At 41.9% G+C, this 144,179-nt stretch overlaps 1 protein-coding gene across 4 annotated transcripts; it reads right to left on the bottom strand.

Moving 5' to 3' along the window:
• Positions 1 to 41,129: 41,129 nt before the first annotated feature.
• Positions 41,130 to 143,746, bottom strand: ZNF516 (zinc finger protein 516). Of its 4 annotated transcripts, none has more exons than XM_069004328.1 (6): positions 143,643 to 143,746; positions 99,349 to 101,370; positions 56,545 to 58,014; positions 51,555 to 51,659; positions 50,580 to 50,647; positions 43,912 to 44,067 (listed from the first exon to the last, which is right to left on the bottom strand). In XM_069004328.1, exons 2-6 carry the CDS (start codon positions 101,243 to 101,245, stop codon positions 44,008 to 44,010), a joined length of 3,600 nt encoding a protein of 1,199 aa, XP_068860429.1. In that variant the 5' UTR covers positions 101,246 to 101,370; positions 143,643 to 143,746; the 3' UTR covers positions 43,912 to 44,007. The 4 variants fall into 4 exon arrangements, with proteins under 4 accessions (XP_068860426.1, XP_068860429.1, XP_068860428.1 ...); XM_069004327.1 differs by lacking the exon at positions 43,912 to 44,067 and adding an exon at positions 44,704 to 45,673; XM_069004326.1 differs by lacking the exon at positions 43,912 to 44,067 and adding an exon at positions 49,049 to 49,947.
• Between the last annotated feature and the right edge of the window lie 433 nt (positions 143,747 to 144,179).

The following is a 144,179-nucleotide window of genomic DNA, read 5'->3' as shown; positions in this document are numbered from 1 at the left end:
GGCTAATAACTTACTTGCCAGCCATGCCTGATTTAATCAGGACAGTCCTGATTTATGGTTGTTTGTCCCAGTGTCCGATTTTCTCTGCCAGTTCCAACACACAGAGATGCATGCAGCCTGCTTCTGCACTCCGTCAGGGCCACCAGTTCACTACAGTGGGCTCACTGCACTGGAGGGGAGAAAGGAGGAGGCAGCCGAAATGAGAAGTCTGGAGTCCTCTAACACAACCCAGGAAACATATTCTTCTTCCTGTGATAAACAGAGCATCTCACACTGGTGCAGGCATGCCAGGCTGACTTGTAGGGGCTTGTACATTTATCAAGGTATCTCACAGTGGCCTGCTACCCCCCTCTTCCCTTGTGACCTGGAGGAACCTCCTGGGTTAAGGTCAAGAGGTGATTTTAGCAGCACATTATCTCAAGCCTGCAAGGCCCTGAGCTGCTGCAAGTGAGTCTTCTGTCAATGGTGCCAAATTACGCGTGGCTCATTTTTGCAAAGTGATCTACTGCTGCTGCTCATTGGGGACAGAACTGAGACCATCCAACTCATTTTTCTTAGGACTGCAAGCTGGTCTGGAGGAAGTCCCAGCAGCAAGAGCCCGCCTCATGCCTTTCTCACTCAGCAACTCTACTCCTTGGAGCTGAAAAAATGTCCATGAGAAGACATTTAATGGATCGGTTGCAGCACTTAAAAGATGAGATCTGAGGCAGTCTTCCCTGTGGCCACAAAAGGGTAGGAAAAAGAAAAGAAGAAAACAGGTTTGTAGGAGGCTTTTGGCAGAGCTGGCTATACCACTGTTCTTCCTGCTTAAACGAAATAGGCAAATCTTTTCCTTAAAGAATACAGAAAACTAAGAAATGCTGTGTTATAAATAGGCATCTGAAATAACACCCATAGGGCTCTTCAGGGTAGATTTCTCCACAGTCACCTGCAAATTGCTCCATAGCTCTCCTTCACATCTCTCCTCAGCACTCTCTGCACTGGCACTGTTATAAAACCAGAGCAGTGACTAAGCCGCCACTGAGCTAAGTCCCCTGCCCACTGGTGTCTCACTTTCACCTGGGGCTCCCCAGAGTATGGCAAAGTTAAAGGTCTGATTATATTCACTGTTGCTCCCTCATCTTTTGGTTTGGTTTGGTTTTGCCTGTATTTCTGAAACAGAGAGAAGGTTGAGGCCCAAACCCATAGCTGCAGTTTCTAGATGCCACTCAGCGATGTCTAATCAGAAGAGCTGGAGCACATTCATGTCAGAGGGAGCCTGTGCACTGTGATTAAGAGTGTTTTCAACCCGCGAACAGAGGGGTTTTGCTTTAGTTTGAAAGATTGTCATGGAAAATCCCTTGTGTCACCTGTTTTAAAAGATGTGCGTTACACTCCTATAGTTAGCTCTGAAACGTGTAAGACAAGATGGGCCTTGTCATCACCTCCTTAAGTCAGGGATCCAGAAATCTCAGTCCCCTGGTTCGAAAGGGGAGGTGTAAGCAGATGCTTTGCACCTTCCATATATGCAATGGGGAATCACACAGCAATGGCACTGCTTATGGGTGCCACACAGTCCTGGTCCTTGCCCTAAAGAGCTTGCAGTTTGGGTAGGAAGGCAACAATTCAAAGAAGCCTGCCTTGTGGATTTTTTTTTTTATTTTCCTCTTTTAATACCTTATATATGGCATTTGGCAATGCATGACAGAGAACATACATCTTGGTTAGCTGTTACCCAAAGCATAACAGCTAACCAAGCTACAAGGGAGGGTACTGATCAGTTTCCTAGAAGACAAGACATGAGCAGAGGTCATAGCACACATTTTTTCTACAGCTGAAAAAGCTGAATCTACATTTGCAAGCCTCTATTGCCCCAAGGAGCAAGAATGGGGCATCTCAGTTGCAGATCTCACCTAACTTTAAATAGAGTCAAAATGGAAATTTGTATTCAGGTTTTGTCACTGAATAAAAGATGTCTTGCACTATGCCTTTTGCAGGAGGCATTCACAGTGCTACACCTGGAACATTCCCATGCACCTCCTGGGCTTACTACCAGCTATTTCTAACTGGCCCTCCCTTGAGTATGGAGACATGCTGACTTGCCCTGTAGCAGGGACCCTTCTCTCTGTAAGGTCCATTTTGGGAGACTTAAGCTTTTCTCAAAAGCCTTTAGAGGGGACTCATGCTCTTCTTTGCGTCAACCTAAAGGGGACTTGAGGCAGTCTGGAAATCTTAACTGAGGTGGAAACCTCATTTTTAGGTTTTACACTACTTATCTTAGGTCCTAAAGCAGAACCTGGGTTTAACATGTCCATACAAGCACATGGATTTGAGTCTCCATCGTCTTTCAGAAGGACACACCACTGTTTTCTCATTAAAGGTGGCAGAAAGTGGGACTGGAGCTGCAGTGCCTCCAGTAAGAAATCTAAGCTTGGGATTCCTTCCTGCCATTCTCTTTTCTCTCTCTGTTTACACAAAAGACAGACCACATTCAACAGTATCAGTGCAACCCAACCATGATACTCATTGAGCAGTTAACACACACACAAATACAAAGAGAAAAAGAAAAAGAAAAAGTGGCAGTCTATCCATCTCACTTGGCATGTTTATATGTCCTTCTTAACCATAAAAAAGAAGCCTGTTTACAAAGTGGAGTGTCGGTAACATTGTGTAAAGGAACACTTATCTGAGAAACTTTGATCTCCTTCTGAAGCACCATTACTCTGAGACTGAAGGGCTAATGGCTCTTTGGGTGGGAGAGAAAGTTTTTCAACAGAAAAAGAAGGAAGTTTATTGTGCTATCTAGTGGACACATTTAGAAAATCCTGCTCCTTGGAAATAAGTCGTGGCTGTATCACTGGCAGTCTTATCCCACATTGCACAGGCTGCTGAATGGGGGGGGGGGGGGGCGGGGGGGGGGAACAAGACATTGAGGCCTCCTGTAATGGGATAGTGGGGAAGTTGTTACTCTAGGGCAGGCCTGCTATCTCACTCATTTAACTAATGGACATATTAATGGAGCTGAGAGCTAAACCAGACACAGAGCCCTGCCTATTGGAGCAAACGTTTTCCATTTACAGACTCCGGGACGCATTTTACCATGCTGATTCACATATTTAGGTCCTACTTGGGTGAGTAATCATATTGGCTTTGAGAGCACAAGCAGAACATTGGCCTCAACAACAGGAGTGTAAACCACTGCCAGGAGAGTGATGGTGTTGGATCCTAAAACATCTAGTTAGATATCTCTAAAAATAAAAATATGATTTTTTTTTTTTTAAGGGATTGATGATTCCTGGGATGCAAAAAGCAAGTTGAAAAACATACATGAGACTGAGGTAGATTCAGTTTCAGAGAGGTCTGAAATCCTACAGGAACAGCATCATTCACCCTACTGCCTTTGCAAAAATAGCATAAAATCTTGCCCAATCCTTTTTTTCTTCCTAATTTCAAGTTTTCCAGGTCTCCCTTAAGACGCTGAGCTTCATTGCAGTCAGAGATCTGGGTATCTCTAATCTTTCCTGCAAACACATTTCTCTAAAATGTTTGTTAAAACGCATTGTCAAATTGAAACTTAATAGCACAGACCTTCCTCACAAACATAAATAGCACCTCCGGAGGCTCACACATCACTGCTCTTCGCTTTCATCTGTCCTGCTGCTCTCCATTTTATTTCTCCGCGCTGCCGCTTGCACTTTTCAACTTCTTCTATCTGTCGCTGAGTCCTTCATTCAAAGACCACTGAAATCCTTGGGAGCCCATCCAATACCTGCCGCTGGCTTTGGGCCCCACCACAGCAATTCTGCCCTGCCAGCAGTGAAACACTTCCTTCGAGGCACTGAACAAACCCATTAACTAATCTCGTTAAAAATACTCCTTCACTAGCCAGCCTTTAAACAGTGGCGGCTATTGTATAAACGTGTATTTCTCTTATAAACAGTGCTGGGGAGACAATATAGAGATAGGCTGGAGCTGCCTTTTGCCAGTTGCTTGGCCTGTTGAAACAATTAGCTTGAAAGACAGACTTTAGAAGATGAGGGGTTTGTGCCCGCAAAAGAAAAGCAGCAGCTTCAAAAGAGTGTGATTTATTCGAAAGGGAGAAAAAAATAAAAGGAAGCAGAATAGTTAGGCTCATTGAGTTTCCATCCTGTAGTTTCCTTATTTTGCTAGGCTGTGAAAGACCGCAGCCAGGCTCTATGGAGCGTGCACATTTGAACCCAGATTTACTAATGACTGATACAGCAGTCATGAAAGTTCAATTTATGTCTTTCTTTTCCCCCAAAAACAAGGCATTCATAAGCCACCATATTTTTTGGTTGGAGACAAATAAGGTAACTGTTATTGCAAGGTTTTTAAAATAGATAATACCTCGTTTGGAAACCAAGATGAAGTACCCTTCTATCTGGCATAGCCTTGAAACATTTACAGAAAGCCTTTTAATGGAGATTTAGTGCATGTATAATAATAACACAGAATTTGATACCCTCTAGGAAAAAGCTGCCTGGTACTCCCTTAACAACCACAATTACTGCACAACTTGTTATACCCAAAGTTAATAAACCAGAATTAAGGTTGTGAATAATCTTTATTAACCAGTAGGAACCTGTGTCTTCTCCCCGTTGTGACTGTCCCACAGGCACCAAAGACCCTATGTTTGTCCTCTAGTTTACCTTTCCTGGGGTGCGTTTACCTTTCTAGCCCTGAAAGCTCTGGCAGTGACTGACACATACTGGGGCTGAGGCAAAAAAAAACAACCATAACAAAACAAAACAACCCCCCCCCCCCCAACAACAAAAAACCAAACCAACAAAAAAACCACACACAAAAAAAATCAAATAAAATATTACAGAAGGAAAATAAAGATAAAAGAAAAAAATTAAAGGGGAAGGGGAAAGGGAAAGGGAAAGGGAAAGGGATAAAAATATAAAATAAAATAAAATAAAATAAAATAAAATAAAATAAAATAAAATAAAATAAAATAAAATAAAATAAAATAAAGGACAGCGATTCCTTCCCTGCCCCGCGCGGCCCCGTTCCCGCTCCCAGCGCCGGTGCCGCGGGCGCACGGAGCGGCGCGGGTGACACCGTGTGGCCGCCGCCGGGACTGTCCCCGCCGCTCCCGCCCCTGCCCGCGCCCGCCCGGCCCGCGGGGTCGTGAGGCGGCGGCCCGGGGACACCGCCTGTGCCGGCCCTCGGCCGCCCCTCTCGGCACAGCCACACCCGGGCTCTCCAAATGCCCCGGGCGAGGAGCCCGCTTCTTCCTCTTGGAAGTTAAATGAGAGTGGGAGACAGAACTTGCCTTAAGCTAACTCTGGGTGCAGCCGGGGGACACATCTGCCTTTACGCTCCATTTTAGGCAGCTGCGGGCAGGGGGGGCGGGGTGGAGATTTGCAGGGATGGTGCTCTTCCCTGTGTCGGCAGGCCGGGGAGAGGGAAGGGTTCTCCTTTCTCAGGCCTGGCTCCTCACACCAGCCTCTTTTGGAGCCAAAGTGCCAGAGGAAGGAGACGAGCGCAGCGCGCTCCAGCCTGTGCCCGCACATTTCTGGGTTAGACATCCTTGCAGGGAGATGGCTTTATTTAGACAGAGTAGGTGGTGATGAGATACCGTGTGCTGGGCCAGCAGAATTACAATGCATGTGGTTTGGGCCTTTGTGAGTCTGTCCTCAATTATTTTTGTTTGTTTTGGTGCTTCCCCAAGTCTTTCAGATAGAGTGTCTTCACTCATGTTTTTGTTCTTCCAGGAACAGACATGAGAATCCAAACTCCAGGCCTCGTCTGACAGCACATCCCTGTGCCAAAAAGGCCAAAGGAGTTGTAATTGCTGTCAGAAATGAGCTTTCAACAGGCCCCTGCGAGGAGAGACAGTGAAGAAAAAAAAAACAATCCTTCTTTTCCTTGGCCCCAAAATGCCTGTAAACTTTGACCTCCTGACAGAGAAAGGCCAGTGGTGGAAAGGGCGTGCTGTGGAGTCATGACCTCTGCTAATAGACCTCCTGCTTGTGAAGTTGTTCAGTACTGCCACCTGCTCTCCCCAGAGGTATTAAGTAAAGCATTAAAAAGTTTTGTAATGTACCAGTTCTCACAGGTAGAAAAAGGGGACTAAATGCTTCACGCTCCTCAGGATGCTGAGGATATTAAATGTAAGGTATATAAACATTTCATGCATAATGGCAAATCTCCCAATTAGCCTTTCCCTCTATTAAACACCATAAGAAAATCTGAGGTTTCTGAACATAGATTTCTATCACTACTTTACATGCTGTGGGATTTCCAAAATATCTTCATGACTCTGAAAGAGATTACAAACGAGTTGCAGAAGATCCATATCTTTCCAGAGAAGTGGCTGATTGCCAGGTAGGTGGTCAAGAACATAGAATCACAGGATGGTTTGGGAGAGACCTTACAGATCATCTAGTTCCACTCCCACTGCCATGGGTAGGGACACCTTCCATTAAACCAGGTTTGTCAGAGCCCAAACCAACCTGACCTTGAACACTTCCAGGGATGGAACATTCACAGCTTCTCTGGGCAATCTCTTCCATTGACTCACCACCCTCAAAGTAAAGAATTTCTTCCTAATATCTAATCTAAATATCCCCTCTTTCAGTTTAAAGCCATTACGCCTTGTCCTTTCACTACATGCCCTTGTAAAAAATCCCACTCCTGCTGTCTTGTAGGCCTCCTTATGAACTGGAAGGCTGCTGTAGGGTGTCCCAGAGCCTAATATCTAAAATGACACTAGAAACGGATGTTTAGGCAACTTTATCACACCCACGTACCCAACTTCTTTTTCCTCATAACCTCTTTTAGGTACAGACACTCAAGAAATCTGGGTTCTTTTAAACATCTCCAGCACACAGATGAAAAGAACACATGTGGAAGATCACCAAGAATCAGGTAGTGTTTGAATTAGGACAAGTGAGGCCTCTTTGCTCATGCTCCAAGACTTCAGCATGGATTTTGCCTGCAATAGAAAAGTCTTCTCCACAGATTTATGTCCTGTTCCCATAATCCCTTAGCTGACCTTATTCGTTTGGTGGGAGGAGCATAGACATTTCATGGCCATCAAAACCCCATCTCAAGCTGTGGACACCAGAAGACTATCCACCTCCAGCTGTAACCAGGTCAAACAAAGCACACACTGGCCATCTGTTGCCAGACTAACTTTAAAGAAAGGAAATTACTCGCACTCCAGCAAAATGTATTTTCACTCCAGCAAAATGTAAGTTGAGATGATCACAAAATTGGAAACAAGGTCACAAAATAGAGAAATAATGAAGATTATTTATAGGTATGGCTTTTCAGAGCAGAGCTCATCTCTAACACCCAATGTCTAGGTGTATAATGGGAAAGCCATGTTATCTTTGGATCAGTGTAGAGAAACTATCCAAGTATCTTCTAAAGAAACGCAGTATAATGCCATATAATACAATATTATAATAAAAGAAGACTAATATAGGAACTTATATTATTATAGTTGAGTTTAAACTGCCTTCCCTGACTGGTGATTGCTCTACTTACTGGCACAACAGCAAATGCCTTCAGTGATGCCTTTTCCTGGTCTTAAAATCAAGAGTCATACACGGTTAGAAGGGGAAAAGGGATTTTACCTTGGTATTTATTTTAAGGATCCTTAGGTGTACACGTCCAGGTGATATGCATCGAGATGCACCCCGCCGAGTCTATCTATCTCTCTCCCTCCCCAACACTGGGTATAACATTATAGGTTTTACTAATTAGCATATCTATCAAAGATTCCCCAATGAGAAGCTCAAGTGAGCCCCCCTCCCCAAGGAGCCTTCCCCTGGATGGTTCTATCTTGGTTTACAGAATGTGTTCTGGAGAGGACCTTGGGGTCTGGGGCACACTGATCCCTAGCTATGAAGCTTCTAAAATGTTTAGTCTCTGCGCTTGACAAACAAGTCCAAGAATGTAGGCAAAAAGCACTAGGAATACAGAAGTTGTAAAAAGGTATAACAGGGGTATAAAAGAAAAGGCAAAAATCTTCATGGCATCATCAGTTTATGACTTGCCTTCAGTTTGTTTGATATGAAAGGAGAAGCAAGTGTCGGCTCCTAAAAGTACCACAGAGCCATTGATTTTTGCATGGGTGTGTGTGGATCCATCAGGAACCCATCTGCCTGTTCTGAGTGGTGTTTTTGCAGCAGTCTGGTAATTCTTGCAGGTGATAGAATTCTTGCAGGAGGACTCCTGCTGGACAAACACCTGGAGCTTGTACTGGTTGCCTGGGGAAGTGGTGATACCCCTGCCATGGGACTTCTTCCCTCCCTTTCTTGACCCCACTGACACTGACTCCATGCCAGACTGGTTTACTTTGATGTGCTCCTGGGTAGACAGATGAGTGTGGCCAGCTGGAGGAAGACAATCATATTGTCCATTCATTTTTATCCTCTCTGTCAAAGCAGAGATGTCACAGAGATATGATTGCCCCAGCTCTTTGGAGAGAGACTGATGAAGGCCAGGACAGAAAAACAAAACAGTACTACAGATACTGATGTAGTATCAGCACTCGACAGCTTTGATATTGTGGATGGACCATCATATCATGATGAATTGTGGTATCAGCTCCTCACCTCCTCCATGTTACTCTGCATCTCAATGGCAAATGTGGGGTGAAAGGCCACTGAATGCAGGGTTCCCAGAAGTGTTTTTTTTGGCTCATCTGGAAGGTCTCAGAGGAATTGGTTGAGGGCCTAGAGGTCAGTGCCTTCAGAGGGCTGGAGCAACCCTTTCATCTCAGTAATTGGTCTTCTCCTAACTCTTAGCCTGCCTGAATTTGTGTTCTGGGCTAGAAATAATGTCATTGGGCATGAGAGCTTTCAGGCAGCCTGAACGATGAAATAAGCCCCTGTTGATAGATTTGTGGTGAAGGAACTCTTTGATATTTGCTCCTTCCTTCTGTCTGTGTCTCAAAGCAGACAGTTGATAATGTCCAGTGTTATCACAATGTAGCTAGATCACTAAATGGCTTACACTGCTCTTCCAATCCCATTGCTGAGAAACATCTAGAAACCCATCAAAGGAGAGGGCTGCCTATCTAAGCATGGGGAGGGAATTTCAGATTAGTGAAATCAGAAGCTAGAAAACCAAAGGGGAAAAACTTACAGAAGAAGGACCCTTCCAGAAACCTTCCAAGTCTGGACTTGTCTCCCCTTCCTAAAGAGCTGTGGCACCTCCACTGCCAATCCCAAATGTACACCATGGCTATCTTCACATAAGGAAGAGCCTATTCCTTATTAAGGAGCTTTACTTAGCTAAGTAAGCCCTTCAGCTACTGAGATCTGCATCAGTGAAAACCAGAATGCTGACTCTAGCTGAAGACTGACTGGATCCCAGCTCAGACGCCAGGACTACCAACACATGGTTTAAGACCCCTAGTACTGTGCACTGACTTGACCTTTCTTTGCAAATTAAAATACCATGTATTCCAAAGTGTCAGAAACATCAACAGTTGTGCCATCTCAGGAAGGAAAAGTGATATGCACTGTGTTTGTCAGATACAAATTAAACCATTATTCTTGATCACAGCAACTACCTTGCGAGTGCAGCCTAGAATTTAGCAGTATGTAAAGGCAGCCCTAGTTCTGTGTGTGACCAGTTCTTCTCCCTCATCTGAGCATTTGGTTTCATGTAATTAAACATGCCAACAGAAAAAAATATAGTCCTTTATCAGATTGACAGCTAAGCCCTGACTTAAAACCATAACCTCGAGTGTGTTCAAAGCTGAAAATCCAATCTGGTTGACATTTTGTCCTTTAACACATGCTGTTGTAATCCCAAATTAAAAGCTGCCCTTATATTGTATCAAACTAAATCACACACGTTTTGGAAACTTTGGCATGTGAAGGAAGCATAGTGCTACAAAAAGATGGTGTCAGACCAAATTTTCAGCCTTCTTTGTTGGTGTTTTGGATTTTTCTCAGATCTTCAAGGTTATATACATTTCGTGGTCTAATTTCTGTTATTCCCTAAGGCACTGATGCATATTTACCCACTAAAAAAAATAATTTGTTTGAAACATGATAATTTATAATAGGCATATTATGATCCTTTCAGATTTATTGTGATCTAATCACTAGGCACGTATTTAGGAAATATAAAATCCTTTCAAGACTTTTACCTTGAGACAGGCTAAGAATGCACAATGCACAGACACACATTCATAACAGCTCCCAGTTTGGTAAGATTATCCATTCTCCAAACCCATATATATCAAAAAGTTAACTGAACATTAGCCACCTTTCAAACCTTAATTGCACATCTTGCTTAAAATAGAAGAGTTTGCAGAAATGTTTTTGTAAGTCAAAGGCATGTTCAAACTGCAGACACAGAGAGAAATGGAAAAAATTTTGGCCAGATTGTCACTTTGGTATGATTTTATGGTTACATATTTAAGTCAGAATCTAAATGCAACTCAAATAAAAGTGTTTTCTCTCCATTGATGGCCAAACTTCAGGAACTTTACCTCAAATTAAGAAGACTGCCTTATTACCATATCCAGTATCAAACCTACTCTTTAGTAGTTTGGTTGTTTTTCCTGTGAGTTTGGTGAACTCTCAAGCAGCCATAACCCCTGTTCAGTGGAGCTGTAGCAGCAGAACAAAGTCCTGGTACACCACACCATTTTTGCTCACAAGATACTTTCTATAGTAGTGCTACACCATCCTGAATGTTCCCTGCTCCTGCTGAGGGATTAATGACGATAAATTAGTAACTACAGTAGGGCAAGTAGGTAATGAGAGCTGGAAAATTTGGTAAAATGATAACATGCAGTTTGATATGATGGATGGCTTTATTCAGTTATTTCATGTTTTGGGATACAAACTTGATTCTTCAGTGGATGAACTTGAGCTGTGACTAGTGTGAGGCAGAGAAACTTTGTGACTGTAACGAGTATGCTTCTTACTGCTAGTAAAATATGTGCTCCCAACATTTCCTTAGTGAAAGAACCTCTTCCACCAACATCTCATAATTAAACAATACTCGTACTGTGTCACCACCTTTTTTAAACTTCCAGTTGCAAATATCTGCCAGGATGTCTGGCAGACACATTATTTTTTGAACCTAAATTTCTAATTGTAATGACTACAAGCTAAAGCTTGAAAGCATGAACACTCAAGATTATGATGCCCACAGATAAGTAAAATAAATCCAAATCTTTGCAATTTTAAAACCAGTTCTGTAATCTCTTCCTTACAATGTTAATTAAAATAATTCTTTTAAAACTATTCTTCTCTGAAAACACACCTAGTCCATTATTTTTGTTTGATACTCACTAGAAAAAAAAACCCAAAACCTGATGGGCTAAAATGTAGGCACTTCTTATGAAACCAGTCAATTCTTTTGCTGGTATTGCCCTTATGTAGTGAAGGTTAAACCAGAGGGATGGGTAATGGTGGTTCTTAACCAAAAAACATATCCTATCCAATAGTTTGCTTTTCCAGGTATTTATACTTTTTCCTATTTAATCCATACTCTGTAGCACAGAAGAAAATCCTGAAGCAATATTCCTTTTTGAAAGCATCCCACCAGTCTCACCATCCCTTACTTCTTTATGGATTGAGCTGCCCTTGGTGGGTCCATGCCATGCTCAGCAAGGAGAATAAAGCAGCTTAGAGAGGGACTTGATACGTTTTGGTGCTGTTCAAAGTTCTCCAGTGCTCTCTAGGGCTATACTAACACTGAGTGCTGGGGGGTAGGAAGGCTGTGAAGGAAATGTGGGAAGAAGAAAAGGCAGAGAACAAGCCACTGGATTAGGTGGGGGGGAAATTGGAGAAAGAAGGACTGCTCTACAACCCTCAGCCATGGCTCCAGCTCTGGTTAGCAAGATTTCAGATGTAGACATGGTTATGGGTACCCCAGCTGTGTGTGTCCATTTTGAGCTACTTCTTAGTGTCCTAAATAAATACACTGTGTGTAAAGGCTCTTTCTATTGTGTCATCAGATCGTCAGCCTAAAGCTAAGAACATTACTCCTCTTGATACCAGTGAGAGTTTTTCCTGATGGTTTTTTTTTTTCCTGTGGGCAGGAATAGGAACCCCATAAAACTTTAATCAAAGTCCATGGAAACTTAGATGGATGTTGGATAAAACCTTCAGTAACAGAATTAAAGATAGATAGATAGATAGATAGATAGATAGATAGATAGATAGACAGACAGTTATAGACAAAACAGGGCTTTTTTTCCATAATTTGAACTTCCATTATAGAAAGGTACTTCCAGGTTAAACACATACACAAATATCCTCCCCTCCTCCTTCTTCTTCGCAGCCCTGTGGGATAGGGCATAGCCTAACCTTACTCCAATTTCTCTGTTTTCATCTGCTGAGGGACAGTGAACAGATCAGGAAGCCTGTTGTTCCAAATCTGAAATTCCAAGTGCATTACTTGTTCAAATTAAGCCATGTGATACTGTTTTAGTTCATTGATTTGACAACTGTGACATTTAAAACAATGTTTCTGATACAGAAACTGCTGAAAAAGCAAATGAAAAATGTCCCAAAAGCAAACTGTTGTGGAAAGTAAGCACAGCTGGACCTTAATTCTTTAATAAATTGGAATGAATATTCCCAGAACAAATTTTCTGGTTTTAGCTGTGTTTTTAAATTGCAAGTCTTCTGAACTTGCATGACACCTGGAAAACACACCATCCTCTCTCTCTCCACAAACTGAGTATTTCAGGAAATTTTCCTGTCTGTACAAGGAAAAGCCTGTAAGTTCAAGCATGACTATCCCTAATTTTTAGGCATAGAGTTTAGAGCTACAATACACTGAACTTTGAAGTAATTCTATCATCTAATGATAGAAATATTTGTTTACTGAGATGTTCAAAACTACCAAAGCTGCTTAAAACACCCCAAAAGTATGTGGATGTGTCACCTGGGGACATAGTTTAGTGGTGAACATGGTGGTGCTGGGTTAGAGATTTATCACCCTGATCTTAGAGGTCTTTTCCAACCTTAGCAGTTCCATGATTGTATGAAAGTGCATTTTAAAATGTTATCTGCTTGTACCTCTGCCTTCTGCCTTTCCATCTCCTGTCTTCTCTTGTCCCATTGTCTCCATTGCCAGCCTTTTTCCCTTACTTTCCTCCAAATGCCAGACTAAAAATATTTCCCTTCTGCTTTCCCCACCTAGTTCTCAGCACACTGACCATATCTTTGCCTTGATTCCCAAGACCATTAAAAATGCAGTCACTGAGGGATATTGCTGCACAGCTTGATCATGTAAGCAAATACAATGCTCTAGTGCACCTGTAACATGCAAAGACATTGTAAAAATAGAGAGGGGGGAAAAAAAATGCTGTTCTCATTCCTCCCAAATGAAGTAAGAGGTTGTCATAGGAGCTCAGTTTCCACACTCTCTCCCTACCCAATTTTTTGGCCAGCCTGCTCTTCCTTCCCCACTCATCCGTGAGGAGTTGAAAAGGGCAGAACCGAAAGCAGCATGAAATGGGAGTGAGACTTGTAAAGACAATGAAACAAAATGAATAGACATAAGTAAAATAATCCTAAAACAATGACAGCTCTCTTTATTGTAAAAACCGAGATGATAAAATGGATAGTAAAACTTTTAATCGCCTCTTTACCGCAGTGCAAGACTGCTGCTGTCAGAGTCCTGCAGTCAAGCTGTGGCCAGACTGAGCAGGTTTTTTAGAGTTTCATTCTTCATCTGCAGATTTCAGGAATGAAAGGATTGTTCCTAAGAGAGGAAGTTAAAATTTAAATTGCCCAATTTCTTCCTTAGGCTGGCATAAATCAAAAGTATCAATTGAGTTAGGCTGGTTGGGAAGAGATGAAAATCTGGTCTTCAACATTTAAAAGAAAATGCATTTCTATTGCATATTATTAGAAAACTAATTTTTGTTGCCTCTATAAGACAACAACAAGAAAGGAAGAGAAAATAAAATGTTTTAAGTACTGTACTATGTCCCATGGACTCTTTTTGGAGTATCAGTCAGTCATCAGTCCTAAAATAAAGTCCTCCAAGGCTGCAAAGAACTCCAGGTTTGCAGGAATCCCAAATTTGTGGCCAAAAGCCCAGGGTGCCAACAACTGACCAGGAAAAAAAGGCAGACTTCCACCACAAATCTGCCACACTTGAAATATTTCCTTGAAGCATTTCAAGTTAAACTAATAGTACCTTTTTGAGTTTTGTCCTGGCTCTACTCAGGGGGCCTGTAGTTGTGCCAGAAGGTTTCTGTAAGAGAACAGGAAAGCCTGAATCAAAACCATCCAATTTTAGATAAAGATGATCTACAAAGTCCTGTCAGAGTCTGGCCTGAGGGGTGTTCCAGCTCTTCATTTACCGCTTATAATTTTTCCCCTACATTTATTTCAAAAATACAGTCTTCTCTTTTAGACTCATTTTGTGAACTGAAGGCTGTCTGCCACTCCTGATGACTGACTGATGAAGTCTGCTTCTATTTCTGAAATAAAGCCAGGAGTAGACTACAGCATGCCTGAGCCAGGCTAGAACGAGAGGGATGCTTGAATGAGAGGGATGGTTGCAGTAGAGAAAGTACAAGTCAGACATTTAGGCTCTATGTTTCTTGGGCTGGTGATTTAGGACAGACCACTTTGCCCTTTACCAATAAAAGAGGAACAAAACTACCACTCTTCCTGCTCTTCTGCTGCTTTATGGCAAAGGAAGCGGGGAAAGAGAAGAATGTATTTGTTTGGAGTATCCAGCCACCCTATAGATCCTGGAACCCACACCCCAGTGTTATGCCCTGGCCACACTGCTACATCCCAGGAACAGCCCTCTTGGGTGAACAGGAGGCTGCTGGCTGGTGCTGTATGTCTGACAGAGTTGGAGGGCAAACTAAGATGGATTTGAAACTTCTCCTCCTAGCGCAGGAGGGAAAAAGATTAAAACAAATGGGCTACAGGATGGCTAATGGTGCTGGTACAATCACTGGCAATAGCAGCTGTAATAGAGTCAGCCTTGAAGCGAGCTGCAGAGTGGTGATGTTACTTTATTCTTTGTAATGATCATTGTTAACTAATATTTGTCTGCTGAACGCCTACAGGTCTTTGTCAAGGATCAGGCCCCACTATGGCTGGTCCTGAATACAACCTAATAAGAAGCTGCCATCCTTCAGAGCTTGAAATTGAAGCACAAGTCAAAAGACAATAAGTGAATTCTGCAAAGAAACAGGTGGGCCCCAGGGTAACAATGAGACAAATGTGTGATGACATGGCCTGAAAGTGGGCAAACAGTTACATGCAAGAGAATGAGAAATGCTGCTATTTCTGTTAATTTGAAGAGTCTCTTGGACAGTCTATCTAAGTTAAAGTTGCCAGGTCTTTTGATGCCTTTTCAGAGCTGAAGTCCGCCTCCTGGTAAGCAGCTGTCAGGAAGGCAGGGAAGAGGTAGCCTCTCTCTCAAGGTGACATGAAGTGAATGTGGGAGCAGCAATGTTGATACCTAAGGCTAATTCTCTGCACACAGTCCATTTGAACTGCATCTTCCAGAAGCCAAACCGGACTTCCCAGGCAGCTAATAAAAGGGATTTGTCTTCTGTACAAACTGGCTGCTGCCAAATGGCCACTGCAGAGTGAGCAGCCGGTCCTTCCCCAGGCTCGCACTCTTCAGAAAATAATGATGGCTTTGCTGTCTCTGCTGACCAGCTCTGTACCGAAATGGGAAAGGTTCCATATGTGTAATAGGAGCTCAGAGACCATGGTAATGAGTATGGTGTAAAAAATGATAGATAGGTGGATGGACAGATACCTCTTTATCATTTTTCCGAGCCATCCAATTTCCCCAGGCACAGAGTACACCCCAGAGATTTGGGTTTAAGGCAGAGAAAGCTTTACACGATGGATTGAGTGTTGTGTAAATATGTAAATAAAGAATAGCTCTTTAATTTTTTATGAGGAGTGCATTTTAAAGCCCTGCTTTGGTCTTCTTACTCAGGCTAAATTGCCACCTTACAAAATGGCAGTCATACCTGAACAAACATAACTATGTTCTCCACAGAAAACACCTGTATTAAAAATTAACTAATGAAAAAATATTTGGATATTAAGAAAAGCAAAAAACTTGCGCATCAGACAAAAGCTTCCTGGGGTATGAAGTGCATTTGGCTATCAAGATGCTCTTTGTAGGCCACATGCTGCTTGCTGACATGCCTGAATCCTAAATAAACAGACTTTATAAAGGAAAGCTAACAGGGTTCAGGGGCAAGTGGAGTGTCACAGCCACCCTAGTGCCATGTGTGACGTGTCTGGAGGCAGTCTGTGCACAGCAGTGTGTAGTGGCAGCACCGTACAGGACTGAGCTGTTCAGCAGCAAGACTGGCACCTGAGCACCCAGAAGATGCAGGGCCCTCAATATGACTCTGGCAGAACTGTCAAGAAAGCCTACAATGGGATTTAAGCACACAAGCCCCCAAACTGCAAGCTGGCAGAGGGAAGTGGAGGGCTAATCAGTGCCCTCTGGCACTGTCTGAGCTGGCTGTAGGGTGCTGGGTCCCAGGTAGGCACACCTGCACACTGTGTCTCAAACATACAGCCTGTGCCTCAGCACATCAGCTCAGGGACATCTGATGTGACCCCAGTTTTTGTGGTTTCCTTTGTCCCCACAATCCCTCTGCCAGCTGCAGTAAGGACACCTGCACAGCTCAGTTCCCAACTGCACAGAGAACAGGCATGCTCTTGCCTGCCTGCCTTCCCCTATTCTGGTCTGCTCTCACTCACGGAAACCAGGAAGGGAGAGGAAGGGAGCTCCCAAAGCAATGCACTGCAAGTGATTTACATGGAGAATGGCTAAGGCAAAGCAATGCGTGCATCTGGGAACAATCCCGAGCTGGTAGGAGCATAGACAACGCAGTCCACTCATAATTGCTCTATTCCCCCTCCAGGATCTTCATCAGGATGTGAAAGGTTTCAGCAACTGATCACCTTCATTCAAGGAAAAAAAAAATTACAGAACTCTGGTTCTGCATGTATGTATGAAAAAAAAATCTTAGAACTGTTTTCCTGCAAGAAGCCCAAGTGTAAATATCATCCATGAGAAGCGACTCTCTGCCATTAAAACCATCCTTGCTTTGTTCATACCACCGAAGACACAGTGTTCTGCCTAACTAAAGGTCACAAAACAGCAGAAATTTGAAAGCTTCCATCAATGCTTCTAGCAATCCAGGAGAATTCACATAAAGCCTATAATCCATCCAGTAAACATATCTACATGCATACATCTATACGGATGTTTATATACACACACAAACGCACAATGAAGGAGGAAATACTCCCTTTAACAGCATGACCTTGTTGTTTTGTACCACTGTTTAAGAAAGGGATTATTAATGAAGCTAGCAGAAGTGCAGCAGTGTTTGTTAAGGCAGCGAAAACACCCATTCCTCCTTTTTTCAGCCGAACTGAAACCCTCACATACATCCACACTCTTGCAGTGTTTAGGTGTAAATAACACCCGGTGTGTACAAAGCTCCCCCTTTCATATTCATTACTGTCATAGCTTTGAAAGGAAAAAAGCAGAGGTCATTTATTAGAGGTTACTTTTCATGCAAAACACCCTGTGGTTGCTGTCATTCAGAACTACTTAGTCTACGCCCTCAGTCATCTATTAGCAGGGCTTCAGGTCATAACCTTTAGTGGCATTTGGAATCCCAGAACCTCTGATTAGTGCAGGATTTACATATCCTTCAGTAAAAAAATGCTCAGCTATAGAAATGCATGAAGTGTTGTAAATTTGTTTGGCCTTTTGTCTGGAATACATATGAACTCTGCATTCAAAGCAGGGTGCATTAAACTATATTTGTTTATCGTGTTATAGCTCCTCCGTTAATGTGGCGTCTGTTAACCCATTAAAGACAAAGTGTCCTTTCAAAATGGGCTCATAATTGAGCACAAAGGAGGTGGACGCCAGTGCAATTAATAGGTTCAGATCAAACAAGCCAACTGTTGGTGCTTCTTTAGGCCTGATCTGTTTTTCTCAGAGAAGTAGCCCTGCCTGTATGAAGTTTGATTTAATGGTCTCTGCTGGGATCTGTATCATGAAATTTTACTCGAAGGTGTGAAAGTACTACTGAGTTGCTGCCTTGGCAGATGGTAGCAAGGTGTAACCCATCAAACATTTTTGAATTTCAGTAGCATAGAAACATCATTCCTTTGCAATATAGGATCAATACATGTTGGGGGTTTTTGTTGCTAGAATTTAGAACCAAATTACACTGTTCTTCGAACAGAAATGCCATTAACAAGCATTAGCATGACTAATTGGCTGATTTAGCTCAGCAGAGAGGATTTGTCAAACAATACTAAGCCAGTTTCCCAGATATTTGAGTACTTGGGGTGTTCTTCTATATTCTCATGTATTTTGAGGAAGACATTTTTAAAGGGTATAACATTCATGGCACATGGCTGGAATCAGTCATCTGTGCATTTGAGAGGACCTCAGCTGAACTGAAGTTCTCTAAGTCATGCACAGCGAGACACCATCTATGTTTTATTCAGGTTGGTTATGACTCTCTTGCCTGGATGTGAATTCTAATAGTGATAACAAAAGTGGTACCTTGTGCTGTGGGGGCTTCTGTATACCATCACAGAGCTTCACCTGGACATTCCAACCTTTGAGTCAAAGGAAATTCCAGCCAGAAGACCATTTAGCCTGCAGTCTTCCTCCTGGGAAAGTTAATTTGGATGTCAGTGAGCGCCAGTGAGAGCACAGTAAACAGAATACTTGACAGGAGTATTTTTTACATATACATTATGACTTTGTGTGGTTATATGTCCCCTCTAGGTAAAGCTGGAGATATTTTCACCATGAATTTACCAAAAAAATATTATTTATAAATATTATTAATACCTCCTTACCCCAAATGAATACATGGCCATGCATACAGGCCGGTGGACATCTCTGGCCCCCGGTTCCTTTCAAATTACAGTCCAACTGAGAGGTGACACTTACAAGTCAGTCTCAGAATTCTTTGTTGAAAGAGCAACCTCAGCTGCTTCTCTGCCAAATCCATCCTTATTTCTGCATGTCTTTGTGTTTCATACACTCAGATGTGAGAGGAACTCCTTGTTGTCCTGCAAATATCAATGGGAGATACAGTCTGAAGGGACGCTCCCCACATGGATGAAGCTTTGGCAGAGTGATCCATGGTCAGCAAAGAGGATATCACCTCTGCATGTCTATCACATGTCAACATCCACATTCCATCCAAAATCCAACACTGTCCAGTTCTGTAGCTACTCTTTGACTTGCCTGCAAGTTGAGAACATCAGAATGGCCGGGCCTCTGAGTATGAAACTTGACTTTTGAGGTTACATCTGTGCATTGTTTCATTCAGAGGCTGCATTTCTGGAGGTGTGACGTCAGGTATTTCAATGTATCTCCTGGTTTAAATTAAACTCAGTGATAAGAGGCAGAGAGACCCCACATTTGGGTGATTTGCTGCAATGGCTTGGAACCAACCCAGCCCCCAGGGGAGCAGAGGGACACAACCTCATCTTTAAATTGGCAGCAGTGGGGAAAGACTGTGAACCTGCATCTCAGGTGATTATGGTGAACTTGACTTTTTCAGTTCAGGAAAGTATTTCAAGGCATACAGGCTGAAATTGAGAGCACAGATCTAGACACAGCCCAAGAAGAAAACCTGGCCCTTTGTCTCCTTCTTACCACAGAGAAGCAGTACCTTTTCAATTACAAGAGACATCAAAAGGTCTATCTGTAACAGACAGAAGGCTAAAATACTTACCCTAGAAAATGTCATTTTCCTGCAACATCAGGTTCTGGCATGGGTATCTTCACTGATCAGGCTTTATAACTCCTCAAGGTTACCACACTCTTCAAGGCAGAATCATGTGTGCACATCTTATTTTACCTTTCATATTTTCAAGCAGAACCAGAGGAAAGGCAGAGAGAAATTTGCCATTCTGCAGGATCACAAAAGAGAATGACACAGAGCCAACAATCACATGAGCTTAGGAGCAAAGCTGAGGACATTTCCTATGGGAACGTGAGGCGGAGAATGATCAACCCCAAGACACACTGAAACAACATCAAGGTCCAGCCATGTCTATTCATTTTTTGAAAGCCTGAAATGCTACTGATTCTCCAACATTGCATTCAGAAGTTGTAGGAGGCAGGACATTGCCAGGCAAAAGTGACATCTGATACACCTGATCCACACAGAAATGCGCAGGAAAAGCTCTGTGCCACTCATGTCTAGATGTGCCACTACCCCAGTGCACATTAATACCTAGACTAAACAACACATGAAAAAGTTCATTGGTAGGTGTCAAGGTTGTTCTACAGGGACACACATGAGAGATGGTATTCTGAGCTTTCGTGGGATTTCAGAAAAAAACTCACCAGTCAGCACCTGATGACAAAAGAAGTTTCGTGCCTGGGGCAGTGCTCACCACCCACAGAATAAGAGCCCTGGGGGACATATCAAGGGTAAGGAAGGATTAATAATGGGAAACAATGAAAAGTAATAGAGAATGGAAAGTAAGAAGCAGTAAAAGACATGGAGGAATGGAATCAAAGCAGTAAAATCACTTTGAAAGCAAACTTTCTCACATGGTCGGTTGAAAAGAACAGATGGCACATGGACACCCCTTAACTTATTACAGCTGCTTGTCAGAACAGGTAAGAAGGCAAGCCTACAGATACCTCTGAGCCCAACGACTTCTGCCTGCCTGTGGCATGCACATTTATTCAAAGTTAAATGGTTAAAGTAGCACTCTAAAACAGAGATTTTTCTGGTCACATGAAGAAAGAAAACTGGAAACCTCTGTTCCACAGTGATAAAAAAGGTGACTAGCTCTAGCAATTCATAAGAGAATTTGCATTCTTCTACTATTTAAGCCGTTAATCTTCATTCGTCAAAGCTTTTACACCAACCTTTAGGCTTTTTAACAACAACAGGACTCCCTTTAGTTAAGATGGAACACAAATGTTATGCTAAAATGAGATCCAAGGAAACCATTGTTTACATAGAACTCAGGGAATGCTTTGTGGCCACCTTCAGTGAGAGAAGACTGAATTCCATGTTGCACGGTTACAAATTGTATTTTTAAAAACGAGTTTCATTTAGAAATCATTTCATTAAGATAAATACCATTTTTCCTCAAATAAATCCTCTATCCTTTGTTTTCCTCCAGATCTGGTTATATGAAAGTACAGTATTTGGGAAAATATTTGAAATACTGCCAGTGTTTAAACTGAAGGTGATAAATAAATTCAAGCATTGATCTGTCCCTGCTACTGAACAGGAGGAGCTGCTGTTGAGGTCAGCACTGAGAAGAGTTGTCACCAGATCCCTGCCATGTCCCATCAGTTACTCATGCACTTTTGATGTACCAGACACCCACTGTGGTTTAGTTAAATTAGATGGGTTCAGCTTCTGTTGGACCTTGAATGTGAATCACATATTCTCAACTAAATAAGGAAATAAAATTAAATACCATTTTGATCAACCTTCTACCACAAATGAAAGTTTTATGTTTGTATATACAGATGCTTAAATCTCCATACACGCATACAATTTTTAGTGGATTATTCCGATTGTCTGCCTTACAGCTGCAGCACATTTGCTGTGTTTAATAACACTGCGACCTTCCCCTGCATAGGAGACTGTGACTGCAAGAGAAGACACATCCATATGTTCTCCCCTCTGCTTCTCCCTCCTCTGCTTCCATACTCCCACACATCCTGACACTTGCTCAGACAAGAAGGTCTGATAGTTTTCCCACTTCACAGGTTAACTCATTTCACTACTCCACCATTCTTCAAAATTCTCCACCGCTGCCCATGTTTGCAGTGCCCGTGCACTGCAGCACCTCCACATATAACTTTCCTCCGTCTTTGGGGCTTGTGCACTGACCTTATCAGCTTCCCTTGGAAAAATAGCCATAAACAGCACTTTAAACACCATATTTATTTAAAAGCAAAGTGATCAGGAGAGCACAGCACAACCAGAGCTCAGGGAACATGTTTTTTCCCTCTGGCTCTCCCACTGACTGGCTGTTAAGACTTCAGGCAAGTTACTGAGTCGGTCTGTGCTTAAGTTCAGTGCTCAGACGTGTTTCTCTGTAAACTTCATGGTCTCAGAGACAAGGCCTGTCTTTTGCTCCAGATGTGTAAAATGACTGGCACAGTAAGGCCTTGTTAGTAGCTGGGGTCTGTAACTATTATGGCAATACCACAAATTCTGTTAACATTTCATAATCAAATACTGCACTGCAAATGCATTTAGCACCCGACAGTCAAATAATGTAATAGGTCCCTGCCACATAATCAAGGTTAGATTTCACTTAAAACAATAACACTAAAGAAGTCATCTGGGTGTGGAAACTGCAGCAGACTCAAGATACAGCCTCTGTGACATTTCCCTGGCTTACACAAGAATTTTCTGCCTTCCATCTGAGCTGCCAAGGCCTGACTTGTTTGCTCTCATAAGAGAGGGGGTAGTGGGCTTAGGTTCATGGTGGCCCTAGGGCTTTTTGTCAACCCAGCACATGGGCAGCGTGGATGCCTGAAAAAGGTGTTGTGGAGAAACATCCTTACTCAGCAGATGACTGAGAGAGAAGCTGCTCAGCAGAACACAAGGTGAACAAATGGAAATGGAGGGGGGAGGAAATCACCATCTCCTAAATGACCCTGCAACACCCTGTGCCCAGCCAGGACTCTGCTGTCCCCTCCTGCGAAGAGGAGGTTGCAGTAGCTATGCAAACATCTACTGACCTCACTGAAACACGTGGCAAAGATAAAGTAGGTGACAAACAGCAAAGGCATCATTTCCTAGACAGCCATATTTATAATTTGTAGGCATACACACACACTGTAGAGCAAAATTGGGGCCTAAACAATTTGTGTGCATTGATTTTCATACTAGACTCAAGCTGTTCAGTTCACCTCTGACATCTCTTAGCAGAATTTTTTTTTTAACTACCATGTGACACGAAGTGAAAAATCCCTGTTGAGCTGTCTCCATCACAAGTGTCTTCACCTCACTGAACTTTGCCAGTAAAGCATCCAGGAAACACAATGATGCCACTTTTAGTCATTGTCTCATTTTCCAGCTGTTGGTAATGGACACACTGTGCCTTAGCCTGTAATGATAAAACTGAAAGCACACTCTGTGTTTTATAGGCCTCTGCTCTTTTGAATTTGTGACATCTATGCTAAAATGGGTCTTTTTTGACTACAGCTGGGAAAATGCACCAGTAAGACACTTAGCTGAAACATATTTTATCGCAAAAAGGTGAGAAGGATTATTTTTAACAAATTTAATTAACAGAATTGTGTATTTTTATGATTTTTAAATACTAGAGATTTATAAAGAAAAACAAAGTAACCATTCTATATGGGTTTTGTCTTTCTGTATCACAAGGGAAAATCCTTTGAAATGTTTTAGTTGTAGATGCTGCTCAGTGAAGTATCTCCTAAAGTGGTCAGCTTGAGGATTTTTTTGGAGAGGAGAGGTGCAAACCCAGCAAATCCAGCCAGAACAATGTATTTATATACTGTGTGTGAGCAAACCACAGTGAGCAGGGACTGAGACTGCCTGGTGAAGACTAAAGAAAAGGCTGTAGCCTGGAGTAGGGAGGATACCTCTCCTCTGTTCCTGGAGTCTCATGCATTGCCATAAATGACCATCTGAAGGCTTTTTCAGAAAGACAGACAGCTGAGGTGGTGGGTGGCATTTTAAAATCAGGCTGTGTCACAGTCCCACTTGAGGGACTCCAGCAACACGGGGCTGATGAGAGAACCCCCTGGGTGACTGGGTCACATTTGTGACTACACCAAATTACAGCAGAAATGAACTCTCACTCACAGTAGGCTGAGATTTGGGGGACCTCAAAAAATATAATGAAGTGGCCAGTGCTGTGCAGCCCCCTGCCCCAGGCTGTATCAAATGGCCTTTGGGATGGAATTCCCCTGCCAGGCACAATCGTTTTGAAGGTGTGGTACCCACCAGAATTACCCCCCATAAACACTGTCCTACATTTATCCCTCCTTGTTCCATTACCCACAAGAGCAACTGCAATGCATTCGAAGGAAAACTTCCAGCTCTTATTCAAAAGCTAACAGTGATAATATCTAGGAATTGCCCCTTTTGTTTTCCCGTTCTTATATGCATCACAGTGGGGATAACCAGGAGGCGGGGATGGGAAAAGAGAAGAGAGAGCACCAGCTCTTTCCAAAACCCCCAGCTGATCTATCTGGAAGATGTTTCACACCTGGGAGAGAAACCGCTGGTGTGTGAATGGCAGTAGTTACTTAATCCCTACACCCACGGAGAACTGGATCAGAGCATAAAGTTCTGCTTCTGAGGCAGTTCTGCTTGTTCCTATTGCCAGCCCCTGTTTTGGCAGCCCAGCACCATTTCCTCCTTACCTTGCCCCTCTCTCCACTCTCTCACCCCCATTTTAAGCTGGAAACCAGTCAAATGTTTTACTTAGGCCTGCAAGTCTAATTCTTCGTAGGTTTGAGTTGTTGGTTTGTGTTGGGTTTTTTTTCAAATGAAAATGCCTAGTTACATATAACATATGGATTTTATAAAGGTGGGTATGTATTAAAGGTAAAACAGAAAAAGAAAGAACAAAGTTTATTATTTTACACAGTGGAGTGGACACCTCATATGGCTAATTCTTGAGTTAAATGAGTTTTCCAAGAAAATGTTTAGTCTTTCATTGAACAATTATTTTAAATACTTTGCCACCATGAAGTAAGGCAGTGTAAGTTTTATGAACATACATCTTTTTTTTTCCTTTCACGGAAACATTTGCTTGACTGATCCCTTATAGTTCCAGAAACAAATACAAGTGCATTTGCTTAGAATAACAAAACCACACACAATACTTAACTCACTAGGATGATTTAGCAGCGGTTCAGTATTTCTTTTGGCTGAGTGCTCTGGATGAAATCCCATGTACACAGTCTTGTATTTTACACTAATACTTTTACTTCAGGTTATACAGTAATCTCTGTCAGGCGCTGTGCCCCAAGTACAGTATTAAAAGCTATCTGCTGGTGGAATGTCTCTGTCAAAAGGGCATGTGCAAAATAGATTCTAAAAATTAAACTTGTTTAATGCATTACACTTCATGGGTGTTAGAGCGGAGAATTAACTGAGATAGTAAACCCATACTCCCATCACTTAAAAGATAAACACAGTCACTGAGCAAGGGATATATTTGTAACTATGAGGGAAAAAAATTGCCTCAGTTCTAGAAAAACTGTCTCAAACTGTCCTCTTTCCTTTTCATGCCTGACACATATAGAAATTAAACCTGTTAAGTTGTAAATTTAATTAAAAGAAACCTCATAAAATATATTAATACAATCTCTAGGAGAACTCCTCTGTACCAAACTTTTATTGCCTTCCCTTTTTATGTGCCAGAACAATCCTTTGTGAAATTTCTCCTTAAATATATTTAATTTATATCTCTCTGGCTGGTGACACTCACACTGAACAGCCCTGCAGTATGGAGGCAGCTGGCTGTACCCTACACACTGTGCATCCAGTGTGTGGCATGCGCTTTTCCAGCTGAAACTTGCCAAATGCTGTCCTGTGACCCCACACTCCACTGCCTGCTGCTTGTGACCACTTAGGTACCAAAAAGTTACTTTGAAGAAGGGTGACAGAATCCTGACCTAAAGAAGACCATGTATTTACAGGTCCCATTCTGCCATCCTTCCACAGGTTTTTAATGTTTCTAGTTTCCTACTGGCTTAATTAGAGCTGCAGGGGAGCTAATTTTTCTGGTCACACTTTATTATCTTCTGATTACTAACCATTAGTCTTCATCTTTCTCTAGGGCTTGGGTTTTTTGGACTTTTTTGGGGGGGAGGGGGAAGGGGGGTTCTTTGGGGTTTCTTTGCTTTTTTAAAAAACAGGGGTTTTTTAAATGGCCAGGAATGAGATATATGTTGAAAATAAATTTCCTCTTCTCAAAGTAATTGCTAGCTGGGGATGATAATTTCTTTGTTCAGAGCAGATACAGAACTATTGTCTTGGCCTCCTAAATTGGTACGCCATACCCCATGCTGTCTGCAAGCATCAGTGTGGAGCCATGCACAGTAGATGCTGAATATCCGATATAACGGTGGTGTCCCTGTCTAACAAAAACTAACTCCTTCTCCTTTTTTTTTTTTTTAATGGAAGAGAAATAATGAGACAACTGCACAGCATTTTAGTCCACATTTCTCTATTTCCTTCTCATAAAAGGTCTCAAAGAAATGCAAAGCACCATTGAAGAGTTCAAAGACATACCTCAGAATGTGACTGCACATTCAAGGCACACTGACATATTCAAGACTGGATAGCTCTATTGGAGGGGGAAAAAAAAAAAGAGAAAGAAAGAGAGAGAGAAAAGAAAGAAAAAGGTTCAGCATACAAAACACAATACACAATATCTACTTCTACTGTGTGAAACTCACTGCATTCATTTTGCTCACTGAGCAAACTAGGTCCCAGAGTATAACACACACAATAAATTGAGCCTTCTTTTTTTCCATAGGAGCTGATTTTAAGAGAAGCTAAAAATTACCCAGTGTAAATGATGCAGAGGCTGATGCAGCTGAATTTATAAATTGGGTTGAAAAGTTTGACATGCTGAATTAGATTATGCTATATAATGCATCACTAAGTAATTGATATGTACATTACGTGCAAAGAAAGCCCCGCTAACTCATGTGTAACTTTCTTTTTTTTTTTCACATTATTGTGTAACTTGGCCATTGGCTCATTGTCAGTTGAACAAATTTTCAAAAGGAGATTTAGTCCCTTATGAGCTGAATAAAAATTTTGTTCCATTCTGGTACTCTAAAAATAGAATACAGGATAAAGATACTTTTTTTTTAAAGTAGAAAATACACAGGAATGCATCAGAGCATTTAAAGCCTCTTTTGTGGCCTTTTTTCCATTTTTAGGGAAGTTTTCCTTACATTTGTTCAAGAAATGTAGAAGTCCAGATGAAAGATGTGTAGTACTAGCACCAACTGGAGAGGTCATCAGGAATTTAAGGGAAGGGGGAATATACCATTTCCTTAGCTAAAACCAAACAATGTAACACTGATTTCTGTCTTCTGGGAGTGCACCAGAATTTTTTTTTTTTAAATCATACCAGACAGAAATTTCAGTTTTATACTGGTTGTTCAGTATGTTTACAGTCTTCTGCTGATGATCTGCATTTATTTCAAGAAGATGAGAGCATTTCCCTCTGCAATTACTAGCATATCTGCTCTGATCCAATGCTGATTGCAGCACAGGGCCTTAAATCTCTGTAATCTGTCTGAAATGTTATTAAATATTAGATTTCACTGTGATTTGTTTTCTTATCACTTTACTTGTAACTTTACAGCCATTCACCGCCAAGAGACCTTGAACTGGAGGCTACAGCTTTAATCTCAATTTGTTATACTAAAATGCAAAATTAAAGAAGAATGAAAAAAGTTGAATATTACCAAGGAATGTAATTGATAGCATTGTGTCAGTTTTGAGTTTTAATATTATAAACTGAATTTTATGATACTCTACCCTAATAGTGACATATTTAACATTTTAAGACTGGATATAATAATTTTATGGGACAAAATGGGTATTGTTAGAAGGTTATACAGTAGTACTTTATCAAATCCTTGTATATTAAATACCAAAACACTATGATAAAATAATAGTAAGTCTCACTTCTCCTTGGAGAAAAAAATCTATCTTCAATGTCTCATCTCTAGTTCAAGACCTCCTGGAGGTCTCTGGTCAGGAAGCAGTGCCACCAAAGCTCTGTGCACAGGGGTATGGACAGACAGCATTTACAGCATTCTGGCAGTTTTCATTTGAAAATGCAAAGCAGGGAAATTTTTATATCCTGACAAATTCTGCTTTGCTTCAAGGAAATTCCAGTTTGGTAGGTGTCCAAAGGACATATACCAAAGGGAACAGGCATGAGCATGCTTTCAAACAGTACAGGAGCAGCCAGGAATAGATGATTTTGGTTCTCCTCCCCTGTTTGACCACTCCCCAAAACAGAGGTTCTCTCTTCTGTATCACCAGCCAGACTCAAACTTCCTTACATCCAAGTCCCTGTAATGCACTTCTGGCATGCTGCTGGTTATAAAGCTTGTTAATTTGCATCACATTTTCCTTCCAGTCTTCTCTTCCCCTGACCTCCATCTACCTCCCTCTCAGCCCATCCTTAAACTGTGGAGAACTTGGAATATAAAGAAATAAGAAACTTGTAGAAATCCAAATCTGTGTTTCGAATGAGCTACCTTGCCAGAATGTGTCAGGATGTCATCATTTGTAGCATTGGTACATATCTGTCATGGTAAAGGCAACTTTCTGGACTGGGAAAAGGGAATAATTCCCTCTTGCCAGGAGTCTGAAATTCAGACGATGTCCAAATCCAAAATAAAACTAAACACCAAAAATATATTGGTAGAAATATTAGATGTTATGACTGCAGTATGGCAGCAGCTCTGGAGATGAAATATAATATGTGAGGGTACAGATGTACCAAGAGGGAGGATAGCACAGGACTTTCAGCCATGGAAATATCCAGATCAGGATACTAACCCAGCAGTTCCACTATGCTTTGCCTGTCTGAATCACCCCAGCAATGTCCCTCCTTAACAGTCTATCCTTAAAGTGCATATAATAAAATGAGGCCACTGAGACTCGTACATGGCTGGCTCTCTCCACTGATTTTAATTCTCTAACTAGAATTGCTGCACAAGGTCAGTTTATGTGGAAAAATCTGTACCAGCAGAGGCTCACACTGACCCTTCTTTCAGAAGAAAATTACAGGATTTCAAATTGGGGTTTTGTATAGATTGGGAAAAGTGTCCACAGAAAAGAATGGTGACTGTGATTTTATACAGACATATAAAGGACTTGAAAAGCTGTGCCGTATTTTTGTTAGTTATATAGGGCTCTTCCATGAGCCACAAAGATCTAAACAATTCAAAACTGTCGAATAAAAGAGGTTTGGGGGAGTTTTCAAGTCCATTCAAGGCAGGAAGGCAGGCAGGAAAGCAGGCAGGAAGGAAGGCAGGAAGGAAGGCAGGCTTATACTTTGGATATCACTAAATATGAAAAGACAATCTAGATACATTTGATGTTCATGAGTGGGTTAATGTTAGAGTTGGCTGCTCTAGAAAGTTCTGTCCAACAAGCTCAGGTATCCCTGATATGGAGCCCCAAGCACAATATTTTATTATATTTGTCATCTCCTACTGGTGAGATTTAGGGACAGAGTTCTTGTCCCAATTCATCCCCACAAAATACAGGTCAACAAAGGTTTTGTTAGCTGCTGTGTTTTTCTGGTTTGCTTTCAGATTCACATTGCAGATGAATATCCTAACACTTGGACTGCCTGTGTCCCTCTCCGTCTTTGCGTGCATTTACACACAAAGTGAAACATTCTTCATTTTAGTCTGTCAGAGATATATATTATTTTCAATTTTATTTTTTAATTCTAGAGTATCACAGGATTGGAAAATGTTAAGAGTAAATAGGCATGGCTATCTATAGCAAGAGAAAGCCTACTAAAACCTTCAAAAATATAAAGGACAACATTCACCCAAAACAGAATCCAACTAGATTCTCCCTCCATCCATGGACAGTCCTGGAAAGAAAGGTCATGATCATCTTCCTCTTGGAAGAGGATTACAGAATAATTTCTGAGATGTTAGTTTCAAACAGACATCAATTACTCTGCCTGCAACATTATCCCAGGGCTCAGTACAGGAGAGAAACATTTATTTAAACATGCCAGCTGTGTTCAAAGTGAAAGAAAATTCCCGTAAAATACTTTCAAAACAGAAATGAACATCAATTAAAAATAAATAAATAAATAAAAATCATCCCACATTTATGCAACAAGAAGAGGAATAAAACCTGTCTGATCACACTGCAGAAGTACGTGCACATTTTGTACTAAAAAGAAAAGAAGTGAAGCTGTAGCTCATTTTCTCCGAGCTTTGTTTCTTTTTTTTTTTCTCAGAAAAGGAAGACACCAAAAAAAGGAAATAAAAAGTGTAGTTGAAAGCGGGCAGGGAAAAGGAAACACTCTGTCACAAGATGGTTGTCTCTAATCTCTAATTCCACCTCTGGAGATGCCAGCAAACATGGCAAGCTGTGCCGGCAGTGGGACAAGCCGTGAGGAACGCGAGGAGCTGCATTTTGCAGCAGGCTGAAGTCCAGGGGAGCTGTGACCCCCGGCAGGCGCAGCCCCGAGGCTGCCGCGCCCGCAGCCAGGAGGGCAGAGCGGGAATGGCTGGGCCGGCACCCAGTCAGACCGGGCTGGATTCACTGGCACCGGGGCACTGCAGCTGAAGGAAGGGGACTCGGAGTGCTTCCATGCCGTGGGGTGCTGTTCTGAAAACGATTCTTCCTGACACATGATTGCTGTGATTTGGCTCGCTGTTCTATCAGAATAAAAAACCAAAATAACCCCCCAAAAAACCCAATAAACAAACAAACAAACCAAACAAATTAAAGAAAAAAACCCAAACAACAACAATTCAAAATCCATTTTCTAGAAAAATTCTGTTTATGTTCAACCTGGAGACAAAAGCCAAAACACCCAAGAGGTCCATCCCAGAGCCACAGCACCCCAGCAATAATTAAAGGGAACATTTTTGTATTATGGCACAATACAGTCATGGTGTTTGGACATGTCAAAACAAACAAACCATATTCAGGGAAATCTGTGGCACAAAAGAGCTAAACAAATCATGGGGTAGAGGCAAACATGGCCACACCATCAGCATTCAAGACCTGAAGAAAAGAGTGGAAACTTTCAGGGTCTGTATGCGGGAGTGGAAAAGCTAATTGAGCACAAATGAAAGGATCTATTACGGCTGAAAGAATAAGTGAGAGTACAGGCAGGACAATACTCTCATTTATGATTCAAATGCCCATGGATAGTGCAGTACAGCTTTAAATACAATTTACAGCCTTGATTACAAATGACTATGTGCATCAACTTGGAAGCAATGCAAAGACTTCGAGCAAGAGAAAGAGGCTGCCTTGTCAGAAAGGAAGGAGAAGGGGATAAGTGACGGCAGAGCTGGGCTGGACACTCAGAAGCAATTGGAATGTGCAGAATTATGAAATAGGGCTTTTAAAAACCTGAAGATGAACTGATTAGTGGGCAAGAAAGCTCACATTTAGAATAACCGAATTGCACAGTGATAAGATTATAAAGGGAGATTTATGCTAGATAATCACAGTGAGATCAGGGGCAAGGGAGTATCATTCTGTTCCTGTGTCTTCCAAAAGCAAAATATAAATATATGGATGTGGTAAAAATAATAAGTACTGGAAATGAAGAGCAAGGACAGCCTCTTATTTTTATGGAAAGCAGCAGCAGCTTTTTTTCTCAGCCTGCATGAGACCCAAAACTGACCTGAAACCACCCAAGTTGTGAATTACTTTCTACCCAGAAACTGGCTGTATCCTCACTGCCTTTTTTTTTTAAGCTATGTTATGTTTTATGAACCAAACATTACTTCTGTTATATTTCAAAGAGTTGGGAAATTCTAAAAATCTTATCAAAAGCATAAAATTATTTGGGCTGTCTAGCAACAAAATAAGCACTGGATGGACATTGGCACCAAAGACAGTGCACCCCGAAGTTCCACAGACTGTATATTTTCATATTTTTTCTATTCCACATCCATTCTGAGCTACCACAGCAGCTAACAAAAGTCAGGAAAATGCCATCAACCCTCCATAGGTCCCACTTTCCCAATTCTCCCAGAGCCTGTCTGAAACCAGAAACTCACTAAAAAGCTACTGGTGGGAGTAGACCTCAGTGACAAGGAGACAGGCACAAGCAGAAGCAAACAGCTGGGTGAAGGTGTGGCCTTCACACCTGCAGGAGGGCATCAGCACCTGAGAACTCAGCCCTGCCGCTTTCTACTGGTAGTGGCTAAACAAGTCAGGTAATTACTTTGCATTTACCTCTTCCCCTAGGTGGCCCTGAGACATTTCTTCCAAGTGGAAATCGCTCTCTCAAAGAGATCTGTGCGTCCAGGACTGTCAGTCTTAATCACAGGCAGTGCACCATGTGCTCAGGAGTGAAACCCAAGTTCAAAAAGCCTCCATTCCTTGTGCAATATGCAGCAGTCCCTTGACAAAAAATTAAGGAGTGGCTAAATAAAATGAAGGAGAGCTGTACATATAGTCCTTCAACATTCCAACCCATTCCCACTGAACACTTGTCAGAATCAGTTTTCAAAATTTACAAGTAGTGAGAACAACCAAACCTCAGGAAGTAACCCTCCCCTCATAAGCAAAAGCCGCAATCTCCATAATTATGAGCACGTGAGACTGGAACTGTGTAATGAGGAGGATGAAAATGAGAGGCTTCTGATGGCTGATTCAAGACAATGGAGCCCTCATCTCTGAGCCCAAAGAGTAACCACACAAAGGACAAACCCAAAGTCTCTTCTCTTTCCCTCATCATAACCATTCACTGCAGAGCACAATAATGCTGGGGCAAGTGTGTGTATTTTTACTTCTTTTGTAAGGGTTCAGCTGGCACCTTTCTTAAGCAAGGCAGTTAGCATGAGTAGCCCAACATAACACCCTTTCTCCACAGTTATTAATTTTTTAAGGACACTGTTTTTGAAACGAAAAGAGAATGAAACTACATGGCGTGTACTCCCAGTCTCCAATTGGGAGTGGAAGAAAATAATGGCCACACACTGCTATACAATTAGGTCTGTCTTGGAAAGAAATTATACTGATGTTTTTCTAAGCAATGCCAGGTGGTTTATTCACCAAATAATGAGACACTAAATGGATCTAAAGATTCTTGGCAACTGGTAAATGCTTACCTTGGACTTCCTATTCCTCTCTTCAAGAAATGGTTTGCTTTTCCCAAGAGCTTTTTTAAGTAGCTCCTCAGCTGTGATTAAAAGCAAGTAACAGTGGTCTGAAGGTTGGTTAACTAACAGTTGTTTAATGATACAGCTCAGGGAACTGCAAGTGCACCTCAGATGCCTCATTGGTTTAGTAAAAAGCTTCAGCCATCAGAAGACCTTGTTTTTAAAGTCCGTAACTCCCCTCCAGAAACAACAAAAAAAACCCCAAAATGTTGTAGCTAACTTTTCTCTACTTGATCACTGCCCAAAATCCTATTAGAAAAAAAAAAATTAAATCTTAGCGTCATTATTTGCAAGAGCAACAAAAACATGGAATCTTTTTCCTGAGACTGCAGGAGGAGGGAAGACAAGCTCTGGGAGCAGGAGGTGGCCACATGTGGGCAGCAGCACAGCGAGGACCGGTGGTATCCACAGCCCAGCATGGAGGGCCAAAGGAGTCAGGCCACCTCCAGAGCCAAGCAAAGAAGGGAGAGACCATATCTCAACAGGCTTATGCAGCCTCTGGGCTCAGCATCGGCTGTGGAGCAAATCAGAGGACAAAGAAGGAGTGGACCTGGCTCCACCACTTGCCCAAGTAGAAGCTGGTGGGGCAGCTGAGGACCTCAGAGCCAACACGGCAGTAGCTCCCAGGGTCATCCCGTGCCCCTGGGGCAGAGAAGTACCAGCTGAATCATCCCACTGATCACTGGGAAACACGATGTTTCAACCACAGCTCTGTCCCATGATCCAATCCCCATCCTCTGCTGCTCCATCTCTGAGAACTAGAGAGTGCTCCAGCTCCAAACAAAACTGACCTGGGGACAGGAGCCCTCCTGTACAGGTACAAAGCAATTTAAATAACCCTGGGGCTGCTAAGGTCAGGCTTAGGTGCAGGCTGCTCACTTTTGCCCCTGCTGCACTCACAGGGGTGGACACAGCCCGGGAGGCTGGGGTGGACACCAAGGTCGGCAGAAGCACCAGCACCCAGCACTGGGATGTCACTCAGGAAAAAGGCTGTAAAGGAACAAGCCATTTCAGAACTATCAACAGACAGCAAATAGAGCAGCCAATGGATTTTGCTTCCCTTTCTTTTTGTCAATTTAGGGAGAGAAGCACATTATACAAATATTAATAATGAAAAAAAATGCTGTGATTATAATTCTTCACTTATGGTTTCTCCTCCAAATATTTAGAATTAGTATTGCTTTGACCATCTTTGTCCGAAGATCGCTTCCATTTCAAAAGATGACTGTTCCCAGCCAGAGATTTAGAATTTCGTTTATGTGAATACAAATTGATATTTATGAAAAATCCTACATCTAAAGTACATCTGCTAGAGTCATTTTCTAGAATATTCCACAAAATTCTAAACATACTGAACATTGCAAGGCTTCCCAAGAAGAACTAATTACAATGCCCAAATTAATATTTGAAGAAAATCTTGAAGCACTGGCTCTGTTCTCATTTAAATACGTGACTACTCTCTTTATAATGTGCAAAGCATTATAACCATTTATATATGTTCCAAGTGATATATTACTGAGTTGAACCTAGATTCCCCTTCTTTTGTTCTGGGTTCATAACCTTGCTGTATTATCTTCCATAACTCTATAGCTTGCTAATGCATAATTCAAGCCTCTCTTATTGACAAAAGGCAGCAGAAAGAAAGAATATTTCAATGCCACTTTCCCACGTAGATAGTATTGCTTTCACTTCAGCTAGTATAATTTCCATACTAAAGCCAAATCTTTTAAAGTACATTAAGTATCATTTTCATTGCTTATTTGCAATTGATTCACTGGGACAACTACATCTGTTTACCTCCATCTTCTGAGACTACTTTATTGCAAGTTTTTTGTTGGGTTTTATTGGGGTTTCTTTTGAAGCGGGTTTCTTTCCAAAAGAAGAAACTTCAGTTAAAACATTATGCACTAATGTATGACATCAGCTTCACACTAATCTCTTGATTTAACTAGAGCTTGGCTTTAGGACTAGTGTCACAGTTTCCCCAGATGCAGGTATGGAGCAGAACCACTTTGCCATCATCCTGGAAACCCTGTTCTACCCCTCCCCTGTGTAAAGTAACTGTAAATAGGCAAGTATCATGTTCCCATGCATCTCTAACTGGAGGTCAAATTTGTCCTCACAGTCACCCGTGCATCTATGCAAAAATCCCACTGATGCTAATGCAGTTCCTTCCAACACACGCAGGTGGGAAGGAGAAGATAGTTTGCCCATTTTCCATGTTGGCAACAGATACGGAGAACTCCAAAGGCTTTCAGTCTCCTCTGAGAAACAGACTGCCTCCTTCCAATGGTACAAAAGTGATACAGCCCACAGATAGAATAATTACAAACAATTAAATGCTCCAAGAAGCAGCCAAGTATCAACCCTTCCTCATCATTACCTGGGCAGGTTAAGACTGTCAATTCTTGTGTCTCCACAGACCCTCAGCTCAATGTCCTCTCATTAGAGCATTCTTTGGAAGCCAAAAAGGACACATCTTCCTTTACAGACGGCTGTAGGGCAGCGAGCAGCTACTCTCCCTCTGCATCAGCCCAGTGGATTGTCAGCACACGTTTCACACAGTCCCTGCTGCGTGTGGCTCAGCACACTGCGCTGTGCACGGAGCTGTGCGAGGTGAGGCTGCTCTGCAGCCTTCCTTCTCACCTGTGCATTTATCTGAGCTGTGAAACTCTGAAACCCTGCTCTCATCTAACTTGCCCTGGCAGTCAGCCTGGGCTCAGTCTGCAGCCAGACTGCCTACACATGGCACCTGCCCTTGTGGCCAGCAGTGTCCATCACCCAGCCACATTTATTTGTTCCATCTCTTGGCTGCAGTAAGAGCAGAGGCTGGGGCAGATTGGCCAAAGCCGGGAGCGCCAGGGCCCAGCAGGTAACGCCTGTAGAGCACGGCGTGTGTGCCCTGTGCACTGCGCCTCGCTTCTCCAAGCTGCAACTCGTTTGCCTCACATGCAGCTGAAAGGCATTCAAGCAGGGAAGTGCCGTGGTCAGAGGGGGAATTTGCCCCCGAGGCTGGTGCAGCATCACTTCTGCACGGCAGCCCACATGCAGCTTAAGCATCAGGAAATGTCCCTTACCATACAGAGCCCAGCACAGATGGACACCTACCTAAGAGGCTCTTTATATAATGAAGGAAACTGTAATCTTACTAATTAATCTGCCAAAAGTGGCATGAAAATTTATCAGAAGAGGTTCTACAAGGCACCTGGACTCCCTGTAATTGTATTTACCAACCAGTCTCAGTAATAACACCTTCTAGCAACGTTTATAGCTCTGGTGCTTCTCTCTGTGCCACCTCAGCCACTCACCTGTTCCTTGCAAGTTCAGCTTCCTGAAGCATTGCAATTCTAGCTACAGTCAAAATGATTTCTCTAAACTTAGGAGCTTGTTTATTTTTTTCTAAAAACTCTCAAAGACTCATTTTCTGCAAAATACTCAGAAAACACAGCTTGAGAAGCAAAATTCAGGTGGGTTTAATGGTGCCTCCAGCTGTGTCTCATTTTAAAGTCACTGTTTATTCAACAGAATCAATGCAAAGGAGAATTAACTTGAGTTATGAAATACTTTAATGTCATGGTCTGAAAAAGTAGCAGTTTAGGAGAGTAACACTGCTGCCACTTGGACTATTCTCCTTGGACTACTTGCCTCACCTTAAAGGTCATGGAATTTCTCATATCATATGCTGTCAGAGGAGACAAAATGAAAACTACTTATGTAACTTTGCAGGGAATTCCATATGTTTGTAACCCTGAAAGCACTAGAACTTTAAGGGGCTGTGTAGGAAATGGTGCTGTGAAGTAAATCATCAGCCTTGCCAGCAGCAAGTAAACAGCCCATTTTTGACACTTGCTTACTGCCTGTCCTTCCCCCTGGAATTTCGCTTAGGTCTGCCTAGATTTAACTTTAGCACTTGCATTCAAGCTAGCTCAGGAAGTTCCTGCAGCTCTCATTTCACCAGGGATGACCTCTGGCCAAATGCAAGGAAGGCCCTAACTTGCAAAGGATGAACACAGAGCTGCAGTGAACCTTTCCAGAAGTCACTGCCCAGACTCTCAGTTGTTCATCACATTCAAGGGCCCCAGAGAGGCCTGAACATCTCCCCAGCTAAGGGAGTACAGGGCTTCTGGATCCTGGGCCGGTCCCATTGCATGGTTGGTGCAAAACCAAAAATGCCGGAACACAGCTGCGCCGAGACCATCTCCTCAATGGCACAGCTGAGACCAGCCCCAATTCCCTTCACACCTCTGCCCTGGTGGATGCAGCTCTTGGGATGTGAGAGAGCAGAGCTTCCCCGTTTGCGGCTGTGAGCTGGGAAGTGAGCAGGTCAGGGAAAGGAGCACAGGAAGAGCCATGCACGTGTGTCACTGCCGGGGAAACAACGAGTACAGGCCCTCCTTCACCATCCTGGTGCCAGCCCAGGGCCACTGGCAGCAGGCAGCCTTGTCCTCTCAAGGCACAGGGATGGTGAGCAACCTGCGACTGGGCACCTAAGCAAATTTCTACATAATTTCACCTTCTTGTTAGCAAATTTCCAAAAATCTGTCTTTGTAAAGAGCTCCTAGAACCTACCTCTAGACCTACAGTTCCTAGAGATAAAAAATGTGCTTCATGTCACCTCTGCACTAAGCTTCCTCCTGACAGTCCCTCTAACAATGCAGTCAAACACTCCCTAACAAGAACACACCCTACTCTTGTCAATATTTGGAAAAAAAAAAAAAACAACAAACCTTGGGAAAAGCCAATCATTCCCATATCCATAGCAGGCTTTTGCACGTTATCAGGAGCATGGCGCCACACAACTGATTTGCCATTTGACAGGACAAGCAGGTAGGAAACCCCAGCAGAGGGGATGGGACTTGGCAAGCTCCTGAGGTGGACTTCTTGTAAAAGAAGAGAAAACTCTTGCCAGCTGCCTGTCCCCACCACTGCTCTGGAGATGTCACCTTCTCGGTGGTGCAAGCAACCACCCACACCTGTCTTCTCTGAAGGAAGAGAGGAACAGGTGAGGAAGAAAAATTTGGGAAAGCAGTACCAGCAAACTGGTTACCATTTTATTTCCATGATCTTCTGTGGGTGAGGTGACCGCAGCGACCTCCCACTGCTGGCTCCCACATGGAAAAACACACCCCGTGTCCCTGCAGCAGCAGCATGACTCTCATGAAAACTCATGGTAAAAGCAAGAAACAGCTTGGTTTGTGACCCACCTTTGCCAAGGGAAGCCTCTCACAGAAGAATCGTGTTTATTGCAGCACTGCTCCAGCACTCTGGAGTGACAAGTTGTAGGTCTCAGAAACCACCACTGGCTCGAGAATTGTCTCAGGCAAAGGACAACATTGCCCTGTCCCAGAAAAATAAGCTGATTTCTGGGAGTAAGATGAACGGGAGGGTCAGTGTCCCTTTTATGTCATAACAATGAATATTTAAAAGATAAATAAATCATTTTTCTCTGCTTAGAAAAACCTTCTGAGGTTCCTGTGGTACTTTGGGTTGATGATGATGAAAGATGACATGCACAGATTTTCACTTACAGAAAGGCAACATGGGTAACTCACATTTTCTAAACTCCTGACAAGTAACTCACCTGATGACACAGGAACAAACAAATCAAGCCATCTGTACCAATCTCACATGAACAACTTAAATCTGAGATACTAAGGATTTCATGAAGGAAAGAGCCAAGTGTCTAAGCCATTTTAATACTGGACATTTTTTCTTAACAGCTTTAAGCATCTCCAGCTCTTTTATCCAGCATACTACAAGGCATCTTAAAACATTCTGTATTACAGAATGCTATCTGAATGTACCCTCTAGCATCCTCAAAGGATTGCTCCAGTTCAGCTTCTGCTTAAAACACTAAGACTTCTTGCCTGCCTTTTTCTTCCCCCTCCTGCTCGGGGCTAATCAGCTTGCTTGTTTCTCTAAAAGAGCAATATGCTTCTCAGAATGCCTTAGGTATTGGAGAGACCCTTCAGTCCACCCTCAACTACTCATAATTATAGTTCTACTCATCAGTCAAGAAAGCAGAGATCAAAACAGGCATTCCCTTATTTTCTGTCAGAACATCATTCACCCTAAGAATATTTTTGCAGGATAAGATGATTCACCAAGATTAAATTATGTGCTTATTTTCAGAATTTTCCAATCCATCTTCCCAGAAGCTGCCTGCACATTCCTCCTCCCTTTCATTTGAACAGAAGCCCTCTGCAATAGGGACACACCTTTTCTGGTTAGGTTTCGGAGTTTCTGCTCCATCTCCAAATCCTTTTGTCTCTCAAACTGTTGACTTTGCCCTTTTTGGCAACTTTTCCACTCAATGGCAATTCTTCCCTGAACCTCTCGCTCCACTTCTAGCCTCTCCTTGGTCCTGTTCTCAGCTTCGCCTTTCCTCAGAGACTGCTTTCCATCTGCTTCAATTTCAGAGGGTCAAAACTTAACCCCTTACTGATCTTCATGTGCTTTCTTCACCTCTCTTTCTATGGCCCTGTGAGCAATCCAGGGTATGTGAGTATCCAAATCCACAGAGCTGGGCCATGTTGATGCTCTTGATGCCACTACTTAAGCCACAAACAAAATAAACCTCTGGTCTGTGCCTGCTCACAACATACCCTTGCCTCTCTCATTAGCAAAAGCACCCCTTACTTTGACGAGTAACTGGTGGTCAATTTGTAAATACTTGCTTATATCCAACACATATGGACTTTTTTTCCCATGTACAATTTACTCTTTGACTACCAGCCTCGAACAAAGGGAGTATTTTTCTAGTGTTTTGGGGGGGGGTTATGAAAAACCAAGCAAAAGTATCTTTGAAACAGCTACTGTCTACCTGGAGATAGCTAATGATGTCATCACATGGTTACAGTCCCTCTCAAAAAGCCAGCATTCCCACAGCCCCATGGAAAGCGGCTAATAGGGGAGCATGTCTATGCTTTCAATTATCTTCAACTGCTTCACATCACTTGCTGCTCCAGAAACAATCATTTCATAATTTGTAATAAAAACCTGAAGTGGAAGTTTTTTTTATAGATCAGCACACTCCATTTCATTTGTGTTATCTTCTAAAATAGTGGGACCAGGCTGGTGTTCCTTACCTGTGAGCTCTCAGTGAATCCACTTGTTGTCTCTGAACATTGGACTGCCCTGAAGTATGGAGCTCTCAAACACAGCAAAAGAGAAAGCAGAGAGCACGAATGAGGAGAGAAGACTCTGCAGTTCGGTGCTTTGCTTAAAAATAACGGCTTGCACGGAGGGAAATTTGGCTTGTCATAAAATGCAACCTTTCCCACTAATAATCCAACACATTTTACATAGTAAGAACCTAATGAAGAAGTTACCTCTTGCTTTGTTCCAGGTCTTGTGGCAGATTGTTTTTTCAAGAATAAATCCCCGCCTATGTCAATGAATTCCATCACTCCTGGTGGAGCTGCTGAGACATACTTGAGGTAGCCTAGCATGGGAATATGGCTTGGAAGAACAATACCAAGCACAGGCCTGGTCAGAAACTCTTTGGGCATGAGAAGGAGTGAACAGGGGTGATGCAGATACTCCCAGGAGAGTAAGAGGATTTTGTAAGATGGCTCCGAACGGCAAGCATGCTCTGATGCCTCCAGCAGGATAAACGAAGACACCACACAGCTCCCCAAAGCATGAGAACCCAGCAACACATTTACTGGGATTACCACGAAACCTGCAGGATATCAGTGCCTGGAAATCCCCCTAGGGAGAGATTTGTATCCTACAGTTAACAGCAAAACACTTTTTGCACCTACCAGCAGATGCTGTTTTCTAAAGGATAATACCCAGTTGTTTTCATTAAAGCTGGGTCTTCTATAGGACAGACGCAGCAATTTATGGTAAGGTTTATCACTAAGGACATTTAAGAGGTTTTAAAATAGAAACCTAAAAATTGTCTTGGCTTTCCAACTGGCTTAACTTTTTGTAGAATGCACCCATTTATAAACAGCATTTCTGACGGAAGGAATTTCAAGAATGCAGCATGGTGGCAATGTAGTAGCTGATTAGGCCTGAGGAGAAAGTTTCTCCAAGTTTGACTTCTGGTCAGTGTACAACATCCAGGATACAAAAATACTCTGGTGAAGGTGGTCTGTCTCTTTCACTTCCACCATAATAAAAGAGATCTCCTACACTTCAGCTATAATAAACCACACACAAACCAGAGAGAGAGAGGGAGGGGAAGAGAGAGAGAGAGAGAGAGAGAGAGAGAGATGGCAGATACACGGAGAATCTGCAGCGTAGATAATCAAACCCTTTATTGTCTAAGTTACATTAGACTTGCAACACCATAAAAACCTGTTAAGAAGAAGAAACAGTAGATTGGTAGAGGTAGTAGAAAGTCCCTGTAACAGTCATAAAAGGGCTTTACAGGAGTGTGTCATGCCAAAAAAACTTATGACTTTGCTTAGAAGAGCTGATCAAAGCCCATTTGACTAAATAAATAAGAACACAACTCATTTTAAGTACTACGGTCTAACTAAAATAGCAAATCAATACATTACAATGATAAAGAAAAAACAGGAATCGTGGGATTCACTTCCAAAAACAGATGGTCCTTAAGGATGGTTTTCCCCCACCCACTCTTATTTCTTGCTTAATTAAGTGAAAATCTCACTTCTGTGCTATACACAGCATATAATTATTTAAACTGATTTCCCCTACTGTTGTTCTTCATGAAGCTAAATTATGATTGTAAACTTTGCTGATTAGTACCCTGGTAATGGCAGTGACAGCACTAGCTTCTCTGTCAAGGATTCGGGAAGAAAATTCCAGAAAGAAGGTTTGGCTCTAAGTATTAACTCAGATTTTCTAGTTCTAGTTCAGCTTGCCAAAAAAATACAATTAAAAAAAAGAGAGAAATTACAAATGTACACTACACTTCCGTGCCATTTTGGGTATGGAAGAGTTTTTAATAACTAAACCACAAACAAACAGGTTAAGCAACTAGCTTTTGTGCATTCCTGAACTGTCACCATTACTTTCACTCATGGAAAATATGACTCAGAAAAGCTACAAAACAAAAGAAGAAATCAACAAAAAAAAAATCAAAATTAAAGCTAGTGCAAACCCAAAATGATAATCATTAAGCAACACAGCAAAATATTTAATTTTTTCTTTTTTTTTTCTTTTTTTTTGGTGTACAATGGAATGTGTCTATGCGACCTCCCTCAAAATAACTTCACAGAACAGTTAATTACAGTCACTTTTAAGTACTTGCACAGACATTCCTAACTACACCGAGAGTTACAGAGAATTCTGGTTTACATCTCGTGTAATAGCATAAGGAAAATCTAGTTTAAAAAAAATACGTAAGAAAGTTAATTTGCATTGTTGCAAGTGTTGCAAAGTAACAAAACCTGTCAAGTAATTTAAAACAAGTAACAAGTAGTATCCAGACCAAATTACTGACTAGATTTTTTTTAAAAAAGGAACCCCCCCCGCCCACCAAAACTGTTAGAACAGAAAGATCACGTTTTAAGGTTTTTTCTGCTTTTTTTTTTTTTTTTTAAACAAATTGTTTGTCAGAAGCCCATTTCTACAAAACCAGCACTATTCCATTACTGTATTAAGTAAACTGTGGTCTCACCTGTATTAAAGGTTAGCATCATTTCTGTACATGTAAAATTATTGCTTTTTTGAAAAATATATTTAGCATGCTAGTTGTTTTTTAAACTCCATTTCCTGCCTTTACAAACTGTTACAATTTAAAAAAAAAAAACTAGTAAAGCTTTTGCAAAAATTTTCACAGAACATTTTCTTTCAAGGCAGCAGTAACTTTTGATAATGCATAAAATTATATGTGCAAAATCTGAAACTCTCAGAAATATTACCATCACACATAGTGTCACAGCAATAAGAAAAGAAAATATTTATATCTGTGGAATACATTTTTAATTGCTTACACTGCATGGTTTAACAACCTGTTATGTGCCACAACCCCACCTTGAAAACTTGCAGTTAAAGAGTTACTGTAGAAGAGGTATATAAAGCTTTTTTTTTCTTTTTTTTCCTAACACCACCAGTGATCACCAAGTACAAGACATGACACATTTATATGAACATTAACCTGCCACCACAGAAGAAGTTCCTTGTCTTTCCAGAACGTCAGCGGGCCCAAGGAGGAGCGGCAGCTGGTCTGCTGAACCAAACTCAGGAGCAGAGAGCACTTTATGGCCCCAGGGCTGCCTGAATTCGTTCAGTGACACCTTTTCTCTTCTAAACAGACAGATCAGCGGTGTTAGACAGCTGAATGTTTTATTATTTCCATTTTTTTTTCATTAAGTGAAGACTTCCTTTGTGACCAGGTTGAAAAAAGTAGCCCTGTTAACAAAAAAAAGGTCCTGAGAGTAAAACACAGAAGCCTGGTTTTTTTCTTAGTGTTCAACTAGCTTTTCTTTTCCAAAGCAGAATAGAAGCTTTTCTCTGGAAGTGTTTCAATTTCCATATTCACATACTATTAATGGTGCGCAGTCAAGAGCAAGAGCACTAGAAATCCAAGTGGTCCCCAAACTGTAATGAAACAAACCATTGCAGAATGACGGTCTTTCTCTTTAGTCCCTTTAATCCTTCATCAAGCATTGCTTTCTCAGCACCGAATGCCACCTCTTCCCTGCACCCCCCATTCTTCCTCTCTCTGTTGTTTTTTTTTTAATTTGCTTTTCAGCATGACAGGCAGTGGCAGTTTCATTAATTAATACTTCTCCAGCCCTCAAATCCACTGCTGTTTTTCAAATGTATCAAATAGTCATTGTGAGCATCAGGGAGGTTTTTGTTACAGTGCTTAACTTCTTCATGCTGTCCAAATCACATAAAGTTTAATTTTTCCAGTGTCTCAAACTTCTCTTGATTAATATAGATGCCTTGTGCCGCCACAGTGCTTGCCAACTCCACTGTTTATTATAAAGGAAATAAGGAACCATGGGACTGATTAGTACGTCAATTTATATATATCTTGTGTAGCATCTTCATTTATTTTAAGATGATTAACAGCGCGGAGGAGGCACCCCCCTCCTGGCAGAGCGCTGCTCCCAGCCTCGCGCAGCAGCTCCGGGTGCGGCGATGGCTGGCAGGGGGATGCTCTGGAGCGCGGGCGGCTGCCGGGGCTCCTCCGCCCGGGATCTAGGTTCCCTTCCGGAGATGCAGCGTGTGGGTGACCTCCGCGCCGCCGTGCTCTCTCCCCTGCAAGAAGGACAACACGGGGAAAAGCTCATTCTCGCCCCTGCTCCCAGGCACGACCCTCCAGCAAGTTGTGCCGGCATTCGTTACCCTTTATTAGCATCACGTACGTTCATCTTGACCCACCACGTGAGCACACTTTGGGGGGTTTTTCTTAAGCGTCTCCCCCAAGAGCAAAGCACATCAGGCCCATATATAAAGTCCCTGACGGACTAGAACAAGAAGTAACAGGATCTGGCGGAACAGTTCAGAGAAGGCTGAGAACAAGGAGGGAAAGAAGAGGCCTCCAAAAAGTGGAATTTTGTGCTAGCCAAAAGGGATTCATAACTAGATCAGTGCTTTAAAAAGGCTGAAGTTTGACGTCACAGAGGCAGCTAAATGAAGAAAAACTGAATTCTTGTGCAGGTCTGTCAAATGCTAAGGCAGCTTTTTTCCCCCCTTGTCATCTTCCTTTTATTTTCTTAGCCAATTTTCATGAATAATTACCACGTTGAAAAAAAATAGCAGGGATATTCTAAAATCAAGTGAAATTAAAGATAACATCATGAATAAGTGGGAGCCTGCAGCTCCCAAGAAAAGCTTTAAAATGACATTTAGAACATCACTGTCGGAACAATGCAGTTTACAATCCTGATCCTAAAACAACATGGCAAGATTAATCTTACATAAATGCATTATCCTTAAGCTAAAGTCTTGATGAAGTGAAACAGACCATTTTAAATTAATGCAACATAAAATACGGCACCCATGTAAAATCCAAGCAAGTTTCAAGCTGTGCCTATGGCAGCCCTCGAAATAGCTAAAGAAAGCCCAGCTCTGGTTGACATAACGTATTAAGTGCATCTCTTTTGTTAATAGATTTAGAAAATTCCTAATTAAACCTGGCCTGAGATTCATGACATTTACCAGTCAAAGTTTGGTTTTAAGGCGGAAAGATTTGCAACAAAATTAAAGAAAAAAAAAGCTGCTGTACAGACCGCAGTATATTTGAAATGTAGGAAACAGTAACTGAATGAGAGATGTGATAAAACTTCCTTAGTTGGATGCTGAATTTCCTGCAGTAAACTAAGAAAGATGCTTTACATTTTTGCACGGCTGCATCATGCCTGAGAGACACAGCCACAATTCCAGGAGGAGGCATTCATCATTGGAACGCCTCGTATCGAACCGGCTCCGTGTACACGGGGGAGCACAGCAGAGCTTCGCGGGGCTGGCGAGGAGGGTGGGAGAGGAGGGGATGGCAGGCACCTTGCCCCACTTTCCCTGGGCAGGAACTGACAAACAGGTGTCATTAGGGGCGCTCTTTTGCAATGGATAGCCTGCAAAGTGGTGAAGGCACGCCCTGCATGTCATGGATCACACAAAACAAGGGATCCAGGAAAAGGACAATCCATCCTCCTCACACCTGCAAAGACAGCGCAGAGGGGATGGAGGTGGTGGGTGGCTGAGCCCCTTTCAGGCACAGCTGGGCTCCCTGTTTCATCAGGGAACAGCACCTGAGCTTCACGTGTGCCAAAACCCACTCAGTGGCTCAGCCCCCTGTACTCACACTGTCCCAAGGTACGGTCAGATTTTGAACCAGCTGATACAGAGTTGGATTGAATTCTTCCTGAAATAAAAACGTTTTCCCTTTTAAAAAGTAGGCTTTCTTCACTTTCAGTGAACAGCGGCAGATCTTTACGTGAAACCTACAGCTTCCATGCCAAAAGTTGCTCTCATAGCAACTTCCAGGGCTTTTCCCCAGTTAACAGGAAAAACCCAGTTTGTGTGCATGTTAATATGCTGGAGACAGATTATTGCATGACATTGAAGTAAATTGCAAGAAGCACAAATACCACTGCAGTTTGCTGGCAAGGGACAAGTGTTGGGACAAGAACTACAGCTCCTAATCCTGTCTCTAATGCTCATAAAGTAACAGACATACAGTACATGCATATTACTCAGATGCCAGTACAGCAGCCTCCATGGTTCCTTGATTGTTTGCATTATAATCTCCATATGTATGAACGAGACAAATTAGGTTGCCATTTATTTGTTCATTATCTATTATTTTGATTAATGGAATTCTTGTTCTCAGAATAACTATTTAAAAATAACATTTGCAATAATGAGGACTGAACTATTAATCATGATCTTTGGAAGAAACTCTGCAAGGAACTGGGGCAAGACATTTCATATGAACAAATGTCATAAATAGGACTTCTAACAGACAGTACTAGAATTTTTAGTACAAGAAAACCCAAACCAGGCAAACTCAGAAACCAATAGTTTAAATAACTTTTTAATCTGGGTTAGGTTTTTTTGCCTCCTCCCCTTCTCTGTAAAGTCACTTTAGGACACGCAGAGCTATAGTGTTGCTGGACTATAAAAACATTACAGGTAACAGATGTCCCCAGCTTTTCCCCCAAGCTCCTTTACAACACGTACATATATACATATATATATATATATATAGTGTTTTCTTGATGGTTCTCTCCAGCCTGTCTATCCCCCAAGTTCTCACTATTCACATTTATGCTATTTCAAATATTGAATGCTGCAAGAAATATTTTAAAATATTTATAGTGGAGAAAATGAAGGTTTAGGGACCCCTTAATGAAGGTGCTTTACCCTTGTCACACAGTAGGTACAGGACCTACTGCACACCCCCTCTTTTCAGTGAATGAGGCCCAAGAACTGTGCTGTCCAGAGCTGTTTCGCAAAGAAGGACAATCAGTGCTTTCTGGCATGGGGAAAGCTTCAGTCAGAGAATTCAGGATACCAACAGTTGGGTTTTTTCCCTGGGCTGCAGCTTCTAATTAATTTTCAGTGAATAAAAGGTTTTTTTTCTGGAGAGGACAAAGGTTGGAGTTTTGGGGGTTTTCCTTGTTTCGCTTACACAGAAGATTGAGAACTTGGGTGTCTCTGACTCCAGTGCTGCAAATATAGTTCATATATATATACATTCAGCTAGAGAGAGCTCTCCCTCACTGCCAACCAGTAAATCATGCCTTCTGAACACCCAATTTCTTGTCCCTTAAAATTTTTAGAGCATATTGATTGACACGGATAGAGCATAAACTATATTCCTAAAGTGGGCCAAGTTTTTATACGGCTTTAAAAACGCAGAAGGAGAAGTCAAACGCACGGCGTATGCGTTAGAAACTGCTACCGCTGCTGTCACCACTGTGAAAAAGCAGGCTCCAGACTGACTCCTGTACCACTGGGAATTGGGCTTCTGGCTGCAGTGCTGCAGCATCAGGCAGTGTCTCTGAAATGACCCCACGCTTTAGGAGAGCCTTGCTTTGAGACACACATGGTTGCAGGGCCCCTTCTGAAGGGGAGCCAGCTTTTGTCTTGCCATGTATATGCAATTGAAGCGTGCTCCCCAAATTCATGCCTACTAAATCATGTCTCTGGATGTTGCTTAGACTATGCCAAATTAAGATACATATTCATTGTGGATAAGCAAGCTTTATTATGTATATACTGGGATATTTAGCATTTATAAAAATATTCAGAATATTCAATATGTTTAATATGGCAGCTTTTCAAGAGAATCCACATGACTTAGCACAGATTGTATTGACTTGGGGTATGTAATGAGCATTTTTTGTCCTTTAGATAAAGAAGAGTAGGAAATATTCCAAAGTTCATGGGGAATTCATTTTATGTAAAAATGTCTTTTTGGTTTGGTTTTTTTTTAAAGCATTCAGGTAGAAATAAGAAACCACAATAAATAATGTTATGAATTAATATCTTATTTCCTACATTTTATTTATATTTCATTGGTGCTGATAACAAAGCATTAGCCCAGTGCTAACAGTAGCAAAACTGTGTGTGTTTGATCTTTTTTATACACTGCTATAGGTGACCTCCTTTTCAGTGATGCTGAACACCTGCACCTCCTGTTGGTGGTTCACTACCCTAAAATAGGGTTCTTATTTAGACACCTAGATATAGATTTAGCTGGTTCATTTTTGAAAAAGCCTGGCTGTAGACCCTATTTTTAAAATGCAGAATTAGAATTATTCTGTGATAAAACTGCTATTCAACGTAGCACTGTTGTAAGCTACCATGCTGGGGGATTTTAAAAGCCCTTCCTAACACTGTTTCATAAAGGAAACCTTTAGAGATGATCTTCTGGCTGACTAGAGAAGGGAATGGGGGAACCATGAAATACTAATGTTAATATTTTTACTCTTTGGCAGACTACTCAGGGGAAGATATTTTACCTGTGAGGTGGAAACATTATGTAAAGTGAATCATTTCCACTTGACATCAAAAAAAAAAACCCTCTTTCCTTCTCAAACTACCGTACATGGTAACTATTGTTTCTTGCTCGGAGCATGTGCGTGGCACTTCTGTAACTTGAACTGACTTTACACCATAAACTCTCACGAATAGATCTGTCCCCAATTAAGAAATGAAATGAAGACATGGAGTGACAACGCTTTAAGTGGGAAATGGTAATGTTAACAGAATGCTGCAGGCACCGTTCTCAGTGAGAGCTCATTTCTGCGCTTCTGAAGGCCCCTACAGCTGCATGTGGAAATGAGAGTGTTCCCTCTAACGCCCAGGGACTGTGCAGGTGGAGTCTTCTGGGGGAGCACAATGCCTGCCCACCACGCGAGCTGGCAAAACAGCAGACAACTGAATAATCCCACCCGACACAGACACTGACAAATTGAGACAAAGGCTGGTACTGAGGAGCAAACAGGACAAAAGAAAGGGAACAATCTCCTGCAGAAGTGATCACACCGCATCTTCTGTGGAAATACTGACTGGCATGAGATGAAGCCATTCAAGAAGCCAACCCCTACTCAGTGTTCTGCTGTATTGAGAGATGCTGTAATTTAATCAAATGCTTTGAAGGCAGACTGGCAGATAGCACAAGCAAGCTACCTTCACCATGGAAGAAGTCAGTCAATAAATTCTGGCATGACAATAGTTTAAAAACACAAGATTATGAGTCAATTTATCGTGCAGTAATATAACCCAAATTACAAAAAGAGTCCAGATGTGGTCTGAGCTGCCACATTTCATTTTGGATATATATGGCCATTTCAGAATTTTTTGGAAATGTATTTCCAACTTTGATCTTCCATTGTCTTCTAGAAGAAGAAAGCCCAGATGCCTTCAGAATGTGATCTCAACTACACAAGAGAAAACCATGAGCATGAAAAGATGAAAGAGCGTTTTAAAAAATGCTTAGGTTTACTAAATCTACGTTATTAAACTGATGAGAACCAAAGACTAGCTGAGCGAGTTGGCAGAGCTGCAGTGTTTCACTCTGACACACTCACTGTGTGTCTCTGTCATCCACTCTGTTACTGAGAGATGTGTCCTTGCACAATTTTATCAGATAAGCATCATAAGGGGGACACTACAGCATAACTTTTCAGCTACTGTCCTGCAAAAGCCAAGCAAACATTGCCCAAAGCTACAACAACTGAAGTGCTATGCCATCTTGGAAACTTTTAGGAGAACTGTTGGCCACTCCTATGGCTTGGTGTCAATCCAGATGCTCTCGTGACAGAGGCTGGATTCTCCATGCAGCCTTTGGGCCAGAAAGATGCAAGGATAGAGAGAAGTCGCCAAGAGTCTTCACGAAGGGTGTAGCATATGAACTAGGCAATGTGGTGGTGCCCAGCGAGAACGTTTAATGAGCAGGTGGAAACCAACCCATAACCTTCATAATGTTGGGAGTAGCACGGAGATGCATTCTCTAAGCATGGCTAAAACATCTCCAATAGTTTAGTAAGAGACAGGAGGACAGGGGCTGCTATAGTGAAAATTAAACTAAAAGTGAGGATGAAAGGAAACGTGAGTGATGCTGAAGGCTGTTTCACAGTGGCAGAGAAGCGCCCAGGAGAAGGTGTGCTCTGAAACCCACCTGCCAAGCTGCAAATGGAACAGGAAGGTCCAGGCTGTAACACTATTCTCCAAAGACATAAGATACATGAAACAAATTCTGTTTAACGATTTTCTGTGTAACGGCTTTGTCATGTATAATTCAGAGCTCTGAGAAGTGTTTGTTAAGACAGGAAACTATATACCAGAAACAGGAAAGCACGCTAAGAGAGTCCAGGGAAACTGGTGGATAGGAACTTTTCAAAGGCCAGATACTGGATATCAGGGTACAAATACTCTTCAGAAAAATGAAGACTAAACATTAATTGTCTTATTGCAGCAGACAATGTGTTAATTGTAAAAGCAAATTTCCAGGAATTCTTTATGTACTATCTCACTATTACATGTCAGAGCACATTACAGAGTTACCTATCCCACCCAGTCCCCAGTAAGCCAGTAACATGTTTATTTGAACACTAACAACCTGCTTTACAGTTAACTGATGCTCTGTATATCAGATTCTGATAAAATGCTTAAAAAATTTAAGAGGTAAAAATTAAGCAATACCATTACTATTTATACATGTTATAAAACAGTCAGTGCTCTAGTGATGAGTATCATTGTGCATTTTTTTCCCAGCTACCACATTAAAAACCAAACACCCAATTAATTGTAAAACATACTTGTTTTGGGGCATCTGCGGAGGTGGTGTGAACTTCAGTACCTCGGAGTCCATTAGACTCAAATACCACTGTGGGAACAAGGGGGCTTGTTAACAGATGAACATTCAAGCTTCGTTAGTGTGTGTACATTATTTGAGACCATTACAGATTAACCACGTTCAAAAAAAGACACCAGCTACTAGCCTGTGGCCGGAAAATACCAATTTACCGTAACACTTACTGTAAGAGAGTGTGCTAATGGCAGCCTAGGGCCACTGCCCTTTTTAATTCAGACTTCAGCACTGAAGAAAGCAATCACTGACAACATTAATTATCAGTGTATGTGTAAAGGGACCCTCTTCTTGCATTACTTACCATTTGGCTTCTGTCATTTTGCATCAGCCTGGCTTATGTATGCATCATTCACACTTTTGAGGAGGAACCCGCTACTCTCACTGTCTCATGCAATGCTCAGGAGGTCTCATGACACCGGTGGCTTCAGCCTCCTCCAGCCTCAACCACAGACCGTGTCAGGTTAAAAATGGCTGGTAGGGATTTACCATTTTAGGGCTGACCAGTCTAAGGAAAAATCTTGTTTCCCACAAAAATGTTCCTGTCAACAGCAACGATGAGGCAAAACAAAGCCTTATGTTGTGCTGAAAGGGGTACTTTGATTTCAATTTGTGCTGGTGGCAACAGAATTCATTAGCATATTCATTTCTGAGTACCCTACTCTCTAATTAAAATAAAACATTTGCAAACAGACTTATCTTAAATGCATTGCAATTTTATGGAGTTTGGGCAGGGATCAGGTAAGGAATATATGGAGAACAAGAGCAATAGTCATAAAAATAAAAAACCTGTCTATTAGATTTAGGTACTGGAATTACTTAGGTTAACATGGTATGTGAAATTGAATTCTTGGCATTTTGTTAGCTGAATCTGAAGGCAGGCAAGTGGGAAAGGGAGAAAGCAAGAGCGAGTGTGAAAAGGTACCTGCATGGGACCTCTGATGAGTCCTGAGGTGGCTGGGTTGGGTAAAGCATTTTCCACATTCTCTGCAGACACAGTCTCCTTGGCGTGTTTGTGTCCTGAGCATCCCTGTAGTCAGGAGAGAGGGAGGGAAGGAGGGAGGAGGGGGTGGAGGGGGGGGTGGGGGGGGAGAGGAGAGAGGAAAGTTGAGAAGAAAACATTATGCCAGAAGAAAACATCATTAGTATGTCTAATGTGTCATTATGTGAGGCTACCTTCAGGCCCTGGATGACAACTGTCAGCCTTCATCTAGGCACTGGCTGACAGGCTAGGCACACACAGGACTGCAAGAATGCATAAATTACATTGAATTAAAAAATGCTCCCCATGATGTGCCCGCACCAGGACTGGCATGTCAGGTGTGCGCTTTTCAGAGCAGCTGGATCCACTTCTCAGCCATCACCCAGCTTTGTCAAGCAGTACATCAGGCAAATCAAAGTGACTCCAGCGTGGCGGAGACAAGTCACATGGATAATAGGAAGTGAGTAGGACCAGAGCCCGACTGTCCCCCCCAGGCGGCAATACCTCAGAGACAAATGCAGAGCGAGCAGAGCCATCGCAGACTGATCAAACCTTTCGCCCCTGCCTACCTGCCTGCCGGTGCTGCTTTGACCCCGGACCTCTGAGGCACAGACGAAAGACATCTGTGAATGAAAGTGTCATTCCGGACATTTTGAGCTGGTAGCAGCACAGCAGCCTTCCCCAGCCCTGGGTAAACATGTTTTCTAGGCCATTAGCATTTGTGGAAAACCGTTCAAACCTCTCCTTTTTCTCCAAAGGTCAGTTTACAGCATCTGACTTAAAGGGCTGGTCTTTGTCTTTTTGCTGCTGATCAAAAAAGACACATTTGACTTTTATTGGGCTTTTTTATTATTAAAAAAAATGTTTGAACATCATCTTTTCTATTTTGGTAAAACACCCTCTTCAGAAGAAAAGAGTCGATGTTTCCATTTGCCACTGGAATACTTCGGCTTTTAAAGAAATTCTGAGAGGGATGTCAACAGAAGTGAAGTTTCAGCTTTTCTTTCATATCCCCCCTCCCCAGTTACAGCATTTAAAAAGAGTAAAATTTGGAACAAAAAAGTGGCAATAAAAAAACCTCCACACAACTGAAAAATTTACTGCAGGATGCCACAGGATTCATCCAAAACATGGATGCTGCAGCTGAAAATGAATGGAGAAGACGACAGCTGCCATCTACTCTGCTGGTATGACACCAAGCATCCTAGGATGGTTTTCACCACACCATCTACTGCAAAGAAATGTTTTGCTGCAAAAAAAACTCCAAACAAACACCCCACTCACAGACTGTTTTCTCCTTTTATAATAGCACCTCCTGAAGATGGCAGCACAGTCTGCATAATACACCTGAACACTCTTGCTCACAAAATTAAGTTTTTGGCAGTCAAATACAAGATCATGATTTGGGGGAAAATCCAGATCAGATATACTGACACACACACACAAAAGCAAAAAAAAACCCAAACCAAAACAAAAACAAACCAACAAACAAACAACAAAAAGAAACACTAACAAAACAATTTTAAAACATCACGTAAGCGTCCTAAGCATCAATGAGAACCTTACAGAACTATAATGGGACAGGTTTGCCTTGTAAGGCAGTCAAGATTGAAGCAGGATTTCTGAGCTGTTACAGTATTTTTCCCCTCACTGGCCAGAACTGTAGCTGCAAGCTGGAAAACAAAGCTGAGGGAAGCGTGTGAAGGAACCAGCTGTGGCCTTTGCAGGAGTGCCATGGTGACTGCTGGACAGGCAGGGACTGGCAGAGCAGCTTTGTGAAGCCCAGGAGAGCCGGGTTCCTCCAGTCATGGTTCTGACACCTCTGGAGAGACATTTAATCCCTCTGTAACCCATGTCTCCTTCTGCTGAAGGGGAATACATTTATCTCAGAAGCCATCACTAACCTGATCCAACAGCCTTCATGGAAGCACTTCTCCCACCCATGAGGGACAGTTGAGGATGCTGTTGTAAGCCAATGTATAAACACGCAGGGTGAGTGGGTTAAGACTTCCACGTAACCCCTCCCTACCACTCACTTTATGGGAGTTATTCAAAAAAGCAGGTGGAAAAAATGGATAGCTCCCAGCTGTATTTGCCATTGTTGCATTTCCTAAGTAGCACCATAAAGCTTCTGATAGTTCAGCGCTTTGAGCCATGGGCGTGGCTGCTACAAGACAATGCCCCTATTAGTCATCACTCAGGGTATCCTCTAGGTGAACAAAAGGTGGATGACTACAGGTGTTCAAAAATTAAGGTAAATGAACAGGACTGTGTGAATGGAATTCCTGTGAAATCCATGCTCAAAGCTGGTCTCAAAGTAACCCTGAAGAAAGAGTGCATCTGCTGCCATAACCCACCCTTTCCTAATATGTAAACAGCATATAACCACTCTTAAATAAAACAGTAAGATTCTCTCTACAAGCATTTGGGAAGACTGGGCAGTGTGAAACAAACCCAGCCTAAGCACAGCAAGCTTCATGTTTGCAGCTGTATCACAACAGTACACACAACAACTCTCTTCCAAGGACACACTGGAACAAACACAAATGTCAAAGAAAGGATCCCAAAAGTAAATGTAGCCACTCAAAAGGAAGTTGAGCACTGTACTACCACACACTAAAATAGTCTATTCTGATCCAAGATGACATCATATACCAAAAAAACCCAAGTAAAGTCTACTGGGAATATTCAACTGAGGAAAAACCACGACAAATAGTATACCTAAGCGGGATTTTTGGCTGTCCTTTACGTCATGATTGCCATATTCACATTACAGTATTAAGGCTAAATTGGATGATGCATACCGACTCAGAGGACCCAGCCTATGTAGAGCAATATGTTATTTCAGGCGAAGTTCAATTACCCTCCTCTGTTTGCAGTTGGTAGGATCTCATTCCTTTTGCCTGAAGCAGCTTTTTATTTGAGTGCTATGAAAAACAGCCATCATGCCAATTGGTTTGGAGAAACATCAACAACTTGGAAGTTGTATATAAAATGAAGACAAGCTGCATTAAAAAAAAAAAGAGGTTTCAAATTCTGAAAACTTGATTGCTGTAAAACACTTGGAATGAAAGAAGAGGTTTCAAAGCAGAGATGGGCACTAAATAACTTCCAGTTAAAGTGTCTCTAGGAATCACTGCCCAGCAAAAACATTTTGGCAATAAAATTCCTCTTTAAAAAGCAGGTAAATAGAGACCTCTTTAGAAACCCTGCCCCTATTTTACTTTGTTCCAAAAGTCATCATGAATTTTCTGGTCCTTGCCTTCACTAAGTCATCTTCTATTTCCTAGCTTTTACTGTTTTTCTCTTACCCCTCCTAACATGGCTGGGAGCTCACTGGATCAAGTAAGATTTCTCTGAGCAGGCTGACACAATGTAATAACATCAAGGAGGGCACCCACATGAAAGTACACCAAGCTGGGGGTGGAACAATTAACTGGTACTTAGAGCAGGAAGTGGGCAGGGAGAAACTTTAGACAACAATCCACTGGGATGGAGAAAGCAAAGATGGCAGGACAAAAAAAAAAACTCTAAGGAACACTGAAACTGCAGTTTTAGAAACTAAGCAGTCTTCCTCTGCTTGCTTAACAAAACCCAGGAGCCTGATGTTGGTTAGCCCCTAAGCACCCACGAAATGATCTGCTCAATAAATAACAGGCCCCTCCACAGCACCACCTTTGAAGTGACTGAGCAGAACTGACAATGGGGTGGCTGAAAGGTGCAACTCACCCATGGACTATGTCAGACAGATTCTGCCTTCCTGTCTTCTCTAAAAGGCCCTTCCACCAAGACCTGACCTAACACTCTTGGCTCCTTCCTTGCCTCAGCTTGCACACACCTTCTGGGCACTAGACCACAGCTGTCCTTAAAACTAGCAGCTTCCAAGTGTCCTGGATTTTGTACCACTTGCAAAAAGCTCCATTTCACACACGCTTTTGACAAAAGAGAGCACATTATGTCAAGTGAGGACACTGGAACACCAGCCTGGAATATGTGTTCTTTTCATGTGGAGTTGATTTGCACAACTTCTACAAAGAGAAGAGTAGAAAAAATGGCATGGTTTATAAATGGTGAGAGGTGAGACTATGGCTCCAATTTGCCTCTCCTACAGACACACACACATCTCACATGTAATCAACCAGTGTGATTTTCAGTTTCCACTGAGACAAACTAATTCTGGCAGATCATCAGAAGAGTATGGTTTCAAACACAAATAGTAGGTGTATTTTAATTTACATGGCAGTTGAGCTTTTTTAGTCCCTGAACTTTTAAACTGGCTATTTGCACAACCGATTTTTCTGCTTATGTGAATTAGTAGGCACATATTCAGCTCTACCTCTTTTTAATTATAAGCATACAAACAGATCAAAAGACTCATTTGAAAAATATCTAGCAGCCTTTGATATGGACAAGGAAGATCTTAAGACTTTTGTCAAGAAAGACAAAGGACACTGACAAGTGATTATCCCTCTGTGTTGCTGGAAGACTTGTTTGCAGACAAAACTGAACAAATTCTCCAAAATAACATCACAGATAAGCCCCAGAGGACGTTTATTTTGCCTGAAGCAAAAAGAGGATGATGTGTGCCAGCACCAGCATATCAGGGGGATCTTCCTGTGACAGCACATCTGTGTAACTCTAGCCTGCTTGAAGCAAGAGGACAAAGGAACAGCAGTACTCCAGGTGGAACCAGATACATTGAACCTGCGACAGAAATGTCACAAAGTGCACAAGGGGGGGATGCTGCAATGTTAAGAGAGCAGTAAACAAACCTATTCAAGCCTATCCAGCAATGATAAAAACAGTGAACTTGTAATCCTAACTGTTAAAGGCAGAGAAGGAAAAAACTGGGAAACAGCATGTCATGACTCTGAACAAAGAAAGAACAAGCAAGCTATGTCCTCAGCTATAGAAGGCCTTGTGAAAATCTTACCTGTGTGATCTAGGACAGGGCTGTTGGCACCACAGGTTTGGTACAGTGAAGCAAGGTCCTTTGGAATGTATGTTTTAAAGATATTTAAAATGTCCAAATGTTTCTCATGCCCATCTGATCCCAGATCCTGTTTGCTGGAGTGTAAAGCCGGAGGAACTCCCACGGCGCTAGGCTGAGGCTGCAGCACTGGACTCGCTCGTGCTACCGCTGTGCAGTTTGCCAATGTCCTGATCTCATTCCCACCCTTCACGTGAGGCTCCCTCTGAGGCACCGACGGCTCTTCATGTTTAGGGTACTGCTCACTCTTACAAAGAGGATGGTACTGCAGCGGGGGGTTGTATTTGGCCTTCATGGAGTCAGATCCACAGTGCTTACCTGGAGAGGCAAACCCAGTACTTCCTTGGGGAACCACATACTTTTCCACTTGCTTACTGTTGGTGGGCTGTGTGCTAGGCCTGGATATGACCATTTGAGTAGGAGTTACGCTTCTGCCATAGGTTCCCATTTGCATAAGTTTGGAATTCGCTTCGTATTTGCTTTTTTGTTGTGCTGCTATGCTGTATTGCTCCTGGGAATGGTTTAACTTGGGCTGCCTGTACCCATCCAGACCTGACACACGTGAACCACACTGGCCGAGGGCATAACTGTCCTTTGATGGATGCGTACTCCCAGACTTTGCAGCCGTCCCGACAGAAAGGGAGCTGGGTTTGGAACCTGGCAACGCACTTAGCACTTGAGTACGTGTAAATCTGGCAATGGGCAAAGGCTGGCACTCCTTACCACCAAGAACTGGAGGGGGGCCAGTGCGCCCACTCCTTGCCAGAAAGACCAGGTTGTTTTTAATACTCTTGAATCCATTCTGTTGAACCCAAGGGGGTACCATCGAGTTACAGCTGATTTTGTGCAAAATTCTTTTGTGCATCCACAGGACTTCAGGGTAGTAGGTCTTGTGACTGCAGAAAGGACACGGGTAGACAATTAAAGCAGACTGCAAGGATGTATTCAGATATTTATTGCATGAATTATCCCTTGTTGATTTTTCACTCAAATCGAGTGGAGCTACCTCTAGAGCTTCAGCACCTTTTTCTATCAGAGAATGCTCCCTGTGCAAGTCCAGCAAATTTTCTCTAGCACGACTAGCCTGCACTTCAAGTGACGTTTTCAAGTCCATGACCATGTCTGAAGACGTCTGGCCCACACCCGAAGCAAAGCTAGCAATGTGACTGGAGCAAGGAAGCCCTTGGCTGTAATGAAATACTGGCATCTTTATGTCTGCAGAACCTTGGTATTTTGAAAAGGGTTCCTTGATGACACCCTCCAGTGCTGAGACCAGAGCAGGAATCTCTGGTTTAGATTCCCTGGCCTCATTTTCTCTGGCGTTGCGGCCTCTCAGCTTTGGGAGCTCATCCAACTGATATGTTATCATTGGGGTTTCCTCTTCAGGGAAGTTGCAGTGGTATGGCTTTCCGTCTGAATGGGACAAACAAAAAAATATCATTGTCATTTTACACAGAAAGGAGCCCAAAAGACAAAGCATAATTCAAGATTAGAATAAGATAGCAGAAGAAAAAGGAAACTTTGGTATTACTATTGTAATGACGTGCTACAGACCAAATGTACTGCATGGGCAAGAAAATCTTGAAGTAAGACACAACAGCTCAATTTTCTTTTAAAGACAACTGCGGAGTCTGGATAAACTCTCTAATACTGCATGTTCATGACATTTTGAAGAAAAAAACAATTCAATAACATACCCATGTTAAAATTCTGGGACTGCGAGAAAAATAAACAAATCTGCAACCATTTAATGCTTTAACAAAAGCAAAGATAATGGAGCCAGATAAAACTGACCTAGTTAAAGGTCTGTCAGCGCTTCCATTACAAGCCCCTATTTTCAAAGGGTTTATAACTCAGCAATAAAAATTGGCTCCACACAGAAACCAACCATATAAGCAGGTACAGCATACAGAATAAATTGCCCACTTTAAGGGGGACTTTTGCAGCGGCCAAGTATAAAGGATGAGTTGTAGAGGATGCAAATTTTTAATTTTCTGTCCTTTAGTTTAAAGCAGATATTTTTCTTTTGTTTTTTAAATTTGCTTTTCTTTGTAACATGTGTTTATGTTTCAATCAAACTTTAGGAAAATTTTGTGACTGCTCAATCCATAGGAAGATAAGAATTCAACATTTCAGCCATTTAGATTACAGAGTTCAAAACGCTCTTTTCATTTTCCTCATTTTCATTTCTCAGATCTCCAGAGTAGATTTATCCACCTAACATATGTCCTGGAAAGGGAACATAGTGGGCAGCAATTAGAGCTGTTTAGGGTGAAAGAGAAGAGTAGGATTTGTTTTTCTGGGAGCATGGCTACCTCTGCCTGCTCTCCCGATGCTGACCTCCCAAAGCCACTGATGAAGCCAATGAATCCCTTCAAATCAGTTCACAGATCAATTCCACAGAGATTTTCATCGCAGCAGTAATGCTTACTGCACTGAATCCATTTAGCATGTAACTGAATTGAATCATCTGACAAACTTTCAGTTTCAATTAACACGCAGTTAATGAGCCACTGCCAGGCAAGTGTAAGAAGACTGTGCTCCATCTAAAACATCACCAGTCCGAAGTGATCACCGCATCTGTAGGAGGGGTGAGCAGGGGAAAGGAGTGAACTGCTCTAGAGCTGCATATCCTCTCACATCAGCTCAGAAAAGCCAGCCCTTCAGAAAATCGAGCACTGTTCATTAGCGCAGGGCACTGCCACGGGCGTTATTCTGCACAGTGCAATGTAAGAACCACGCTGTTGGCTGGAGCTGCTCTGCAAATAGAGTCTACTTAGCCTCACCTTCAATTCAGGCAAAAACATTCTTAAGCTTTTGTTTAATTCGAGGTAATTAGGTTAAAAATAACCCATAGGTTTGCAGCCTCGCAGGGCTGAATGCTCACTCTGCTAAGATCATTTTCCTTTCAAACTCTCCAAGGGGGTATATTCAGGGACTAAAAAAAACCTCACAACCCAGGAACTTGTTTTTCCCATATTGCAGGGACAAGGTTTTGGGAAAGCACATGCCCAGCACTACTAGCCAAATTTACAGTTTGAAACAAAGACACCACATGCAGCAGTGAAATCTGACACTGCACATCTGTGTTGTTTTCAAAGCATATCTGTCAAAGCCCAAAATATTTGTGCTCTTAAATAAGATTTTAAGGTTTCTTTTTATGATCACAAGGAGTGGCTGCTTTGATCATTGTAGTAAATAATAAAGCAAAGCAAACCAAATCCTTTGGTTGCAGCAGTACTCCGTGAAGAGAGAACCAATTTGCTGGCTGTGCTGGGCAGAGGAGGGAGGTGGGAAACCACTGCCAGCCCCATTCCAGGCACTGCAGAGCTGGGAGGCTCTTGGTTCACCTGTGCAGCCGAGATGAAGGGGGGAATCAGCAGATACCTGCGACTCCCAGGTTGCTCTGTGTAGCACAGACATCCCTGAATACTTTCTTGCTTGGTCAAAATCAATGTACCAAGCTGTTTCAGCAAAGAGGACAAGGTCAGACTGCGAGAGGTGGCACATGTCAGATCTGGGCTTGGTCTTTAGGTCTGGACTGTTCAGTTTAGGTCTGTACTTGGGGAGGGGAGGAGGAGGAGAAAACAGACAGACAGCCCACAGTCCCATGTGCTCCAGTAAAGCCTGGGACTGCAAACTTTGAGGTGGCTGCAGTCCTTTTTGCCCTATTTCCTAGTGCATCCATCTATGAAAAAGGGATTTTCCAGGTGGAAAATGTAACACAGAGCAGGAAAACGATGAAGGCATTCCTGAGGTGTACCTAGGCCTGCAATGCTGTCAGTGCATTAGATAAAAATTAGTAAGGCTAGTACAAAATACAACCATAAGCTTCTAACACCTCTTAGTAATGTCTTGCTAGATTCAATTCCTCTGATGTCTCACAAGAACAGTAATGAACATACCAAGAATAATTTTAAAGCTTAGATCAGGAGGCTCAATAGCAGTACTTGTGCTAATTGCTCAAGCTGTACTTAAAAAAAATTAAAAACAAACAGAAAAAACAACAACAAATGAACAACCAACCAAAAACCCCCAACCCCCTACACCTCTTTCCCAAGATTTGGACAGAAACAATTTTCACCTGCAGGCCAACTCAGACTTCTTCATCAGTACAAAACACAGCCTATGCTCTTCCCTAGCCCCATCCTGCTCTCCACCAGGGATCCAACACTACAGACCTCAACACCCAGACTGCCACGTGCCTTCCTTCCCATCATGGCAGGTGGTCCAGGCTGGGTAATGAGCAGGTAACAAAAGCCAGGTGGAAGAGGGGATGAAGGCAAGAGAAGATGGTAAGCATACCTAAAATATAGGTAACGTCTTTTCAGAAAAATAGACAAAATTTATTTCTGCCTGCTCCCAGCCACTTGCCCCAGCTAAAAAGGGTACTAATAATCCTTTTAAATCACTGGTATAAAATATCATTGTAATCAGCGCAGTGCAGGCATTGCTGTCACCAGAAACTTTTGGAATTTTATTATGGCCAGGTCAAAGCAAAAAGCTATGAATGAGATGCCTTCTGCTTGATCTCCAGGGACTATAAATCATACTTCTCATTGAAAGAGTTCTTTGCTTAGCATATTCTTGCTTTTTATCCTACAGTCTCCATCATCTCTTTATATTTATTTTCTCTCAATTCCTTTGTTTCTTACCCCAAACAGCTGTTTATCTGTTTTACTTTAGAGTGAGGAAGGTCCTTTTACCACAACCCTGAAGAAGTGTTACAGCTTTTCTGTGTCACAGATACCTGGGCAACAGCTAAAGCAGAGGAATTTTCCAAGGTGCCCAGCTACGAGGTGGCTGCTGATGCCACCTCAGGACTTCAGTTTGGCTGCAGCTTCAAATATCAACAGCATCACAGGCCACACGGAAAACAAAGCAGGAGAGTGCAAAACACTTAACTATATAAAAACCACAATCTAGAAACAAAGGAACATTCAGGGATGTTGAGCAGTTCCTGAGAAATATACCTAATGGCACTGCTCAGTTACTCACACACATAGATAAAAGAAACTCCCCTTCTACCCACACACATATCCCCCTTTCTCCCCCTCACATGCATAAACTCCACTTGTTTTCTTCCCAGCACTGTGTCTCCACAAAACCAAATTTCAGAATGGGCTACACAGCTGTTTTAATTCATGAGGCTTCCTATAAAGTAAACCAGGCTACAAGGCAGAGGACAATGAAACCGTGATTTCTATTCAGAAGAGCAGAACTGGCTAGAAATTGGCCCCTTTTCTGGCTAGTGTTACAGCACTAGGAGTCTAAGGAAAAGGAGCAGATGTGGTGTGTTTGATTTTCAGTAAACATTTGATAGTGATTTGCACTTCGAGATGAATACTGTGGCTTGATTTGAAAACCAACTGCAAATAAATCATGATAAAAGCAAAGGATAACATGGGAAGAAGGTGCAATATTGCAAAGACCTGTATTAGGTCCTATTTCAGTTGGTATTTTCTTTAATGTTCCAGAAGAGATTCTAGGCAGCATGCTAACTTAAATCTCCAGGAAACATCACATTTGGAGGAGCTGCAAAAATAATAGGGATGAGGAAATAATGCACAGGAACTCAGAGAGAATAGAAATGCAGTCTGAAAATAATCAAATGAGATTCATTCTGGGGAAGAAAAGCAGGCCAAGACAAGTGAAGGGAAATGATCCAAAAAAATCCATGCAGTGGGAAGGCAGAATCTGGGAAGAAGCAATGTTGAAAATAACAGATGTTACAATAGATAGCACGTTAAATATGAGTGTACTAGATAGAAGTTCTTCAGCTCAGCTTTCAGAAATAAAAGTACACATTATAAAAACAAAAATAAAACTACCCCTCTGAAGAAGACACAATGGCCATGCTGGTCACAGGGGGTTTTGAATGTACAAAATATATGAAAAACATATATAAAAAAATTTATCTACATAAATATATATACACACCATAATAATGGGCACTATGTAAAAGCCCACAGTAAGCATAATACAATGGGACCCGGCAGGGGGAAAAAACCAAAAAGCAGTTTTGCAGCAGAAAATCATGTCTTTATTCTGTGAAAGTAAGGTTCAACAAAAACAGTCCATGTCCCTAGAATGTCTGTGCAGATCTGCAAATACAGGTAAATCAGAAGGAGTTCAGAGAACTGCCACAGAAAAGTAACCCACCACAAAATAAAGACAAACAGTTCCCCCACATGGCTGAGGGAAGACAGAAGGGTGACAGGCCAATGTCTGCAGCCTCCCCAGGAGTTCAAGCTCCAGAAGAATTATGTCATCCAGAGCACTGGAGTCTATCAACAACAATCAGATACACTTGCACACAGAAAAACTCATGATTAACAGTAAGAAAAAAAAAGATAATACGTATTTGTAGCTTGAGGAATAAATGTCAAGGGAAGAGGCGAAACACCACTTGGACTGTAAAACCTGTATGGACAAAAACATGGACTATCAACACATAAAAAATCCATCTTTTTCATGGGGAGGCAGAAAGCATGACTTACTCCTCCCCTTCGCTTTATCAGCACAGCAAAGCAAAACCCTGCATTAGCCATTATCCACACATTGTAACCGCTTTACAGGCACATGCCAAAAAACTAGCCTTCCTTTCATATTAATTCCAGACACAATTAGCTTAAGAAAGGACTTTTGGAGCATTCAACAGTGAGCCCATGACACTCCTTCGAAGCAGGTTTATCCTCTGAGTGTAGCTCAGGCTGTTCAAAGAGACCTAGTATCTGTTTTTCAGAGGAGGATTTGTCTTACCCGAGCCATGCCCCCTGTTCTAGCTGCCTGTGGGTCAAGTTTTTATACTCCACATGCTGTCCATCACCTCCCCTGCTTTCTGATCCAGTTGTGCTGATGCCTTAGGTTTTAACTTTCATATTTTTCAAACCCTGTGCTGCCTACTGTGTAACTCTGAAGTTTCCTGTGGCCTGTTAACTTCTGCTCTCTCATGCTAGGCCTGCTCTCCAAGGACACTCAGACCGTCCTAGGCCCAAAAGTATAAACCAAAAGCCTCTAAAGGGGGAGCAAGCTTGGGGAAATTACATCATTAACTGAAGCTTTAATTGGAGAATTAACCCTGATATGCAAATGAACCAAACTTATAAAAGTGTGAAGAACTCGTGACCTGTTGTCCATCTTGGGGTCCATCTTGGCAGTAGCCTCTGGCTCCCCAGAGTGTACTTTTGAAGGCCTTTCAAATAAATACCTACCTTATTCCCTTACTCTCGTCTAGTCTCTGTTTTTAGGTGCCCACTTCAGGCATCAGTGCCGCTCAGAGGATCCCCAACATGGTGGCAACATGGGCATGAGGTGAGAGACAACTCCTACAAACCCTCTTAGGTTTTCTTACACCACAAGGCCACGTGCCACAATGAGACACTGCTAAGTAAAAGTTACGCTGTTTTGATACAAGATACAGCTTCTCATCTGCGAAGCTCCCCTTGCTTTACACGTTGTTAGATGTTTTGAGGGGCTCCTACACCAGCTCCCCAGTAATTCAGAGAAAGAGAAGATCAAGGACTAGACTGGAGCACTCAGCACCACAGGATGGGGTAGGTGAGCAGGTAAGAGGGTGATACTGAAGGGTAGAAAGCACACGATCAACTAATATCCCTGCTTTCTCTCCCACTAATTTTAGAATTGACGGTGAGTGGTTTTGGCTGAGGTTTGAGGTTTTTAACAGGGCAGAAACACAGCACAGCTCTTGATGCTGGCTGATACAGATGGTTTATCAGTCAGACAGCACACCCTGATCCACAGAGGTTTCCCTTCAGCTACATGAGGGGGAAAGGGGAGTAATGCCATCCCACACCACAACTCAGGAGCACATGGAAAGCAAGTCCCAGGTGCCCCAAGAAGTCCTGCCTTCACCTGGTCATGAGCAAGATGCTTCTGGTTTTTCGTATTACTTTTGAGCATTTTTTTCTCTTATTTTTGTTGTGGCTAGTTGACAGGGAGTTAGTTTTACACTTCCATGCAATCACCTATACATTTCTAGCAACACTATACTTCCATCCTTAGCCAATAGACCCAGGCCATGGGTTTACCAACCAGAAGTAGCAGCCCTTTGGTACAGTTTGTATTCATTGTCTCCCCATTCTCTTTTTCTACATCTAGATTTTCATAGTTCCTAAAATGATTTCCCACTGACTTTTTAAACTCCTAGCAAATAATTTCAAGCAAAGGATCCTCATGGGAACTCTTTACTTTCTACCAAATATTTCTTGGGGAAGGATGATGACTATGAAAACCCATGATCTCACAAGCAGAGAGATAAGAACTGCTGTTTTGTTTCAGGGGTTTTTTTTGGGGGGGGGAGTGGGCCCAGAGGTGAAAAACAATTATCTCATGAAAAAAATTTAACTTTTTTTAGGCACTGTCCTGGTTTTGGCCAGGACAGGGCTAATTTTTGCAAGAGCTGGGAGGGGGCATGGCCAGGACCCTAATGTCATTTGATACCACCTCAGGTAATTGCTGGGCAGGGGAAAGGGACACTCTCACTGCCTGGGAGAAGGGAGAAACCTGCAGATCAGAAAAGTCCTGTATTTGTTTGTTGTTGGGGTTTTTTTGAGTGTAAATCGTTTTTCTTATACCTCTTATTATTAATATTGTTGCTGTTACTGTTTGTTTTTTTGTTATCTAATTTCTGTTTCCAGTAAATTGCTCATCTCAATCTGTGATTTTTGCTTTTTGTGCTTCCAATAAGAGGGGGAGGAGGAAGTGACCAGCAGCAGCATGATGTTAGTGGTGATACCAAATTGGAGAATAATACTCCTAAAGCACAACAGGCACCCTAGAGTAACAAGATTTAACATTTTTTACACCATTTACTTCCCAAACAGTACTACTGCTGTTGCCACAACGATTATATGACTAATGGTCGGTGTCTTTAATTCAATTATTTTTATGACTATGCTATTTTTCAGCTGGTTTTCCTCCTTTTTTTTTTTTCCAGGCTTCCCTTTATTCCTGGAACAGCAATGAACTGATTTATCTCAAAGTCCCGTTTCCTTCATTTCACTAACTTTACCCTCCACAATTTCTAATTTTACCTGCAAGTTACTTTTTACCCTCGCTGTCAAATGCATCATCCTGCCGAGGCCAGAGAGTGCAAACAGCTGAAGGGCCCCATTGCATTGTTCTTATCCTTTCCCCTGCAGAACTGGGGGACACTGCAGGGGACAAAAGCAGGACAGGCCAGCCGAGCCCATCATTTCTAATGCTTCTGGTCTCCATTTGACTAATTTGTCCAGTATGACACCTGCTGCTTGTGAAAACAAAATCCACAGAGCTCTTACAATCCAGACAGCAAAAAATCATGAATATGTGACCATCAGACTTAGTAAAGTTTGTTCAGTTCTGGACGGCACATGTTGAGATTTCTGAATTATTTTAGATTATTAGTGTTGTTATCATCAGAGATACTGCATTAGTTTTGCATTTCAGAAAGAATCTCAAATGTCAGCAAAGTAAGTGGAAAAAAGCACAAAATTTTAGTTGATTACATTTGAAACTTAACTTTTTAAGATGAGTGAAATCTGAGTCTGACAACAGTAACAGTACAGCACACAAAAGACCTCTTTCTACAAGGTATTCCCTAGCTCAGTAAAATTACAAAGTCCTCTGCACAGCAGAAATGCTTTAGAGTTATGTCACCCTTCAAGATCACTTCTTTTTTTGCAAAAAGAAAAGGGAGATCTGAAACCATCCGCACAGCTACAGATGGAAATGCCAGCAAGGTTATTGGAATTTCAAGCATAATCAAGAGAATAGGCACCAAAAAAGTAACTAAGGAACTAGGCTGTAAAGGGTATCGGGTCCAAAATCTCTCAGAGTGAAGTGCACATTGTTAGGTACTGGAAAAACAAGCCTGAAAGTTCACAGTGAACTTCTCTCCAGCTACCTTGCCTACAATGTTTTCTTGAAGAATATTTGGCTTTGTTGTTATCTAGGGTACTGATGTTACCAGCCTCCCAGAAGTTAACTGGTTGAAACAGCATCTCCATGCACAAATTATTCCAATATCCTCTTAAACAGTATCTTTTCAACACCCTCAGCTTCGCACCAGTGCGCATCAGGTGCAAAAAGCTTTGTACTGAACCTCAAATACAAACCCTCTTCTAGGGCAGGTGCTTTGGGATCTGTCTCCCAGGTATCAGCCCTTCCAGAGTCAACACAGACTTGGGGGTTATGGAAGGAAAGCATCCACAGCAGGGCACGTAATGAAGTGAAAGTGCAAATGTGGGTAAAATGGCTGCTGCTGGCAGCAGGCCACAGACACGACATTTCCAGTGTTCATCACACTTCTCTGTACCTCCTCGGTGGCATTTTTTTTGGTAAGTCATTCTATACATGGCACATAGGAATTCTGGGCAGTGGCAGAGCTAGTCATGACTTACCAGTCCTTTCACCTGTGTATTTCTCACAGAGGTCCATGAGCCTATTCTCTGCCCAGCAGCAGGCAAAAAGCCCCACAAAATAACATGTACTTAACTGCAGGTGAAGCTGTAGCTCCTGTTATCACAGCATTTCCAAGTGCCTTTTTCACCCTTCATGCATATTGTATCGACCCAAGGGTAGTAGTGAAGACTTCACTGGGACTTTCACCATTTGTGAGTAAAGTTTTGTTGTCTTTTATCTAGACCTGAGGGAAGGTGACACTGGTCTGACCAGTTCTACAAAGCAAGGCTGCAACTAATGCATCTGATCCCCATCCTGACGCCCCATCCCGCTTGCATCCCCAGCATAGCGCCTTCTGGGACTTGGGATCGGACTTCTTGGTCATGGCCCACAGCCCCTCTTTGTCCTCTTCAAGAGCATCCTGATGTCTTCCCATCTCACAGAGGGCTGCTCTAGCTACAGTCTGGGTCCTGGAAAATGGTGAGGGAATGTATCTACTTACCTAAAAATCGTGGGTAAAATAAAGGGACAGAGGAATACCTACACACAACCAATACAAACACATTTGCAGGGCCTGCTTGCCAAAATGAAACTGTACCATTTGGTATTGCCTTAAATGTTGCTGCTCATAATATACTTAAAGAAAATTATGGGATATAAAACCCCTGGAATGCTCTGCAAAATTAGGCAGTGATTAGGCCAGATGATACCAATTTGACTCTTAACACAGCTTTGTCATAATTTCAGAGTTAACAGCGATACAGTAGAAGTGGTCCAAAACCTAGGCAGAATGCCTCCAGTATGCTCTGTAGCTGCTGCACATTTCTCCGTGTGTGGCCCTGCCTGTGAAGTTTGGTGCAGGTAGATGGAGGAAAAAGAAAGGGTTTAAGACCATTAACACAGCAGGATACATAATTAAATTTCAGAGGGTTGGATTTGAGCAAGGGCTCTTGTGGTTTTTTTGAGTATTGGTTCTTTTCTTTTAGTTTAAGGCACAGGAAGAGAAGCGCAATTGGCTTTGATGCATCAAAAATACTTGCAGAGGAGATGGAAAACTATGACTCAGATTTTTTTAAGCAAGTGGCAGCTTGCCCGTACAATCCCTCCAAACATAGACCCAAACAGTTGTAAATCTTCCTGGAGATTTTCCCTTTCATTCCAACAGTCAGATCTGCCACAATGTCTGCTCCACAGCATCTTCTTGACCACCACCTGTTCATCTTCCTTCAAGTGCTTTAAAAGGAGGAAGGCTTTCCAGGCCAGGACTGTGGACTGGCAGCCGTCCCACACAGCTTAACATACCTCATCCAGTATTTCATTTCTCCCATCATTTATTAAGCATGGGTAGTGTATTGCCATACATCATAAAGCCCTTTACTACAGCTACTCAATCTAAAAACAGAGGGTACAGCTGTGCTGTCAGCCAGCATTCTGCAGAAATACCTCAGCTACAGCCGGCAAGCCCAGCGTGGTAACAGAGGCAGCAGTCACAGAAGTAAGGAGCTCTGCATGACCTAATTTACCTTGTTTCTCCTGCTGAAGGCCATGCAACCATAGCTGGTGACTCTGCAAACAGACTTAAGGCAGTCGAGAATCTCTACTGTGCATGTCCATCACATAAAATACAGGAGCACATGACAGAAAGGAGAACTTAGATTCTACGTGTTACACAAATTTAAAGATTCGGTAGTTACACAGTGCTTGGACTGAAAATATGCTTTCTTGAGCTTATTGTTTTTCTGGCTTTCAGAGGAAAGAGGACTTTGAAAAGAGAATGGAAGAAAATAGGGTTGCAATAGGGAAAGAAGTACACCTTATTAAACCCAACACATAGGCTGGACAAACTGAACTATGATTCTGTGACCACCACTGGAAACCAGATGATTTTGGCGAGGTGTGATATTGCTGGATCATAATTAGCACCATTATGTGATGCTGCAAGCATGTGGCAGCAGAGATGAGGTACCGAGCCCTGCAGTTTTCCTCAAGGCAGAAGAAGGCCCTATGCTACTGAAAGACCAAAAGTTGATTTGAACAGCTCTTCTCTGGATGGACCAAAGGGAACCAGGGCTCCCGAGGAGGATGTGACTGTAGGCACAAGGGCAGCCTTTGGTCACTCAGCCAAGGCCACTGACTTGGTACCCACTGCAGCTGAACTGCCCCAAAGGTGCTGTACATGTGACACACAACCTGCAGCCCTGAGCCAAAGGCCTCAAGAGAACGGGCTGCAGATATCAGACACAGCTCCCCTGCAGCTGCCTCTGGCTTGGCATTGGCAGTGCTTGCCCCTATTGACTGCACAGGACAGGGGTATTTGCAGGTTGGTTAATGGCTAGGTAAGTACCTTCCCTTTCCCCTTCCATGCACTGACCTCCCTGCAGTAACAATAACAATGGAAGGTTTCCAGAAAAGTAAATGGTGCTTCAGATCTGGCTTGAAACTACTCTGTGACAGCCTTATGCAGATCACTAAAGACATCAGCCATTTACTGGCAACTTCCATAATCCCCTTGAAGAGCTGATAGACAAAGCAGGCTGGAACCTAGCACCACCAGCACAGCAGCAGAAAGGGCAGCTGTCTGCAGGCAAAATGCACTCCAGAAAGGGATATGGAGCTTTAGCATTTTTCCTGACATCATTCCTTTTACACCAAGAAGTAAATTAGAGACCTCACGAGAACACCAGAGTTCTGGGTTCACTTACATTCATACTTTTTAAATTCTCTTCTGAAAAAATGAGTAAAGGGAAAAAAATAACTTTTAGGATGTCATTTAAAAGATAAAATAAATAAATACCAACATCTATTAAACTCTGGTGGAAGAGACAGAGGAAGTCTTCTGTTTGGGAAAGAAGTCAGATGAGAATCATCCCAGGGTGCATGATGTAACTCAGAAAGGTCAGGAGACAAGGGTCTCAAAGACATCTTGAAAAAAAGAAGAACCAGCTGTAAACATGTTTTAATTAACCCTTCAAATAATAGAAACCTTGTTATGCTAAAGGAGGATGGGAAAGAGAAATCAAATCCATTTGAAAAATGGCAATAGAAACACATCACTTAAAATAAGCTTCAGAGACAATGAAACAGTAATTCTGCACCTGTGAGCCATGACTATTTATATCACCCCATCCTTTTAATAACAGCTGTGTGAAAATGCTAAAACATTATTAAATCTGAAACTAACTACTGCATGTAGCACATAGGAAGCTTCTCCACTTTCCAATTAGCACCAAGGCTTAAGCTTTAAAAGCAGCAGAAGCAAAAGAAATGCTGAAAAACACTGCCACAGGCTGGCTTAATTTGGAACTTCTCCTTTTCAAAGGGATTAAAAGCAGAAAACCAAACAACCACATACACACATCCAGAAGGGCAGGATAGTACTTCACATCTATTTCCTTCCCCCAGCACTCATTTTATTGCATTCCTTACAAGTGAGCAGATAAGTATATTTAAAGGCAGCTTAAAAACTTGGTTTGATAAAAAAGAACTTCTATGCATGTACCTGCAGCATTTTGCAAACATCCCTTTGGGCAAGGGGCTCCTTTAACCATCTCTTGCCTCCATATTGAGAGCAAGCCCCACAAAAGATCCCTGGGCCTGCCATGGGATGAAGAGAGGAACATTTTAAAATGTCGATGATCAGTTATTTATGAGGTGTCCTTAAACAGAAAGATGTCTAATGCTTCAGTGCAAAGCCTGTCTGCTCAGACGTGCAAACCTGGCAGGATGGAAATGCATCTCACTGGGAACAAGGAACAAGCTGCACCTTGGGCAAGGGCTGTGGCTTGGTGTATTTTTGTAGGAAGCAGTACTGACACCTCTCCTCCTGAGGAGTTTAAGTGTTAATTATTCCCCGGTGTTCAGGACTTACGGGGACCTGATTTTTTGGAATCTCAGGAAGGCCATCTGCTTTCCCAGCAGCACACAATAAGTCTGGTGAGAACAACTCTACTGGGGAGTGGATACACTGGGGACGGATGAGGGGAACTAAGGTAACCAAACCACCCCCACTCCTCTGCTCCAGACATGTATCAATTGCAGGGTCTGTTTTTATGAACATAACACTCCACAGGGAAAAAAAAAAAAAAACAACAAAAAAAGAAAGATTAATTTACTAATAAATAAGGAGTTCCTCAGAACTCTGACATCACTTCCTTATCATTTATCCACACCCTGCTGTTACAAATGGCAGGATACCACCCATCCCAACCACAGTTAGCCCCTTAATACTGCTTCCAGACTGAAATAAAACTTGTCTACAGAAGAATGGGCTTAAGAAATTAACCTGGTTAATTCAGATTCCTAAATAGTAGAGAATCATATAGAAAAACAGATATTTGCCCAGACAGTTACAAAGAGCGTGTGTGTGTGTCTTCCCAGTATCACCACATAAAGAAGTACTTAGCACCACAACTAGTCTGGTAGATACAGATTAGGCCAACGTCATGAAAATAAAAATGTTTTGAAAATCCTTCTCAAAGTCAGAGTCATTTTAAATCTATTCACTAAGAGGCATTTAATCCATGACTTAATCCACCCGCACACCTGACTACACACAAAGTCCAGGTGATAACTAGTCCTTATGCACAGATATCAATCCCATTGAGCCAATTTCAGCTTTAGTTCCTTAATCAGAAGGAACACACAGCCTCCAAAGGGACTTTAAGCCCTTGTGAGGGAGGTTCCATAGTGAGCGGAGCTACCCATCCCTGGGAGTTCAGTCATGCGCTCTCGGCACTACTGAGCTCACCGTGGCACCTTCACCTGCGCACAGGTAACGCGCCCAGTTGAAATCCCAGCCTAGGACCCTATTGCCATGTGCAGCCCAGTCGGGCTTCCCCCGCCACCAACACCCCCACCGCAGCTCCCCAAAGAGCCCAGGGAAATCAGTTTGTACAGCACATCGCCTGCAAGAAAGCTCTGATATTTTCACTGTCACTAAAGGCGCAGGTATTTTCCCTGCATGCCGATGTCAGTGCTTGGCTCGGCAGCCAGCGGGCAGCTGCGGGTTGCTGGGCAGGAGAGCAGGCCGGGCAAGAAGAGGAGGAGAAAGAGGAGGAGGAGGAGGGAGGGAGGAGGTGCCGGCGCCGGCCGCTCCGGCTGTGGCCGCCAGGTGGCGCCGCCGCCCAGCGGATGATGCCGGAGCCGCTTCCCAAGGCACCGCCACCGCCTCGCGGGCTCGAGTCGGGAGCTGGTCCGGGGGCTGCCCAAGCCTCCTGCTCCAAACCCTACCCACGGCGCAACAAACCTCCAGGCAAATAAAAAACAAACAAACAAGAACAAAAAAAAAAGAACAAAAATACCCGCCAGAAAAAGGCGGGAGGCGACAGTGCCGCCCCCCCCCCCTTCCCCCGCTGCTGCTCAGGACCACCACCGGCTCTAAGCATCGCTGACCCAGCACAGGAAGAAACCTCCCCTCCGTGCGCCTGCACCCCTCCTGGCACCATCGGCACCTGTGGCCTCGGCTCAGTCCCCTGCACCAGGCAACGCTGTCAAGCTGGGAAACAAAAACCCAATAAAATATTTTAAACAAAAGTTACCAAATAACACAGCAGCACCACCAAAGAAAACAAGAGGCTGACCCCACAGAAGCATCCCCAGGTGACAGCAGTGCCACTGATTCCTCCTTGCTTCAACCATCCACTCGGGGCAGCCCCATCCCTCTACTGAATGCGATCATACAGCCATTGCCATTCGTGTGAACACCCACCACCACACTTCCAAAGGATGGAGACAGATCCACTCTGCAGTGCTCAAACGGCCACGGGACCAGGAAGGGGCAGCCAGCATCCCACAGCTCTTCCCATTACATCCTGGAACAGCTGTGAATTTGGGAAACCTGGTCCCCACTCTGAGTTCACCATCCCTCCTGCCATCCATAACCAAATTCATATGTATCACTCCACCTCTGTGTAATAGGGACACAAGTCCTTTGGTGAACAAGTGCAGGGCTCCTGTCAGAGCTGTGGGGCAAAGAGAGGCTCCATCAAGTGGCAAATGCTCCCTGCAGGACTGAGGTGTGCTGATGTGTTTGATGGTGACAGACAATTCACCCCAGGTCAAAGTGTTTGCTACCATCAAAAAAATAAAGCTGTATTGAGTCCAGTAACTTCAGGTGTAATTGCAGGAAGACCAAGGGTTTTCTATATAATGAACAGTATTATGTAATTTTTCTTTTTTTTTTTTTTTTTAAGCCAAAATTCTCTTGATGCAATTAGTTCCTAACAGGTTAATATAGATTACTTTACAAGGTAGAACCATGTCTGCAGATGGTAGAAAGGCATTCATTTTAGAGGAGACAAAACCTCTAACACAGACGTTTTGACTTTTGTTCACTGCCCCTACTGTGTAGAAAAATCCCTGTCAGAACAGGCTGAAGTTTGGGTGGCCAGCAGTAGGATGAGATAATGCCATACTCTATCTTTCTTTACAGAGTGTCCTTCTTGATGCATGGTAATCAGTTAGCCCACATGTTCCCCTCCACAGGAAAGGATGGCTTGAACTTTCCTAGCACAGCCACTGGGGAAAATACAGAAACATGGGAGAAGAGAATACAAAGACCTCACAAATGCAAAAACCTCTGCCTGCCAAGTGCTAATTGAGAGAACATTCTTGCCAATTAAAAAAGTGCTCTGCTAGTGGGAGAAGCTAACAGCTAACAGGGAAGTAAACTAATAAGCAGTAACTAGCACAAGAAAACAGGTATCTGTGGAGATGGTCACTGACATTTGCAACCAGGTCAGTTTTAAACTACTCCAGACTGCTGGTTTGTGGCAAATTAGGATGTTGCAACAACCCATTATTAAATTCAAAATGTTTGGAGAGTGCACGTGAATAAGAACTTCAGATTTTGCCAAATACAGCAAGGAAGAAAAATAAGTACAGTATTATGTTCTGCATTCAACTTAAGACAAAGACCAGGAGAAAGATAAATGGAGCCAACTCTATTCTCAGGGGAAAAAAAATTCAATTATTTAGAGGAAAGAGTCCTGAAATAAAGGCCTAGGTTTTTTGAAGCAATGCAAGATTTTGGGTACTCCTACTTTATAGCATTAAAACATACTTCATATGCTTTCATTCGCAAGCGACATTCCAGACGACAAGCACATTTCATCATATTCTGCACTGCCACTGGGCACCCAAGTGCACTTGTTTCTCTGGTATTTGTTTTCACTTCCAGCCTATGAAGAAATTAGAACATACCACTGACTCTTCCCTGATGCCTCACTTTTCTATGTGACTATCTGGGAATGGAAAGCAACAGTAGTAGCCGAGTCGGAACATGCAGTTTAAGGATGTTTTAGCAAAGTTTTATAAAAGCCAGCACTTCCAAAGTAAATTCTCAAAAAAAAATTGTCTTGGTTTAAATATTTAGGCTTAATTCACGTAATTCCTTCATTATTTCAGAATGAAAGTTCCCAGAAAAATATAAGAGCATAAATGAGCACTGAGTTTACCAGGGACTTTCCAAGGCTCTGTCATAATTTTGTGTATTTGTTGATGAAATACTGGCTTTCCCAAGCTCACGGCTGACAATTCCCCTTCCCCTTGGTTGTTTTGGTTTTTAAGACTCTTTAAAGTTTTCTTCTGTCTATAATTAAGAAATCCTGCACTATGAGGTACCTCCTTTCATCTTTTTTTAGGCTGTGCGAGAAGGCTTCCCATGAGAAGGAAATGCTTAGCATGGTTTCTAGATAAGCCAGGTCTGTATTTAGGGTCACAGGTGTAAAAGCCGCCCTTTTTAGCGGCACACAGAGCTCAGCAGCAAAACTTTCTGACAACTGAGAAGCTGAGTCAACCTTTCAATCTCTTCCACTACATGACTTTACCCCAACAGTTTTCTCCTTTGTCCTTCCTGTCTGAATCTTCCTATCTTTCTGTATTTTTTTGCCTGTGGAAAAGTACATTACATAGGTGTAATGCCTTTTACCTTCATCCCCACACCCTTCCAGTATCTTCTGAACACATCCTTTTTGCTAGTCATCAGTACTCTTTCTCTGTCCTTTTGTCTTGCTCCATTCTCTGCTTCACAAGACAAAAAATGCATCTCAGAAGGCGGATGGTTTTGTAGTTACAGACAACCAAAGACATTCCAAGCTACAGTTTTTGGGTTTACTACATACTTTATGTCCCATAAACAACCATGAGAAAGTTTTTCAATCCCTGTGAGATTAAAGTTCTCTATCCTCTGGAGGAAGAGCACTGTTACTCAGAAGTGAGTGTGTCTCTTAGCTCCAACTAACTGAGAAGATTTGTCCTCTCCCCGACTCAGCTCTACACACAGAAGACTGTGTTAATTTCAGTTGTGGTTCCTTGATCGCCTGCCCTGGCCAGGACAGAGAACTTAATAAACTGGTACACTTCCAGTTTTTAAGATGTAATGCATTGAAAACAGCCTTGCTGATCATAACTCCTCACCATATCTAGTCCTCATCATTTACTGCAATTGAGCATTTACATCAGAGTTTGTAAACCCTTATTCCTTCTTTTGATTACTCCTTCTTTTGACTCTAGTTAACTAGTTGCAGTGAAGCTCAGAATAATTATGTACGGCAAAAAAAGTCATTATGAAAAAAATGTAAATTTAAAATAAACAAACAGCCCTCTATCTTTTCCCTTGTCCCAGCATCTCTGAACCCACTCTTCTCAGTTTTCTTTATACTTCCAGTGCACTGTATTTGCCCTTAGGCAAAGTCAAAAAACTTCCTTTAGGCAGAAACTCTTGCCCAAGAAATTCATGCTCCCTCAACCTAAATACAAAATTCAGATTTCAATTAGCCTACTGTGAATTTCATACAGCTGAATATTACTGGCACTTACACTGTGCTAAACGTTTTCTTGCTGCTAGGCATTGGACTTGCAAGTGAAGGACAGTTTTACCCTGGAAATCCTCTCAACAGACACAACTTAAAACTTTTAAGACTATGGAGTACTTTCAATATTGTGGTAAAACATAATCCTCATTTTCAAACAAATCAAAAAGTGTGTCACAGCAGCTCTTCTAAAAATCTCTTCATTTGGTTTAGCTAAAAAATGTTACTGCAGTGTCATATTCCTATATTTACAATGAGAAGTACCTTTAAAATGGAGCTGAATTTTTTATGCATATCCTATTTTGGTTCAAAATTGATCTACTGCTACTGGTAACAAATTTAAATTGTAATGTTGAGAACATAAACCTATATTTTTAACAGAAGTTGTTTCTATGTAACCTAATTATCCAGGTTACTATCTGAGTCATCTTGTTACTAGGCTGAAAAAAAACCCCAGAAAAACAAAGCAATACTTTGTCTAACATAACTGAATCACAAGAAATTAATTATTTTCTGTGGAAAGCAGTAGTTTTAGTATTATAATATCACACTGCTACAAGTACTTTCTCCAAAATAAGCATATTTAGATCTCAGACTCATTATTAAGTAGCTTTCTTGAAATTTTTCTAACCTTCATTTTAAAATTAAGTGTGAGAAATGTAATGTATCTGAATGAGCTCAGTTAAAGTTGCCTCCAAATTCTAGGCTGACGGGTTCTATAATCCAAACTGAAATGCATGAGGAGGGGTAATGGGGGGTTTCTCTATCCTTCTGCCAGTCTTCTCAAACTCAAATCCTTGCCAAGTTAGTCTTCTCCATTCCACAGATTTTCTCTGCAAGAGGTGGCTGCAGCCTCAAAATGGAAAGCCACCACTGAACAAGTCTCATCTTTCTTTTTTTTAACTCCCTCTGAGGAGGTTTTCCACTGCCCCAAAGCTGGAAACAGACAACCAACACCCCCTTTTACCAGGTTGTCTTCTTGCAGGTGGGTGCCATCCTACCTCTTCTAACCAAGCTCCTTCGTGCATCTAAGAGGATCTAAGAAATCCCTCACTTGATGTGGCCTGTCCTCTAAGACATGAAGACTTGGGGTGACAATGGGTCAATACAGTCTAAAGATAGATCAGCTTGCTCTAACAGCTTAATAGCTCGTTACAGGCAGCTGTAGCACTCAATGAGGCAAAGAACAACTCCACTCCTCTGAGGTTCCCAACTGCTGGGAGTGGCATTTGCCAGCTTGGCCAAAAAAATAAAAACTAGAAAACAACACAAAACAAACCAAAAAATAAACAAACAAAAAAACCCACACAGAAAGAAGAAGAAAAATCATCATTTTACTACTCATCACTAAGTTCATCTCAGAGCTGATGACAGTACCTGCATATCCCAGATGCAAAGCCCGTGTCTATCAGGTAATGCTGGCCAGAGATAACATAAATCAAGTCTGCCTACTCACTCACTGAACTGGTATCAAGATAGGCTCTCCCAGCAAACTGCTTGAAATGGATGCCACCTCCACCACATTTGATCATCAGTTTAAAGGGAAAAGAGGAAAGCTGTTGGACTGGCAGCTTTTTCCTTTTCCCTTGCTGAAGTCCAACACCAGATTACCAGCCTGGCAGACAGTTACAGGGCATCACCCATTCTCAACCTACATGTTCTATCAAGCACTGCCAAGGAAGAGCCCTGACACTACACTGCAGCCTCGGGATACACGGTTTGGAAGAACGCAGAAGCTCGACCTTCTTAATTAGTTAATTCCCCAGAAGGAGTTCATTCCATGAACATCTGCTCTTCCAGGGAATGTCAAGCTTTGCTGGAAGAAGCAAAACCAGTAACAAATCCACAGTATACATAGGACTGACATTTTTAAATAAAACTTGCATGGCAGCTACTTTAAGGGCCCTTTTCTTTAAGCAGCCTTGTCACATCTCATCAGTTTGGGTCCCCAGAGGAGAACTACCTACATTGCTGCTACATGGGTACTCTTAATACATGCCATTTTCAGATTTGAAAAATCTGCAGGTTTGTATTTTGCAGTGAAGTAGTAGTAAAGGAGATGCTAGTGTAGGCATGTCTAAAAAAAAGGGAAATGCTAGTACTGCTGGATCATTGCAGACACCGGGTTCAAACTTCTTTTCACATTAAAAAGTATAATGATATTTTGGACCTGATAGGAAATAACCAAAATTTCTTCAGTGCTTCCCCTGTGAGCCAAATGAGTCAGGAACAGAAATGTATGAGCCACTGCCCCAAGTGCTCCAATGGCACTTTGAGGCGCATCAGACTGTGCTGAGCAGTGAAGCATCCCTGAAGCGCTATAACTTCAGTTAGAACTTCTAATTCAGAAATCTCCCAGTGACCCCATTACCAGCGTAGCATAGAGAAAACAGGGCTGGTCTTGGTATATGAAGGCAATGACTATTCAGGGAGCTTTAATCAGAAGGAATTTAACTGAACAAACAGCCGTGGCTCCCAGAGAAAGGCTGAGTACTTTTAAAAATTGAAAGTAGCTGAGCGTATGCTCTAGAACAATAAGATAGAATTATTACACTAAAATCCTTTAATTAATGCATGCGACAGAAGCTGTGATTTTTAAAACCTAATCTCCCTGTCATTTCAGTTTTTAAGAAATAGTAAGAAGCACCCATCTGCTCAAGCTGCCACACAAGGCCCAAAGTTCTGTTCTCACACCAGTTTTGTGCCGGATGTCTCAATAAATTTATTGCTTATTTACATCAGCCAAAATGGAGAAGAAAGCTGCTGATCTCCTAAGTTTGACCTCCTGCTAAAACAGACAAAATGTATTTTTCTGTTGCACATAGCATTTTTCCCCCTAAAAGCAGGGGCTTTTCTCCCCCTCCCCGAAAAAAAGAAAACCCATAGGGCATTTCTAAAACCCTGACAGATGTTTAATTACAGAGGCACTAGCAGGCATTATTTTGAGACGCTCAAACACAGAACGACTGTATCTGACAACCAAATGGCTAAAGAGTCTGCTGTACCTCTAGCGAAGCAAAAACTCTGCTAATCCACGTTTTGCTAATTCAAACACCTAATAATTCATATGCAAGCAAAAAGCTGCGGGTAGCACAACACATCTGAATAACCATTTAATAGGAGGAATCTGTGGTGTGATCTCATGTTACCAGGGGTGTATTAGGAAATACAGCAAACAGCAGTCAGCGCTATGTTGTGAAATATCAAACCCAACTCTTACTCTCAGCATCTAAGAACAAAGTACCTTTTGTAATGCAGGTTTCTCCCCCATTCTGCATTTATTAATTCATTAACTTCATTCATTTAAATAGGTCCTTCAGTCACTGATGCAAATGGAACAGGGAACTACAGTACGCCTGTGGGCTGTGTGGCAGGAAGAGAAAAGAGATGACACTGCCGTCTCCACTGTTATTTCCAGCTGTTCCTTACAAATTTCTCACTGATTCCCTGGAAGTTCTCACACTAGATACCTATTAAAAAACTTTGTTTTATTCAGACAGAAAATCCTAGTTAGGCCTGTTAAAAAATAAACAAAACCCACAAATCCAGTCACCCAGACCTTCGACTAAAATTTCTTGGCTATGCCTCTGAATGGAGCGGAACCTGCACCTTCTTTGCTGAGTCAAATTCAGTAGTGAATAATTTTCATCCTTTATCCGCCCTCAGAGCTGAATGAGGCATACGTGCCTTGCTGTGCTGTAGAATTGTGTACTGAGCACGCAGCAACATGAAATATTGTCCTAACAGATTTAAGCATGCCTCAAAGCACATTGTTCTGACAGCGCCTGGGTCTCCGTCATCACTCTCGTAACTATCAATGATTCTGGTTAATTTTACAATCACAAGAGGTACAAGCCTCCATCTGGTTAGTCTACATATTGCTGCAGAGTTGGAATCACACTGATCAACAAAATATGTTGGCTAGTAATGCTCTGTTAAGGTGGACTGATGAGTGGAGAACAGTCCTACTTTCAGCTACGCTAAAGACCCACAGCAAATACAAGGGAGCAGAGCACAAGGATTGGTGTTCCCTAGGGAAAGGTATCTGACACACTAGGGCTGCTGGGGGAGGCCAGGCAGACAGATCAGGATTCAGATGTGCCAGCAGGTCTGCTTGGTAACCTAACACACCAGGTACAGTCTCCTGCAATGCATAAAGCAACAACTTGCCACAGCTCTTTCCCTGGAAAGAAGCTGAAGGGAAGAGATTTCCTGGTTTAATGCCTATGACTGAAGCAAACTTGTGACCGCAGGTGGCAGGGTTTCCAAACACTTCTTGTTTCCTGCTTGTGCAAACCCCAAGTACAACAGCACCCTCACACACAAGGGAATCGTGGTGTAGCTGCTACTACAGAGCAAGTCACCACCATCCCTCTCACCCCTCACTAAGAAGCCCTTGCTCAGGTCTTAGGGGATGTCAATGCGTGGATCCTCGTGCCAAGAGTAGCAACGTTACATCCATGCCAGCAGCCAAAAACCAGACATCTATGTGACTGTCAGCATGGATGGAGATACCCTGGCAAGGCTGCTGTTTGTGTTGTCACAGCCCTTCCTCCAACCCCCTCCTCAACACAAAACCCAGCTGGAAGTGCCACTTGGTAGTGTTGCATCTGCACCTGGGGTCCCTTCCACCAGACCTACAGGGCTCAAGGGGTAATGCTGCTTTAAGCCTAACACACCTAACACAGACAATTCTGTTGGCAGAACCTGCAACACAGAGTGCACCTAAGTCACCTTGAAACAGGTACTTCTTGCTTATCTTCCAATTTTGGGTTACTTTTGGATGTTGTCACAAACTAGGACTCCCCTCCATCCCCTTCTGTCTTCCAGCACAGGGGCCAGAGTTGGTTTCTCCCACGTCTGACTCAATTTTATTCTTACCTTCTAAACAGGCCCTTTCTATGAACTGGTAAGCAGCATGTTTAAATGCAGAACTAAGTTTTTACATATCTTTACCTACAGCTCTTATTAAATTTGCAAAAACACAAATATAAATGCATATAAATGTGTTTATATGCAATGTATTCCATAACCCAAATAAATTAAAAATTAAAAATTCAAGGCCTTTTCTCACTCTGGACTTCAGAAAACACTTCTCCAGTAAGACCCTGAGTAAACTGATTTAAATGCTCTTAAAACTTCAGCTTATTCTGAATCACTAAATTTGCATTCGAGGCTCTTCACAGCACAGTATGCATAATGTAGGGTGAAACAATGGAACTCCCTTATGCAGCAGTTAGGAAGCAAAACACCTCAACCCTTGTATTTCAACCTTCTTTCTTCATTAACCTACCAGGCAAACAGAAGCAGTCCATGAGCAAAGGGCAAGCAACATTTCTTTCTCTGCTTTTGTTGAGAGCTCTCCTTCCCATAGCTCTACTCACTTCTACTCACCATCAGCCACAGCACAGATTCCCCCAACCACCTTTCATTTCATTCATCTAATACTATTCTAAATATGTACAATAAGCCTGTTGTGATCCCAGTGAAATCACCAGTGATACAACTACTAACCTCAAAAGAAGGAAAACTAGTCCGAATAACACAAATAGATAAAAACCAGTAAATTCAGAGCCTCTCCTAGCTCTGGACAGTAGGAGTTTTTAAAAACCCAGTGGGTCCATAGCTTAAGCAATGAAAAACAGGTTACAGAACATAGCAACAGGAATTAATAAAAATGACCAAGGGTAATCTATCAATCACTATATCGTTTGCAGTTCATATTACAGTAGAAAGGTATGAATGTTGTCAGTGTTATACACTGGCTACTCAGATCTATGATGAATAATTGATAGAGGTCATCCATTTGAGTCCCAGCCTATTAGTCAAAACTCTAAACCTGCTGTTCACCAACAGCAGAGCACTGCAGATGAAGGATAGAGGGGCATTTACAGGGAACTATTTTCAACAATGCAAGCAGTTATAAGGGAATGTAGATGATCTGAAAACAAAAGCTGACTTTTTCTAAGACCTATGATACGACTCTTAGTGAATCAGCAAAACAGCATTTCATGTATACCTACTTTGTACAATTTATTGTCAAGAATAAAATCCATAAGGCAAATCTGAACTTGAGGTTTCAGTCTTAAATCTCTTAAAAGCTTGAGAGCTTTGAGAGTGTTTTGAGTTGAAGGCTGGGAAGCGCATTTGCCTCACACTCCCTCAGATATTTTGCACTGAGCATCTACTATGTCTCATCCTGATAAAGTGACTTTGAACTAAAATCAAAGAATAAAAAACCTTTGTGTTACGGCCCAAAGTTTTGATGTTACTTTTAAAATGAGTAAATAATGCACCAGGAATAGCTATATTTACGAACACACTGGGCGTTTGAGGAACTAAGTCTTGCAACATGACCCACACTGTATTAACCCTGACAGAGACATTACCCAAGTAACTTACTCCGTGATGGTATTAATTCTAATGGTAGCAAATGGCAGCACACCTTTGAAATTTGGAGCAAGGTTAATACAACAAATAAGCATCTACTAACTACAAACAGTCCTATGTACTAGTGCCTTGTTTATTTACTTACAATTCACCATGACTGAAGAATTACCATCCTGACTCTCTCAGTCCATACTGCAGGGTGCAGAACAGATCACAATTTCATTTTAGATTTAAGGTCAAGCTCACTGAGCTGCCTCTGTATGGTTTGTAAGAGCAGAATACTCCTTTACTACAATGACACCTGAGATATGGAATAGGATTGTCTACAAACAGCAGCCTCACTTTTTAATCTTTACAACAGCAGTTCAGCAGTGGCATTTGAAACAGCCATGATATAGTTATGTCCTGACAAGCAACACCTGACATGCCTTCCCTATCTTTATACATCCCAGGAATCAACAAAATATGTAACATTTTCTCCAATAATGATGAGAGGCACGTAGCCAAAATACAGTTTTCTCTGCAAATTTACGGATATCAGAGCCTACTTTTAATTCCCTTTGTTGAAATACAAGGCTCCGTCTAGACACCAGCCTTAAGGCACTCTCTTTGCATAGAAGGCAGGTCAGAGTATACTGGAAGCATAAGGATTGTCAAAAAACCTGTTTGGGCTTTGGCAAAGTAGTAGTACATATTCTGTAAACAGCACAGTTCCTAGGCTTCTGTCTGACAGAAGCAAAAAAATGCTAAAGTATTTCTGACAAACTCAAACTTTCCTTGCCAAAAGCCATCCTCTCCCCAGCTCAGCCTGTTAGGAAACCAGCCTGAAGAAGGCTTTGTGCAAATCTCCACCTTTTCTTACCCAGAGATAAATTTTGTTTATTTTGACTGAGTTTTGGAGCCTGCATACTCTGGACTTGCAGACTCCAAGATCAGTAATACTGGTTTTATACTTGACTTTTTACAACCTGCCACTCATCTTTTCCACCAACTCAGTGGAGCCACATTTTGACCAGAAACTCATTAACATCCTGACTGAACACACCAGTAGAGCCTCTTCTCTCATGCTTCCTGTAAACAGCAAAACCCAATCCTACTCCTATCTTCACTTTAAAATATTTTTCTCACACCAAGCTCTTGTTCAACAGCTTGTGTGCAGGGGTCAGGCTGTAGACACCTTGCACATGTACAGTCGGTAGTTGCTTCTAATGGGTCAGACTCTCAGCTATTCCACTCCCAGGGCTTACGGATACAGACTTCCAGGCAAGTCCTGAATTTGGTTCGAAACACTGGTTTGGAGACAGGGCAGTTGAAGAGACCGAAGAGTTTCCACTAAGAAATTTACAGCTGAATTGGCTGAGCCGTTGGTTTGGTGGCAGGGTGAAGTGAAAACAAGACAAAGAGGGAAACAGATTTGATAGCAAACAAGTAATTTATCACTAACTTCACTCCATTGCTTCCACATAATTCCTCAGCTAGTTTAAAGGCCCATGTGATACTCGACATGGACAGGCAAATACAAACAGCAGCATTTAGTAAATCAGTTATGAAGATTAGCTTTGCCTTACATCAGCTGAGCAAAATAAAAGATATTAAGCTCAAACAAACTTCATAATGTAGGAAAATAACTAATTGCACTTTAAAGAAAGCGTAGTAAAATTACTACACCATCAGAAGGGAGTAATTTATTAATTATGTGATGATCATGTACTTCTGTTCTTTTTAGCTAGGCCTGGAGCTGAAATATGAGCCTTATATGGAAAGAAGCTTTGATGACAGCCATTTATTTGGGAAAGCTTTTCCAGCCTTTTTGTTTCACACAAATGATTTGAATGTTTAAAGCACTGAAATAGCTTCATATCTAGGTATTAATAAAGAGATGATGTGTTTTCAATTTTTCATATTTTTATTAAGCTTTCAGTGAAAAATGCTGCTGTTAGGTTATAAGCAATTCAAAAATAATATATATACAAGCAGGCAGCCATTTTCACAGTCTGGCAAGTAACAGATTTCCATAAATAACAAAGAATACAGGGTCATGATATCAGCTGTTCAGAAATTCTAAAAAGTCAGATTGCTTCTATTTTTGAAGTAACTATTTGCTGGATTATTTTTATTTATGGCTTGAAACTGAATCTAGAAATGTTTTCCATGAACTTTAGACACCATGCTCCTGACTGACTGGCCTTCTCTCTGCTGTTTTCTCACTTGACTTCCATGTATCTGTGTCCAGTCTGAGGGCAGGGGATGGCACCAACTCACAAGCTAGGCCTGCAAAGGTCTGTGAACATCTGAATATGCTCCTCATGAATTTGTATGCCCAGATTGCACAGACGCTGGCTTATTTGCTCACATAGGTGGTCAGCTGCCCTGTTACCTGGCTCTTCAGATGCAGCATTTTCATGATATAGTTCAATTGCACTGTACATCAGTTTTAGGTAATTAGACACAGCTGTGCGTTTGAAAATGGTAGCACGCAGTGGGAAATCCTTCTGGAAGACTTTGGTCATTAACACTTTCACAATTCTCAGGTATACCATTATCTACTCCTTAATTCTCTGGTTTGATCCCTGTTTAAAGTTTTTTTTTTACTTTTCCCTTGGGGACTTTGTCAAGCTTTCCACTTGAAAATGATTCTGCGACATTGTGACTGTGCCTCTTTCTAACAGAAAAAAATCACGTATATAATTCTGTGAAAATGGAAGCCATGTTCTTAAAAGATCCAAGAAAAAAAGAAAAAAAAAAGTATTTTTGACCAACAGAAGTTGATGGACAATAAGGTTGCTATTTTTTTTTTCTTTTAAATGACATATGAAATAATGCATTTCACATACTTCTTCCTCCCCAGAAAGCTGACCATTTTTCTAGAAAGAGACAGGAAGCTCCACTTCTGGGAAAAAACCCTAAAAACAACAAACACCAAAATTGTCTCAGATCTGCTCAATTAATTTTCTTCCACAAACACAGGTTACAAGCCGTGTTAGTTTAGAACTGGATTTTGACAATCTCGTTACCTCATGATTCAGGTAACTAAAAAAAAATTAAAATCTATGCTACAGTTATTCACAAAAATAATGAGACTACTCTTGTTACTGCTTATCTGAAAATATAAACAAATTGGGTCTCAGACATCTTGAAAAAATGGCTTGTTTCATTTTGCTGTATTGGGGGTTGCAAATGAAGGAAGAGATTACACTGGTGATTGTGAAAGCATGAAAACTCTATGGGCACAAAGGCATACACAGAAATAAATACAGCAAAAATAAATACAGCAGAATAAAATTAAACAGGTTCATCCAGTCTGACTGCATCCCAGAACCAGAGTATAGTATTAGTTTAAGACAATGATCAAGCGATTTCTTCTTTGGTTTCAGCAGTCCAGCAAGAAGAAGAAGACTGTAAGAAGAGCAGTGATAACATGGTAACCCCAGAAATTAGAGAAGTGTGTATCACTTTAATTTTGATTCATGAGCGAGGATTTCTTTTCTTCCTTTTTTTTTTCCCCCTAACTGCCACTAACTGTATTTCTGGTGTTCTGCTTCAAGGGAGCACCAAGCTACTAGGGGATTTCCTAAGTGGGATTACCCGTGTTTCTTCAGTTCCTGCTGGCTGCTTACAGTTGCACCTGTGACAACTTAACCAAGTTGGCTGTCAACGACCTGCAACCAAACATGAGGATTTAAGCTCTGTCAGAAACAAAGCACATGGATGAACGTAACCTCAGGGTGGGATTTCTTCGTTTGGCTGAAATCAGTAACAACTTCTAAGTCCTTAGAAGAAACAGAAAGAACACAAAATCTAAGCTTGACTAAAAACTTCCGCCTTTCCTTCAAGAGTCTTGTTTTTCCATTCAGTTTTTGCTGAGGTATAGTCACAGTGCAGAATATAATTAACTCTTGAGTAAGAGAGGAATGGGAAAACGGTTTCCCTTCTCTTCTCAGGAAAAAACCTTTTGGGGTGGGAGGGTGGGCGTCAAAACAGAACAGCACCACAGCTTAAAGTAAAGAGAGGCACAATTAAGCTTTCATACAACATCTGTGTCACATTTACACATGCGCTCACTTCCAGGGAAGCGACAGACATCAAAACTAATGGAGAACATCCCGACTCTCCAAATGCAGGAAGAATGCTGCAACTTTCCCAGCTGTGCTCTTGGGACTGTAAAGCAGGAGATCAGCAAAGGAGCCTTTTTTTATGGGTTTTACTACTGGTTTTGGCCAAGTAGTGTCACAAAGTTCTTAAACACAGTTATCCTACTGCACTATGAGAATTATGTACACCAGGACTGCTGGAAAACAATAGCTGCAGAATAAGCTTCATCATCTTCTGGATGTTATGCACAGTAATTGGTTCCAGGGTCAACTCTGTGATGCTACAACAAAGGGCTGTAGCTTAAGGGAAAAGAATAAACAGCAGGAGTTAATGGAAGTTCTGTTAATATATAAATGCCCCCCAAAATGAAAGAAAGGCAGAAAATAAAATATTCTGTATAAACAAAACTGATTATGAATCCAACGTGCAACCTTAGCTTTCAACAAGCTGTTAATTTCATTGAAGAAAAGAAACAGAGCAAGTACTTTCAAGTCACTGTAACAAGAAAGCAACACATTAAGATTTTGAAGCTAGTCTGACAAACATTGTGCTTGCCATGGGTGCCAGTTTGTGTGAAAAATACAGACAAAGGAAGGTGTCTGCAATTACAGTATTATTCACAAAATATCATTATTAGGGTATAGACCACTTTGTTCAAAACACCATGTGTGATTGCTCCACTGAATCTAAACATCTGGGGCAAGTTATCCATCTGGCTTTAGCGCCTTTGAAATGACATGCTGCATTTAAGCTAAGAGGTCCAGTCACACCAGATTTGAATAATCATGTTTTCATAGTCCAGCACTTTATCATTTTGAATCTTCCCATTCAATAACACTTTTGATAAAAATATATTTAATCCTTCTCCCTGCATACCAGGAAAGTGAAACAGATATAGAGGTACAAATGTTTTCTAAGTATTTCGCCAAATATAACAATTATCTCCTGACACTCAAGCACTCAGATGAAAAGGTACAAAGGAACATCATTATCCTTGTGATTTGCCAGGTGAAACACTAGGACATGCAACGTATCAAAACGGAATCCTTCATTTCTATGTTTCCCTATCACGTTTCCTTCCCTTTTCCATTTGCACTGTTCTCAGGACCTGAAAAACTTTTACCTGTTTTTCTTTCACCTGCTCTGCTGCTGTGCACAGCTTCAGATGGTGGGACTGCTCATGCAGGGTTGTAGCAGGCCCACTGTGTGACCTCCTTCCCCAGTTCACTCCCACCCCCTAACGTGAGCAGGATGACACTGAGCTACCAGCACCTTCTTCCTTGGTGCTCCACCTTCTCTCCATGGTCACTCATTTCCTTCCTTTAAACAATACTCTGTTCCCAAGTGCCAGCTGTGCCCACACAGGATGAGTCCCCACAGTGTGCCAACCTCCCTGGCACATTCTGCTCCAGGCCATGACTATCCTCATGGACCTTCTCCAATTAGTAAGCCAACACTGTGACACTATTTATGCAAACACAGCATGCTTTTATCTCCAGCTTACTTCCTTCTGCCATTGATTCAGCTTTTTTCCAAGGCTGCTCCTAAGGCTCCTCACTCCTACATAAACCACCTATGGTTTGCAGCTGACAAGAGCCTGAAACCCAGACCCTTCAAGACAAACTCTTCCATCACTTCCTTTGGCTTACAAGCACACGATGGTTGCAACAAGATGGATCAAAGGAAAATAGCCCCAGCCAGGTCCCATCCATCACCCAGCTCTCGGCAGCCCCAGCCTGAGTGCCCTGTTCGCCCACAGCAACACTGGGACACATCACGAAATGGCACTTTGGCTCGCTCCCAGTTCAGACCCTCAACAGAAGAAATACAGATTGGCTATCTTACAGAGGATATGCTGTGAGATGATCTAGATACCGTGCATCAAACATGTGCATGTCAGAAAGCAAATGGACAGATCGGGCAATTACTGCAGAAAACCACATTTCTGGCTCATGCTTTTGCATGGCTCCCACTCCCCACTACAACAGGGATCTCTGGAGGGCTGTCAGTAGCAGAGATCTGCTTGGAACTATCAATGAGCTTCTAGAAGAAGTTGTTTACATCATTTGGATGCACCTCTAATAGTAACACATCAGCCCTTTACCATTTAGATCTATTTATCTATACTTGTTACATAAACTCAGACACTTTCTGAATTTTTGTCTGTCCTTTCTCAAACCTTTTTCTGCTTGATGGACTTTTTAATTACATTATGATTTTGGCCCTTTCCAACCCTTCTTTCCTCCCTAGGTATCATGTTTCTTTCCTTTTGGCTTCTAAAGGCCTCAAAGAAAGTTGCAAAACTGGAATTAGAGTAAATACTTTATGAAGAGTAGTTTCCATGATGCCTTGGTTGAGAGAAGTTAGTGTTTCAACTTACTGAATATATATATATTATTTTTTTAACAGAATCTTGCTCTAATATAATTGACCAAGTATAGCAGAAAATCTTACTAGGCACATAAAAACTTCATTATGAATTCACAGCACTTCATTTCCATTATGAGCCTTAGTATTATTAAGACACTTGCATGCTGATAACACCTAAGATAAAAAATCCTAATAACTTGCAAAATGAAACTATTGTTTGAATTATAACTAATGTGTCATGTCTGTGTGTATTAAACTAATAAAAGCACAACACTCCCTACTTCCACACAAATAACAGCACTGAGGCTTCTCTGTCCAATATATTTAACATTACAGTAGCAACTAAGTGATCCTCACTTATGTGCATCCATATTGTTGTCCCAGAACAATCCAAGTAAGGATTAATTTTTTCCTGTTACAACATTACTTGTCATTCTGTGTTTGGGTATTTTTTAAGGCTTCTCCAGGCTTCAACAGTACTTAAGGTTAAGACATTTCTGGGAAATTGCTGTGCATGTGGATACAGACATGTGCAAGGACAAGAAACTTCTGCAAAGTATTATAAGGGGTTTAGGATTAATATGTTCCATGTGCAGTGTAAGCTGTACTTCCTGAATTCTCTTTTAAGGGAAGAGACAGATCTGTTTGCTTCATTATCTAGTAAAAAAAGACTTTACTACCTACTGAATAAAGGTTAAATCACAGGAAACTGAACGTACCTTTGGTTCAACAGTGCTACACACCTACCAAAACATACAAAAGGCAACAAGGAAATGCAGCATCTGCTCCACTACCTTGGGGTACAGCAGGCATAGAAAGAGATGAAGTCTTTTATACTCCTTTATCAACCCGAGTCATTGCATTCAGTCTTTCACCATCGTGACACTGGTGAATGACCTCAACTGTCGAAACACCCAGAAAATATTTCACAGGAGGAGAGGAGAGGAGAGAGAGAGAGAAAAAAAGCCCTTTAGACCTGAGGTTCATATTTCCCAAAGAACCCATATATTTCCGTTGTGGTTATGCTTTTTTCCCCCCACCAAATATTTAGGTTTTGCTGACAACAGATTGCCTCAAATGCTATTTAAGCAGTAAGACATCACAAGACATGTGCTATCCTAAGATAACACACACCTCTGAAGTGCTGTTAGGTATAGCTGATGCCTTCAACTGCCTGATGAATTTGTTATCTCAAAGAAACACGAGGTTTGGGAGTGCCTTATATTAAAAACTAACCCCAACTTTAGTCTTTAAATAAATAAATAAAATCTGTGATTTTGCATCCTTTAAAAAAAAGAAAAGGAAAAAAGAAGAGATCTGACTTGGAGTAAACCCTAACTTCTGGCTCCCAAACAAAACTAAACTTTTTCGCTTTATCCCTATGATATCACAAAAACAATCATTTTAATGGCTATTTATTTTTCTGTTAAAGTAACAGAGATAATGAAGTAATAGCTGAGGTTTGAGATTACCAACCTGGAAAACGAAGTCCTGAAAGAAAGAGGGCAAATCTTTCCCCATGCGTCCTGTACAAGGATGAGTATCTCATGCTCTAAATCCATGTTAAGTAAGCACCCATATCAAAGTTACAATAATCATCAATTGAGAGAGCACTTTTGTCTTTCACATGGACACTCTCTCAATAGAGATTCTGCACTTAAAAAGGATGAAGGGTTGGATTTTTGCCCTCAGCATCACTAAAGTGCAACCAAATCCATCAACAGAGTAGCCACAAAAGACAATTCTAAGACTTGCTCCTCCCCTAGTCTTATGCCCTGTAAAGTTTGCATGCTACGGTACATTTCAGGATATGCAATTTACACTGGCATTGACTACAGAAAAGAAAGATTTCTCTATTCTTCTCTAATCTCAGGCCATTAGGTGCCAAGTGGCTCAACAAAGCAGTTAACAATGATTCCAATCTGACTGCTCTTATGCTTAAAATCAAGCCAGCAGTTATAACTATTACTGTATCAGGGCCAAAGTATTCTGCAATTTTCCAGTCCAAACTCATGCTGTCTATAAACAAGAAAAACAAATTCACCGTGAAGTAAGTTCCCTACACATTTACAAATCCATTCAGGGCATTGAAAATACTGTCTAGCTGTCAGTTACAAAATATGGGACAGTAGCAATCACACACCAAGTACAAGCATCCAAAAGTCTCATTCAAGGCCTAAGGCACTGAAAATTATAATGAAAAACTCAAAAGTTTTCCTCCACAGTTTCAATACAATTCACTATATGCTTTTCATGTCCCTAAAAAATACAGGCTTACTGATGATAAATCTTGTAGGCAATCAAAAGAAAACTGAGAATAAGAAAAGTTATCGATGCTCCCATCGTAAAGGGTTCCCTTAACTGCAGCTAAGTTGCTCTTAACTTTTACTGGTGTGACTGGTACCACAGTCAGGCCCTTTCACAGTAAAGTAATCCAGTGCCTGAATGAGACTACTGGGTTAAAAAGTAATAAAGTGAAGTCAAGTGAGACCTAGTAAAACTTGTATTTGTAAAACGCACCTGCAGAAAACAAGTTATCTACCAGCGCTAGGCCCAACCACACATTACTTTTATACCCTGTGCCACCCTGGGACTCCCCCACATTTCAGCTCCTGCAGAATTTAGCCCACCCCATCCCCTGAGAGTGCCTACTGCCAAACTTAATGCATTAAAAAAGCAAGTCTGACTCTCGATTGAGGGCAAACAGTGAACCATAATGGTAAGAACAGCAAAAAGATTTAACATTAAAGACACTTACACACGCCCCTCGTTAGCAGTCAGTTACAGATCAGTAGAATCCCACTAAACAGAGTCATGGAGCTACAGAAGTATTTGGGAATCAGATTAAAACACTGCCTGAATCTTGTTTTACTAGCTGGGGGGAAGGCAGTCCTCGCTCACTGATCAGAAACTGCTTGAAAATAAAAGCACTATACAATGTGATCTTTTGACTATAAATGTCACAAAGCAGTATTTCACAGGCTATAGTTTGATGTAATAGAAACATCCAGTACAAAGAATTACCAGAGATGCTAAACTGACTTTTACAAGGCAGCAAGGCCAGGGTAGGTGCCAGGAAGTGAGGGTTTTTTTAAAACTGAGGTTCTATGCAGCTGGATTCCCAAGCACACATCCCTACATGCAGACATTTATAGTATTTACTGAAGAAGAGCTAAAAGTCTACTATGAACACTGGAGTCCCTGTGCAACTGACTTAAAAGGGTATTTTTGAATGCACAAACTGAAACCAAGTAGCCAATAGCTTTCCACACCTTTGGATATTTTTTTTTTTAATATGCTAGTGTGCATGGTAAGCGTGGAATGGTGACTGACAGCTCAGGAAGGACTAAACATAGACACAAGCAATCCTTTGAAGCAGCTGTTGGGACTACATTTCCAAAAACTGTGGAAGTAGTAGTATGAAGAAATAATCTTGGGCATCTTCTATAAGCTTCAGGGCAAAGCATATCCTACTATCACCTGTCTTTAAGAAACCACACTCACTTCTTTGCTTCCTAACAGATAAAATAAAGGCTGGGTAAACCTATCTCTCTTAGCATCTTGTACAATTTTTCTTCCAAGCTGAGCTGTGTTTTGGTTGCTCACATCACAGAAAGACAGCTACAATAAACTGCCTAAAAAATACTTCTATCTCACTGTGTTGCTTGTTATTGCATATGGTAACCTGCAAAAAAGGAACATCAACAATTAAAACTAAATAGAGTAGAAGTATCTTTGACAGGCACAAAGCTCTCCTGTACTTAAAACCCCTAGTGAAATGTTTACAAGGAATAAAAGCAGTGCTACAGTTGGTCTAATAACTTCAAAATGCTGCATAAGAAATTGTCTCTGAGCAATAATAAAGGCAATCTCTGTCACAAGAAGTCATTAATCTACTGAAGTATCCCAAATTCAGCCAGCAGTCCTTAGTTCTGACTTGAGGTGACCGTGTGTTATCTGTTCGTCACCACCACGCCCCATTTCAAGAGGAACTGGAATTGCTTTTTAACACTCTTGCTGGCCACCCACATTACATGTGACTGAGTAAAACAGGCCTTGGTAAAGCAGAGCAAAGTGTGGTAATCAGGAGCACAGTGGAATTTACCTAAGATACCTACAAGGCAATGGTTACATGTTCCTTAGTCGATATGATGACAGGTTAATGGATAGTATTAAAGGGTACAGAGACTGCTTTGTGCCAAAGCATTGCTGCCCTGCTCCAGTCAAACACTTTTTGCATGAGTTTCTTGAAGCATAGCTCCCATCATCAGCCTAAAATACAGAAGAGACAAGCAACTTCATGTGTGTGAGGTGCACCTGCCAAGGGAGGCTTTAAACACTTTTTAGATGTCCCATGGCTTTTCTCTCTTCCTCTCAGTACACACTGGATTGATCCTGGCTGCCAGAATTTTTCTTGCTATCCATTTTCTTGGGACAATCAGCGTAAGTTCTATTTTGTTCTGTTTCCTCTGTAGTTCTTCCCATTAACATCAACCCACAGTTAAAGAGAAATAGAAGCAAAAACTATTGCTGAGGGCAGCACCACAGGAATATATATACTCATATAGGAGATCTCATTTGCAGTCCTGAGGAGAGTACAAAAATCCAAAGGGGAGGAAAAATGGAACTAAGTGCTGCTGTGGAGATACACACAGGCCTGTACTGGTCAAAAATGATGGCTCAACTTGCAGTGATTTGCAGAGAAACCTCAGATAATGAAAAAGTACCACACTGCATATGGCTTTGCTAACATGCATCAGGATTGGACTATGTACATTACAGCAAGGCAGATAAGAAAGAGAAATTTCTAAATGGTATTATTAGATGTGTTCAAACTAGGTAACAAACTAGGTAACTGATCTAGTCCAAATTTGATATAAGGAACAGCTGAACTCTGCTAAGTTCCCAACCAACATTTAATGGATCTCTAACTGCTAGCACAGTGTCCTTGCCTCTGCCCAACATCCCCTATGATTTGAATCATCAATTGCTTGTATTTCCAAGTCCCAGAGTTCCATTGATCCCAGTGGAGTTAAGAATCAAAACAATTAGCTTTAGTTGTAAAGCTGAGAGGGTTTTATATTCCAACAACCACCCCTCAGCAATATCCAAATTAACTGGTGAATGTGTAATCACAGCATAACACTCTTATCTTTGCAGTTCTGAGACACTGTTCCTTCTTGAAACTACCTTATTTCTTGGAAGCCTGGGGAAAGTTACCAATTGTCCAGCACTGAAACATTCTCCAGTTTGTTATATGCTCCTTCAGCAAACTAAATATACTAAATAACTTAAACATACTTGAGACTGTACATACAGAACAAGGTATCATTTGGTGTAAAATGCCCCAAGAGCACTGCCTTTAGCAGCACGATACTGTGGGACTTACAGTAAGTCAGAGTCTGGCATGAGAAGTATCTGAAGTGTAATTATTCTTGATATGTAGTAAAAATGTTTGATTTTTAGATAGTAGAGAGACCTCCCCTTGCACACAGAGAAACACTTTTTCATGTAAGAACAATGAAGTCCTGGTACTGGATACTGGCAGCTGTTCATACACTCATGCTAGCAACAGAAAACATCTACTAGGACTATCTTTCTCTGTTCTCTGGAATTACTGTACATTTTTATTTTTCTAGTTTCATTTGCTTAGCTGTTTTATTCTTACTCTTGCTTTCCTCCCCAAAATTACAGCCTCGCTTCCTAACTAAAATATTAAAGCAACTCTAAACTACTTTTTACTTTTGAATTATGTTACATCAAATGACTTCTGAAATTACACACTTTTCATTAAATCCCAGGTCTTGCATTTGTTATAATTAGTATCTGAGCAAAACAAAGACCAAATTTATGCTTCATAAATCTCTCCTACTCTTCTTCCACAGAACTTGCTAATGTTCTTATGTTTCTATTCAAGCATTCCAGTTTACATATAGGATTTTCTTATGGGTGGGATAAATCCCAGGTGTTACATCCCCAAGACTGTATATAACCTGTATGCAATTCACAGGCAGCTGTCTCTTCTTCAGTTTACTAATAAAGATACTCAACCAGACTCTGGCCATGCTCTTCTAAGAGTTTTTGAAATGTTACAAACACAAAGGAAGAGGTCCAGACCTTCTGGTTTTCACATAGAAATCCTCTAGCAGTTATCCACCTGTGCACAGCACATCATGAGCCTTTACAGCTTCAGTGCAAGCCACCCAGCATGCTGCCACTGCCTTGGAGGGTTTGAACCCCAGTGCCATTGCACACCTTTCTTCAGGCCCCCATCCCCTCTGAAACCTCATCACACAGCACAGCTCCCTTCACCGAAGTCCTGCTTCTCTCTGCCTTCCCCCATTCTCCTTACTCTCCACCCTGCACCTTATTCCCAACTCATCCCACATGGTGCTCATGTTCTAAGCAAGTCCCACCACACCACCAGTGATTCCTGATGTAAACCAAGTACAGCCACACACCACTGTTTTGAGGGTTTTTTATATTCTGCAGAGTCTAGAGACTTGTGTCCACCTCACCTAGTCAGGCCATGAGCTTCTCGGGCTGAAAGCAGTATTGGTACAGAGCCCAGCAAAACAGTCCTCACTCAGCCCCTTCCTGCAATGTCCAGTTTAGTAGAAACAGCACGTGTGCAATACAAGTGGATCAGTCTCTCCCTGAATCATTTAAAAAAATCAGAGGAGTCTGACAGAATTGGAAAAAAAAGGCAAAGAGAAGGGAGAGTGGAGGCAGGAGATAAAGGAAATAGAATAGACAAGATGGTTTTCACTGGAAGCAGCATTCTGAGGTGCTACATCCTTTCCCTGATGTCCTTCCCTGACATGGTCACACTAGAAGCAGCATTCCTCTCCTTCATTCCTATGTAACACTACTTTTTCTTTTCTTTATTTTCCTCTCCTAGATTACTTTTAACATTTACTTCCACTCCAGTCTGACACCTACACACAAGAAGTACCACGTTTTTGGAACTCCCTCACTGACTGGGCTATCACAGGTCTGTGCTTTTACTACATGCTTGCCAAGAACCAAGAGGTATTTAAATTCTTTTCACTTCTTTTTTTCATCTTCCCACCTGAGAACAGCAGTCACAGCCTCAAAAATTATTCTTCTTCATTTCAGGACTGACACAGAGCCTAATGTAACAAACCCAAACACCTTCACTGCTGAACACACCGTGGCAATGAAGGGGCTCATGCCTTAAAAATACTAACCACCAAATTACTTCGAGATATCTAAAACTACATTTTAAGTGAGAAGCTTGAAGATTAGAAAAACAGTGCTTTCACTTCACTTTTATCAACATGTATATATCCCTCTCTGCTCTCTCAGTCATATCTCTAGGGTTCCTTTCAGGGAAAAATGAAAATCACAAAAAACCCAACCAAGAACCTCAATCTGGGGAAGAGCTGAGCAAAAACCTACAGATGGTTCACACAACTTTGGATGCAATTTGCTGAACATTCCGGTATGGTTTCACCAATGGCTTGAATGATAAATAAAAATGAAGAATCACCTGGGGCAGGAATACCCCAAAAATATTCAAAGTTTGGTCTCAACAAAGCAAACGCGCTCTGGGCCACCTCTTCCCACGTGGCTGTCACACAAAGCACAGATACTTCATGCATGATCTCTGCATGACAGGTATCACACAGCACACTATGTGTAACTCTAGAAAACTCATTTTTACCCTCCCTCCAACCAGACGAAGTACACTTTGCAATCAGCTAGCTTACCCTTGGCAGCTGATAAACTGAGTTTGCAACACTACACCCCCGGTGCCTGAGAAATCATGATGTTACTTGACAAAGGCAGCAGCGGCAAATTACAGAAGGGTTAAGAACAAAGGAGTGCCTACCCTAGAGGCTCTCAACCCCAATTCTTGCTCTTCTCCCAGTGAGCCCTGTCAGTACTCTCCAGCTCCTGCCACCCTCAGCCCCGACAACCTGCTGGCCCTAAGTGACCACAGAGGTGCACTGCCAGCTTCCCTGCTGTGAGACGCTGTGCATCAACAGCACTCCTCAGATTATTAAGAATTAAATGCACAAAGAAATACTTTCAGCTGAGTCAACGCCACAACATTCAATACTTGGCAGTCTCAAGGCCCTTTTCTGACACAGGATAACTTAGTAATGCGTCAAAAGGGGAAGGAAAGAGGAAAGATAGGAAAGTAAAAAAAACCACAACAGATATTGTATAACGTTATGAGTAGCACGAGATTTTCCTGATTATGGCCTGAGTAAAAATAATACTGCAGAAATAATTTCAGGAACAGGAACCAAGAGCCCTGCTTGCCTGCCTCCACTGGGGAGGAAGCCTGTCCATGGGGCTGGAGCTCTATTCTTGATGGAAAAACTTCACCTGGAAGAGTAACTAAAAAAGGCTGCAGCAAAGGATAGCAAACTACAGCAGTTCTAGGACAAAATGCGCTTCAAGGCCATACCATACACCTCATTTTTGCAAGCACATACATGAGGGCAGAATCTGGCCTATATTCCATACACCTTAAGTTACTGTTCACAGGGGAGGGAAAAATAAGCCTCTGGAGTTACAGCACCAATCTGCAAAAGAGTAAAATTAATCCTACAGCTTGCTGGAAAGAAGGACCTCAGTTCCTCAGAACACAATATAAGGGCAGTGCCAATAAACTTGCATATCAGAAAGAGACAATTGGGAAACTTTAGTCCTGAACACTGACCTACAAAAACTCCTTTTAAAAATAACAAAAAAAATAAGCAAAAACCCCCTAAACTTTCTTTCAAATTAAAAAAACCCTGTCACTTGTAAAAAATGTTCCCTTCATTGAGACGGTGATTTGTGTTAAGTAATCTCTAATAATAGGTAACATTTCTCTAGCATTAAAGTGTTTCTTATTAGCCAATTAAATACTCGATTCACTCTTCAGCTGTGATGTTAGCAAATATAAAATGCAGCAGCCACCCTCCTGGCCCATCAATGCAAACATATCCCTTTTCCAAAATGTGCCCCTATTCAGGCCCATCAGTTTGCTGCTTCTTTATAGTTAAAGAAAACAAGGACCAGTTTGGTACCCAAAGAAGTGAGTTTCCAGTTGCTGGCATCAGTTAAGCCAGTAACTTTAATTCCTGTGAGAGCAAACTGCAGTGTGACTCTTCTAATTCTCCCCCTTCACTCCTGCAACAAGGGCTCAAAGCTTGAGTTGAGGCAAGAAGCAGAACAGGTAAAGATATGAGACAACTTCTCTTGTTAAAAATAAAAGGCTTAATATGGAGAGCATGTAAGAACAGTTTTCCTATCTGAACACCATGCGAAAAAGCGTTGCGCTGTTTTCAGCCTGTCTCCAGAGAGATGGTTTTCCACCACAGCAGTTCTGATTATGGCACTGTACATTCCGCTGGTGAATCATGGCAGCCCCATTTAAATCTAGACAAAGCTGCAATTTTATCACCACACCTCGTGTCAGCTGTACCGAAGTGTTTCAGGTGGCAGCTGATGGACTTTCACACAGAGTAGGCACACTCCCATAAAGAAATTTAAGTGTTCAAGAATCCAACAGCAGATGGGGAAGCCAGATTCTGAGTCTTTTAAATGGGCAAGTAACCATACTGCAAATATTTAAGAATCTGTAAGAATCTAGTTTGTCACTAGACTTTCTGGAGTTGTTTTTTTTGGAAAGGTAAAAAAGCATTTAAAAAAATGGTGTTCTTGGATTGATTTTAATATATCCAACATTGCTTCAAAAATTTATGAAAAACATGTAACAATACACAATTCTGGAAAATTTTGCTTTGTTGTTGTGGGGTCTGAAGTCAGGAGAAAAGACAACATTATATAATATCCTGAAAGAGCAAGGTAATTGAAGAAACCCACCCTCTTCCACAATGGTGCAGATTACTTCACCCACGATGGTCGTGAAAATGAGTTTAACTCTATAGATAACTATGTTCTTCACAACAAAAGGAATGAAAATGAGAGGAAAGCGTTTTTGTTCACCAAACAGAAAACAAACAAAAACCAGCACAAGGGCTAGTAAGGAAAGAATGGTTAATCTCACATTTCTAAAAGGGCATTATAAACAAAGCATGGTGAACAACAAAAATAAAGGATTTAAAAAGAAAAAGATACAAAAGTGCTTAATGGTGTTCTTTTAAATATTTACTTTGCTGCTATTTGGAGAATAATTTGTTCCATTTAGTAGCATTGGGCTCAAAGGACCACTTTAATCCAGAGAGATTAATTATAGCCTTTGGAGTTATAAACACAATTTGGGAAGTGAAGCGGAGAAGAAGAGAGAGACTCCTCTCACGCTGGCGATTAACAAGTTTATGTGCTTTGGGGCTACACTACACAGGCTTCACCTGTGTACTGCAGGCAGAACATTGGAGAGGACACCCATGAATTGTGGAAAAACAGCCCCCGAGATATCCAGGGAAGACACAACCCTACCATGTTGCTATAGGCAACTAAAATACTTCTCAGGTATCCTTCACCAAAATACAAGTTCACCAGCACATCACAAAAACATCATCTCGCTTTTGTTACCTGCACCCAAAACTAGCTGCCCCACTGAGACAAGCAGCGGGCACGGGACCTTTAAAACCTCTCAAATGCTTTCATGTATTTCTCCCTTTGGCCATCGCCGTGTCCCAGACCAGGAGACACGGGACCTGCAACAATTACCACGCAAAGCTAGGAGCGATCTTACCTAGCAAGGGGTTGGCTGCTCCCTCCTCCGAGCTTTCCTCAGCCCCCTCCTCTCCCAAGCCAGAGGTGGCCGAGTCCTCTGGGGCGGATGCGGAGCCAGGGGTGCTGGGCCCGCTGACGGACCCCGAGTCACCTTCCTCACTGCTGGAGCCGTAGCGGTCCGGCTGGGCGGCTGTCCCGCTCTCGCTGCAGCTCCTCCGCTCCTTGCGGTGCACCCGCGAGTGCAGCACCATTTGGTGGTACGTGCGGAAGATCTTCCCGCACTCAAAGCACTCGGTGGACTTGTTCTGGGTGGCCCGCCGGCTCTGCCGCGAGGCAGGGCGATAGTCCAGATCCCCTGGGGCAAGCGGGCAGCTCTCCCCTGCTGGGGCACTGCCAGTTTTCTCCAGGCGCCCACTGGTGCAGCTCTTCTTCTTGGGGTTGCTGGGCGAGTCCTGATCTCGCTTGCGCTTCTCCTGGTTCACAAGGATATACTCCCTCTTATCCTTGTCATAAGTCACGTCTGCATCTGCCAGGGCCTCATCCCATCCCACATACTTCACATACTCTAAGGGCTCTACTACTTTTCCTTTGGTGGCCAGCTGCCAAGCTTGGTAGCTACTGACCGGATCCAGCTCAGCTACTCTTTTCCCAGGCTGTCCTCTCGTAACTCTATCCAGCCCTACAGATGGCCGTAGATTCAGACACTGCAAGAAAAACTGCTTGGTTACTGAGGAGCTCAGGCTCCCATCAATCAAGCCCTCAGCTTTATCCCCAGTGTTGCCTGGCTGCACACGGTAGTGAACAGCATTATGCACTTTCAGGCTTTCCATATTTGTAAACAGATTTCCACACTTGGTGCAAACTTCATACAGAGATAGGCCTGTCACAATTGTCTCCTCTTGTATCACATCATTGATAGTGGCTATCAGCTCCAAATCATTTTTTGGTTTGTTTTTGCTCCCGGACCTGGGGCCATGCGACTTCATGTGGTTTTTGAGAAACCAGGGCTCTTTGAATCTCCTGCCACAAATATGGCACCCATGATCAAATGAGCCCCTGTGCTTTTTCATGTGAGCTTTCAGGAACCAGGTTTGACTAAAGGTCTGACCGCAGACTTCGCATGGGAACTCGCCTGCATTCAGCTCACTCTTGCAGTTCTCGGTGTAGGCCTCCCCATTGGGGACCTGAGCTGTTATATGGTCTTTCTCTATGTGGTTTAACAGTGTCTCCTCCCTCAGGGTCATGTAACTGCACAACCTGCACTTGAACGGTTTGTGGACCTGGTCCAGGTGTTGCTCCAGGTCCCTCTTCCTTTCAAATTTGTTTTTGCAGAAGGTGCACCTGTAAGAGGTCAGCTTGCCATCCTCCTCAGCTGGTGCTGTCTCTGTGACCTCCTTCTTGCTGCTTCTCAACAAGATCTTGCTGCTATCGACCTGAGCGGTACCGTTCAAGATCTTGTTGCAGGCAGACGTACTTTTAGTGGGGCTGGTGCACCCGCCAAGGCCCTCTGAAACACCCATCTCCCCCAGCTGCGCCTCTCCCATCTCCGCCTCGTGCCCCTGACTTAAAGTGCCTGTCCTGTGACTGCGGATGTGAATCTTCAGGTTGCCCTTTTGGGAAGCTCTGTGATTGCAGTAAGGGCATTTGTAGGGCTTCTCGCCTGTGTGCTTCCTCATGTGCTGCGACAGGGAGCTCTGAAAAGGAAAACTTTTACCACAGATGCAACAACTGTGGCACATGGTCTTGTCAGCATCCATGTCGTTCTTGCTTAGCTTGCCAGGGCTGGAGGATCTCCGTAACTCCATTTCTGCTTCTCTGCTACGATCCATCTGTATTACTGCAACAGAGGGTAAGCGGGGCAGGAGGACAAAAGCATGTCTGGCAGCAGAGGAGGGCTGGACCACGTTTTCAATCATACGGTTCTGCAGAGAGGTGTTTTATTGCTTCATTCTCAGGGTAGCGTTTCTCCTTTCAGCTGCTCCACAGAGTCCAAAGCACCAATTTATTTCCGTGTGCTCTGTAAGCAGATGGCATAGATCACCTGAAACAAGAACAAAATCATACAAATGTACAGATTCTTAAATATATTCAAACCTATTCATGTTTTGAATTCAACAGCTTCCATCACTCACTCCACATTCAGAAGCGCACCATATGACAATCTATTGCACCAAAAGGCAGTAGTTTCTCTTTCTGTTGATATTCTAGACTTCAATGACAAGCATAATGACTAAATAAGTAAAATCCATAAAAGAGCAAATACTCATTTCCATACACTGCTATCAATGTCTTGAAGGAAGTGCAAACTTGAAAAGTATTTTTTGTTTTAAAACCAGGCAGAAGTGGCTAAAAATACACCTTAAATGAGGAAAACATTTCTTGTGGGGGTTATTACACTTTAAATCTGTGGCTTTACCATCATGTGTAATTTCATGTAAAATACTTACTTGCCAAAGATAAAAGGCTTTCCTAGAGACTTTAGCAAGTATCATATTCCTGCTGGCAACTGCATTACTTTGTGTCTCAGACAGCTCTGTTGTGCTTGAAGTAGCAGGCACAGAACAGGCGCAAAGGCTGAGGACGCTCAGTACTTTGATTACAGAGCAAACAAGAATGCAGAGCCTGACAAAGCACTCATGAAAACTAAGTTATTTCCTGCTGGACAGTGAACTACAAAACCCCTCCAAGTATAAATTTTAGTCTCAAACTAACAAAGCAAAGTGATAATGTATGGATCAAATTACCTGAAATGTGAGTGATTTATGTCAACATGACACACAGGAAATTACACCACCACCCACCTCAATGAAACAGAATTTTAACCATAAACAAACAAAACAAGAAAAAACTCTGATTAACAGAACAGATTAATAAAAGTTTAAATGTCTTTGTATCTTTTTATGATTAAATTCAAGGGTCAGTATCTTAGTGCAAGATGGAACACACCAGCAACTCCCCACCCTGCATACAGCAGAAAACAATGATCAAAATCTACATAGGTTGTTTCTTTTCCAATTACTACACTGTGAAACAAAATCTTCCCACCCTCCTATCCTCATTAAGGACTACAAACACCACATGACTAAGATCAAAGAATACAGCATTCTCTAATGAAGAGAACTGATCTATTGCCACATTAAGAAAACATCAGCTTCTCAAAATGTAGCTAAAAATATGCAGAGCACTAACAAGACCATATATTCCCACATCCATCACTTGACATCTATGACTCAACCAAGAGCTACAGATCTACAGCTGCAAATTTTAAGGTTTGTCACTGTATTCACCTCTGAGTCTCTTCAATACGTACATAAACAGTCTAATCACATCACCAGCACGAGCTTAACAAAAAGCGAGGCAAGACTGTCGCAATTCTCATCTCAGTCACAGGCTACAGAAGAACTTCATTACATTTAATTTAATCCAGCCCTCTTATTTGCTACAAAATATTCATTTCTGGGTTGGATATTCTGCACATCTAGTATCCATTTAGCATGTTAGAAGTTATCAAATAGCATCAAACCCAAACTACCTTTTCATCAGAGACCTGACAATAACATTTAAGGGATGAGTTACAAAAGCAATTTCATTTCTTGAATGAAGCATTTTTTTATTATTAAAAAAAAAGAAGAAACAGGTATCAGAAATTCAGAAGTCCGTATGAGCAGGAAGTTTACAAACTACAGTATCTAAACTAATCTTTGAAATTAGTAATTTAAAACCAAACTGAGGGACAGCCTCAGAAGAAACTTTCTGGGTGAATAAAGGATGTGAGCCACTGAAGTTGTGGCACCAGAAGGTACAAACACACCAAACAGCAAATACCAGTGCAGTTTATACTGCCTTTCAGTGGATGAAACAACTTAGAGTAATAACATCTTATTTATCTGACCCACAATCTAAAACTGCCAACTAGCAACCTATACTCTTATAATCAAAGATTTAACCTAAAAGTCATTAAATCATAAAAAAACCCACCAGGTCCTTGTTCAAGTATACTATGCTAAATGCAAGCAACAGCTTCTTCTGAAATGCTCCACACCATTGCAGAAAAAAAAATAGAAAGCTTTGGGAACAATTTTCTTCATGTGTTTTATACATTCATAATTTTCTACAGCTTACACCAGTGAGAACACTGCTTCTATTGGCAGGCTAGTTTTTACACTAACTACTTTTTTTTTATTATTTTTAAATGTAGGGCCCATTTTAACTCAACTTTCTGCAGTGTTTCCTGTCTGAAAGTTCAAAAGAGCTTTAGGAGCCAAGCTTAGACAAGAATGCAGTATGCAGCAGTCCAAGCACATGTAGATCCAAAGCTTCAGAGTCCCTTTGTTTACTTGGCCACAGATTCCCTGAGCTTAGTCTTGACATATTTCACTTTAATTATTTATAGCATTTTCATTAATGAAACTTAGTTATGAAAATGAGGCTATGAAGAAAGCATTACTTATAAGAAGGGTATTAGCCACTCACAGGAGATCCCCCTAGTCCCATATTAAATTAGGCCTGAGGGGGAAAAATGTCAGAGTTAAAAAACTACTGAATAATTTTATTAGTCTAAAATACTTAATGGAAGTGTTATCGTCTTCACAAAAATATTCTGAGAATTTTTTTTCATCTTTATTACTTTATCTTGGCCAGTGCACTGCAATCTGTGACTTTAATAGTTGAAATAAAGTACTCCTAGACTTGGATTATTTGAGTTCATACACATGTAAGACTCATAAAAATTCACATCTGATATTCCACAGACAAAACTCTAGGCGGATGAAGGGTGTTCACCAAACCTGAGCTTGCTTTACACGGTGTGTAGAGGTCAGCCTTAGGCTTTGGTAACTTGACTGACACAAACAAAAATATATAAACAACTCACTTCTTGCTCCTCATATCATTTGAGTGCTACTTAAAAATAACTCTTCTAGAGGGGTCTCTGCAGAACAGCAAAGCTCGCTGTTCATTAGAAAGTGCAAATAAAATAACAACTTTTTAAAAAAGCTTCAATTCAGAGGACTGAACTTACAAAATAAGGAAAAAAATACCTGTAAAGAATCCTAACAATAGAAAATAACATTCTGCCTTAATAATTTTTATCTCAGGATTAATTACTAAACATCAAAGGTGGCAGAATGGATGGAAGACATCAAATGGTAAATCCAACAACACCAGTTACTCTTTCATTAGGAGTCAAATTTTGCCAGAGTTATCTGTTTCTTTCTGGCTGTGATGATAAACATAGTTGAATTTTGAAATAATTCCAAATTTTAAAGTATTCTGAAATAATTCTCTATCAGCATGCATGGAATGCAGCCATCTCCAGGTACCCTCAGGCTACCAAAAGTGTTTCACCTCTCAGTAATTTCAGGTGGTAACCAGTAGCCTTTCACTGCTTGGGTCCAAGCTCACCCAGCAGTTCCGTAGCACTGGCTCATCACACAGAACGCACAGCAGTCACACCCAGCCTGCGGATTCCTGCCAGACTGTCACAGCAGAGAAATCCCCACTAGCAGAGAGGTAATCCATAAGAAAACACAAGTGAATGCAAATTGTAAATTAATATGTAGTCTTTTAAAATATTTTGTGTGTCTTAATGGCACTGCAGTCTACGGCAAATGCCATCCAGCTGCTTGGAAGAGGTGTGATACTCTAAGGGGCACAGGAACTAGATTCAGTCTATTTTGTTGAACTAGGAATCAGCAGTTCGTGTAAGAAGCAGCTGGCTGGTATCCAGGAGGCATTTTCAGCCCCTTTAAAATACACTTATCATCACTGTTTACATGCAAGTTTGGTATATAAAGCAAGATGGAAAAGAAACATGAAAAAAACCCAAAAACAGGAGGGGCGTTGTGCTGAGAAATGCCTTTGCACAGCCAAATATTTTAGTTACAAGGTTTCTTCCTGCACCATTGCCTCACTAGATTCTTTGCCTTGACCCACATGGGAATAAATACTAACAAACTTTTTTTTATTCCCCTGGTGCCCCTGAAGGGAAAACAAGCTTTCCTACCCGCTTAAAGCAACTACTTGTCAGAATCTACTCTATTTCAAACATTTAGGCAACAAAACTTATCTGGTTTTTAAAATTAACTCAGACAGAGTTGCTTCCTTTCAGAGAAAGCACATTTGACCAAAATGACTTGCTCTCATCAGAGAGCCCCAGCATCTTTTCCATCATCATCCATGGCTTTCCCAGTGAGGCTGTAGTAGCCTGTCCTTGCTGGTAGCTCAGCAGGTACTCTGGTGCACGGCTGCATCATCCCCACAACTTCTGCAAGACCCTCATTTAGCTTTGAAATGAAGCATGCACAGAAGTACAGGGAAAGAGCACTTTGTGTAACATCAGAGAACTCTGAAAGACATATTACTCTTCTCATCATCCCACCTTAATACTCAGGAAGAGGACCAGGTACTGAGGACTGCCCACAGGGAAGGACAGAGCCTCCTAAGGACCTTTTGTGCCTCTTGGGAAACAATCAGTAAAATGAGAAATTGAAAATAAACAACACAGGAAAATTGGTGAGGGGGGATAAATTAAGAAGAATTCAAAACCATACCACACTGAAAAAGTAATTGCAAATTCATTTCTTACACACAAATATGCTGTGCAGCGCAGACAGAGAAAAACATACAAAATTATTCCTGTTCCAACATACAACAAGCAAACATACATTTCTTTTAAATTTCTCTTCAATTAAACACGATTTTAAAAATCATACTGCATGGTCTATAGCCGCAAGAAGGGAAAACTCTTCAGTAAGTAATAAAGAAGAAAATACAATTTGTGAAGCTACATAGGCCTATTCAAATAGCTCAATGTATCTTTTAAAACAAGTTGCTTGCAGTCTGGGTGTATTTCAAGTCCCAGCTGAAAGATAAATGCACTGGAGAAATAATCGCTCTTCTAATCTCCAAGAGGTTTGAACATACACTGCAATCACTCCACCATGTTCTTCTGCCAAGAGCAACAAGGACTTAAAAAAAAAAAAAAGAAAGCCAAGGGGAATCATGATCTTGTGGAAAAATATCTTACTGAAATTCCTTCTAGATGATGAAATGATAGGACATAGCATGTAAATATCGAGGCGAATTTGAGGAAGTTGTGTATTTCAAGAACAGCCACCTGGAGAGAGGCTCTCTGCTGATTTGAGAAGGCTCAGGTTGCCTCAGAGCCAAACAGGCTTTGCCATTCAGAGCAAAGAGGCCAGAAGAGAGTGAAGCACAGGAAGAGAGGAGACAAAAGACAGAGAACATTTTACAGCAGCCCCACCAGCCTTCAAGCTCACTGAACCGCAGAGACCCTTCTCCCCCTCCGTGTCTTCTCCCCAGGCTACAGACTGTCCTCCACACACACCAGCCTTGCCCTACCTGCACACCCTTCTCTTCACTTTGGGAGGGGACATGGCTTCTTTGGAACAGCCAGATCCTACGGGCGTCATCAGTCCATTACCTTGACTAAAGGCTCGATCCTGCCATCCTTATTTACACACCAGTCCTACCCAAATGCCTCTTATAGACCATATCACCAGACTATGGACCACAGACTACACCAGAGCACAAAGCACAAGCTTATATTTGAACAGTAAGCCTGTACCTGAATTTGCAGGAAATTCTGGCACTCTGCAGCCTATAACGGTAAAGGCAGCACAGTTCTGAATGAATTTTTTGAGAGTAACCCAAACTAACCCAGTAAAGCCCTATGAAAAAATCCCAAGCCAGTTGCAGAAGACTGACAAATTTTCCAAATATATTCATTTATTAGAAGTCGCAATCCTGACAACAGACCTCCTGAAGTCTGTTTAGGCGTGCCAAAACTGACACAGGACTGAAAAAGAAAAATAAAAAGCTTCTGGAAAAACAAACAAGAAATTTCTATTAATCTCTTTCCACTCAGGCTTTTAAAATCCTTGGGCAGCATTTTGCAATACTTTTTTTGTCTAATTATTTTCAACCAGCCTTCCCCCGCAGCTGGTGAAGCTCTTCCCATTTTAAAAGTTTGCTGTCTGAACCCTGAGATATTATTTTGAGCTTCTCCAAATGCATCATGTGTTTTTGTGTCTTTCTCCCTCCATGAGCTAATGACATTTTCCGAGCGGGAGCCAGGAAAGCAGAGTCAGGCCTTTCCCAACTGATGCCCCACCCTTAGCATGGGAAAGAATACATGAAATAAAGGTAAAAACACTGATGCTGAAAAAAGCTGGAGGTATGCATTTGCAACAAGGTGATCACTCTCAAAATGAAGTCAGCAAAACCTCTGTAACCCAGATTTTTTTGTGGGTCCTCAGGAATCAGTTCAGGAGCAAGGCAGGGTGGGGGGAGTTTGTTTTCTCACTGCTACAGGGTATGTTGAGAAACACAGAGCTGTCACCCACTCAGTACATATTTTGTGTTTTAGTGTACTGTGCGTGTTTGTCTTCTGAGAGACAAAGAAATGTACTTTACTAGTTACACTGTAGTATTCTAAGCAATGAATTGAAATGTATCATTAACATCCAGGACAAGCTTTATCTTGCTACCAAAACAAAGGGACTATTCTTCGAACAAATTGAGGGGGAAAATCCCATAATGACAATGAAGAGTTCGTCTCCCTAAAAACTGTGCTGCACAAGAGTAACAATTACAGGCTTATATTCTACAGACTGAGGTTGCGAATGGCTGCATGAAGCGATGCATTCACTATTGGGAGAGTAAGTACCATTGATGACAAGGCCTTGGGGCTTCTGCTGTTCGCAGACCAATCAATAATCCATTATGAACAAACTACATTTCCCCCTAATATGAAGAAATGAATAAAAGGGAATCAGTAACACTAGTACTTTCATGGAAAAAAACCCAACAATGCAGAAATCACAAAATGCCATCACAAGGCTTAAAACTATTGGTGATGTCTAACACTGACAGAATTACCCACAATAATCCTTTATTTTACAGCAGTTGTTGGAAACCATTACATTATATTAAAAAAAAAAAAAAAGCTTATTTTAACAGCAAGATTTTTTCAAGGCTACTTATTCTGGCTGCAGGACAAAACAAAAAGCAACATTAATCTTTCAAGGCAAGGAGGAGAATATGAACTAACTTCACCCGAACATCTACCAGCTTGCTTCAAACTATTTTCTAATGCAACGTAAGTAAGAACTTCTAATTAGAAATAACTGTCCAAATGTGACTGGTCAACCATAACAAGACTTTATTGCAGCAGCTGTGTTACCATCCAGACATGAGGCCCTGAAACTGTTGTTCTCCCATTGTCATTGTCAGATGCTACAATACAATCAAGAGAGGATCCATTTAAATAGCACAACCATAGCAAACCTCAGCATCCTGAGTCCAGTTTTCTACTCAGACCTCTCAGCACAGCAGCACCAGAAGGCAGAAGAGAAAAGCTCTCCCGAAAAATTACAGATAAAGAACCTAAATTTTAAAAAAGAAAAGTTACCCATTTTTTTGATGGGTAACAGTAAATTAGACCCAAAGGAAACACTGAGATTGATATTACTAATGCATAAGGCAGTCTATGTCCTTTTTCTGAAATGTAAAGACCAGTAGTTAAAGTTGACCTCACAGGGTGGGGGGCTAGCGGGAATGAATGCACAATGCGATTATTGATCAGCCCTAGAAAAGCCAAGAACTGCACTAGTGCAGATGTGATTTTTCTTTTCCTAGGGCCGTTAATGATATATATCGGCAAGTCAAAAGCTCTTATTCTGACATGCTGTCACAGTATCATTAATTCTGAAAATAAGCATCAACTTAGGTTCAAAAAAAAAAAAAAAAACAACAACAAACACCACTTAAAAAACCCCAACAACAAAAAAAAACCCTCCATTTTACTTCAGTATAACAGTAATGTCTTCCTATTTGGCCACACCCACCAAGGGAGTTACTTCAGTGGCTGATTATTCCCAAAGCCTAAGATTTAAACATTGAAGAAACATTTACAGTCCTGATAGTTTCAAACAAAAAAATAAGTCAGTTACAAGCAGAGTCACCTCAATACTGTGTATTACCTCCTTATTCAAATCGATGGCATTGATGCTGTCTATTCATGCATGTCTATGGAGATGCATATATATATGGGCAGCACAGTATTTTCCCAGCATCCAATAGTGCTTTTATATTTAATGATCTTGTTAGGGTTTCCACTGCAGACCAATTTATACAGGGTTGTAACATGGCCATTTTAAATCTTCAGTGTGGGGGCTGATTTCAAGCTGTATGGGCGGGGTATTTTTCTGTCAATATGCTCTGTTCCAAGCTCAGTTTGTATCTTACAGCAGTAAAAAATTTTAAAGTATCTGTTTTTATTTGCAGCGTCACGACAAGGAAATACTTAGGGTTTTTGCAATTTTTACATTATTTGTATAGAAGAACAGGGACTGGATCACCAGCTGGCAGAAAATGCAGGAGTGCAGTACATGGTACCCACAGACACATACCCACCCCTTCTCGCTGCCTCTTTCCTCTGCCCCATCAATGCAAGCTACACACAAACCACATCCTCAGCTGCCATAACTGCACACAGTGCCATGAAATCAATTTGTATCAATTCAGAAGCTGTACCGCTAACTAAAACTGGAATGTCTTTGTGCTGTGTACATCAAGACCTGAATGCAAGAAAAACATGAGCATAATTGAAGGTAAACATTTTGAATTGTTCATTTCCTATCCCAGCAAAAGTTACACAAAGCAACCTTGCCCTAAGAGCCCAAATTCTACTCTGTCACAACTAACAATTACACCAGTAAGGAACAAACTTCAGTGCTTTAGTAGATTCATGCAGTGCTGTAACAATTTGTCCATAGCAGACCTCAATGCATAAAGCTGTATGTTTAATATCAAACAAGTTTGCTAGCCACAGTTATGTCTCCACCAGGTCAATGGAAGGTAAATATTATTTCTATAGGCCATTGCTGCAAGATAAGCTGTGTGAAGAATTCATAAATTCAAGGTAATAAATTAATTTTGCTTATACCTAATATATCCTACTGCTCAAACTGCAACAGTAAAATCATTACCTTATAAAGAGAAGGGTTGCCAAGCGTTAACCCATTAACAGATTTAGAATTACAGCACTGTGCTTTGATTAACTACTAATTTCTTACTGTAACAAAAATTATTTCTGAAGTAACACCACCAAGTTGTTTGCTTACTTCTTCCCCTTCCAAAGTATTATAAAGGAATTTTAAAGCAGTGAAACGAAAGCAAGAGGAGTACATTGAAAAAAAAACCAAAAAAAAATTGGGGGGAAGGGAGAAGGAGTGGGACAGAAAGGGCAGAGGGACTGTGCCCTGAAATACAAGGAGGAATAATCATATGCAATAAACCACAGAAGCGTTCTGTTAAACATTACCTTCTGAGATAGCACTGCTTAGCACTGAGAAGCAACACAAAACTCACAAAACACACATTTGCAGATGTTGGGCTAGTTTTTTGTCTGTGTGTGTAGAGGTATGTATGTGTCTGTATGTGTGTGTATATATAAAGCATTTCACTGTAAGCTCTTATAAAACACAAAACAGCATGGACAAGCTCTATTTTAGGAAGCTTTCTTAAACGTTTAAGAACTTAAGCAGGTAATTCATTAAGACTTTTAACTACAGTTTTTCCACACTCTACAGCATTTCTGAATTTCAAGCATGCAGACTATGCCCAGGCCCAAGCAAAGACAATGCACTTCAGAGATCCCACACCAGCCAAGCTGAAGCTTGCTCTACACCAGCTGAGACTCAGCACTTACTGCGCTGCTTAAATCGCCCACAGCTTTGGCTCCATGACACCACCAGTCCCAAACTGGCAGAGGACAGTGCTAAAGGCCAATCTGTGGACAGCCAGTGTCTCAGAAATACCTTCATTTCACCTTCTTTAAACTGAAGTACACAGTACCCCTGAAGATCAATCCATCCACAACTGTAATTTGTGATGATGAGCTTATCTTACACATAGCAATAAGACAGCTGACTGCTAGCAGTTTAAAAGAAGGATCAAAAGTTCCTAAGTTCAGCACAAGTTTTAAAGAAGTCAGCTGTTGCTGCATTACTCCAACAGTTCATTTTAGAGTTTTCTGCAGTTATCATCATTAAAAGCCATTTCCATTACATATGTGATAAATCCAACTTTGAAATATACTGAATCTTGTATTGGCCCTTCCCTGTCAGCACAGAAAAGCAAACAGGTATAGCCAGTGCAATAAAAGTGGCATAACCATAAAGCATGAGTTGATTTGCACACTGAAATAACTACTTTTGTCCTCTTTTCATTCATATACTTATTTAAACACAAAGGGAAGAAAGCAATATTCTTGTATGCCAAATGAATACAAAGCACAAGATGATTTTTTCTGGATTTCAAACCTTCCAGTCAGGAGAAAAGAAACTAAACCTGAAATCAAATCTTTCAGCTGTCTGTCGGCCTGGCTTATTTTGGTATGAAGTGCTGAACTATCTCTGTGGAACATCACTGTAATGTATCACCTAAAAGAGACAAACATTCCATCCGGTCCTTATAAATACAATTTCAAAGCACATTTTACCAACCCTGTCAACTTTGCTCACATAACAGCACAATGTAGAGCATGCTTCAGAATTTGGCAGGTCAGGACATTGTGGAATCACAAGATGAACCCCGTTAACTCTGTTCAGAACTACTCTGTACATGTACTTCTCCTTGCCATTTAATCAAACACTCTGGGCCAGTCCTTCGCCTACAGCGTACAAGGGACTCTCCCAGAACTCCAAAGATAGACAGAAATTTACCCAAGTGCAGAAAATGATTCTGTGTTACATCCTCTGTGAAAAAAAAGGGCCTGGATGGACATCAATCTCCAAAACCATTCCTAAGTTCATTGCTGGCCTTGGGTAGAGGAAGGTAGAGTTAAGAGCAGAAAAAAGTAAAGGAACAAACCCCACCCCTACTTAGATACTCTCTCAACAGCCTCAACACTCAAATGCTGAGCAACTACTTCAAAACAAACCAAAACCTCTGAAATTATCACTCATAGCATAGCAAGCAAGCAAGCCTGTAAGGAAGAAAGGTCTGTTGCACAGGCTGTTGCCGGTTTATCTATTTTTCGATACACTACAACTAAAACTTGCAAGACAAATCTATCAACTGGTAAGAAAAACATGAATTACATACACCAAGAACACCAATCTGTTTGCACCACAAAATATTAGTTAGACTTTATTACTGCTTTCAAAGAAATGAGTGTATGTACCACATGCACCCACCAACACCCACCTCACCACCCTTCACAACAGAGAACTCAACACGCCACCATCACTGCACGTGTCGCTGCACCTTCCACCGCAGCCCACGTCCCTGTCCATCCCACCCGCCCCCACACCACTTCTGTGGCACTGACCTTCTTACTGCTGCTCTCTGACCTGGCTCCACCCCACCTCCGTCACCACCATGCCTCCCAGCCCCAGCTGTCCACACACACTGCCTGCCTGTCAGATTCCTTCTGGATCACCTGAGGCCAGATGCCAGGCTCACGCTCCCTTCCCAGCCACTGCCATCCCGCAGATGTAGTTTAAAGGCCATGACTTTTCCCCACTCTTCCCCATCTGTCTGCCTGCCCTCCAGCCCTTTCTCAGTTGTCCCCAACACTTCTGCCTCTTCCAGGAGCACTTTCACTTTCTTCTCTTTCCCAAACCTGTTTGGGCTCTTCATGACTAATTCTTCCATTTGGGCTCTCCCTCATTAGTTCAGTCCCTGCTCACTGGCTTGTTGTCTGCCAGGACATTCCAACACACTCACATGCCGTCTCCTTGCCCCTTCTGTCCTCTTCCACAGAAGATGCCCACTTTTCAAGCTTTTATATCCTCAGTTACAATAGAATCATCTCTATCCACCATCTCTATCCCCCTCTGTCTTCTGCTCTCCCAAAAATCAAAGGATGCCAACACCCTACGCCCCATGCCTCACGTTACGTTCAAGCGCCATTCTTCAAGGACCTACACAGTTCCACCCTACTCTCTTTTGTGTGGGCAGTGACTCACCCTCCCTAATACATCTTTTATATCGGTTTCCCACTTACGAGCTTGTGTTCTGACACTGTATTTAGAACTGGTTTTTCATTATATTTTCATTCATTCTTAAAAGCGTATTTTCCAAAAATGACTCAAAATTATTTTCCAAAATTAAATCCATCACTCACTTTTGTATAGTTCCTTGCCCCTAATACATAATATGTGTACTATATATTGCTATGTTCTAATTGGTATGTATATTCCTCAAGGCAGGAACTTGAGATCTTTTATACGTGCTCTTTTATGTACTTTTATACAGTGCCAAATGTTCCAACTTCAAATAATTTCTAAGAGCAAATTATCATTATAAAGTCAAGATTCACCTTTTCAAAGAGTCAAAGTCCCTCTTTTCATCAGAGGTACAGACAGCAGTTGAGAAATAGCTTCTTTCCCATGAGCTCCGAAAGTAAACTAATCCCCTCTTCTGCCTACCCAGAGTTCATCTCTTAAGTTAACCAAAAGCACCATCAAATAAATGGTAAAGCTAAGCTAGTAAGAAGCTAACAAGGCATAAATCACATCACTAACCTCTAGCCTGTCTGCCTTTCTGAAACATACATTTCCAGCCAATGTTATGCATTTACATTTAATAACAAACAAAAAGCAATGACAAATAGAATCCAAGTGCTGCACTTCTCTCTCCATCTCTTCACAAGCAACTGGAAAAAAATTAGGCTATGCAGAACATGAAATTAAAGGGTAAGATCCTTAGAGGTGATGCTCACTTCAGTGACATATTCTTCTTACGGGAGTTAGTCTCTTTCTACACCTGGGACTGTAGGTATGATTTGAAAGCTTTTCAAACTCACTTTCCTCCAGCATGGGCATGGTGCTTTATATCAAACATTTTACCATTCTGCAAATAGAAATACACTCCTTCACCCCTCAGGGCAATGCTGAAGTGAGCAGATTTTCCACCAGAGATGCACAACATAACTGTGACTCTTTTAACTCCAAAAGCAGAATTTGAGCCACACCACTAAATCCTTAAACCTGTTACACAACAAATAAGCATGGATTACAGCGTGGCTGGTTCATTATGGGATGTTTGTGATGCTATTCCTAACACACAAATGCCATTTGTCTTGGCCACATACATAAAGACTGTTCTCCTATTTCAGGTTATCCATCTTTACCATCACTTTCACTTCTCTGCATCTCACCCATTTATTACTCATTTACTCCCTATTTAATACATTTCTACACCATAGACAGTGCTAAATAATCATGATGTAACAGCACAGTATTATACTTGCTCTATATATAAACGACTGCTAGACTACAGTTACCTGACACTTCTTACTACCAAAACAAACCATTTGTAACTATGTATTACCTTTAGTACTCAATGGCTATGCTACTTGCAGCACTAAACAAAGAGCATACAAATAAAAAGAACCAATCCACACCAGGGAGGTTTGTATTTCAGTAGAAATAGCAAACATAAGTTGTAGAAAATGCCTGACTAAAAGCACATTTTTAGGCAGGTGTAATCTAATTTTGGCAGGTTTACAACAGTCAGCTACAACGTTTGCTAATACTTCAGAGGATTTGGGATTTTGGTTTTTTTTAAACAGGTTTAGATAAGCACACCTGTATTCACTTCCTTAAGTAATGGGTACATTTATCAAAGCTACTGTTTATAATCTGAAGAGATGATTTTCTCACAAGAAAAATTCTGCCATATATATGTAAGAAAAAAACAGCCTCAATTTCACCAGCAGTAAAAACCCACAATCTTGAAAGAAAAACACACACATTATTACTACCATGTATGGGGTCAAAAGTACACCACCTTATCTATAATCAAGTGTTTTGTAAACATAAGGAAACTTTTTCCTTAAACCCTTGTATCAGGTTTGTATTCAAGCAGGACAACTCCTTTCAATACCATGATTCTGAAAATACAGGTTTACAACTAGAAGTATTGTTCCTCATTCTGTCATTTCTTTTTTGACAGGCTTTCAAGAATCTCCTGAACTTGATTAATTCAAATGTGATTCATTCAATTAACATATAAAATCAAGGTGTTAATTAAATACAATATCCAAAACCAGGTATGGATAAAACCTGCACAGAAAGCACAATTGAAATGGTTATTATAGTACTGCCAACTCAGAGCACTAAACCTCATGGGTCAAGTACTCAAATATCATGGTACATCCATCGACTTAGGAGAGGTTTTTGACTGTATCTTGGCTGTGGATTCTCTTATTTGTCTTTTGAGCTTTTACAGTACACTCAGTCATATCTCAAGCTTCTTCCAACAACCACGAAGTCAAGGAACTTTCTGTTTTCACAGGCTTACATCTTCTCTTTTAGAACCTGGACTGCAGAAAAAGGGGCTTTAGGAAATGATCCCTACCTTCTCCACTGACAAATTTTAAGTGGGAACATCATAACTGAAGCAAATAGATGTGGTATTCCTTTGCTCTGCTGCTTCACTCATAAAATACTCCTCAGAAGGTTACACCAGCTCACCTATAAACATCTAATGCAGGGGGACAGAACAATCCCTCCGCATTGGTGGATGGATGGTCCAATTTACAGAGCATGCATAGTCTCTACTTACTCCACAGGATGTACAGGTAATCAAAAAATTAGGTAAAAGATCTGCCAGAGTGTTTCTAGTACAACCCTGAATATAAGTACAATAGATGTTGATGATACCTTTGTAAGATAAGACAGCTCTGAAGGAGGTGACAAACCCCGCTATGTCTCACTGGGTTTTCCACCTGCAAAACTGCGTCTGTCCTGGGTACAGCTAAAGGCAGTTGCAGCATCTGCTAACACTGAAACCACTAAGAGGTTGTTTCAATCCAAATTAAGAGGTATCCCATAAAGGAGAAGTCAACAGACCAACCCTCTGAGATACAGCAATAATGCTGGAAAATAAGGTCCAGAATAGCCTCTGTTTCACCACTTATTCTCTAGCATATTATCAGCCTGGAACTTAGGAAGACAACATTCCCGCATATGCTTCAGATAACAAACCAAAGGAACGAAGACTGGTCTCACACTGTTACCTAGATGCTTCCTCATGCTGCCCTCTACATGGCTGGACCAACTGAGGCTGGTCCAGCCTCTGAAGTGGAGTCTGGCCACCAATGAGCCCTGTCATTGGTCATCATGATACCTCTTGCATGGGTCAACTGCTTTTTGGGAACCTCATTATGGCAGTTGGATACAGGTCATTTAATCAACAAGTTTCTCTCATCTTGGGACTTGTAGAAAGACTGCCAGCATATTAGAAGTTCAGACCCACTCAAGGCTTCGGTTACAAACCATGGGTCAAATTCTAACCTAAGCCAGACAGGTGTCCCTCCTGATTTACTGTGACGACTTTAGCAACCACTGCACACTTATACCTATACAAGAAGGGAGACACCAGCCCTTCAGTTTTTGTTTTAAACTGCAAGGCTGACCTTTATCTTTCTTACACATTTAGAATTATTTCCTTTTGCAGTGGAATTCTTTTTAAACCCTGCCTGAGCCTACAGGATGTACATTAGCTGGAAACCAAGGCATCCAAAATTTTAAGAAAGTTCCCCATTTACCTAGCACCTCACCACTATCTAGCCAATTCACATAAAGCTTAGTATTTGCAAATGGACAAATTCCAGTAAGAAAAGCCCATCCAGGCTAAGAAACCAAGAAGACTCAGATATGACCTCTAGCTTAGTCACTGAACTGCAAACGGGTCAAACTGCGAGAGCACCCCAAGAGGCTTCTGATGCTCCTTCCCCAAGCAGCTGCCACCAAGCACTGTCAGAGAAAAGATAAGGGATGGGGCACATGAATCTTCAGCCTGACCCAGTTCAGACCCTCTTATTGTTCCCATGACTATTAGTGACGAATCCAAAGCCATCTGCTGCTGTACAAGAAAAGGGAGAAGGCCTCCCCACATTCAGATGTTACAGCCCAGCCACCTCCAGTCGAAGGGTGGGGAGTCGCTTTTATGTGGCCGCAGAATTTCAGGGCAAGGCTTATCTTCCACGGCAAGTTGCAAAACAGCTGGCGCTGCAGCCACCCAGAGCACAGCCACCACCTCTGGCACAGCAGCAGAAACACGCCTTGGCAAGGTAAAGAGGACTCCCTTCCCCACCTTTTTATGAACATATGTGAGATGTCAACAGTCTCCAAAAGACCTGACAACACAACTTTCAAACTGGGAAGGCAAATAGTGCAGATTCCCTGGAACAAAATAAAATAAAATAAAAAAATAAATAAATAAAATAAAGCTCTAAAAGCACACACATCTCCCACTCTGCTACCTGCTCTGTTTGCATGTCACTACTTCCCACCATGCAGGCTGCCAGGAACACAGACACCTCCTTTACTACAAACCTGACACTGCCACGGCTGCCTACAAGAGGCTTCAGAGACAGCCTCCTTGTGCCTCCATCGAATGACCAACTCACACCAATTATCTTGCATCCAAAGGGAAGGAACAAAAATCAAATTAATAAACTTTGGTAACTAATGATGGGGAGTTTTTACATCTTAAACCGTGACATACACAAGGATGTCAGTAAGATTTAAAGTGCATTCAGTACAGATTTTCTGAGTGAAGGATATGCTACCATGAAGAGAGGACATTATCAGTGTATTGGCACACATACCAAACTTCACACCTTTCACTGTAAAACCAATAGTTTCTCTGTTTGAAACAGTAAAGCTCATCTGTAGAAATGTTGTGGCTAACAAGCATTTGATTTCACTTTCCAGCAACAATACAGCCATCGTATTACAAATACCATCAAATAAAATTTTAATTATTTTCAAAGACTCACTTCGTAGCTGTTAATGCAGGCAAACTGTTAGGGAAATCCTGCCAAAAGAAAGTAATGACCAGATGTGTACCAGTGCAGCAAGGTCTAACTTAAATGAATAACAACTTTAAATCATTAAAAAGAGTTGGACTCATCTGTTATCAACCTTCATCCCAACATTTATTCTGAAGTTTTTCTCCTAACCCAGAATCTATATAAGCCCTTGACCAAAGTAATTTAGAAATCATGAAATATATGTTAATATCTAAATAAGAGAAAGAGCATTAATTTTACAGGCTTTCACATTTAAATCTCACATTCTTTTAAGTAACTTCCATTAACCTCTCTTTACAGCTTTTTCAGAGTTCATAATGCTTCCTGCAGACAAAAATAAAACAAACTGCAGAGATGTCAGAAAGTTATAGATGTACACTTTAATTACCCTATATTCGTAATGTTTGTCATCTACATTAACATTGTAAATGAAAACAACACATGCAGATCCAGAGATGTGCTTGCAATAGTTTGTACCCTTGGCCACCACGCCTGTGCGGCAGCAGCTAATTACAGGGGTGAGCTATGCCAATATGGAGCTTGTGCTTGTATTGCAAAAAAGAGCAATTCATAGCCCAGCTTAGTTTCAACTGCACAGCGTGGGGCTCAGAGAAAAGACCCACATTTTGTACTGATATTATTAGAGTGGTATTTTTCACAAAACGGAGATGTATTTTTCCATATACATCAAATAACCCAAAAGTGCAACACCTTGTATCATGTTGCATTTCCTTAAAAGGGATATGCAACCCAAAAATATTTAAACTACTCCAATAACCCCCTGACATGAACATACTAAACTCCAAGGCATAAAAACACAACATATCTTTAGCACAGCACAGAAATACCAAATTTAAAAGCTATTTCATTTGTAAATGCATCCTTATTAGAAGAATGCTTATTGCTTCACTGGTTCATATTCCCAAGTCTCTGGCCTATTGAGCAAGTAAGTGAAACAACATCTATGCATTTTATAATTGAGTTATCTCCACATTATTGTTTTTGTTCTGCACTGATGAAAGCACTAAAGAAAGAAATGCAGCTGCTGAGCACCAAAGGCGCTCCTCATTTCAAGTACCTTACAAAACAAAGGCTGAAGTCAAAAGTTGGTCACATTCAGTCAGCACAATAAAATCTTTCCAGGGAGAGTCACCACAATAATCAAAAATCAACCATAAAATGTGCACAAAATCACAGTTCTTCACCCTTCAACTCTAGAATCCACAGGCAGATTTTCTGCTAGTGTTACAATTATTTTTGTCTATAATTATTTGAATCAATTCTCTAAAGAAACATAACCAACAGCTGAAAAACTACATGTAAGGTTTTAATTATTCTCTTAGTGTCTTTCCATGAAGTTTGCTCTAACATTTTTCCAGCTGGCCAAGAAAAGCAAACATGTGTCAAGGTCAGAGAGAAATAGTTGGTTCTTGCTTCATTTGAATTCCAGTTCTGGGCAACAAAAAAATCCAGCAATTTAAACAGGAAACTGTCTTAATAGTTCTGAATTCATCTTTTCCATGAATGGAGAAGCAACATGCAGTAAGTCTGTCTGCTTCTGCTTGTTTCATCATTGAGGGAAAGAAAAAAAAAATTTAAAAAGCCTCAGATTTGGTCTTGCTGAAGCAGATCTGCAAGCAGTGGCTGGTTTAATAAAGCTAATCTTCAGTGAAGCACATAATACGTAAATTGCAGACCACAGTAGTGTGTTGCTTTCCTAATACTACAGTGTTGGCTTCTAACATGAACTGGAACCTCTTGTACAAAAATTCTCAAGTGCTGCCAGGTCACCATTCCTTGTCATACAATTTAGTGTCGTTTCAGTGACATTGCAAGAATTTTGTGGCTTTACTAAGGCTGACTAAGCTTAACTGTTGCACTTCTTTAAAAATCAATTTTATCATAATAAATTCCCTTTTGCGACACACACTGTTCATATTTGGTATCAAAATAACAGAGCATGCACAATCATGAGGATATATCCTTAAAATCTGAGCCACTATAGCAGTGGTTCAGATGAAAAAAACCACTTTTTCTAAAACCACAGCCATCCTTCATCTTAAGAAAAGCAGTAAGAGATGAGACCAGTACCCCAACTTCAGAGGGCACAAAGTGATTTAGAAGTAGGCAAGAGCATCCTTCTTTGAAAATGTGTCTTCCTGACTTCATGTTTTGAGTAGCCCTCTTATGCCAAAAGTCATATGTCATAACCTCTCCATTAGTTAGCCTGAGCTGTAATGTTTTACTCTGATAATATCTTGGCATAGTGAGTTCCACAGGTCAAATGTCTTTGAGAGGTCACCTCATTCTGGCACCCAGCCACATGAAGACATTTCTTTTCACTCAAGCCTCGCTCCAACTCCTCAGACTGTGAATAGGCAATACTGGGTTTGAATAGAAGTTCAATGTAGAATATTGGTGAAATAACCTGAGCCTAAAGCAATCTTTTGTCAATGACTACATTTAATTTGAAACAGATGTTTAGCCAGTTTTACCATACACTACATTCTATATACTTGCACACGCAGAGATGGTCAATACAAGCAGACAGGGAGAGAGACATGAACTGAAATTTTCAAAGTAGCTGAAGAGCCTTAGAAATGCTGTTATGAAGGTTCCTTTGAAAACTTCAGCTATGCTTTTTGTAAGTCTCCTCATTGGGTTTTTATACAAGAGTTAACCAGATAATTTGGTGATAAGTACTCAAGAATGCAGAGCTAGAAAAGAAAAAAAAAAATCTCTTACATATAGGAGGAAAGTGGGGAAAGACAGAGGGAGGGAGATTATAGTGTGTGTTTTTGAGGGAAGTACTTTTTGGTCTACCCTTTAGTCCATGGGGGTTAAGTATGCTTTAACCGCTACTTTGAAAATGCCCCAATTTGTCCGCAGAGCAAACTAAAAACTGTCTGAAACCATCAAACTTTCAGGTATTACCCAGAACAACTACAAAAAAGGACACATAGTGAATCCTGCTTGAAATTTAATAACAAGAAGTATTTTATATTGTCTGAGGAAATCTAGGACATCCTGAGCTTCACAGCATGCCCATAGTGTATGAAACTATTTCAGGATGTATTTTAAAAAACTGATCATTTATGAATACGCTTTCCTAAAACATGTAGTCTTAGCATTTCCATATTTTGTTGTATATTGCTTGAACAAAATTATCTGTTGCACATTATTCACGGTGTCCTAAAGTGGCCTGCATTCGAGAAAGCCTCATCCATGTTCTCATTCCACATAAAACCATTAAACTGCTGTGAATGGTAAAGTCATCATTTTCTAATTATAACTCTAAATTAAGGCTTTTGTGTTGTTAATTCTCCGGGAAAACTTGCACCTATGTTTTACAATGAAAGGAAAAATATCAAAATACATCCTACTAAAGGTTTATGAATGAATCCATTGTATCACTGATGAAACATGCATGAATCCAAAATCCGTTCTATTTCCACATCAATTTTTTTCCTTCTACATGAAGAGAAGATGACCTAAAATGATTTTCCTTTCTGAAACCAAATGCAGTGAGTGAGCTGTGCTGTAAATACAGGCTTTTCAGACATCTTAAAAATAAAGTTACTAAGAATGGAAGAAAAAGAAATTTAAGCCATTAACTGAACCTTTACACAAGTCCCAGTTCTGCAAACACTTATGCAACTGAGTAACTTCACACACATAAATAATCTGCTTAAATCCAGTGGGGCTACTCTTATTTTCAAAACTACTCATACCTTTTAAGTGTGAGTAGAATCATGACATGGTAGATTTAACAAAAAACTAAATCAGAGATTCCACTGTGAAACTTGAACATTTCTTCCAAAAAGACACTACTTAAAATACACAATCAAATTCTAGTCATCTGCTCTAAGCAAAAATACCTACAACATTCAGAATTATTTAAAACTAAACCTGAAATTTCCCAAATGATGTGCAAGTATTTTTCAAACACTTAATTGGCTCTGGAGATACTAACTAGGTTCCTAATTTAAGTAAAGAATTTTCATGTCTCGGGTATCTGTACAAACCATCATGCTTAAGTGCCTAACAAGGAAAGCTTGCTTTCCAAAGTGCTTATTATTGCATTTTCCGTTGACTGCAATGGGATTTCCAAGTACTGAGCTCTTCTGAGTAAGGGAATACTTAATACCAAGACACAGGAGTGCAAATTAAGAAATCTATAATTAGGTCATCCAGATTTTACAGTTTTTACCTGAATAACTAATTTGTGCATTGTACTAGAGATGACAAACCATCAAACACACAAAAACAAGAAAAAAAACAAACAAAAACAACCCCCTAGAAATTATGACACAGTAAAATACAAAGCACACACCCTTGCTATGAGAGAATGCCAATAAAAGACTGGAGCTTTGATCTTCTTTTCAACAGTCACACATACAGTGGCAGAAATATCCTTAACCCTCCAAAATATATTCAGCCAAGACTAGAAGATGGTAGTGCTTTCTCAATAAGCATTAAATAGAGAATGACTTCACCTGAGAAGTCCTTTAATCCTTCCTGTATTACTTTGTTGTCTAAGCACATAGCAAAAACCTTCCTGTCGTACCTCTCCCTGGATGTGCGGAGAGCATTCTCTACAACTTGAATGCAATAAACTGCACTTCATTTTTCAAGTGTGGAATCAATATTGTTAAGTGGGAATCTGGGGGGGTTTTCCTTCCTTGTATGAATGCTTGTAACCATTATTGAATCATTTCTCATCTGCTATCTTGCATAACATCAGTATTTGCTCTTTCAACTTTCACCTTTGTTTCTGCTGCATCTCCACTTTCAGAACCTGCTTCCAGACTCATTTTGGAGGCATTTAGTCATAGCAGGGTGGTAAAATCACTTCTTTGGGATGCTCACTTTGTGCTATGTTAAACAAACAAACAAACAAAAGCACACCAAACATACTATTAAAAAAAAAAAAGTCACTTCCTGATACTTCCATTGATTTTTTTCCTCGTAAACTTTAGGGTATTAGTGACTCAGCTCCCACATGAAACTGATGCTGGAAAGCTGTCAGGAAACTATTTATATCTGGCAAGTTATTAAGTGTTGCAAATGTTTATGTTGTAATTTAGAGAAATTATCTGTTACCAATACTTCAATCGTCTCAATCACTGATTTCCTAACATTACACACCCATAACCGAAAAACAGATCAATATGCATTTGATAATCACCAAACATAAACTGCCCTTTTATAGTATTGATCAGCAGCTTTTTCTACACGTGCAGTAGTTCGAGGGAGTAACAGGCACTTGGCAGTATCAACACTGTGCTGACAGAAAGAGAAACTGGCTGGCACTCATGCAACATCATGTCAGTAGATACCACGTCCATCAAACACTGACAGTTTGGCAGATCAGATGCTCTCTGCCATAATGTCATAATGACTTCAATTTACTTCTGCGCAGCACCCAAAGGCTGCGATTTTATGAGCTATCCAAGTCTCTTCTCTTCAAGAACAAGACTCTTGCTTTTGCAACCTTGACAGCTTCATATATTTCCTTAAAGTTTCCTAGTAGGCATAACCAGAACAGTAAGAAACACAAAGCTGTTAACTGGTTTCCTCATAATTTATATGAATAACTAAAGTTTTATTTAGCAATTAAAATTTCACGTGCAAATTTCGAACAGCAGCAAGTTTCAATTACTGAAAAACAAACAGAAGCAGAAGAAGGAAACCCCATAAAAACCACTAAGGTAGCAATTTTCGTAAGCCCAAGCTCAAGAGGGCGGCCTTCACTCCTAACAGAGAAGCACAACATCCAAGAATGTGCTTCCATGCACCAAGAGAGGCAACAACAGTTTTAGTCAAGGATAGGCAACAGCACAGAGATGAAGCTTGGTGCTCATTCCTGTCCACTGTGGATGGAAGAAAGCCCAGGCAGCAGCATGTGTTCAGGCACCAGGGGCAGAAAACATACCTCACTGCACGAAGTCACCAAGATACCATCAGCAACCAGGAGATACTCAGGTATTTCCTCACAGTTACTCAGATGCTGCAACAGGGGCAATGATTGTGTCAGTCAACAGTTGAACTGAAACTGCTGTTTGAGTTTTGGCATAAAAATGATACAGGTTCCTTAATCTGCACCAGCATTTTTAATTGAACAGGTATTGTTTTCTCTTCCTTTCCACCTCCCAACTCCCCCAGGTCTTCTCTGTTGGACAAGACAACAACTTAAATACTTTACATGGTCTTGAATAGCACAATTTGAATCTTTTCCTTTAAAACTTAACAAGTGGAACAAAGAGAAGTTCATCAAACCTATTCTTTTGTAAGAACAGAGAGACTTAGAATTGAGAAATCAAACATGGGTTTCTGCATGCAATTTCTGTTTGCCACAGGAAACATTTTGTTCTTGTAAAGTACAGGCAGCTAAACCTACACTTCTGGTAAAGTGTAGGTAGAAAAATCTACCCACCTGAAAGCTAAGACAGGGGCGAGGAGGCAGGCTTTCCATTGGAGGACTTCAAAGCACACCCCAACTCAAACAAAAATGTCACAATGATTCCATGGAGGTGAGCCAACACCTCCAGGCTATAGTCCTGCCCTCAGGTCTCCACCTTTTCCATCCCTACCCCTCCACCAGGGCTCTACCCTCCATTGCATGGCCACTACGAGAGACACCATGCCACAAGAGACAGGAGCTTTTTCTTATGAGATTTGGCTACTCAAGAAGTCTGGCCCACTGGGCTTGAAAGAAGAAGACACCCATACAGCACATGGCAGAACTTCCATGTTGTTGAATCAACATAAAGCAGTAACACCTTCGTTGCAATTTGTACCACTGTGAGGGTTACATCCTATGCACAGCGGGGAAAAATAGCTTGATTTTACCTTCAAATTTTATTTAAAAAAGAAGAAAACTCAACTGACTTTTCATTCACAGTAACAAAAACAATCCTAAAGAAAAGTTTATATAAGCTACCTCCCACCACAATAAGTGATTGTTATATAAATACAGAGTAATTACATCTTAAAACCCCTGCTTTAAGAGACAGATCTCATTAATCTGAAGTAGGGTGCAAACTCTTTTTGTTATGCTGCAAAACCACTCCAGATTATTAAATCTGTAAGATCAGCTACTGTATGACCTAGCTCAAACATGAAGATGCCTGCTACTCTGCAGGATGCCTCACCTGTCAGTAACCACAGGAAGAGTAACTAAGCACAGGACAATCAAATCTGACTGCACCCCAGTGACTGCATCCAGTTGGTCTTACCACACTTTAGTATACTTGCCAATTGCTACATCCCAACCAAATCCCTTCCTCCTCACCCTGGCAAAGTGACACAGGACATCTAGTGTGTTAATGATGTTTCTCAGCAGAGCTGGTTTTCACAAATGTCAGTGTCACCACCACAAAAAAAAAAAAAAAAGGCAATAAAGCACATGGATTAAATCCAAAAAGAGACCCAAAAAACCATACCTCTCAATACTGAATCAGCCACTCCATACCAAACCTTTCCGCTGAAGGAAGGACAGTAGGCTGGAACCCACCCGGGCCAGGATGTCTTGTTAAGGTCACCTCTCCACAAACAGGTCCCAGTGAAGGGCCCAAGTGCATATACTGATGTGTTTCAAATAATTTTAAAAACCCAAACAAAAAAACAAGAAACAAACAAAACACAAAACAAAATGTTAAAATACCGTTTTGGTTTACCCAAATCATGTTATACTTGCAATACCATGCCCTTGATCTGGAGCATTCCAAACCCAGTGTTTCATATTAAAACTAATCACCTCCTCCCAGATATATTCAATGACGATACACATTTTTGTAACATTTATGCAGTTTTAACGAGTAAGAGTTAGGGTTTGGTTTCTTCAAATAAAACAAAGTAATTCTCACTGACTTCTTTGCTTTGCAACCTTTCAACCACACACGAGAGAAGAGTTGTCTTTGCAGTGACACCTGCAGTGACTCCTTCTAAGCACATATGCAAGATGGCAGTGTCAAAACATGCTTCCTAAAGTGATGCCTGAGAGAAGTTTTCGGCCAGAAGACATCCATACAGGAGTTGCAACATGAAAACTTGCAGAGGGGAGCAGATACGTACTACCCTGCTCAACCGCCCCAGCTGCCACAACGGGGCATGTGGAGCAACCGGGCAACAAGATCTCACCTATGCTATGTCAGCACTGCATTTCTTAAGCTGTTTTTCATTTATGCAAGTTGGTAATTCAGCTTTCCTAAACCTTCTTTCCCATTCCCCTCACTGCTTGGAGAAAAATGCACAGGAACAACCATTCCTGCCTGCTCCTTCTTCTCCTGACTTTGCACCTGTGGTTCTGCCATCCTTAAGGTACCTGGGCAGAAGCATCAGCTGGGGCCTGAGCCCTTGACCTGCAGGAGGGCTATCCTGCACACTGGTATTGCATCATATGCCCAATGAGGCTTTTTAATCATCCTGATGATGAAAGCTTCCCTTAGGGTAACTTCAGTGGGCTGCCTCAGTCCTCTCTGATTGAGCATAAATCACAGCTGACTTGGGAGGAGAACCAAGCACCTCGACGTCTTCAAAAACACAGCCAGTGGGGAGCTGTAAGGATGCAGACACTTTATAGATCTGAAAACTACATCTGAGCATCAAATGCTAAATCTAGTGCTCGGGGGCACTGCGGAACTCTTGACACTTCCGGGAGGACACTGAATGCATAAACTTATGGATGGATTACACACATTACACCAATATACAAATACAGTGGTTTCATGCAGCAGGCAAACTGTTTCTCTTGCCACTTAACATAAACTACCTGCTTTTACACCCTAGTTAAGAACACTTCAAAAGCAGCACGGATAGCAAGCAATTATTTGAGCTCCAAAATCAGGCAACAGTGAATCACTGTCTCTGAAACTAAACCCCAAATTATACAGACTGACCCACATGATCAAATCTTTGCAGTCAGTTCAATAGACTTCCAAGTGGCCACCAGCATCTGCCTACAGGGATCAGCCTGCTGGACCCTGTAGGAGGAGAGTTAAATTACAAGCTTTGTACTCATGGCAAGCATGTTGATTAAATAAATAAACAAACAAATAAAGATCCATTTTATTATTGGCAGCATGGCATCCCCATGCAAAAACTTCAAAACTTCTTTTCATTTTGAGCTCACTCTAATATTAGTTAAAAAACTATCAAATCAACAGCATCTTTTAATGTTTAACCAAACAGCTACGCTTGTCCCTGGTTAAACTCTGCCACACTGGAAAAGATCCAGAGATTAATTTGGTTGAATGAATTTGGCTTTTAACCTAGACAATAAAATTTACTAGTATAAAAGCTTAAATCCCAACTGGCAATGTAAGGATGCCTTAGGGTACACTCTGCTTCTTGCCAACACCACATATCCACCTTTAAAGCTTTAAAATAAATTTCTGACTTTTGTTTCCACATGTATAGGCATATACTATGTTTATACTACAAAAAATCAACACTAAATTGCAAGGGTTAATAATATGATGCTTGCTAATGTATAACCTCAAAACTGTAGAGAACTACAAATAACCTACTTCCACAAAACTGGAAATAGGAGAAGGGAAAAAAAAATTAAATCTGCTCTTTACCAAGGTAAAAGAAGCAGAAATACTGAATGACTATAGGATTATGAAGTCACTCTATTAAATTGCATTGCTATCTTTGGCATTAAGCTCATCAAACATATACTACTATTCTAGCAAGCACCTTTTTTTAACAATACTTAGCTAGGTGTCTTCTGTCATACTTGAGGAACTACAGAAAACAATCTCTGTTTCTAAAACCATAATCATGACAATACTGCCTTCATTTTCCCATTACCCAGCAAGGCATTTACCATTTTCTGTTAACAACTGACCTCTTGTTTAAACACATATATTCAGAGCATGCAGGTCTATGTCCTGTATAAACGGAGAACCAAACTGGCCCGGCCTACACCCCAGAACTGATCAGCAGGTGGAAATGGCATAGAGTTGAGGAGAATCCAGCCCATAATGTCACGAAGGAAGCAAGGGGACAGACGCACATCACGTTGCACTGTCATAAACACAAAGTCTTCCACATCATTATGTGCAGCCAAGGAGGCACTTGCACCTACAAGGCTGCAGGTATTCTGTTTGCTTGACTTGAAACAGCACCAAGAACGGACATGAAACCAATAATTTCTTATTTTTCAAATCCTGGCCTGGTAACACCAACACCTTTTTTCTTTTTTTTTTTTTCCTTTGTGCATGTGTGTGTATGTGCCCTTGCCCAGGCAATGCTAAGCTTAGGGTACCTGAGTCATACGATCACCCTATGGGGCCAAGCTGGGCCACCATTGCTAACACTGGCAAACTCCTACTCACGAGAAAGTGCCTCTCAAGTCAGCAAGACTCCTCAGATGAGTAACAAGTGCTCACTGATGTCAGTAAAGATTACCCAGTGAGGGCTTTGAAGTTGCTATTTTGTAGTGGGGCGTGTGTGTGTGTATGTGTGTGTGCACATGCACATGAGCAGACATGACTCCCTGAAAGCCATGAATTCATCATTGACCTACAAAGCAGTATGGCTTACAGAGAAAAGCAGTCAGAAAGTGAGATAAATGACCCTATGCCATGACCTCAAGGAAGGAATAACCTGGGCATAGGCGGTACCTACCGATACCAGGATTAACATGACTCAGGGAGTACAGGGCTGAAATAAAGTATTCAGAGGAACAAAATAGACACCATGAGCACACCTCCTTCTGCCAGCCCAGTTCCCTGTCATCCTGCTCCACTTTCTATGCCACAGTGCATATTCAGCACACCTAATGCCAAGCTCTAGCCTAATGTATGCTGATGTAAATTTAAACTAACATGACCAAAGTAACTGCAGAAACACCACCAAAATGAACAGTAACTGAGCAAGGTTTACTCTCTGGGGTCAAGTTGATGCAATGTCCTAAAGTAATGGAATTTGTATCATTTTCTGACCACTGTCTAGAAGAAACTACAATGCCATTTACACGTCCACGGCATGTGGCATTACTTCACTTCCATCTGCACTGCTCAGAAAATACATAAAAGCAAGCTTTATATCTGTGCATATTTACTATGCCACACAGCTCTTACTAAGAAAAAACAAAAAAGTTGCTGCTGCTGTTTGCAAAAGGAAAGTATCTTTGCAGTGAAAGAGAAGTCTATACACAATACTTTTCCCCAGGGAAAAAAGCTGTACTCATGTGATTATACCCATGCTATATGGCATGAGTGACTTTTCAGTACTACCCCTCTGTAATGGACACAAAGAGAATGGCTAATGAACCATCCTAGTTTTTCCAGGTAGCTGGCAGGCTAATTTCTGGAACGACCCAGGGACTCTGGCATTGACCACATTTCTAGGCACCCATGGAGTGATGCAGAACCAGAGCTCCATGGTGCTGTTTTCCTCCAAGCCTGGGGCAGGACCAGTCCCTGCACAGAAACCAGCCAAGTTTGGAGGAGAGCAGAGGGCACTTCCATAGGACCACCACGCAGGCAGCCTTCAGTACCAGGAAGATTGTGGCAAAATTTTGCCTCGTATTATGCATACACATTCAAATGCCAGGTGAGGATCAAACGCCAAAGTTGGCTTCCCCCCACTGCAGTAAAATGCACAGTAAATTCAATTCTAATAACATATTATTGTGAAGAGGACTGTGATAATTAACAGTCTTTTATTAGCACTTAATTTGACAGCAGATATGCTTTGGAGAACTTTAATGACCCCTTAATGGATCCCTACAACCACATGTACACAGACAAGATACAATCAAGTCCTGGGACTTATTCTCACTGTGTGTTTGTACACATCCCAGAACAGCAGCAACAGATCATCATTGCTACTGGGTGCCACCATATAACAACAGCTTATAATTATACTCTCTTGATAAATCATAATCTTCTGTAAGCCTAAACCGCTGACTTTGTGTCAGATAAAAACAGATGCCTGCAGTGTTTCCACGCACCTTTACCTGACCATCATGTTGTGGTTTGATGTAGAGGATGATTGTTAGCAAAAGGAACTGATCAGAGCTACAGAAGCCTGGATAAGGGAACCGTTCCAAGTCCTCATTTTATCTCCTTTATAATGCTAAAAACATAAAGCTACTACTTCTTTTTAGGAGAGCAGAAACATTATACCCAGCACATTCTTTGCAAAAGTAATGAGAGTTAAGGCTGTAGCAGTAAAAGTCATGTCTAGAAAATGTGCTTTCAGGACAGATTCATGACAGTATTCACAAAAAAGACAGGGGATGAACAACAGACTTCCCAAGTGCTTTTTTCATGGCTGTTTTTGCTGACATGCATCTTTCCCAAACCCAGCTAGTCCTAACAAATTCTATTAACAGTAATTTCTTTGTTTCCTTTCTTAAGGAAGTTTGCTACCAGTGCTAAAAATTAATCAGTCTCAGGTGGCTGTTAGCATCATGCCTGACATCCTCCCAACCCTTCTGCGCCAACAGCCTGGTTTTTCAGCATAGCTTCATCCTTCTCACGGGCCCCTTGCAACACCTGGATCGCTCCTGTTTTCATTCTGAACACAAACCTGCTCCACTTCATATTCCTCCTCCAAAAACTCTCATGCTCAGCATGCCACATCCACCCACTCATCCCAAGTCTCTGCCACCTTCAAGTTCAGAAGTGTGCAACAGCCAGGAAAAAGGCACTGCAGAGCAAAGTACACCTAGGGGACAAGAGACAGGAAAGAAGTCTACAACAAACGGTGATTTGTACAGAAGAACCAAGTCTTAAGTCCCTTCAAGTAACAACACAAGAAAAATTCAGTTACCCCATGCATATGCAAACACATGTGCTTGACCAACCTCCTCTTCTCCTTCTGTTTAACATCTCCTCTCCACAACCACCACCACGCTAATTTCTCCCAGAGCCTTGATGAAGCAGGACTGCACATGCTAGGCACCAGACAAAACACCAGGTATCTCCCATATCCTGCTCCTACACAACTCTGCACACACCCCATCTCATTCTGGTGCTGCTGCAGGATGGCAGCAACCACCCAGCAGACCAGTGCCACAAGAAATAAAACAAATCTCAGTCAGAACCCATTAACGCATCCCAAACAGCGACATCCAGCAACACTGTACAGGGACAAGATGACCAATGGAGCTCCAGCCACAACCTTAGCCTCACCACTCATGAAGAAATGGATCACCAAAAGGCAATGATTCTTTTACTACCTTAATGCAGGTCACTATAGATTCCTGCCATGGTGATTTCTGATGAAACAAAGATGCCCACCTACAGAAACTCAGTGCCCCTAGGTACAGGGGAAAGTGGTTCTCCACCTTCAGCAGTCTTCCTGGACACTCACAGCTCCTCCAAACATCCATTTTCTCCTCTTTATTGCTGTATGATCTTGTTACTGTCTTTTTTCCTTTAAGGCTGTGTTCAGCTCATCACACCCCATTTTCTTCTCCTCCAGCTTTTGCTGTGCCTGCTGCTTGCACCAGCTCTTCATCACTTCTGAGCGAAGAGACCGATGCTGACGCCAGACGTGAAACGGCTGAGAGATCTTTACAAGTGAACCAGCTCATACTGGCACAGCTCCGCTATCCCAAACACAAGGTGTAATTATCTTACTTGTGGGTGGAATTACACAAGGAGTAGTTCTGGTTATCTGGTCTTCAACAGACTTCACAGAGCTGCCGTAAGATTCCACAAGAAATGAGTTATGCTAGTCAAAATCCATTAGACCCTAACAGCATGGGAGGAAAAGTAGGGAGGACTGTGTGAAGAGCATTTTTATTACTCATCTGCTAAATTATTTTCCTACCTTCACATACTGCTATACTGACACAGATATTTTCTTTTTAAAGGAAGGGAAGATTCAAGTTCAAAACTTCATTTTGCATATTAGAATGAGAAATGGAGATTTAAGCCCTTCAAATACTGTTATCGTCTTCAAACTGTAAAATACAATGAATAAAGCAGAATAAACCAGGTGTGTAAGAAAACAAAAATCTGTCTCGTCTAGCATCTTCTTAGCTGTCAGACTCTCAACTCTGATCATCTTGGCCTTTTTCTTACGTATTGAAGAGAGTTTAGTTTAAGAGAGTGCTCTTCTTCCACGTGGATCACAGATGACACAGACTGTACCAAGCAATGGGTTTTTTTTTCCTGTTCAGAGGAAGTACCACCCCAGAGGACAGCATTCCCAATCCCACTGAGCCAGCAGGACAGCTCCCTACACACTCCAGACTAACCTGCTCTGGTCTGCAAGCCAAACTGCAGGAGAAAAGACTTGAACCAAAATTCAGACAAACTTCTTGACCCTGTCACTAGCCTGGGCCGCTCATCCTTCATCAAGTCCATTAGACTCTCTCTCCCATCCCCCAGGAGCACAAAACTCACGGAAGAGCCACATTAAGCAGGTAACCATCTGTCTTCCTCTCCAGCCTGGTGATACAAGTCTTGATCCTCGGATACCAGTGTCAGAACCTACAGGAAGCTCGGACAAGCTTTCTGCAAGGACAGAAGAAGACCTAGTCTTTAGAAGGGTAAGGATCTCTTACATCTCAAGGTCCCTGTTTCTTTCCCTTTCACCAGCCTGCCAGTCCAGCCAGTCCCCAGAGGATTCCTTTTAAGTTCGTATCTTCCACTCCTTTAACAAACGAAGTCAGCATTTCTCTTCTTAAACTTCTTGCTCTCCCCCTTATTTTCTGTCAGAGCCAAGGACACAAAAACAATTATGGCTCTCTCCACCAGTCCTGTGCAGTGCTCCACATGCAGCTAAAAAGTTGCAGAAATGCTCACCTGCTATTTCATTGCATTTTATTTGGCAAGTATTGAAAAGCCAAATAAATGTCACTAGGTTATCTCAAGCTGTACATCAGGACAAGGTAGCAAAGAGTGTGAAAGTCACAGCATCTCCCAAGCTAGATAGCAGAAGATAACAGTAATATCTAAAGGGCTCCATCATGGCTGTCATCCTTTTATGAGGACTCAGAGGGGATGGCCTGGTTTGCAACTCTATCCCTAGCTCAGAGACAAATGTGTGATCTGCAATAAACAGGTCGGAATTAAAGGATTTTGTCATGCAGAGGTACACACAGTTTTTGTGCAGGTTAGAACAGGACACACAAAAGCCTCCAGTCTGTTGCATAGACTGCACATCATACACATTGTTGTGAGCAAGAAACGCCCTGGGTTCTGCACTGAAACAGGAGACACAACAGCAGGCAACTCAGCAGCAGGCATTTTAAATTTTCTTAGCAGCCTGCATGAATTTCACAATTATTGTTTTGTACCATTTTTCAGACTTTTAACAAGCCAAACCACCCCTTTACAATACCTAGGCTCCTTAGACGTCTACTTCAGAATGTAAAAATCTGAGGGGAAAGGCTGCCCACAATCTAGAAGCCACTTTTGAGCTCCAGACACCCTCCTTATAAGTGCATGAAACTTCGAAGTGAAGTATTAGCAATCCTCGCCTTTTGCACTGCTTACTTTTGTGATGGCAACCTATAATCCCTAATCAACCTAGAAAATAAATGACCGATAAACCAATCTGCTTGTAACCCCATTAACAGATTCTGGCTTCAGTATCAACAGGGTAATTTGCTGAGACTATTTTTAATCCCAACTGCTAAACCATTAATCCCACAATTTCCACATAGTATTTCCACCACCCCCCAAATTTACTCAAGGTTACCAACAATTTTGCAACTCATTAAAAAGCAGATAAATAAATAACATTTGCAAATATACACCTCCTGGCACTGGAGAACTGACAGACTCCGATTACTTGGTTGATCCCGTTAAAGCCATTACTTTCTAATTGGAAAGAGTCATTCAGAAGCAAAGCTGTGTGTCTGGCATGTCACTTGACACCTGGTATGTACCGCTCATGATAAGATGAACTCTCCAATATGCTTGCCACAATGAAAAGAAGTGGGTTATTTCATCACACCACTGATAGTCACAGCTCTCTTCTAAAATCTGTTCAAATTTATTGGGACCAAGGTTATCAACATAAATTGTCATGTTTTCTCAAAATGGCTTTAAAATATTCTTAAACTATCATTATTAATGTCAATATAAATTATGCATTGAAGATCACAGCATTCATTACTGAGGTAAAATTTATCTGGAGGGAAAGAAAAAAAAAAAAGAGACAAACAGAGCAAATCTAATTAAAGTAAGTATTTACAGATTTCATACAGCTTTTCTCTTTAGTGATGAAAACACTTCTTTAAAAAAGGTCTTAAAATAAGCATCCACAGAGCCATCAAAAACAGTACCAAGAAAGCATTGTGTTAATCAGCTAAAGGTACAGTTACACACAGGATGTTGCAAAGGGACTGATGTGATAATACACGAGCCTGGTAGTTTATCCAAGGATGTATCAACGTGCTGGCACAACAGTCTGGAAGACGGACCCTTGGTTTCACATAAGCAGCTACACACAGGAGGAAAAGCTGTATTTAGTGTTGGAAGGGTGGTGTTTAATGTTCCTTTCAACTTCTGTAAATTACAACGTCAGCCATTCCTAATTAGTATACATTAGTATTCAAACACCATGTTGAAATTAGAAGCTTAGCAGTTTTTCGGTACACTTATAGAAGCTTCAGACAAACACATGAATAACCTTGTTGAAACATTTTTAGAGTCCCAAGGTTAAAAGAAATTACTTTAGGAGACAGATGGTGAGCAACCGGTACCTCAGTGAGGAGTGCCACTGACTTTTCAAAGTTCTCACACTACACACCGTATGGGGCTTACTCCTATTTACTGCACACTTTGGAACTTTGCAGTAGAACCTCAATCTCCTGAAACCCCAAAGATGTGCATAGATAGGATGGCACAGGGGAAAGAAAGCCTAAAAATACAACACCCAGGGAAATCCAGAGGGAAAATAAGGTATCTTATTTCCCTAACTGCATAGTTTAAGTCAATCCTTAAGCTGCCTGATTCATGGTTTTATCATACTTGTGGCTGCCAATGCTGATACCAGCTCACCAATACAGGTGCCTCAGAGTCTACCGCAAAGGAAGCCAGAATGCATCCATTAAAATAGACAACTAAGCAACCTCTGTGTAAAGACTGGAGCACGGGGGCGGGAGGGGGAGAAAGACTTTGCAAGCACACACTCAACCATCAAAGGAGCAGCTCTAGTTTCAGCCAGCAGAGACTGTAACACCTCACCCCGCAATCCTTTACAACACACCGTGTCACTGGCTATTGTTCATAACTCTTCCCGCAAACCATTTCAACATTCAGAGAATGACTGTTTCTTAAGGAAATTATTTCAGAAGGCAAAAATATTGCTTACTCATGAACCTGGTATCAGTGTAACAATGAAGCAAAACAGCTACAGACAATTACATTGCACAATCCTAAATGCATCTTTTATTGTACTAGATTTCAGAAAAAGAACATTCTGAAACACTGAAATAAATCAGAGAATAAATGTGACTTGTTGTCAGCTCATACAATATGGGTTAAATGCTACCATATGGTGAGTGCGCACACGTTACCCTTTTAAAAACAAAGAACATGGCTAATTTCATTCCCAAATCTATTTTTAAATAAGTAAACGTGATCATTTTAAAATTAGGCTACAATTGTGACTAGAACACCTCAATTTCCACCAGCTTCTCTCTTTCTTTCTTTACTGAAAACTAACACCACTTCACTGCTCACCATCTTTTTAAAAAAGACAAGGAAAAATTACTATTCAGTCAGCTTTATCCCTGTAAAAAGCCAACATAAGCATTTCTATGCAGTGTAAAAATAGTGACAAGCCAACTCACCGTTCTTCCTTTCTTATACCTGCCGGAAAAGCAAAGCATGCGTGCGTGCGTCTGTGTGTGTGTGTGCAGTACGTTAAAACTCACTGACATACGATCCGGTTTTCAGCAAACACTCACAACAGGACCTGCCCGACAGACAGAGCTCTCATTTTCTCTGCACCCCCCAGCATGTACTGAGACATACAGTTTCAGTACACTCCCAGCCAAAAAAAGAACAAAAAAAAAAAAAAACCCCAAAGGAAACACGTATGAAATACACACAGGGTAGCTGAAGCGGATGCTGTTGGTTTGAAAATTGTCTGTCTAGCCTCTGTGCTGAGTATTTGTTTTTATCATTATACCATAAATGAAACATGTCAGGAGTCTAAAAATAGCTACAAATTGTAATTACATATGCTTTGTAGTTTCTATTTTACTTTGAAAAGAAGATTAAAAGCTAGATCATTTTAGAAACCGGCCTTAAAGATTTGGGGAGCCACAAAATTCTTCTACTTTGCAATTTGAAGTACACTGCTGGAAAGCATTTCCTTTGGGACATAAATATGACAGCCCCAACATGGAGAAGCAAGCTCCCAACACCACACAGTTAGATGGCGAGAAAGAAAAGGGAGAATAGCAGACAAAGCAAAAAGTAATTTTCTTAGAGATTCTAAGAGTGCCCTGATTACGGATGTAATACTATAAGCTTTAATTAGGAGCTAAGTGCTGTGTGCTAAATTCATCCCCACATCCAGTGCTGTAAATTCAGTCACCCTACTAAAGTTACCTTGGGTTTTACCACGACAGTAAAACAGCAATGCCAGGCCTACAGCTTCTCCACCAGCCCATAATGAAATGTGGATTTTATTGAACAAGCGTTAAGCTACACAATATCCTGATGATACAAATTAAGTTCTTTTCCATATGTAATCACTTAAATGGAAGGTTAGCAAAAATGAATTTTAAGTAGTTCTCAGAAGGTAAGCAGTCTTGAATCCACAGAAAAGAGCCTCTGTTCCTCCATGACTTAAAACAGTTTAGACCAGCATCTTCAGCCGCCCTGTCCCAGTGTCCCTGCGATGGACACTATGTGCAATGTTAGCTCACAACCTGGGAGTGGTAAAAAAACAATTTATCTCACAGCAGACCTGTGCTACTGCTATGAGACCTGCTAGAATTTATTAGGCAATAAATAGTTTGGTAGCAACTTATGAGACTCAAGTTCTGTCCATCCATGCACTAACTTAATCTCAGAACACACGCTTAATGCCCCGCGTTCAGCACAAGGTGCTGTTGCCATAATGCAGTTTCAGAAACACCAGGAGAAACTGCTAACACCAAGTGTGTAACAATGCTGACAGGGCTCTGCAGATAACCAAGATGTACACAACATCAAAAAATGAACAACCAGCGTTGAGTAATCATCACACCAAAAAAAAAGAGAGCTTGCTGGCTTCAAATGGCAAAGCAGGTTCAGCAGATCAAGAGACCAAACATTTGCTGACTAATAGGTAATGAAAGTAAACATTTGTAATGAAGTCATCATCCTAATGAAAGCTGTGGCAGTGTTAACTACCTGGACTATAATCCACTAGCAAGTCTTAATGCGGGCTCACTAACATAATATTTACTGGAATCGCTCCTCGTGGAAAAGGAAAGGAAGTTTCATTTACTTTCAACATAGAATTGACAATCAAGAAATATTGCTATCTGTTAAGTCATTCTAACTCCCAAGTATTGCACAGAGTTTCTGTGCAGTTACAGTGGGTAACTGAAAAACAGAATTTTGCCTTCACTGTCTGATTCAGAACAGCTTTATCCTAGCACTAAAGTGTATAAATATTTGCAGCATGTAAGATGTCTGCTTTGAAAAAGCAATGTTGCTCCAAGTTTCAAATATTTATATTGCAGATACCTAATCAAATAAATGTGGCTTTTTTTTTCCTGTTTTTTTGTCACACTGTGATTAGGTATCTGGATTAAGTTTATGGCTAGAGAAAAAGAAATTACCATAGTAAGTTTTAGTTGATTAACTGCCAATATAACTAACGATTTTGGGTTCCCATACAGAAACTGTAATTCCACCCAGAATCACCCTCATGCAACTCCCAGTAGTCAGTGGGAGTGGAAAGGGTGCTTATTATGGGGCAGCAGTGGATCCACAAGCAACAAGTCAGTTTTTAGGACTTCTTTAGTACATGCTCTTACCCAACTGAAGAACATCACATGGTTGTGAAAAACAGTAGTAAGTCCATTTCTCCTCTCTGTGCAGAAATCCAATGCCCATTTGGGCTTGAAAGGTATGTATCTACAAATTCATACTCGTGTCTCAAAAACTTAAACAGGCACATTTTCTTGTGAAATCGGCAAGCTTGGACAAGTTGCTTCCTGCAAAATGCAATCACTTTGCATTTCAGCTTTCTATTTTGATGACTTTAAGAAACAGTACAGGCAAACCCAGATTTCCAGTTTAAGTACACATACGCAGACTTCATCACTGGTCTCAATGAAAGCTTATGCACTGGATTATTCTACATACTGCATTTAATCCCAGAGAACTCCTGGAAGTTCTTGGCACAAACTGAAGTCTTCACAAAAGTTAGGCCTTTCAAAGCTGACAGGTTTTGGATCATACTAAATATAGATGCCCTTCATTAGATGTGACCTCAGCATAAAACTCACCGGATCTTAATCACAGAGAACTATAGATAGATGACTATAGATAACTCTAGTTCTAGGTAACTACAGACAGATAATACTTATCGGTAACTATATACATACATATAAGTATACAAGATAATAGTTATGGGTAATTAAAGACAACTGTTGAAGTCACCTGCACACAAAGACCTTAACAAAAAAATCCAAATAAACAGACTGCCCAAAGTTTTTAGGAGTTGGTAACTACACCATTTCTATGAGGATACTCTTGCAGGCTGTCCCCTCTGGTGTAAGCACCCACAGCAAAGGTGCATTTTAAAGGTTACTCATTTTTCAGTCAACTGAAGCGAACAGCCCAGCTTCTGAAGGTGATCTGTAAGATGTTAAAACATAAACATCCTCCTTTGCTAAAACGAGGATCAATTCAACAGGGAGAGATTCAGAACAATGGCACAATAGTTTTCAACTCCTTAAATGAATGCTTCTGTACTGATAATTGCTATTATTAAATCTTGGTGACAGCATGATACTATGACCAATTATAAAATCATAAAATGAATCTAATTTTTAAAGCAAATACATTAGTCACTGCCACAGGAAAACTTTAATCTACAAAATGTTGTTCCATTCTAGGCAGATAGAGTTATTGAGGTCACTTGCAAGTAACAATACGTAGATTTCACCCTAGTGATGTAAACTCTCTTCTATTCTGTGATGCACAGAGAAATAGTCATTCACATTCATAGAGGGACTAATACATAGTTTGTCTGGTACAGAAGTTTAGAAGGTTGTGCTAAGCTTAGACAGGTGCCACACTAACAAAGATCACTCCTCTCCTTAAACATGTTTTAGATTATTCCGTAGGACAATGTTATTCTCACTGATGCTTTGTTTTTTTCTCTCCCTTCTGTAAGCATTATATTTGCATATTAAACTAACAGTTTAGAGGGGGCGTTATAATGCCCTATTGTTCACACAGATTCCACAGTACTTATCACTAACTAGGTGTCACTTCAACACCACTCAGTTTTATAGGAACTAAAGGCTTGAAAACAAACCCCAGGCAAGAATTTCTAGAGATAGCTAAAAACCAGTTTACACCAGGAGCTAGTAAAGGTGTTCTTGTGCCAGTAACACAGAGCCCCATGCAAATGACTTTATTATACAAAACTCACTCAAGATAGCTACAGCAGCTGCTCTTGTGAAAAGATGTCTCCTGGAATATCCGCACCTTGCTACTAATTACACCACAGGTGCTCCTACGCAACTTCAGCTTCCAGTTTCAACATGAGGAAAGCTCCAAAAACCACTGTGGCCCACCCTAGTGGGACAAAGTTGGGATGCACAGAGTAGCAGATGACCAGGCTGACGATTGTGGGTTTGCTGTGACAGAGGTAAAGGACATGTTGGTGGAGAAACAAAGCAACAACATTCTCTAACAAACAACTCATCCCAGCCAGCTGCCATGGACAAAAGGACCGCGGCAAAACTCCCAATATACTCCTCGCTGAGAGGAAACTTTTGTTATAATCACCATCACCCCTCCCTGGCACTGCTCCCCCCCAGAAACAGCCAACGCTTCTTACAATGCAGTTATTTTCGACCCACTGGCAGCAGCCAGCCTGGGGGGCAAGCACATGGGGGGGCCTCACTAGAGAAGCCCAACATGCACTACCACCCACACCCACTCGTGGGACACAGCCACAAACATGGGGGCATGAGCACACACACGCACCTGCTTCAATGAAGCATTCCCCTTCCTTGCAGCCATGTGAGCCTCACTGCCATGCACACACATACCCAGCAGGACCTGCAGGCCCACACATCTGGCTCCCATGCAGCAATGCAACATACCCCATCCCTGCCTTGCATCTGTGCACACACACTCCTATCCACCTGCCACAACACCCCTCCCGGCCCTGCGTGCACCTGTCCTGCATGCAGCACCCAGCTCCCCAGCAGGTCCATGTACACACTCCCCCTGGCCCCATCCACATATCCCTTACAGGGCTGAGGGGGGGGGCACCTGAAGGTTACTGCCCTCCCACAGGGTCAGCATCCTCCTGCTTGGCCCAGGACACACAGGGCCTTAAAACACTGCTGGAAAGCAATGGTCAAAAATCAGGACACACATCACATCTCACAAAACAAAACTCTCAGCTATCATCCCACCCACACACCATGCCCGGGGATGGGGGCACAAAGGAAATCTGATGGAAGATTTTGAAAAAGACTCCCGCTCCCAAATCAAAATCAACCCACGTTATGCCACTCAGCTTTTGCTTAAAATTACGCGCTTTTTTTTTTGGGGGGGGGGGGGGTGGGGGGAGAAGCCAACGAAATACACGGTTGCCAAGTCGAGTTAATGAAAAACCCTTTGGCTGTTAACTAATTTAGTGCAGCAAGCATGAAATAAAGTCCGTGGCATGGGGCCAAAGCGCAGCGGCCCTTTGCCGGGCAGGCTTCTGGGACCTCTCCCCGGCCGCCGAGGAGCCGGCCCTGAGCACGGCAGCCAGCCACCAGCTTCTGGGGGAGAATCTCCAGAAACCGGTGAATCAGCCTCAAAATAATAGTAAGGTTAAAATAAACCCTACAAAAATCAAAAGATCGATGGCCCCGCCAGGCCCGAGGAGCTTCTTCATAAAGGCACTTTTGCACCCACTTCCAAAAAAAAGCCGGATCAAAGCGCTGCGGGGGGAACGGCGAGCGGACACCAGTAACGAGGCCGGGCCGGGGGTGCGCTCAGGGCAGGGCAGGGCAGGGCAGGGCAGGGCAGGAGGAAGGCCGGGGAAAGGCGGCGGCACGGCGGCTCCTCGTCCCACCTCACCGCGCCCCGACACCCCGGGGCCGAGCGGAGCGGAGCGGGGCCGGGCCGGGCCGGGCGGTGGCAGGGGGCGGGCCCGCGGGCTGGGGCCGCCCCGGCGGGGCGGGGCCGCCGGCGGGCGGGGGCTCGGCTCGGCGTCCGTCCGGCCCCGTTTCCCAACCCCGCCTCACCGCGGCACCCCCGCGTCCCTCCCCGCCGAGGAAACTTCTCCGCTCGCTGGGAGAGTTCGGCTCCCCAGCCGGGGAGACGCTGGGTGCGGGCGGGGGGGCGGCGGGGACCGCCCGGCGATGGGGAGCGAGGGGAGGAGGAAGAGGAGGGGAGGAGGAGACGGCGAGAGAGTTGCGCCTCTCCCCAAAAAGGGACTTTGACCCCGCACCGCTCTCCGGCGGACCGCGAATTACATATTTTTGTCACAGGTCGGACCCTAACGCACGTCGACACAGCGTCTAATTTATGAACTCATCAGCCTAATTTCATTATTTAATCATGCGCCCAGCAATCGTGTTTCCTTAAGAAAGGACTGACCTATTTTTGGCTGGAGATAAACGATCATGTTAACAGATGTTAATCTTGTAATCTGTTTTTCCTGTAAGCACTTCGCATACCCGCGTTTCAGACATTTAAAAAAAAAAATTAAAAAATCTTGCCCAAACGACTTGACGTCACGATTCAGTTATTATTAAAAAAAAAAAAAATAAATCTCGCAGTGGTTTCAAAGACATTAAATCTTTTTCACTTTATAAATGCTGATTTGTTCTGCCTCAACTCCCACAGGCTTTTATTTGCATTTCAAATTCCACAGGTTACACCAGTCGCCTTTTCAGAAAATGTACACCAACAATAAGGCAGCAAATGGGAAGGGGGGGAGGGGAACCCTGCATCTGGATTAAATAAAGAAGAGAATTAATGTTTCGAAAATAGTCCGAGCAAAATGATATTTGCACGTCCAGTGCCCAAGCGCCTCCGTATCTATAGGGGTAATGTAAAGGATAAGCTGTGGGCAGACACAATGCGCATTCCCCAGAAGATCCCTGTCTGCTGCTGGGAGCTTATTAACGCTCCTAATAAATGGTGCTGACTCCAAACCGACACTTTTCGGCTTAAAACACAGGGTTTGTCTCCAGCAGTTAATTGCAGAGGTTAGCTGGTTTGAGGGGAAAAACAACGGCCGGCTGTCATGCTCCACACGCCTCCCCACACGTACTGCCAGTTTTAGCACCCCACCTTCTTCCCTCATAGCGAAGTTTACCCATCCAAACTTTCCTCAACTTGCCCAAGTGCTTAATTCGCATTAGGATCGCGACTCGGCGCTATGCTAATGATCACCGAAGATAGTAATGGGGGGAGGGAGGGAGGGACCAGGAGGAGGAAAGCTTTTATAGCACAAAATGTCTGGAACTGCATTATTTCTGTTCTTTTCTCTCCCTCCCTCTCTATCTCTCTCCCCTTCCTTCCCTCCTCTCGCCCCCCCCCCTTTTTCTTTAACATGTACATTAAACTCCCTGCCTCCCTCCCCCACTCCACCCGCATCAAACGGGCTATTTTTCCTCTTCTGGAAATAATCGCTACGGAGACATTGTCCTCCGAGTCCTCCTCGCTGTCTATATGTGAATAATTGTTTTTTCTGCCCGCCCACCCCCAACTTCCTTTGATAAACTGTGTACTTCTCTAACGGGGATCACGCAGCGACCGACTCGCCACGGAACCGAGTGCGACTCGCAAACAAGGGGGGGGACACACACGGACACAGCCCCACATCGGGTATTTCACGCACACGCTGGATCAATATTTGCGGGGGTGGGGGGAGAAACGGGGGGAACAACCCACTGTTAATAATTGAAGTGGCTACTCGGGGCTCGACGACCCATCACCCACCTTCTTCAGCCGAAGCTTTTTACTTTAAAGTGCGGCAATTTGTTCTTTGTCTCTAAATGGATTAATATCCCAGTCCGCCCCCCCTCAACGCCCCTGACGGAGCGTACAAAGCCAAAAGGCTCCCGGAGCCCGCAGGGCTCCCCCACCCCCCGGCACCACCACTGCAGTAAACCCGACCTCCTCCTCGCGGAACAGCGCAAAGTTACCATTTTGGAGCTGCTCCGATGACCGGGGGGACAGTCCCCGTACCCAGGGGGAGGCGCGAAGTTGAGGGGTTTTTTTCCCCCCAGGGGCACAGACCGAGGACCCCCCGCCCCCCGGGCCATCCCCCGCCCCGCCGCCCCTCACCTCCTGCGCGGCCGGCGGCGGCAGCGTTCGGGGAAGGGCGCGCCGAGCCGCCCTGAAGGTGAAACCACGCGCCGCATGCGAGCGGCGCCGCGCTGCACATGATCCGCCGAGCGGCTCCACTGGCGCGGGCGGGGGCGGCCCCGCCGGCCCCCGCCGCGCCCCGCGCCCGCGCACCGCCCCCGCCGCGCCCGCGCCCGCCGCGCCCCGCCCGCCCCGCCGCGCGTCCCCCGGCGGTCGCGCTGGTGTGGCCGGTGCGGATCCCGCACGCACACGCCGGGGACCATTGTCTGCGCGGGGCAAAGTTGGGGCGCGGGTGCCGCCGCCCCCGGGCGCTGCGGGAGCGCGGGGGGGAGGAAGGCGGGCGCCGCGTTGTGCGGGCGCGGAGTGGCGCTTCTGCCCACCGGCGCTCCGGTTCCCACGTACCTCCTCCGCTGCGAAAGGTGCGGGCTGGAGTTGCCCCAGATGCATTTCTATGAGAAACTTTATTTTTTTCTTCTTTTTTTTTTTTTTTTTTTTTTGGGGGGGCGAATTCCACTG

The sequence above is a fragment of the Aphelocoma coerulescens genome, chromosome 2, assembly GCF_041296385.1.
Source record: "Aphelocoma coerulescens isolate FSJ_1873_10779 chromosome 2, UR_Acoe_1.0, whole genome shotgun sequence".
Lineage (NCBI taxonomy): Eukaryota > Metazoa > Chordata > Aves > Passeriformes > Corvidae > Aphelocoma > Aphelocoma coerulescens.
This window is presented reverse-complemented; position numbering and strand designations above follow the sequence as displayed.

What these genes read in the sequence shown, in the direction of transcription:
- ZNF516 (XM_069004325.1), bottom strand. Translation starts at nt 101,245, where the DNA reads ATGATTGAAAACGTGGTCCAGCCCTCCTCTGCTGCCAGACATGCTTTT. An exon ending in AGCAGCCAACCCCTTGCTAG is followed by an intron (nt 58,015 to 99,348) that starts GTAAGATCGCTC and finishes TGTCCCATTCAG; the next exon opens with ACGGAAAGCCATACCACTGC. An exon ending in TCATCAGAGGTCCCATGCAG is followed by an intron (nt 44,068 to 51,554) that starts GTACCTTTTCAC and finishes TCCTTCTTGCAG; the next exon opens with GGGAGAGAGCACGGCGGCGC.